General features: G+C 40.6%; 3 protein-coding genes across 7 annotated transcripts; 2 read left to right on the top strand and 1 right to left on the bottom strand.

Moving 5' to 3' along the window:
- Window positions 1–45,666: 45,666 nt before the first annotated feature.
- CMPK2 (cytidine/uridine monophosphate kinase 2) lies at window positions 45,667–52,589 on the bottom strand. Of its 2 annotated transcripts, none has more exons than XM_040550795.1 (6): window positions 52,302–52,589; window positions 51,776–51,895; window positions 51,539–51,653; window positions 50,602–50,803; window positions 48,777–49,010; window positions 45,667–47,032 (listed from the first exon to the last, which is right to left on the bottom strand). In XM_040550795.1, the coding sequence occupies exons 1-6, from the start codon at window positions 52,317–52,319 to the stop codon at window positions 46,912–46,914; spliced, it is 810 nt and encodes a 269-aa protein (XP_040406729.1). In that variant the 5' UTR covers window positions 52,320–52,589; the 3' UTR covers window positions 45,667–46,911. The 2 variants fall into 2 exon arrangements, with proteins under 2 accessions (XP_040406729.1, XP_040406730.1); XM_040550796.1 differs by having other exon boundaries at window positions 52,350–52,586.
- A 5,061-nt stretch (window positions 52,590–57,650) lies between these two features.
- Window positions 57,651–66,174, top strand: RSAD2 (radical S-adenosyl methionine domain containing 2). The gene is made up of 6 exons (XM_040550794.1): window positions 57,651–58,211; window positions 58,405–58,566; window positions 59,011–59,240; window positions 60,066–60,215; window positions 62,243–62,275; window positions 62,808–66,174. The coding sequence occupies exons 1-6, from the start codon at window positions 57,848–57,850 to the stop codon at window positions 62,970–62,972; spliced, it is 1,104 nt and encodes a 367-aa protein (XP_040406728.1). The 5' UTR covers window positions 57,651–57,847; the 3' UTR covers window positions 62,973–66,174.
- A 1,192-nt stretch (window positions 66,175–67,366) lies between these two features.
- Window positions 67,367–129,258, top strand: RNF144A (ring finger protein 144A). 4 transcript variants are annotated; one of them, XM_040550791.1, is made up of 10 exons: window positions 67,411–67,546; window positions 71,046–71,155; window positions 82,870–82,959; window positions 103,725–103,870; window positions 117,354–117,458; window positions 117,659–117,719; window positions 118,720–118,927; window positions 120,648–120,795; window positions 121,997–122,086; window positions 124,628–129,258. In XM_040550791.1, exons 4-10 carry the CDS (start codon window positions 103,736–103,738, stop codon window positions 124,757–124,759), a joined length of 879 nt encoding a protein of 292 aa, XP_040406725.1. In that variant the 5' UTR covers window positions 67,411–67,546; window positions 71,046–71,155; window positions 82,870–82,959; window positions 103,725–103,735; the 3' UTR covers window positions 124,760–129,258. The 4 variants fall into 4 exon arrangements, with proteins under 4 accessions (XP_040406724.1, XP_040406726.1, XP_040406725.1 ...); XM_040550793.1 differs by lacking the exon at window positions 67,411–67,546 and adding an exon at window positions 67,714–67,847; XM_040550792.1 differs by lacking the exon at window positions 71,046–71,155 and having other exon boundaries at window positions 67,407–67,546.
- Window positions 129,259–144,179: the final 14,921 nt, after the last annotated feature.

Raw genomic sequence — 144,179 nt, 5'->3', positions numbered from 1 at the left:
TCTCAGTCTATGTGTGTTTATCAAGCTTTCATTCAGAGACCATATGGGAATCTTCGTATTCTTCATCCCCAGGAAGTATATAGCCAAATCAGCTTTAGTACTCCATTTGCTTGAATCTTTGATTAAAAAAAAAAAAAAAAGCATTCTGGTCAAATTCAATTTCAATACAAATAAAAGCAATGCTGACGCTGACTCTTTATTCTTAAACGTCTTATCTCTTATCTCTTAGCCACCAGAGTAAGCTTATTGAGGCTATGAATAGTTGAAATAAGTGATTGATAATGAAGAGGGGGGAAAAGTTAATTAAAGATTTCAAATGAGGATTTTGATACCCTATGGGTTCAAACAAAGTGTCTTTCTTAGATCGTACAAAGCCTTACGATATGCTAATTTCATGGAAATGAGGTTTATTATACTCTCTGGTTTTTCATTAAACAATCAGAGACATAGCCGTATAAACTATTCTCTCCTTACCCCAAGCTCTCACACATCCTGTGAAAGGTGTGATAGTTACTTGCTTTTTATCAATTTTTATTCCTTTTCAACTGATCTTTGTTGAATCAATATAAAAAAGAGAGTACTACACTAGACAGATCACCACTCTGAGCAAACTCAGCATTTCTTATGGTGTGATGAATCCTGGCACTGTTCATTTCTGTTGGTTTATAAAATAGAAACTTTCCAGATGCAAATGACTTATTGGCAATGGTCTCTGACTCACCCTATCTACCAGACCATGCCAGGGACTGGGTTAACATCTTAACATTGCAATCAATTTTGAGTTCCATCTCTTGGGAATATTACTTGCTGCTTTAAAATTTGCTATTTTGGACATATCTTCAGTCAATATCCAGATGATTTTGTCAGTTCTTTCTTTTGGTTTCTTTTGGCTGTTTTCCTGTAGCAGTTACCTCCCCATCCTACCTTCAGAGGGTTACATCTGGCCCAGAGTGCAGGTGCCAGGACAGGGATATACAAACTTTTTTTTGTGCTCCTGACCACAGCCCTTCTAATACAGTATATCGCATATTTAATTTATGCATGTAATCCTTTTACTAAGAGGAAAAAAAGCTCGCTTAGTTTTTAGAGGTCAGCAATAAACTCTGCCTTAAGTCCACTCAGAGAACTCAGAAAGTTAAACTAAACTCCCTAGAAATTTCTTGCAGATTTCATGGTGAATCAACTGTTTGCGGAGCACGTACATACTTTTCATACCGTCTCTCTGTACACACTTTCCAAGAGCAAGCACAAGCTTCTAAAATTTCTTTAGTTTTCTTAACCTGCTGCATTTACTTTCTCTGCTGTTTGCCTGAAAGATTGACTTTTCTATCCTTGCTTGGTCATCCAACACAGAGCACTCTATAGAGCACCATAAAGAAGGCTGAATGATGAATACCAAGCATGAGTGTCACACACACAAACACACAAAGAAAAAAAAAATAAAGACAATACTAAAGAATATTGAATTAGCTAAAAAAAAATATGTTATTTTATTATTATTATTATCTTAAATGGAGAGAAGTGTGGAAATCCAGTTCTGATATGGATATTGTATGTGGCTCAAGGATGCTAGTGAACTAGCTTATTGCTTATGCTTAAGCACTTATGCTTATAACTTATGCTACTTATTATTTATTTAACTGTGCTAGAACATGTCTCATTTCCTACAGAAATATGAAGAATTCATTCTACTTGTTTCAGCAAGAGGCCTATAAGGATATATATATTTATTTATATTCTGTATATTTTTTCTTGTTTCCGTTATTGTATTAACAAGCACATCTGGGCATAAAGGGCTCAAATACATTTCTCAGTTATATCTAGTATCCTATAGATAGGATCACTTCCTATATCCGAGGTCATATCCTAGATATAACTTAGTATCCATTAAACGTCATTTGAGGTGTTCTACATAACACCCAACTGCCCATTCAGAAGGGTTCCCTCTAGTTTTCTGCCATATTTGCAGTGTCCATGGATGTCTTATTATGTCCTGAGGTTTCTCAAGAAGCCTAGAGAATCATGTTTACACACCTTATTCAATGCTGAAGTGTTGTAGTATGGAAATATACCTCTTCTGGAAAATACTTTGGCTAAAAAAATATTCATTAAAAAACAGCAATACTATTTTTCATGCTTCTTTTTTTCCATCAACCCCAGACTCTCTCTAAAAATTATACAAAGAATGAAAATTTCAGGAATTAATTAATTTTAACTGTTGATTTTAGAGTTTACCTCCTACCTTTTGCTCTCTTTCTTGGATACTTTAAAGTTACGGATTTTGGTCTTTCCATTTATGTTATGAGTTGGATTTAAGAGTTTTGTAGTCTCGACATCTCCTAGACATCCTATGCTGATCTCCTAGTATATATCTTGTAGATTTTTCTAACCAAGATATGCAGTATGTGACTATGTGAGAGCAGGGAACTGGGCTTGGTGAAGTATGTTGTTCTTCCCACGGCTATTCTTGTCACACAGATTTTGTTCTTCCACTAAAAATCTCCTGTAGCTTTTATGCTTTTCATAAGAATCAATGATTTAAAAACTAATATTGTTCAGTTTTGATTGCTTTGAAGCTTAAAAGATTCTCCCTACATTCATCTTGATGTATGGAAGTAGTAAGCTGTACCACTGCAAGCAAAGATGAAATGTCAACAGTAAGAATTAAACCTGGGACCTCTAGATCCAAACACATATTTCTACTGACGGAGCAGAGGGGCCCTGCTCCACAGAAAGGGGCTGTGGCAAGGTCATCAGCTTCTCTCTGTACAAAAGAGGGATACAATACTGCCTTCAAAGGGTGAAAAAAGGTTCACTGTTTTCTGCTGAAATGCATTTATTTTGATCTCATTTCATAGAAATGAACAAAATATGTGACTATTTTAAGAGTATTACAACGAATGTTTTATATGAGCAATCAGTGAAGTTGTACTGAGTTCAGGAATTTTCTTTGTAACTATATTGATTTAAATTACAGTGGGATGCATAGTAAACTAATTAGGAAGCAACACTTGGCTTCCCAGAACAAATACTTAGGTAAACCCTTCAAAGATAATGGGCAAAATTATTAACCTCAAGGACATGTCTTCTAATAATATGTATGTTTAATTTTCCAAGCTCAGAACTTGAAAATGTAAAGGCTAATGAGTAGTTAAAAGTCTCCTGAGAAGAAGGGATTGTATGCTTCTCAGAGTATGGATAGGCAAACAGACTGAAGGGCTAAGCTGAGAGAGAGACAGAAAGAAATGGATTCTGTAGAAAGTCTAAAATGTTGGTGCCTATCCAGAGCAAGGGTGTAACAAGCTGTATGGGAAAGCTTTGTTTGAATATATGTTGGTTTAAAGCATGTTCTCTTTAATTCTTTCCTTCTAAATAATACATACCTTGAGAAGTCTATCAGTCATTTATTACCTTGGCATGGCTATGGGAAAGTGGGAATTGCAAAGTCTGGCCCTATCTGAGGCCCAGACTTCAAGTGGAAGAAATGCAAGCTGCAGGACAAAGACCCAAAAGGGACAGCATTCATTCAGACTACAGGAGCCACAGGATAGAATCATAGAATCATTAAGGTTGGAAAAGATCATCTGGTCCAACCATCCCCCTACTACCAATATCGTCCACTAAACTATGTCCCTAAGCACCACGTCCTACCTTTTCTTAAACACCCCGAGCGACGGTGACACCATCACCTTCATGTGCAACCTGTTCCAATGCCTGACCACTCTGAGAAGAAATTTCTCCTAATTTCCAACCTAAACATCCCCATGCGCAACCTGAGACCATTCCCCTTGTCCTGTCAGTAGTTACCTGTGAGAAGAGTCCGACCCCCAGCTCCCCACAGCTTCCTTTCAGGTAGCTGTAGAGAGCAATAAGGTCTCCCCTGAGCCTCCTCTTCTCCAGACTGAACAATCGCAGCTCCCTCAGCCGCTCCTCACAGGACTTGTGTTCCAGGCCCTTCACCAGCTTCGTAGTCCCTCTCTGGACATGTTCCAGGGCCTCGATGTCCGTCTTGTACTGAGGGGCCCAAAACTGAACACAGTACTTGAGGTGTGGCCTCACCAAAGCAGAATACAAGGGCCCTGCTGACTACACTATTCCTGATACAAGCCAGGATGCCATTGGCCTTCTTGGGCACCTGGGCGCACTGCTGGCTCATGTTCAGGTGAACATCAATCATCACCCCCACATCATTTTCCTCTGCACAGCTTTCGAGCCACTCTCCCCCAAGCCTGCAGCACTGCATGGGGTTGTTGTGGCCAAAGTGCAGGACCCGGCACTTAGTCATGTTGAACCTCATCCCATTGGCCTCTGCCTATTGTCCAGTCTGTCCCGGTGGCCTTCCTACCCTCTGGCAAATTGACATTTCCCCCCAACTTAGAGTCATCTGCAAATTTACTGAGGGTGCACTCAGTTCCCTCATCCAAATCATCAATAAAGATATTAAAGAGAATGGACCCCAACACCGATCCCTGAGGAACAACACTCGTGACTGGTCACCAGCTGGATTTCACTCCATTCACCACTAATCTCTGGGCCTGTCCATCCAGCCAGTTTTTAAGCCAGCTAAGAGTGTGCCTGTCCAAGCTATGGGCTGCCAGTTTCTCCAGGAGAATGCTGTGGGAGACCATGTCAAAGACTTTGCTGAAGTCTGGGTAGACTACTTCAACAGCCTTTCCCTCATCCACCAGGCAAGTCACCCAGTCATAGAAGGAGATGGGGTTGGACAGGCAGGACTTGCCTTTCATGAACCCGGGCTGACTGGGCCTCATTCCCCGGTTATCCCACATATGCTCTGTGATTACATTCACAATGACCTGTTCCATCACCTTTCCTGGCACCAAGGTCAGGCTGACAGGCCTGTAGTTCCCTGAGTCCCCCTTACGACCCTTCTTATAGACGGACAGCACATTAGCAAGTCTCCAGTCATTCTGGACCTTCCTGGATGACCATGACTGCTGATAGATGATGGAAAGCAGCCCAGCAATCACATCTGCCAACTCCCTCAGGTGATCCTCGGGTGGATCCCATCTGGTCCCATGGAATTGTGACAGTCCAGGTGGAGCAGCAGGTCTCTAACTGTTTCCACCTGAACTCTGGGAGGTTTCTTCTGCTCCCCATCCCAGACTTCCAGGTCGGGAGGCTGAGTATGCTGAGGATAAGTGGTCTGACTAGTAAGGACAGATGTAAAGAAGGCATTAAGAACCCCAGCCTTTTCCTTATCCTCAGTAGTCCTGTTCCCCCCTACATGCAGTAAAGAATGGAGATTTTCCTTGGCCCTTCTCTTACAATTAATATATTTGTAATATATTTTTTATCCTTAACCATAGTGGCCAGGTTGAGCTCGTGCTGGGCTTTAAACTTCCTAATTGTTTCTCTGCATATATTGGCAACTTCCTTGTACTCTTCCTGAGTTGTCTGTCCCTTCTTCCACCAGATATAGACTTTACCAAAATAAAGGGGGGGAAAAGCAGAGCATTCCATTTCATCACAGTTAATATGTTACTTTCTAACATCTCACACCTTTGTTTTAACTCCTCTCTCTCACTCATGCTTAGTTATCTAGAGAGGATATTTTTCCCATCAGTGAGAAGACTTTCTTTTCCGTGTACTATCTGGCTCTTCCTCTTGTGGATCACCTTAAACCTGCATTTTGACCTATGTTGGTCTGAGCAGAAATTGTGTTACTGTTATAGGATGCAATGTATGGTGAGTCAGGATGTGACAGCTTTATAACATGGGTAATAGTACAGTGAACAGGCACATTACAAAAAAGGCAATTACTGCAGGTTTTGTGATGTTATTTACAGTACTTACTTTACTAACATGAACAGCATTGTAAAAATTCTAGTTGTTAACACTGCTAAAACATAACGCCAGAGTTTTCTGCAGCACAAGTGGCTGGTATGCTGATAAATGACACTGCATGAAATGGTGGCAATGAAAAGCAAATTCACAGTGAATCATCCTCAGCACCAGATTGGAGTAAGAGCATCACAAAGCTGATTTGTAGGCTGATGTTGCCATTTAATGTGGTTTCCGTCAAACTGTTCATAAAATTCATAGCTGCAGCTAACCTCCATTACTGCGTCCTTGTACATTCTTCTTGAAAATAACTTGCTTATGAAGCTTCAGCAGCATAGAAGGATACTGTATGATCTGAAGGAAATGGAGCAGTTTCATGTAAACATGAGTCCAAAGTAGTGGCCAAAAGGCACATTCCCTGTGTAGGCTTCAACTTCTTGCACATTGTGACTATGTACAACAATCTTCGTGATTATCTCTGCCATATATATGGAGACCTGCCTACAGGCAGATGAAGGTCCATAGTTCATAGATGCCTAATGTATGAATCTTAGAGTTGAACTCTCCCCATTATCACTCTGGTACGTCTCCAGTATCCTTGCACACTGATGGCATGATCTTCAAGAAATATGAATGTTATTCAGGATCCATGGAGGGGCCTGGTACATTATCATCTTCAGCTCCTTAGAGAATCCCTGATTTAAACACCAGTACCAATTCACTTCTAAATTGACATCAAAACCATTTTCATGAAACAGTATTTATTTGCAAAGTGGTGATTTCATCTCATGATTTCCCCTGTGTTAATACATCTCTCCAGTCTAATGGCCAATACTGTACAATTAAATGTTCCTCATCTCCAGTCTTTTTACATGACTTTAATAAATGATGAGAAAACATCAATGTCATGTCTATAGAAGGCATGACAATAAAATAGAAAAGTATACTGTCTGTTCTGAGAAGGGAAATTTTATATTGCTTGTTTACAGTAATCACTTCCTTTTTTTCAAAAAATCTTTCTTCCTCTTCCTCATCTTCTTCTCCTTCTTCTCTCTCTCTTACTTTTTCTTTTTTTACTCTCTCTTTAAACTTTTGAATATACATAATTTATATATAAAATAATGTTCTTTTTCTTATACTGGGGAAAAAAGATTCAAATTTATTTTTAAAATCTCACTGTAACAAAGTGAAGATATATATTCTTAGATGTCAGAATCAGGAAAATGTTTGTAAAACAGCCAAATATTGCTGAGGTGTGCACTTCACACGGTTTTTAAATCATGTTTCAAGTACAGATTTACATTAATATAGTTTGTGAAGGAAGAGTTTTTTAATGGTCCCATAGTAGCTTAACTCTTCCTCTGATTTTTCACAGAAAAAAGGCATCAAATCCTTTTCAGATCAGATTGTATGTCTTGTCTAAAAGAGAATCAACTGAAAAATAATAACTACCTTCAAGGTTAGTATGATTTTAATGAAGCAAGAAGCCCTTAAAAAACTGTGTCCACCGTGATATCTTGGACTATATATTATGGAGTTGGTAGAGTCTTCATAGAAGCTTACATTAGAGGATGAAGCAAGTATCTCTTTGAGCTCCATAAAATGTGAACTCTGAAAATCTCAGTGTTTTTTCCACACTGGGCAAAAGCAAAAATCAAATATTATTATTTGGAAATGTATAATTCAGTACTTAGAATTTATTATAATGTTGGAATTACCAGATATATTTATAAATATTCTAGGTTCAATTGCAAAGGAAAGTAACTGAAATGTATAAATGAGATCCAAGCTTGCATTTCCCTGGATAAGCTGCTCAACCAAAAGGGAAAATACAAAGGGCAAGATTTTCACAACTGATTATGGAACTGAGAGACTCACTTTGCATTTCCTTAAAAGGGGAGTGATTTTCATAAAACGCAGGGAAGCCTTGAACTGTATCAAGCTGAGCACCCCAAGCTAAAGCAGGTAAATTTACAATTAATTTTTATTCCAGTCTCTGTGGTACATTCAAATTCAGTTCCATTAATAAATAAATAAATAAATAAAAATAATGAAAAAATCAAAAAGACTAATCCAATTTGATCATGAGAATCAAGTCCTACTAACTTTAATTATTGATAAAATAGGTCAAACCCAGGAAGGATGCAACTGCTGCTGACATCTTTTGCTTTCATTCCTTGTTTGGGCTACCAAGGAAACTAGCTTGCAACATCATGTTGCATTCTGCAATTGAAAACAGACAGCCTCTGCACTGCAAAGTCCTCAGCCAGAGTAAGATCAACAATAGCTAATTGGATTAAGAAATGGATTATGACACCCAGCATAGTCTGAATCAGTTAATTGGATTAAAATAGATTGAACTGGCCATTTGGATTAAGGCATAATCAAACTTCTCTGCAGAAAAAAGATCTGAGTAGGACATTAAGAAATAAAATAAATTTTAAAATAAAAATAAAATTAAAGAGAGAGAAAGAGAAAAGAAAAAAAAAAAAAGATAAGGGAAAAGAAATGTTTGCTGGGGGTGGGGGGGAGGTAGGGAGGGGATGGAGGGGGAGAACAACACTATGCTACCCTCCTCTTCCTAGCTATTTTTAATGAAGGGAACATTATCTCTTTGCTTAACAGCTGAAATAACATTCTGTAATGGAAATGAGCTCAGCAAAAGGGCTGTAGTCATTATAAAAGATAAAAATCCCTAGAAATCTGTTTAAATGTTAATAAATAAAAAAGATAAAAGGAGAAACCAAACATTGTAATGCAATGCTACCCACTATGCAAAACTCCCCAGTCTGCATTCCCTCCCCTCCACATTATTGATTTTTAAATTACATTGTCTTTTTATTACTTTTCCCTAAATCTGTCACTGTAAGAACTGACACAAAATCTAATCAAACCGTAAGGAAACCATCAATTTTATCTAGTTATTCAGATGGTTGTTGAATAACATCACAGCCCCTGGTCCTGTTCACAGTAATGAAATCAAGCCCTGGCCTGTGCTGTCTGATTTTAAAGGTTTTGCTTTGGAAGAACTCCACATCTAAAGATAGCACCTGTTTTGAGACATCAAGGAGCAGATAAGAATACAGACCATCACAAGCTATTGACTGAAACATTTCTATATTTCTAAATGAAAGATCTACATAGAGAACTGCTTTTGAATACTTTTTCATGTATTTGCCTTTTCCCCCATCAAACAAGCCCTACAAACATACTTATTTTCAGAGGTTTACTGAGAAATAGATACCATTTCTATCAGTGTTATTTCACTGAACATCACAGGGCTGTGCACAAAATATTTAGCCTGTTCAAAGTGCCTTGGGCCCTTGACATTTATATGGGCATCAAGCCAAGTGCTGCCATCCATTCCCATTCAGGGACTGCAGAAAGCCCACGGTTCAGGGACCTTCTGCTGAAGTTCTGGGCTCTCCAGAAGAGCCAAGGGCTTGCAGCAGCTCCAGCAGTGGTTGAAGATCTGCTTTATCATCCAGCTTCCTATCGTGGAACCGCTGCTAGCCTGGCTGGTGGGATGAAGAGCTAGGGAAAGATGCAAGGGAGATGGACAAGGAAGATCACTAGGTTGACCACAGTGATGGTTGGACTCCTAATGTTCAGTCGTCTCCCCTTGTAGTTCCCACGTACCATGCAAGCAGCAGGGAAGTGAGTTACTGCAATTGAAGCTTGTGCTTAGCTGCCAGGTTAGAGAGGAGAGATGTCTCCTTGCCCAGACCTCAATCACTCTGGCTTTTCTCAGGTGAATTGAGTGCACCCGTCAATAAACAAAAGTGGTGACAGGGTCTTGAAAACAGATTACACTTGAGGTCAGAGTAGGATTGAGTGTTATAGAAGTTCGGAACTATTTGAGCAATTTTCCTTGTTGCACAATTTACCAAAAAAGAAAAAAAAAAAAGTCTGCATTCAGCAGCAATGTGGTGTGTGCTTACTTAGTGTGAAAATCCTAACTTCAACCACAACATTTGCAGAAGCCCTATCATAACCCAAGCAACACTGCTGCATCATACATGACGTAAATGAACGTGTTAATGAAGACAAGAAATAACCATAAACTCTAGTCATAAGTCAGTGCATACTGTACTTTCTAATCACGATCTCTAAATCAGCTTTGTTCTGCCTAAATTTTCTTTTCCATCTTCTTTATCAAGAAATGAATATATGGGACTATTCAACAGGAAATAATAAAATCCTAGTTATTTATTAACATATGAACAAAAGTTGATACACTCATGGACAGACTCTCATTTCCTTCAATGGTTCATAAATTACATTTCTTGTGTTTGGTTTCCTTTGGTTTGGTTTCAATCAGAGACTGTATTACGGATATCTGCAAAATTAAGACAAGAACCTCACTTCATTTTCATATAGAAGACACCTGTACTAGCCTTTAAAGAATGAGGAAAGAATTTTTTTTCTAGTGTTACAGAAGTATAAACAGAGAAATGTTGTATTCTGTACTCTGGATTTCAGAGCTTCCCTTTGAAAGCTATTTTTGCATACAAGCATCTTTCTCATATTTGTTTGAGCAGCCAGGCTGGCTCTTCCCAAACAACTCAAGCAACATGTAAAGGAAGCCGGGCCCTTTTCAGAGAGTGGTGGAAGCTCTCTGCTTCATCATAAACCAGAACCAAGAGGTTTGGGGGCTTTAGGATCGTTAAACTCATCTGTTGCTTACCATCACCTACGGAATTCTTTGTTTCCAGATAGAAGTACCACTAACTATACATCCATACTAAAGCTGTCAGTTTGCTTAAGTGCTCAGTTGTTTTACTGGAATTCTGGGACTGGCTAAAGACAAATGGCCTCTAAACCTCTGCCCCAGCTGTGCTCAGCTCTGTTGGTCTGACTGGGTACACACAGGTACGCCACTGCAGATGAACTAAGAAGTAGAGGATTAGCATTAGGGTGATTACCAGGCCAGCATCATAAGAAGTAATTCATAAAGCAATATTGGCTTTGACCCACCCTCTCCTCCCTCTTCTCCCCTTCAGTGAACTCGCCTGTCAATCTGCAGTTTCAAGGTGTCAGAAATTAGCTTCTTCATGCTGAAGTAACCAATTAAGTTTTATTGCTTTATTGATGCCACAGATATAAAATGACTATGTAGAGCATCTGTCATAAAATGCTTGCTTAAGAATCTGTTGTTGGAGACATCAGTACTCCAGTATAAAGATGAAAGGAAGATTTAAAACGTATGATGTGGATATGTGTTAGAAGCTAATTACATGCAGTGGGAACAGATACAAGGATGGCTTGCCATCAGCTGTGGATTGCATCTAAGATGTGGTTATCAGTGCTAAAATGTTTTCATAAAACAATCTTATGTGCTGTCGAGCTAGTCATTTTTCTATCATGAATTGTTCCTTCTAGTGATTTTTTTTTTTCAAGAATAAGAAAACTCTGTATTGGTTTGAGCACTTACATTGTATAGAGTAGAGATATTTTATAGGGAATTCACCAGAACACACAAAACATTAAATGCTGATCCTGAACAGGGAAGCCTATTGTCAGGAGCCATCCCTAATAACAATGGCATTAATTTATAGAAATATAAAGAATAAATTCAGCATGAAGAATCTGTGACCATATAAATCTATCATGGATCAGTTCAAATGAACAGTGTTGAAAAGAACTGGACTGCTAGTATATTCATGTAACTGCCTGTGACAGAGAAAGTTTACAAAGGAAAAAAGAAATGCTAGCAATAAAAATGGAAAGGTGTTTTTTTTCAACCATATCCTTTCATCTTGATATATGCCCTGCTTCTGCATTTTTCATATGAAAGCTTAAGAGAGTATTGAAATTCTTTAAAAAAGAAAGCCAAAGGAGAGGCAGAGTGTGTTGCCTATCAGACACAGTCATGGAAGCAGTAGGCTCAGATACACAGATTAGGAAATCTTTTATGCTTGGACAGCATTGGCCCTTGCATTGTTCTGCATAGCCCAGAGCAGTATTACCTTCTTAATTTGTTATTGTATAAATACTTTGAGCACTGAAACCCTTAAAAAGACCAGAATAAAATGAAGAGCCCAAACAGCACCACTATTGTCAGTTTTAAAATAACAAACTCAGATTCCTAGCAGGTTCCTTTGAAAAGGGAAATTGTGTATGAGGATCATGTGCATAGGGACACGTTATCAATTCTGAACGATTTTCAAGATGCAGTCTTGCTGGCTGCTAACACATTATACAGTGCTGCAAATCGGATGTACCCTTAAGAAAGGTCAGAAGAAAGATATTTTAAATACCAAGGGATTCTTCTTCTTTTTATATAAAAGGCCATGCTCTATTGAATAGGTTAGGAAATCTGGTATTGTAAAATCCACAGTGCAGAACAATTTTATGGCACTGAAATGGGAGGTAGGTTATTTACTACATATGTAAATATTAAAGAACTGAAAACCTGTTCTAACTTAACATAAAAACACATTTTTCAGAGACCCAGGCATGTATTTAATAAATTCACCCTTTTATTCAGGAAAACAAGGAGCTAGAACTAAGTATTAAAATGCTCTATCAGACCTGCCCAGAGAAATTTTCACTGATGTCTTCCATTTCTTATTCCTTTTTCTTCCCTCATTTCCTTTCTTCCTCCTCTTCCTTTTTCTAGCTCTATAAATGCTTATTTTTCAGGGTCAGGAAGGACGTTTTGTGGCAAGAGGAGGAAAGAATCCTCTTTTTTATTATTGTTATTTTATCATTTGTTTCATTCATATACCAAGACAGAAATAATTAGCTTAAAATACTCCCTAAGTATTGAATTTAAAAAGCATTAGATACTTTCAGTCTTTTTGCCTTGATATGTTATGACATGGTCAGCTTTCATTGCAGTCCTTCCAATGCATTCAGCACTTCACTCAGTAAGCTCATGTCTAGAAGACTGATGAGAAAATATTTGTTTTGCTGTCTTATGTTATTATTTTAATAATAAAATATTCTATCTTTATTGTTATATTTGATTGTGCCCTACAACTCATTGTGAGATTAAAAACTGCATTGCATTCATTTACTGGTCTTGACACAAAAGCCCTCTTTTATTGATGCAACAATCTCTGTAACCATTCCTCATCTTCTAAAGTGAGAAGGAGGAAACAAGAGGAACTGCTTCTTTATAAAATTTATTTCTTGTCTTGACATTTCAAGAGGGGTAAATGCAGATGCCAAATACCGCAGGTAATATGGTTTTCCCCTATCACGTCAAATAAGATCAGGTAAATCACGACGCACCAGGACCAGTCTTTGAAGTCATAATGGGGAAAAAACAGCTCAAAAACAAAAACCAAACCAAACCAAAACAAAACAAAAAACAATACCACCACCACCAAAAACAAACAAACAAACAAACAAACACAAACAAATGAAAAATGGTTAATTGATTAATGAAAGTAAACAGGAAGGCTACAATGGACATAACTTTGCAAGTCTGTCCACCAAGACAGTATCAGTCACCATTATCAGACAAGTATCTGTGTGCACTTTTTCCCTACTTCCATTTATTTGGAGAGCAAAACTTAGTTACATATGAACCTCTTGAAAACTCCTCTGTGTTGAAATATCCAATTGTCTTGAAAGTTACTAAACAAACTGCAAATTTGGATATTATTTAAACTGACTCATACAAATATACAGTCTTCTTTCATTAGTGCTTTTCACTACATAAATCACAAAATTAAAGTCACAGCAGAGCAATAGATTGTATAGTGTACACACTACAGCTACAGAATCCCTGGTCCTGATATAGATTTTATCCAGACAGGTTAAAACATGGACTTACCTTGCCATTAAAGCACTTTAGGCAGTTTGCATACAGGTAGGATGAACTCCTGGATCAATCAGAGGAGGCACTAGAAACATGAATTAAAAATAAATAAATAAATAAATAAAATAAAAAAAAAACATGAAAACATGTTAAAAACATGAAAAAATGATTGTCTGTCCCAAAAGTGTACAGGAAGTACAAATCTGTACTATTGATGGCTGTGTAAACTTGGATATTACAGTGATGAGGAAGACAGTAAGAGTAAGAGCTCTTTCTATCATTACATTTTCTTGACTTCCTTCCTTCCTTCCTTGCTTCCTTCCTTCCTTCCTTCCTTCCTTTTTTTTTCCTTTTTCTCAATATTCCTTAGTCCCAGCACCCTCTTGGAATTCCTACAAATAAAATACTCCTGAAATACTCGTGCACTTCATCTTGCCTCTTTGCTCACACGAATACTCTTTTTCACTGCAACTTACTGGGCAGGGCTGGAATCAGCCACGGCATGGGCTGGGGTCAGGCTGTAAAACTATGAAACTGGGAGCATTATCACATGGTTTTAATGGGGATCAAACAACTCCTGAACCCTTCCTGTAACGGCAGTCTATCTTAAGATATGCATTAGTGAGGAAAATCAATTAAATTACCACTGCTTAATGAGCTATTGCTTGTCAACTGAGTCAGGGTACCTGACTGCGTTTATCATGATTCAAAATGTGGCATAAAGGGGATTAAGTAGATGTGTTTCATTTCTGAGTGAGGCAGGCTGGGATTCCACGCATATTCAAATAGCAGTGAAGAGTATTGATTGGTTTTGCTTGAATTCAGTCTTCCCCTCTGTACAAACTGGAGATCACAAACTACAACCAAAATGGTAGTCACAAATTACAACCAAATCCCTTTGATATCTCCCTGTGGTAGACTAGACCTAACTTTCTACTTGTGTTCTTTCTCTCCCTAAACTATATATCTTACTTTGGACTACACTTGAGTAGGAAATTATTGACAAAATTTTTAAGAAAAGGAAGGAAATCACTGCAGCATGGTTATGCATGCAGGTACAGTCAAATGTTCATTTAGCTCCAGTTAAGCTACATCACATCTTTCCTAAATCATTAAGGATTAGAGAGTGTTTTTACACTGGTGCAAACCTTTTAGTGTGAAAACTTCTGAACTTTTAACTTTACAATGCCTAGTAGGTCTAAGGCCTCAAGCACTAAGAATTTTGTGGTCACGCAGTTGCCAGTAGCTCACATTACAAAGTCAGCAATAAGTGTCTTGCACGGCTCTGCACGGGAAATGGCCATAAATGATCTGGACTAAATTTCCCCTTTTCCCTCGAGAGGTCAGAGTTGAGGTCATTAACAGGACAGTGTGAGGAAACTCACACTGTAGCTATCTCTGGTGTTTGCAGCTCATGGATAAACAACGGACTTCACTCTAAAATGTTTCAGTCCATTAATCTTCATAAACACAAATATTTATAATGCAGAAAGAATGTATTAGCCTGTACACAGCGCCTGCTTGGTTTGCTTCTCTTTGTGCAGTTCATTAACTGTTTTAACACAGGCTCCAGTTGCAAGGTGAGCTGTGTCCACTCTTCATCCATCTCCTCATGTAAATCATACACAGAGTATCTGAGAACATAGGGGTCATCTTCCTGATCTTCCTGTTTGTGGATTTTGTCATGACATTAAGGAGAACTTAATGGTTCCACCTGTATCCTCTCCCTCTGAGGCTGATAAGGCCGTGAGAAAGAAGGCACTTTCTCCAGTTGCTTTGAAAATCTTGGGAACACCTTCACAGAGTACAAAAAAAAAAAAAAGCAACACATGAAAGCTTTTTCTGCACTATCTTCCTGAATTGTGCCAAGCACTTACAAAAAAAAAAAAAAAAAAAAAAAAAAAAGTGCAGGTCCAGAAGAAGAATAGTATTTTCAGAACAGGCTTTTATTTATTTATTTATTCCTTTATTTTTTTTTTCTCCTCCAATTATTTTAATATGAACTTAAAAAAAAAAAAAAAGCCTTATTCCATTCATTCCATTCCAGCATTACAAATATGTGTCAATAGAACACTGAACTTACCACCCTCTAACTGAGATCCACATTTTGTCCACTGTGCTTACCTTTCAAACATAGATTCAGCATGCACAGCTGCAAGGAAAGATTTTTCATAACACAGAGCAGTAATAACGATGCTGTTTCCCTTGTAGAGCTACTAAAACCGACATAATATCATATCTAATGGGCCACTGTCAACAATGAACCGTCCATGAAAGAGCACATTCAGTGCTGTCACTTTCTAGGTAATTAGTTTCACCATTTAAATTATTACATTTCCAGTAACATTATGGCAGTGACATATGCACATCAAGGAAAAACTCTATTCTGGGAATTCTTCACCCATGTTAATTGCTTGCAGAGCCATGGCAAAGAAGATAGAAGGGAAAAAAAAAAAAAAAAAGAGGGGGCAGGGAGGAGGAGTGCAAAACAACCCTGTCAAGTTATGAGTCCCTGATGGAAATGACTCAACATTAGTAGTGTGTTAAATGTTTTTCATATTGTAGATACATAGATGTTCCTTGAATCTCTTTTACAAATATTTGCATAGTTAGATTGCTGGTTTCATAATATTAGCCAATGGGTCAAAATTATTTTGTATACCTTTTTTTTTTCTTTTGGAAGATTTCAAACAGAGAGAGGTATTTCTACTTCCTTGTTCAGCTTGCTAACAGAAACCAGCCTTTCCTCTATGTGTAATTAGGATTTTGCCTTTCGCTGTGTACAGTCACCAGTGCAGCTCAGCAGCACTATACAGCTTACAATTTAGTGCAGGATTTTCTAATAAAAAGCAAGATTTCTGCTCCAGCCACTTCTGTCAACTGGGGGAAACGCAAGTGTACTCTGGCACCATCTAGCAAAAACACAAGGCAACTCTCATTCCACTCATTTCTGAGTACAGATTAAAACAGGGACTTGCAATAACGAAGCTGGGAGAGAATTCAAAATATTGGCCTACTTTCGAACACCCTGGGCCTCTTTTTTGACACAGGTGAAAAAGTACTTTAAGGTTCATTGGGAAACACGTACCCACTGCTCAAATTTGTTTTTGTACTGTAATGGCAGAAACTAGCTGCTTCTATTTCAACACCAGTGGAAGAGAATACGTAATATACAACAATGATTTATGCCTTTGCAAAAAGGGATTAAAAAGCAAACTCAAATTTCTTAAGCGTAGGCTTCTGCTTTCATCTTACCTGAAACCACCAACCAAGGCAAACATGGATTGTCTCCTGTGGAAAGGAGTGACTGACAGTGATTGTTCTCTGGCCATGGACTCGGGTTTGCAGTGTCTCCATATGCACAGTGGGGAAATGAAATATACTTTACAGGACTACAATGACAATAAGTTCTTGTACATTTGCTAGTTATTATGAAAGCATAAATTCCATTACTAATCTCAAGCAACTATTTTCCTTGCTACTCATACTCTAATCAGGCAACTTTCACTCAGAAGCTTAAACTTTTAAAAGGGAAATGTGCAATCAAACCATTCAGATGAGAAAGAAAACCGTGTCACTGTATTGGAAAGAGTAACAGTGCTGTTTGTGCTTTACCTCAGACATGGAGGGTGAGCTCCTCAGCTGGTATAAATTGCACTCCTTCCAGCTGGCTTCAGATGATACCAGTTTACATTGACTGAAGGTCTGGCCTATGTTTTCTAGCAACTCTGACCTTAGAAATCCCTTTGTTTGAAGACATTTTATGGAAACCTTGCCTTAAAAACATTTATTTTTGAAAGACAGAGACAGTCAGAGAAGGTTTTTTGTTTTTTTTTTCATCAAATAACAAATAATTGCTAGCTTCTCTAAATAGGGCTTTGGAAAGGTTAAACACAATTAGTCTGACTTTATAAATCCTATTGTTTGGGCTCATGTTTTAATTTTCTTCTCATCAAATGACTTGTTCCATAAATACTTGCTTTTCTTTCATCTCAGCACTGCCATTTTGCTTGCAATTTCGGATAGTTGTTTGGGACGGTTTATACAGAGCTGGGGTTCCTTAGTGCTGAAAACTTATCCAGACATTTCAAAGTATCTGCAGACTTTGGGAAAATCAGGAGGAAAAGTTGTTTAGCAAGAGGTTTATATTTGAAAATAGTAAGCAGTGTAAGTCGTGTAAGTCATTTGGGACATAAATCAATGACTGAAATGTTCAGGTATTTGTAAGCATGAAGTTTGTTTTACATGTTTATCTATGGATTTTTTTCTTGTCTTTCTCTATTTACCTCAGTGAAGAGATATATTTAAAACTTTGTTTAAGCCTCATCTCTCTTTTTTTTTTCATTGTATTAATGCCATCAAATCCAATTAAAAAAAAAAAAAAGCTAACAAGATCTGCTCTGGAACTTGAATGCACTCAAATTCTTGTTGATAATTCATTAATTAATTCATACACCATTATATAATATCTACAAAATATGTTCAGGAAAGAGGACATTTCTGATTTTCCTGTTTTTCTACAGGGGTGAAGGCGGTTTCCAATTTGAGGGATTTTCTCTTCCTGGCTTCTCTTAGTCCCTGTGGTGCATATTCAGGCAACAAAGAGCTAACTGCTTCCATCTGTGGGGTGTAACCTCAAGATATGTTATATACCTCTCAGCTGTTTTCTGGGCCAACACATAGCTTGATAGAGACATATGTGAGCATGCAGGATTATCAGAGAGGAATGTGCATCCGTACATTAGCTTCTATGGACTACATAGATGTATCAGTCCCTGGCAAAGAGACTTTTAGTAGGGCTCCTTTCAATGTGAGGCTCATCTCATGGGTGGGATATCCCCACAGTCCCTGCCTCTCCCAGGGGCCCTGAGTCCTAGTTCCGGGTCATGTTGCAGCACCGAAGGTACCACGTGGAGACTGTGGCCAAAAACCATGCTAACAAATTGCAGCAGAAAGGGGAAAAAGTAACACACAGGACTGGCCTGTGCTCCTGCCACCATTTTATGGACTGGTGCAAGGACTCAGCCTAGGATCTCACAGAGCTGCCTAGTTCACCATATCAGCTGATTATAGGTGCAAAACCTTTACACAAATACATTTTTAAGAACAACAATAGGAAATATTTTTAAATCTGATCATGTATGTTATTTATTCACCTGCATTGGCTATTCCATATTAAAAGACAAATTTTTCTTGGCTTTTTGAAATGAGTTTAAAATATTGTTGTGAATGTAGCTATGTGGGAAATGATTTGAAACCGGACCTTCCTCCATTCTGCTGGAACAATCCCTATGGCTTCAGGGTAAACCAAATGGAAGGCATTTTATTTAAGCTTTGGCATGTCTCCACACTCCAATTTTTCACAAAGTCATGATATACATATGCTGAAAAAGTTGACGTATCTGAAGTCTTTACGCAGCACAAATGTCATAGCAATAATAAAATAAATGGGCTATGGTTTAGGCCTGGGCTTTTTGTACCATGCCAAATTCCCCTGTAGGATGAACACCAGAGAAATTATCTCTGGAAAAACAGGCTGATTTACTTAGCTGCATCAATAAGCTCTTGGTGTATCCCTCTAAAACATCCACATATGCAAATACTGGCCTTCATATATTTAGATTTTCCTCTATCACCCCAAGACTGTCCTAGCTCACTGCAGCTGTGTCCTCTCCAAGCTGTCAGACTTGCATATTAACTGATATTTCATCAATTTGGCCTGAGCTGCATTTGTAACCGAGCCTCAAGGGGAAAAGTTAATGCATTAAACACAGAACATTAGCCTCCTGGAAGTCGTATTTCCTTCAGAACGAACGAAACCTTCCTCAGTCGAGCCGTACAATCCAGAAGCACCAAGATGGCGTGGAGAAACTCATATCATTCCTCGTGAATATTTCATGAGTGTTTCTGCCTATGCATCTCTAGCATCCAGCCATGCTTTACTGACCTTTACTTATCCTTATCCCCGCAGTAGGGAAGGGAAAGATAAAAAGGATCAGGTCCTCTATATTTTGGGGGATATTTGATATACAAGGAAAACAGAGGTGCTTGTTTTCTGTTTAAAATGAGACGAGGATATCGCAAGGAGCATTTGGAGCTGGGGGTGGGAATCAGGATGGATGGATGTTAGTTTGCTAGTCTATAGCCCAACGTCTACAGAATCATGCAGTGCCGGAGGTAGTTAGTTTGTAGCTGCACAGATGGTCATGGATGATAAGATTTGCCTCAGGCAGGAGAGCTGTTCTTGCTTATTCTACTGAAATGCAGCCTTAGATATCTGTAGCTAAATTGCTTTGATTTTTTTTTTTATTGTAAACTCCTCAAGTTAAAAGGGTAAAGCTCAATTTACGAAACAAGATGTCAGAAGGCGAAGTATAAAATGCAAGCATCCCTTAACCTAGCTTAAATACAAATTTCAGAAACAATTTCATTTGAAATACATTTAACTTGCAAGCTTACCAATCGCATCATTTCCCATACAGTTCAAATCAAGACTCGGCAGAACTTTTTCATTAATGCATCAAATAATGCAGATGTCCTTTTTTTGCCCCCTTTGAAGTGACATATGCTTCAATTTATTTTTAATCTTCTAAGTGATGTTGTAAGTAAAGCCGCCCTGTGTGACATATGAAGTTACTATTTTCTTCATTGCTATGAATCTGGAGAACCCAGGCAGTAGTGGCTAAACCCAGATTGAATCAGGCTGTTTAACCTAAACGCCAAGGAATGAAAGCCAGCATTTAATTGTGAGGACATACACAAAGGCAAATGCAATGAATTTGCCCCTTGCACTAAGACACAAAATACACTAAACACTTAAAACCCCACATCTGCACTTTTCTTTTACAAGGCACATTTTCACTGCCAGATGAAGCCTTTCAGCTGTAGCTGTGTGGAACAACAGTGTCATCCAGTGGTTAGTTGGCTAACCACATACTTTTATTCCCTCTAGATTTTCCAAAGTGCATCACAAGCTTGCTGCATTGCTTGAGAGATGACAGCCTGAAAATGAGCTGGCATGAACGACTTGCCCTCTTCATCACATCTTTAAGCAATATTTCACATAGGAGAGTTGTGTTCTGCAGATTCAGTGATGAGGGACTGAGAATGGACTCCATGGCAAGCTTGCTGGTTCTTTGCCTTTTGGGGACGAGGTACACAAGCAACTATTCTGCTTCTGGCTAATGCAAACAAGGAGAATATGCAGTTCTTAAAAAGTTTCTCAAAGAGCTCAAGACCATTTCAGTGGATAGTTTTCAGATTTGACTCTGGAAAGCACTTTAAGAAGACTGCCCAGAGAGACCCAGAGTGTGTCCCACAAAACCATCAGGTTCTGCTGCCCTCACAGCAGGTTGGGGGTCCTGTGTCTTCCCCTGGGGGGAGAAAGAGTGCAGGAGAGCTGGGCTGGAGAGTCAGTGAGGGCATAGGATGCTCTAGTCTTCACTGTGCAGGTGATGAGGACAACCCAGGACTGAGCAGGTACCACCCAGACACAGCTCCCAGCTCTGCTTGGGCTGCTGATGTGCTGCTGAACCAGGAGCTATAAAGGATTCCCAGAAAACCTTGTGCCTGGTAATATAAGAATATACAGCAGCTGTGCTGGGCCATAGCAGAAGTCTGGCTAGCACAAGGAAGGTACAGAGAAGGAGGCTGTCATACTGCTACACTGTGCTAACCCCCCACCAGCCTCCAGCATTTACACCTCATGAGCTTCCTGACCCAGAGCACAGCACATCTGTGTTCAGCAGACCAGCCGTTGATCTTCATTCACCCTGTAGTTTGTCCAGTTACTCAGAAAGTCAAGATAAAAGGAGCAGTGGTTTTAAACTGAAATAAGGTTGATTTAGATAAGATATAAGAAAGAAATCTTTCACAATGTGGGTGGTGAGACACTGGGACAGCTGCCCAAAGTTGCAGATGCCCCATCATTGGAAGTGTTCAAGGCCAGGTTGGATGGGGCTTTGGGCAACCTGATCTAGTGGGTGGCATCCCTGCCCATGGCAGGGGACTTGGACTACATGCTCTTTAAGGTCCCTTCCAACCCAAATCATTCCATGATTCTACAATAAAGTTTTGATTCACATGCCTTCTGCTGCAAGGAGCCTCGTAGCTTGTATGTGCCTATGTACATAACCAGCCTCTCTCATCTGTTTTGACTCCATCACTGGTCCTTACTCTGAACAAGGAAATGAATCATCTGTTCGATGCACTTTCTAGCCCATCATGGTGCCAGATCTGCCCTCATCCACCTCTTCCCAGCTGCCAGACTTGCGTTTGATCCCAGGAACCACACCAAACCTTTGAGCTTTATTGACCTTCTCTGTGCCATAACCAGTTGTACAATATCCTTTTGGAGACAGACAGACATGACTGCAGATAGTATTCAAAATTAAAGATGGCATTTTTGGCAAAGCTGGAACTTTCACTTTCAATAAAAGCACATCAAAATTAATAACACGGCTTTGTTTGTTTAAACAACATAAAGATCTTTACTAGTATTAAAATAAATTGATTTGGCTTTATTGTTTTCATGCATTTTCCTCTGACCTAAGGATTAAATATTAATGTTACTCTCTATATAACATATCTAGAGTATTTAATATTTTATACTGTGATTTGCCATGGCCTGAATGATTTTTTTTAATATTGCTGAACTGAAACCTTCTGACATTCTCAAAACAAAATGGAAAAAATGTTCTGACATTTCCAAATTTAGTGACATAATAAAACAAACAAACAAACAACAACAAAAAAGAATCTCGTCTTTCATAAAATTCAAAATTTCCATTTTAGCTTGGCATAAGATGTTTTAAAAAAATTCATGGGAAAACAGTTCTATCTTCTCAAGGCTAGTTACAAGAGTTTTCCAGATGGGAAATGATGCAGCTTCTCATGGGAATATAATGCTTTCCATATATTTTCTTAAAGGAGTGCATACGATCACTTTAGAAAAGATATATTAATCTAAAGACTTATGCTTTGTTTGCAAGAAAAAAAAAATACTGCCAGGGAAAGATAAAACCTAAAGCACAACCTACAAGAAGACACCCTTATGACTATAGATTTTTTCTTTTTTCTTTGTAAGAGATACCACCCTTTTTCAAGGCTTAATTTCTCTTTCAGTTGAATGGAGTCTTTAAAAGAAATTCAACAATCTCAGGGTCTAAGACCTCTCTCTCTCCTTTTGTGTTTTACTGCAGGAGGGCACTGGAGATAAGGAATTTTATAAAAGAACATAAGTGATTTAGGCACAATTAGATATGTGCTCTTAAATCTGCTAGGTGCATTTAGAAGTCTCCCAGACAGGTTATGACCATTTATATCCTCATTTATATGGCCTGCCAGGACTACTTCTTTAAATTAGCTTGAAGCAGGCCAGATAAACCTAGAAGGAAGTCAGTTGTCTTTTCTTTTGGCTTATGGATAGCCATTGCTTTTGCTTTCAAGGATAGCAACAAACAAGATGAGGGGAGGGATAAAGAGGACAAAGACTAAACTATCTTTTTCCTTAAGAGCTCACCATGCAAGCAGCAAAATGTCAAGACGAATTGGATGAAATAGTAAACTCCAATACGAACAATACATCTTTTGAAAAGAAAGGCTGCCAGATAGCCTGAAAATGTTCCTTGGCTAGATTACCTCTTCCCCAGAAAAACTCATGAAATCATCACACTAAGCAATCACAGATAAAAATGATAGGGTAATTAGGAAGGTTTGAGCCATAATACTTGAACTTGGCAAAAAAGCAAGATAAAAGCTCCCCGTTCATTAGTGTTATTAGGTTTCAGTTTGTGCTGAAAATCCCTGATATTTTAAGTAGCCTGGAAGCATAACTCAGCTTAGAGAGCAATTTCTGCAGGAGCATACAATGGCAGAAGAGGAGAGTGTGTGATAGCTTCTCTGCCAGTCTAACTGGAGCTGGGTGCTGGGGGGTGGGAGTGGGCTAGAAGAGGTATTATCACCTCAACGTTGCTAAGAAGGTTTTGGGGAATGCATCCTGAGAATCTGGAGAAAGAAGGCAAGTTTTATATGAAGGTGACCTTCAGAAATATGTAAACAGAATATTATCACTGACCTATGTCTACAGAAGCCAGAGAGAGCTGTGCTCCTGGGGGAAGGGAGAAGGGTCACAGCTACAGACCCAGGTGCTGCCCATATGTCTTTGTATTCTGATTTTAGTGAAACTGTATAACATTGATGCCTTTTTTTAACCCCCTGTGTTTTGCTTGGTTGTCTTGTTCTTGCTACCATTTTTTTTTTATGTTATTTTGGTTTGGTCGATTGGTTTGGTTATATTTTTGCAAGGGTTTTCCCAGGTGTGTATAGCTGCAGCTGTCACCCAGCAGAGCATACAGACACACACATGTATTCTGGTTGCAAATGAAATAAGTTTTCCAGCCTCCCAGGTGGAAGATTCAGGAGCAGGGGAACTTCATACAGTAGTCTTTTGTCATCTGAACAGTAGCGCACCAAAAGCTTAATGTTACAAGATGGGGAGAGGAAAAGTTCATTCACAGAAGAGGCTGAAACATGCAAAATGCAACCTCAGCTGCAAGATACCTTTAAAAAATATTGGCTGTATACAGATAATATCAACGTGGGCACATGCAGGGTTAAACCCAACACCCAGAGCTATATAATGAATTTAACATCCTGTTCCTAAAACAAAGGGTCTCTAAGCATCACTCCTTCTGTAGCTGGAAACCAGTCCTTTGTAGGAGAGCAACCTGCAGGTTGGTGGGGTGGGGGTCCCCTAACTTGCGTGGGTTTACAAAACCCTAGAAGACACCTCCACTGTGCCAAGGGGTTACAGACACATCTTCTCCCTAATCTCTCCACCCTACTCAGGACAATTCAATAATGCCATGCCTCAGAGGGCAGCAGAGAGTCGGCAGGATGATAATACTCCTGCCCTGTACTGCAGCAACTGAAATTCTCCAGACCCTCAAAATTGAGGCTGTAATTCCATTGAGGGTTTCTGGTGACATTAGCCAACCCCTCAAGTCTTTCCCTTGATGGAATTAGAGACCTGCTACGATCTGTGGGATAGACATCAATGCTGATGTCATTAGCATCAGCTCTGGTTCTGCCTGAAAAGGCTGAAGCACTGAAAAGCAGCTTCTAAAACTAAGAGCTATTTGAAATAATGTTTTAACGGGAAGCCAAAGAGCTTGTGTAACATAGCTGAGCCATAGCTTTCAAAACAGCAGTAGCTGAAAGATATAACAATATGCCGAGAAATCTGTTCTGTCGTTTATTTTGTATGGTACAACCTGCAACCTCCCCGCTTTTCACCTTGCTTGCACCAATAACTAAAGGAACCTCACTGAAGGCAGTGGAATGACACTATATAAACCCAGCTGATGTGAAGTCAAGATCGACCTTTAAATATATTATTTAAATTACTTAATATATAGCTTAAAGATATTACCATTCATAGGGCAGCTACCAGACAAGGGTGGAAGTCACCGTTACCCAAGGGGAGGCTCTGTGCTTGGAGCTGTGTTTGCACACAGCTTTGCCTTCCACAGAAGGCTGCCTAACTGGTTTCTGCACTTTGTCATCTTAAGTGGCCTAAAAATATGCTGACAATAAAAGCTTTTTTTGACAGTTGTGTAGAGGCCTCTAGTGGGGAGATAAACAGAGGGTGGAGGTTGTCCAACCCCTCCTCCTCTACCCAGCGCAATACTCCACCCAAGCCAGCAGAGCCAAAAATGTGTCCACTGCAAAACCTTTCCCTTATTTTTGAAAGTTAATCTCCTCCAGAACTGGATTACCACTAGCTAATCCTTTTAACCACAGGCACATAATGTTGAAAATGGATAACTTGCTTAGAAACCTGCTCTGAGCACACACATTTAAGGCACATACACGGCCTTTAGGCTGCTCGGCATCACGCCTGTCAGAGCAAACACTGCCTGCTACTATTTGCTGGCTCCTGCCTTGCTTGAGAGGCCTGTCATACCCTTCCTATATATATTATAGAGGTCTTTTTACGGAGCTGTTGTGCGTTACCCTACACATTACACTGGAGCTGTGCTATTCCACCTCCTGCCTGCTTGGAATGTGCTGTATGTTTTAGTTGGAGGGCTGTAGCAAAGGTTTTACACGAGCGGTTTCTGCTCATTACACAGGCCTGCCGCCCTATTAAACAGATAGACGCTGCATTTTGCACTGCGCTGGGGTCTTCTGCAGCAGTCTGTCTGCTGTGTCCCACACGACGCTGCCTTTTATTTACACTTCAAAACACCTGTCTAGTGTCATGCATGCTGCACAAAAAAATAAAATTACAGCCTAGCACCAGAAATATGCTAAATATTTCTGCCTTGCTGGTACTGCACAGAAATCAGTATGAGGGAGAAGGGAGAAAAAGCATTATTATTTCATTTAGGAAGTATACAGAGAATCAGAGCTTTTTGGTTAGTACAGTGAAGCACAAAGGTGAGTTATGGGACAGGAGTAATAATGTATCTTGGCTGTTGAGTCAGCACTGAGCAGGGGGGCATCTACACTGCTTTTTATTCTGAGCATCACCAGTGTTTGTTCCACAGTCAGACAGTATCTGGGATATTGATGAAGTATAGGTAGCAATACTAGTTATAGCCTAATCATGGAGCTGGAAGGCAGCTTCTGAACAGATAATTACTTTTACGGAAAATCATCCATGCTCTCTGTTAAATTATCATATAAAAAGGAAAATTATTAATATTCTGTAATAGCATGGAGAGCAGGGTGATGATGAAATAGTATATCCCGATCCTCACATTAAAGACTAATCTCAGGCTGCATTGTGATTCAGGAGGTGAAGTCAGAGGCAGTTAAAGGCAATCCTACCCACCTCAAAACCATGGAAGTTGAAACTTGCTTGATGTAGGATGGAAGGGGCCTTTTAATTCTTCAGCAGAAGTAAACCTCAAATTTACAGATTCTTCTTGTGGAATGGCTATTGCATTTGCCTGCAGAGTCCCCACAGTACCAAATTCTAATCAAATATGTATTTTTAGTACCTATGATGCCTAGAAAATCATTCTGATTTATCTATAATGACTGTAATGTTTGGAGCTGGTACACAAAGATTTCTTTTCATAATAGGGAATCAGCGCCTGTCTAAAAATCACTAATAATGTAGAGCAAAGGCATATTTCTTTTTGTTATTTTAATATTGACCAGAGCTGGCTTAATCAATTAGGAAGAGTTGTTAGATTCACAACTTTCTATGACGTTAGAAATACAGAAGTGACAGTATGCCAGTATGCCATATGTGCATCACTTCTGTCTCCAAGGCATAACAGGGAAACAATTTATCACTATAGTGCACCCAACATGTCCCCATCTATCAGCCAGCCCCTTTATCATATGTTTGTTCCTCCATTTCAACAGCAGGTATGAAATGACATATTTGTATTTACTACTGCATGGTTCTGCTGAAGCAGCTTCTTGAAACCCTTTGTACCATGAAACCCAATCTTTCACGAGAAACGACTTAAAAAATGCAAAAAGGCTGTGCCAAAGTAGAGGTCAGCCTCAGACTGGCTGCTGTCAGCAGAAAACCAAGGCCTAGGTAAACTGTTTTGGACACAGTTCAGATGCTCGGCAACGTCTAGCCTACAACCAGTGTGTGAGCCTTGCCTGCTGCCATGAGATTTCCAAGGAGACAGCTGGTGAGTGAGGAAGTCCAACAGCCTGCAGAGGCTTGGAGATGTTGATGCTGCCCTTCTGTGCACATCAGCCAGAGCACCCTGAGGCTGGTCCCTGTCTTGGGATGGCTAACTACATGTAGCAGTGACGTTGTTTTAGTCCTGTCAAACTGATAAGTATTTTCCATGCTGAAGATTTGTTGTTTTACTTATGATGCTGTAATGCCTTACTGTCATGAAATGGCACGATATGGGCTGTAGACTCACTGGAGCAGAGAACAGAAGTTATCTTCACTTATTAAGATAAAGGCTTAAAGTATTGTTAATTCCTTAAAATAGTTCTTAACGAGGGTAACAATCTCTCCAAGACATTCTCTTCCAGTCTTTGAAACGGGGCTAAATCTCAATGCTGTAATGACTAGAAAGTAGTCAGATCTCTCTGATGACAGAAAGTGCATAGATGTTTCAATTTAATCATGTAGAGAATCTTCTACATGTTTTAAATCTGCCCCCTCTCCATTTCCTATGAAATTCAAGTGTGCTTTCAGTAATTGAAAGACTTGACAGTGATGTCAGATTTATAAATCCGGATTTTAAATTAGACAAATTAGCTTGCCTGGGATAATACAAAGCACATTCTTAGTCTGCCTGGCACAGGATGTGTGGACACCCACCCTTTGTGTCCCAAAGTGCTGAATTCAGATCTCTTTCATAGGCCTCTTGGGATTAAACCTTGGGGCAGAGAGTACTACCACAGAATATAATTCAGGTCTCGACTATACCTGCATGTTCAGCTGATACCAGACAACCTATGCAGTGTCCTGGCAATGTTGAAAGAACTAATACTGATGTCTCCGAGTCTAGGTGTGTACTCAATTTCCACAATGAGAATGGATGACACAGGAAGCTGTGAGTCCCAGTGTACCTCTCCAGAAACCGGTATTTGTCATTTGCAACCAGCAACTCACAGGCTTTGCAAAGGTTCCTACACCATAGCTGTTTGTTTGAGATACCAAAAGACATAGACAGCTCTCATTTAAACGACAGCAGCGCCTGGATGAAGTCACTGCCTCAGCTCCTTCAGCAGCTGTGTGTGCTCACTGCAAGCTGGGCTGAACATGCATGGAGGGCCAAAATCTCTTGTATGAAGTTTCTCCTGGAGAAGCACTGCTTACCTATGCACAAACAATTTTCTTTTTTCAACTACAAATGATAGCACTATATTACCCTTTAAGAGCTATTGAACCCAAACGTGATGTCATCTTGCATTTAGCTTCATAATATATGAAAAATGAAGTGAAAGATTCATCACAAGGTTTTTTAGTACAAGTGTGGTGGTTTTACCCAGCTGGGCAGCTGAGCTCCACCAAAACCGCTCTCTCACTCCCCCTCCTCAAAGGGAAAGGGGCAGAAAAGAGGATGAAAAGAGCTCAAGGGTTGAGATAAGGATAGGGAGATCACTCAACAATTATCGTCACAGGCAAAACAGACTCAGCAGAGGGAGATTAGAGAAATTTATTACCTATTACTAACAAGCTAGAAAAGTCAGAAGCAAAGAAAACAAAATAAAAACATCCACCCTTTTTCACCTCCTCCCCCAAGCAGCGCAGGGGAATGAGGAATGGGGGCTGCAGTCAGTCCCTGACACTTCATCTCTGCCACTCCTTCACAGTCACTCTCTGCCCCTGCTCCACGTGGGGTCCCTCCCACGGGATGCCGTCCTTCCCGAACTGAGCCTGCGGGGGCTGCCCACAGGCAGCAGCTCTTCAAGAACTGCTCCCACATGGCTCCCTACCACGGGGTCCATCCCCCAGGAGCAAACTGCTCCAGTACGGGTCCCCCACGGGTGGCAGCTCCCCCAGACCCCCTGCTCCTGCGTGGGCTCCTCTCCACAGGCTGCAGCTCCGGCGCGGGGCCTGCTCCTGCGGGTGCTCTCCATTGGCCGCAGCCTCCTCCAGGCCACATCCACCTGCTCCACCGGGGGCTCCTCCACGAGCTGCAGTGTGGAGATCTGCTCCATGTGGGACCCATGAGCTGCATGGGGACAACCTGCTCCACCAGGGGCCTCTCCACAGGCCGCAGGGGGACTTCTGCTGCGTGCCTGGAGCACCTCCTGCCCTCCTGCTGCACTGACCTGGGGATCTGCAGGGCTGGTTCTCACTCCTCTCTCTCCCAGCTGCAACTGCACAGCAGTTTTTTTTCCCTTTCTTCACTCTGCTGCCCCAGAGGCCCACCCAGCTTTGCTCTCTGGCTCGGTTCTGGGCAGTGGCGGATCTGTTTTGGAGCCGGCTGAAACTGGCCCTTATCTAACATTGGGCAGCTTCTGGACTCCTCACAGAGGCCATCCTTTGCCCCCCTGCTACCAAAACCTTGCTACATAAACCCACTACAACAAGGAGTTCATGGTTTTAAATTCATGAATTGCAAATAAGCAGACCTGGAATTCCTGGTGAGTTTGTATGACCATTATATTCTCACCGTAACAAATCAAAATTATTTAAAATTACTATGGTGGCACAAGGAACAGCTGATTGTGGAAGGTAGGACACCACTGCCTAAGAGAAGTATATACCTTGCAAAAGTCTTAGGCTTTTGACACGGTCCCACACAACATCCTAATCTCTAAATTGGAAAGATATGGATTTTAAAGGTGTGCTGCATCCAAGTATGGGACCCCAGAACAAGAAAGATGTGGACCTTTTAGAGCAAGTCCAGAGGAGGGCCACAAAAATGATCAGAGGGCTGGAGCACCTCTCCCATGAAGAAAGGCTGAGAGCTGGGGATGTTCAGCCTGGAGAAGGGAAGGCTCCAGGGAGACCTCATTGCAGCTTTTCAGTACTTAAAGGGGTCTTTTAAAAAGGATGGAGAAGAGCTCTTTACTTGGATAGATAATGATAGGGCAAGGGGAAATGATCTTAAACTAAATGAATAGGTTTCGATTAGACATTAGGAAGAAATTCTTCACTGTAAGGGTAGAGAGGCACTGGGACAGGTTGCCCAGAGAAGCTGCAGAAGCCCCATCCCTGGAGGTGTTCAAGGCCAGGCTGGATGGGGCCCTGGGCAACCTGATCTAGTGGATGGCATCCCTGCCTATGGCGGGGGGGGAGTGGAAACACATGATCTCTAAGGTCCCTCCCAACCCAAGCCATTCTATGATTCCATGATTCTATGAATTCTTGTCTCATTCACTTGTTTTGGCCGTCAGTTGTTTCTGTGATGGAGCAGAAGACTGCCCATTTGAGAAAATGTCTTTTTAAAAACAAACAAAAAAATGTAAACTTTTTATTTAGAATATTTGATCATGTAGTCAGAGAGTGCATTGAAGGGAGCACACCGTTGAGCATTTAGATGAAGTCAACCTGGCCAATCCAACCTTTTTTATTTTTTATTTTTTGCTTTTAAGTGAGACAAGTGAAAGAATATACAAGCACAAGAGCAGCAGGATGAGAACATGCACTTTTTCTCTCTCAGGGCTTCCAGAATACACTCACACCAGAGAGTACTGGGGCTTTGTGATTAATTGTGCATTGCCACATCAAACTGCTTGTTTCAGTAAGTTTGTAACAAAGGGACATTTCAGTTCTCAGGCCACTCCAGCCTGAATGTTTCTCAAATGTGAATTTCCTTGGGGCCAAATTGTGGTGCAACTTCCATAGCCACATAAGGGAACAACGGGAGTCAGACACCCCATAAAATTATACTGTGAGTAGCTGCTAGAGCAGGGCATTTGGTGACTCAGCTTGCCTTGCAGTCTGCTGCTGGGGCAATGTAACATTATCCAGCCCTTTGCATGGGTCTCACAGCAAAGCCACAGTTTAGCCTTCAAAGAATAAATCTCCATCGTTATATTATGCCTGAACTGTCAGCATTAACATGCCGATGGTTAGTTTTAGAAGTTACGTGGTGTTGCTGGTTAATATAATGGCCAAGCATGGGTAAAGTGGGAATTCAGCATACTGCAGCAGGATATTTATAACTTAACATAGTCTTTCAAGGCTTCTCAGCCATATGGGCAAAACTCAGTGTTGTTGGTGGTGGCAAAGTGGTGGCAGAGCCTGGGGTGGGGTGGGGGAGAGGAGAAATGGAAAAGGGGCCAGGAAGTTTGAAGGGGGAGAAGTTCCCATGAAGCTTAGCTAAGACGGTGTTGAAGAAAAAAGGGTGCAAGAAAAGGGGAGATATAAAAGAGCTAGAGATGGAAATGCTTTCTTTTCCTGTTACCGCTGAGATGGGAATGGGGGCAGTAATTCTCTCTGGGTGGGAGCAGCACATGCCTTGAAGTAGTAACCATCCCATATCCTTCTGCATGAAGTCTGGACTTGAGGCAATTTTAATATGCTCTGCTTCATATTTCTAGCTGTCCCAAACAGCTTGAGCTTGGAATGCCACCTCTTTCCTTTCCTCTGCCAGCCCCAGCAGCAAGAAGGGCAAAGGCACATTTCATATGCAACGCAGTGCCAATGGGAATGGCCACTTAGGTTTCAATCCATGTGTTGGTTGCAAAATTTCCATCTTGCTTAATGGCTGTGCTCACCACCGCACAGCATTTGCTCTGTGTGTGAGCCTGCAAAGCTGTGCAGCATTCCAGCAGGAGCAAGGAAGGGTTAACAGTCTGACTGGGGTGTATGCGCAGTTGCAGGTTCAAACGAACCCTTGCAGACATTGTATTCCACTGTTTGCACAGGGTTCATTTTCCACTGCACTCATACCCCTGCTCACACATGCACAAGCATACATCTACACACACAAGGACACCTCTAAGAAGATTACAGTAACCAGCAGTTATAATTTTACTTAAGCTTTTATGACATTTTTAATTAAAAAGGCTTTAGTGCTTTCCTAGCATGACATTTGATTGCACTCGAGATAATGCACCCTTGCCTATTCTGGCAGCAAAAAGCTTTTAGAAAATATATGAAATATTTTTATAAGGAATTTTGCCTGATCTGTCTTCAATGAAAGATATAATGATTTCAAACCATATATATTATTTGGAGTAAAACAACAACATATGCCAGAGCAAGATATCTGAAGAAAATCGCCCTGTCCAAACTACTGTCCATTCGAAACTGTGTTTTCATTCACATTGTCTAAGTTCAGGCTTAGGTTTCCTATGGGAATTTACTCAAATATATTGCACCATTTTAAGATACTGATTAAAATAAAACCTGCTCCAAGCTGCTTCTTGCCTGAGGAAAAACCCGTGTCTGATGCGTTTGTTGTCTGTACCATTTTAATTTCTTTGAATTAATCCTGATTTTCAACTCAAGCAGAATCACAGATCAGCACTCCAAAGAAGCTGTCAGATTATGCTTTATTATTACTTTTATCAGTATTAATATTTGTATTCCTTTGATTTATTTGCACGTAGTCCACTATCCAATTTGGTCAGCAATAATCACGCTTTGCTTAAACGTGGTACCTTGGTAATCTGTTACACTGAGCTCTCTTGCTACGCTCATCTCAAGACTTATGCAAATCTGAAAGCAGAACTGCTGCTACTAAGGACCACACACACTTTGATAAGGCAGATGCATTTTCAAGATCAAAGAACAAAATTCTAGCCCCACTGAAGTCATTTGGAGGTAGCCATGGACAACAGCCCCCAGATATTCCTCAAACTAAGAGATCTCTTAGACAATTAATTGATTTTTTTTTCCCAATCAGTCAAAGTTTGTAGCATTTCAAACTGTTACTACTCCAACTGAAACTGATTTCTACTTTTCAGAATTGAATCTGAAGGAGAAAAACAAACAAACAAACAACAAAAAAAAACACCTTATTAGATCAAGCCAAGATGCCCATTTTGATTAAATTAAAACCATTTTTTCACTTTTTAGAAAAAAAAAATAAAAAATAAATCTATGTATATTGTGCTGAAAGACATTGACAGAGTTTTTCTTTTATTGTCTTTTTCAAAGTAAAGTGTCAGCAGAACATTCCTGCAGAAATCTTCAGTCTTGGGAAACAATCCCATCAATTTAAGAACAAATTTGTCAGTGGCTCCATCAGGATAGTATGCAAGTTCTTCCCAAATGGATTTTTCCTGATAACATCCTTATGAAATAAATAGCTCTCACTGTTCTCCTTCTGTGGATGATGGCACAAATATTCACATCAAAACTTTCTACTCATTTGTCAAACCCTAATTTGAAATGCCAAGCCCCATTTTTTTTTGTTTGTGTTGCTAGACAATGTTGTTTTACAACACTTTATTTTTCATAGGGCACTTTATTTTTTCTGAACGTAATTCTCAGTGACTCCAGTTGTCACCGTGAAAGCCCAGTGCTGCTGCAGACCAGACACCAGATGCCTCCTGGTAGGCACTACAATGAGGAGCATGCACACTTAGTTTCCACCTGGGGGAGAAAAAAAAAAAAAAAAAAAGTGATTTATGCCACTTACTGAAGGATTTAGGGTGACCTGACCCTGAAGGAGCCCTGTGGCTTGGCTGGACCTGTCCCTGCCTTGGCCCATCCACCTGTGTAAAGGAAATGATGGAGAAGATGCTTAAAAATTTGTTCTTTAGTGGATGCAGAAGGAGTCTGAAGTAAGAAAATAGAGGTGCCAGAGGACAAGTGTTGTGTCACAGCACAGAGGTGGCTCCTCGGGGGACATCTCTGGCATCTAAGCTTTATCCAGGCAGATTGCTCTGAATTTGGTATCTACTTGGAAAAAAAAATAGGTCCCATGTCACATCTGCTGTTTCTTTGTAAGGGCTGGGGAGAGAATGTTTATCCTCCATCCAGGATTTGCAGTCAGAGGGCAAGATTGGGCATAATTTCCTCCTTTAACAACCCGACCAACCTTCCCATGGCTGCAAGCCCTGCTTTCATTTTTATTTTTTTTATATTGAGGCAAGGGTCCTTTTCAATGAGGTTTGCTAAAACCCCATATAGATACATTTTAAGAACACCATTATCTTGTGTTGTGTGTGAGGCAGGTACACAGAGAAGTGTTTCCTTGGACTGAACGTGGTGAGTCCTGTCTCATTCACCAACAGCTTGGGCCTCCAGCAACAAAGAGCTCTTCCCCTTCACTCCATACAGAGACTGGCAACAGCCAAAAGTGGTCCTTCACTGTGTGCATTTGAGTACATAGCTCCTTGATTTTGATCCTTACACCGGTATCATGGAGCTCTTCTTTTAACCACACGGTGACCCTGTTGGTGAGCTCTGCTCAGCTTCATCAGACCATGCTTAACATAGAATCATAGAAACATTTAGGTTGGAAAAGAGTTCTAGGATCATCGAGTCCAACCATTAACCTAACACTGCCAATTCTACCACTAAACTATGTCCCTAAACACCACGTCACCACTTTTTTAAATACCCCCAGGGATGGTGACTCATCTACTTCCCCAGGCAGCCTGTTCCAGTACTGCACAATCCTTTCAGTGGAGAAATTTTTTCCCAATATCCAACCTAAACCTCCCCTGGTGAAACTTGAGGCCATTTTCTCTTGTCCTATCATTTGTTGCTTGGAGGAAGAGACCAGCCCCCACCTCTCTACCTCTACTACCTCTAAAGGAGGCTTTGAGGTAGTTGTAGAGAGCAATAAGGTCTCCCCAAGCCTCCTTTCCTCTAGGCTAAACAACTCCAGCTCCCTCAGAAGCTTCTCATAAGGCTTGTTCTCTAGACCTTTAACCAGCTTTGTTGCCCTTCTTTATACAAGCATCGGGGACTTTTAGCACACCTCCCCTGATCTGCAGTGAATCGAAAGGCTGCATTGACTTAGAAAGAAGGAGAAAGGCTTATGATCTGTCCAGATGTTGGTAGCTTTTGATTAGTGAAAGATAAGGCATGTTTCTGACATCTGGTCAAGCATGGCCAATGGCTCAGGTTTCCATTGTGTTGCAAACCATGGAGATGCTGCAGTCCTTTAAAAAAATGGTGGCTGAAAATTTATAAGAAGGGGGAAGCAGCCTGCCTTTTCCTGCATGCCATGATAGGGTATCAGCACACTATTTTCTCAGTGGAGCAGTGGTTTACCTGGATGCTTTGTTAACACATTTCCGGAACCATTCACCCTGAAGCAAGCACTCTGCAGAGGATACTCAAGTCAGGAACATTGTCAAGGTTATGAGAAACTAAAAATGGAGTCTTGGCAGAATTCAGGCAGTTTTTCTATAAGTATTGCTGCTTATACTGTTTAGAAGAGGCATGGACCTACGCAGTAGGTGCATTTTTTGAGGCATCACAACCAATTTTTCAACAGTAAATTTTTCCCCTCAAATCAAAATTCAGTATAACAACATGTGGTACTAACACGTTACCTCCACAATGCATTTTTCTGTAATTTCTTTAGCACTATTAATTCATATGACTCCTTCCATTACTTGTGGCCTGAAAGATATCAGGAGAAGAAGGGGGAGGAATTCCTACTGACTTGAAAGAGATTTTTAGAACCAGCATATTATGGAGTGCAGTCCCCTTTTTCTTAATGGCCCAATTTGGTTCAAAGAATGCTTCAAGGCATTTAAAAATGCTTTAAAAGCAGCAGGTTCTCAACTACATACATCAAGTTGCAGCCAAGAGTGAAATTTTATAGCCCATTGAAAAATAAGATTGTATTATGGAAAAATCTGGCACGCCCTTAATTATTGCAGCCTGAACAGACCCATTACAATAAAGCAAACTGATAAAATTCGGGAGGCACTGAAGACACTTCTGTAATAGGAAGCTGGATCAATGTGGTGTCTGCATTGCTGCAGAGCTCTGGGAATCTTTACTTTTTAATCAGAATCCCTGGCTTGTAACCTTGGTGGCACCCTTTCTGTAGAGCTGCATGGGAAACCAGCCCAGGATATATTTGACCAAAAAATAGCACCGTTAAAAAAATAAATAATAATAATAATAATAATAATAATAATAATAATAATAATAATAAATCAACAGTTATTTCATTCTAGTTATAACAAAGACAGTGAACTCCAGGTACTTTCAGCACAGAAGCTTCTTACCCTCTTTAGTGGATTGAACATCTTCAGCTTCTCTTTGAGAGAAATAAGTTGCAATGCATTTATTTCAGACGTATAGAGCGATTGGGGCATAAGGGAAATAGGACGATGGTATTATTTAGATATTTCATTCGGCAGTTTTCATCAGTATTGGTTACATAATTATCTCTGAGGATCTGGTTTTGGTGCCCACAGCTGCACAAGAGAATAGCGATAGAAAAGGCAAACTTTGCTTCAGCAGTGCTGTTGTAAGGGTGTATTGTGTTTCTATCCTGCACAACTGACGTTCTTCTTAATCACTTTAATATTCCCTTTTTACTTTTCTCCTAGAGGGGTAGCAGAAAGGTACACGTAAAAGCCACATCTTTGTGCCATTTGGCAGCTTAGGCAGTTTAGCCAGTGTTCTCTATAAAAAGAAATCAAGAATTGAAAATATATATATATAACCACGTGTATCAAAATGGCTTTAAGCTGTCTTTTTGTTTTCCACATTTTAATACAGCCGCATACCTTCTGAGCTAAATCCCCCTGTTCTTGTTCTTTATGCTTCACGTGTTTATGTCACCCGAATGCTGCCCGTGCTTACCCGGAGGTGTAACCTCCCCTTACATCCCAAATCGCTTTATTTAGTGCTCTTACTCCCTCTCGTGGCTGTATGTTATCTATACACCGCCTCTAAAGGATGGGTTGCGGGACAACTGCAAACGACATCAGAAGAGACAGCATTCCTCTAATGCGCTGCAGATTTCCCTTTATACGTGAGCGTCTGATACACTGGATTAATAGAAGAAGTAAAAGAAAAGAAACTTAAAAGAAAAGGAGCTGGCATCTCAGCAGCTTTAGGCATACGAACAGAGCAAGGCGGGTGGGTCAGAGGTGGCCTCCTGATCTGCAGCACTTCTCCCTTTGATGGAATTTCTGGCACGGTTCATTGTGAAATCAGCCTGCCTGCATCCCGCATGCTAGATCTGCTCCCTATGTGGGAAAATCTGGGCAAGCATCAGGAAGTTCTGCGAGGTTCCCTCAAGGCAGCTTCCAGCAGATTGTTTTGTCAGATGTTGGCCACCCTGCAGATAAGGCACCAGGGCCTCCAGATCTCTAATGGAGGCTGCCAAAAAAAATGGAGTCACCTCCCCTGAGTCACTGGGGCTCTGCTTTGCCTTCCCACCCCCGGTGCACTAGGGGCACCTGGCTCCTGCATCTCCCTTCGAAACCCCAAAGAGATTTCATGATACAGGAGGCTGTCTCAGGTGAAATTCACCTCAAAAATTCACACTAAAAATATTTTTTCCAGAGGTCAAAAAAAGAGGATCTTAATGTCAAGAGACATAACTCCTTTCTGTACGAGACTCTGCACAGAGCACCAGGGACATCAATAGGTCATGTACATGGGCAGACAGCACTTGGTGGAAAAAAATGTGCAACTTGAGATCCCTGCTTCTGTCTGGGATGGGCAAGCAGCCCCTACAAAAGAAAATGTTACACAGAATAAATGAGATTTGTCTAAGGTAAATGCTACTCCTTCCATGCCCTTTTATGCTCTGACACAGATTATAAGGACAGGGAGATCTTTTGAAGTTCCTCCAAATAATTCACATATAACAGTGCTGCTTTAGATATTTGATTCTTCTTACAGAAGCACATGAAAATAATTATATCTGGAGGCTGTAAACCTCTTTCACCTCCTGAAGCAGGGTGAGCTACTTTTTCACCTCTGACCAACGTACAGGCCTTGCTGCTCTGTGCCTCAGGTTGCGTGTGGCTCCTGTGAAAGAGCAGGGGCTCAGTGCACAGGCTCTCCACAGCTGAATATTAGATTCCAAATCCACCATGTGGCTCCCATTAATCCCATGCTGAGAAAGAATAGCAAAGCTCGGAGTGGTAATCTGTAGTGGGCCTAAACCAAAATCCCCAGCTGAGGCTGCCACGAGCTCCGAAGGAGTTCAGAGTCAGTTCCAGGCTTCTGTGACTTACCCCAGTGCTGGATACTGTGCATGCAGCACTGATGCCATCTGCACCCCAGAGGATGAAAGCAAACCACAAAGCTGCTGATGAACCAGCTGTGATGGATTTACTGAGGCTGGATTCAGGACATTCCCTATCACTGTCGGCCATAACAACGGCATGGTTGGATGCAACAGGCATTATTTGATTTTCTCCCACCACGTACAAGTATGTTCCTGCCTATTTTCTCCCTGATACTATAAACCAAAGCAAAGTAAGGCTTGATATTTACTAAGAAGCTGTTTCTGTGTGAGGTGGGAACTAGAACTCAGAGTTCATGCTGGCCTCCTTCATGCTGGCCATGTCTTTAGTCCCTCTTATGTCAATACCTCCAATTCTGCTGGTATTTTCTGCTCCTTAACCTGGTAGTGGGAAATACTAAAATCACTCATCCCTTCAATTTTCTCTGCAGGATATGAACCAACACCATCTGCAATATACTCATTTCTCTCTCGATAAATACAGCTGCTGAGGAAGAGAACAAAACAAAAACAAACCCTCAAACAGAGAGGTGAAACAATGGTGAGAACAAGTCCCCCACAAAGATTTCAAGACTGCTGTGGTTTTATGGATCCAGACCCCTCTGAGAGAGTGGATACACAGTTTTATGGATACTGACCCCTTCTGATCCCCTCAGAACTTCACCCTTTGTAGCCCTGGGTGAAGGCAGGGTGAAGCATATATGCATGAGAAGTTGAGCTTCAGAAGCTTCTTGGACAGTTTCTTGGGCTTCTAGAAGGCTTGGTGTAAGTGTTTTAATCATGTCCAAAACACCTCTCCCATCCCTACTGATGATGTTTTCTAAAAATTGATCAATGCAGCATGTTTTGCTATCTCTTTGCCACAGATGGAGTAAGAACTCTGAATGAGGTTCTTGCATTTTGCATGCACAGCATAAACTTAGATCAAGGAACTCGTTACAGCAGTTATGCACAGCTTTAGGGTCGCCAAAAGCACCAAAATGGAAAGACTGAGCAGAAGGCCCATGTCAAATCCTGCTCCAGACCAGATGCATTACTTGCATCTGCCCAGGAGCACAACCTTATCTCAGCAGTACCCTTCCAGTGAAAAGACTGGCCAGGGTTCATGCGCTGACCTTGATTGCACGGGACAGAAATGCTCTTCCTTCGTACAACAGACTGATAAATGCAATTCAAGAAGATGTAACTAGGGTTCGGGTCTTTATTCTACCTTAAAAGGTTCAATCCGTTTTCTCTTTTCCCAGGTAAGAGTCAGACTAAAATTGCTTTGGGAATAAGAGTGTTCTTGCTGTTGTAGCCCTGTGGAGAGAAGATTAAGAAATCAGCACACTTCTCTTTCCTGTGTGAGAGAAGTTACGCTCTGCTAAGGAATCACAGTGCATACTGAGTAACATATGCAGTGGTTTTAGAAATACGTTAAATGGCACTCAGATCTAGGGAAGTAACACACATGTGGAGCATTACACCCGCTGAAGTTTCCCTTCACGGATCAGGTTAGGCTTGTTCATTCACTTAACGCACCTGTGAGCTACACAGGCAGCTTGGGGGAGCTTCTGGGATATGCTGAACCACAGGTGCTGTCCCTTAGGGATACATATGAAATTTCCATGCGGGAGGCATTTGAAAAACATTCCTGTCATTGAAATAAGCCATGGATTCAGAGACAGATTTAATTCCCTTCACCATCCCCCAGCATGGGTGTGCACACACAGACACACACAGACACACAGAGGTACCCTTCAGGATGGTGTGCATCCAGCCCCAAATCCTTGCATCCTTGCACCACTGCAGTCTTGCATCTCTGTCACTCTATTATAGATCAGTTTTTGAAACAGAAATGCCGCTACCCTTTGTATTTATTTATTTATGTATTTATACAATATTTACTGTGCTTTTTGTGCTTCTGGTGGTATGACCTTTCAGGAGGGAAATGTGTATGCCCGCCTTTTGTCTGAACATCCCTCATTTTTCCTGTCTCATTCTTTATTATGGCATGGGCTGAGCACAGCCCTCACTGATTCCTCCCTGACTCATGCTTCCCTGCTTCCTGGTGAGTTGCAAATCCAGAGCAGCTCCAGGGTTTGGTTTGCATTGGAAGACTTCTGCTGTCTTCCTCTACCCTACCCCAGGGGCTTTCTGCAGCCTTCTGGGTTTCTGTTTGATCAAGCTTCTGAGGCATGTGCAGCATCCCAGGGCTGTGCTCGGGGTGAACCAGGGACTGTTGCAGCTGGTGAATTTGAAGATTCAAGCAGCTGCACATCATTCTGCTCCCCTTCTCCAGGACAGTACTTCAGCTGCTCTTTTATTTTTCCCTGAAAAGAACTGCCTGAAGAACTTCTTTGGAACAGATGAGGGTAGCAGGCGTGGTCCCACACATGGTCCCTTTTGAATGTTGTGAAGTCATCCTGAAAAAACACCCCAAAGACACCCAGGCAATGCCTCTGGAGGCTTATGTGAACGACAGGTTTTAACCCAGCAGACTCAGATTTATAGGAAAAACGTTGTCAAATGCCAAGCAATTTCTTTTTAAGATCAAACACTTTGGGAAAGCGAGTCTATTTTGGGTGATCACTGGCAATACAACATATAGGTGCTTCCTCTGTTTTGCAGCTGCAGATAAACAAGTTTTAATTTCCTATGCAGAGCCCACATTCAGATCATTTCCTAGCTGCCTGCTCAGTGAAACTCATGCACATAAAAAGGAGAGGCTGTTTACAGCACCTTGCGAGCAGTTTGTTGCCCAGATGATACATCCTCCAAGGGAGGCAGCTGTGACTGTAAAGCAGATGAACTCTGGAGCTGAACTTCACACTGTGTTACAGGCATCATATGGGAATGCTGCTGGGAGCTGAGGAGCTGTGCTGCTACAGGGAGGCTGAGTCAGACCCAGCTAAAGGTCTCTGATCCCAAACACCACAGTTAAACCCAATGGCACTGCAGAAGCTGAGAACTGCAAATTAAAGCTAACTGCAAAAGTGCTTTCCCCTTGCTAAAATAGCTTGTATTCCACTTACCAAACAAATCTCTTGTGGATAATGTAAAAGCAGAGCAAAACACCTATTGTTTGGGCAATACAGAGAAAAATAATACATGAACTACATTATTAAGGGATGTCTATATTGCTCTTATGAGGACAGACACACACGTAATCAGCCCCAGTAAAATATTATGGTAGAGGGAGAAAGCTCAGGTGAAAATATTAGCACAGACATTTTCACCAACTTGGCACAAAAGCATTTCATAACATTTCTTTATTCTGAGGGTAGTGAGGCACTGGAACAGGTTGCCCAGAGAAGCTGTGGGTGCCCCATCCCTGGAGGTGTTCAAGGCCAGGTTGGATGGGGCTTTGGGCAACCTGGTCTGGTGGGAGGTGTCCCTGCCCATGGCAGGGGGGTTGGAATTAGGTGATCTTTAAGGTCCCTTCCAACCCAAAACATTCTGTGATTGCATGATTCTATGATTGTAGAGTAAAAACTAAAAATAGCCTTAAGGTGTTTGAGCATTTTTTTTTTGGAGGGGCAAGAGGGATATCAGGGGTGTCTGAAGCTTGTGTTGTGTCTCTTATGCCAGCACTTTGGACTGTGTGAGGGAACGGGAGACTTCTGGGAGCTGCAGTCAGGGACTGAAGCATTTACCCTGAAAGTTTACAGCCTGGGAATGAGGGATACATGCAGCTGGATACAGACCAAGCTGCAGAGATAGCAGCAGCACGGTGTTTTCTGTGTATCGATACGTCAAGATCTCTTTGAGGTGAGGTTCATTAATGTGGTGCGTGGTTACTCAGCACTCCGACCTAACGACAGCCTGACAAATAACATTAGAGTCAAGAAAGCCTTGTATTTGGAACTGCTCCTGTAGGAGAGTATTGTATCACTAACAAAAGCCTCAGAATCACTGGCCCAGAAGAATTCCAGCTGTGGGAGGAGGTCTAGGTCCTCTGCAGAAGTTCTACCTTTTGTCCTCTCAAGAAAAGATATCGCTTGATCACAGCATCTCTCACAAAAAAAGAAAAAAAAAAAAAAAAGATGAAGCAGATGTGCAGGCTGCACTAACTTGCATGGCACAGCTGGCCCTGAACAGGGGCAGGGCTGCAGGAGGACTAAATGACCCTGCTGGAGTTCATCCTATACCTGCTGCGTGCTTAAATAAGGGCTTTATCTAGCTGTCACTTTTCATAAGCAATGAGTTTGCGGACACGGGAACATTTTTCTTCATATTTCCCCTGCTTCAGAGTACATGACATGCACTGTCTCTGTGGCTGAATGGAAGGTCACAACTGACCAGCTGGTAATACAGAATGCTGGTTTACACTAATGACAGGGTATTCTAGCTTTTGTTTCACATTACAATGACTGCATATTTACATAAACCCTACATCTGTTTAGTTAAATTAAGCCAGAGGGTGATGATCTTTGTCTTTACAAAAGGGCTAATTTAATTTTATTGAACATAGTTTTCCATTTAAAAGATCAAAGTCAGCGCAGGCCCCTGCAGCAACAATTCTGTCTTGTGTGCTTTTTCAAATATTCAGATTAAGAAAATAGGAGAACTGGGACTGAAAAATCTAATGAATTTTAACATGCATCTAGTGATGTTTCATTTCTTATAAAAAAAAAAAAAAAAAAAAAAAAAAAAAAAAAAAAAAAAAAAAGTCTTTGAGGCCTTTGTTTATCCTGGAGTTGAAGAGAGACATTTTTCCTTCCATCAAAGTCCCTTGGACCATGCTGACTCTCCTGCCTCCAGGAATTGACAGTGGAGGTGACATGCATATTTTTAGGCAAATTTCTAGAAGCTGGTAATGAAATGGAGAGAACACACAAAATATGGAACAGAGAAGAAAACCTAGTGAAGAACTGGCCTCACATCTCATGGTTACCACCTGCAGGAAACAGAAGAATACGGACCATGCTATAGCACATTCAAAGTTAGCCCTCAATCTGGAGACTGAGGGAACAGGACCTAAACTCTGCTTTGGCTCCTAGGAAACCTATCTGCTCCACTTGTAACATTGAAAAGATGCATGTTGCATCTACATTGCATCTACATAATGCCTCTATGTTAGCATTTCAGCTTGGATCGGGAACCTGCATTTGAAGTGTTTTTCCTGACCACCCCTTCTTACCACACTTAGTTAGCTTCATGCCATGTAAGAGTCCTGGTGTCTATGAACTGGGCTCCATCCAGACAAAGCTCAACCAAAAGATCTGGTGCAGGAATATACTTACAACAGCTCCTAATGTGAGATCGGACCAGATTAGAGCTGTTCTGAAATAAATCTCTGAAATGCTTGTAGGGCACACACTGGATTTTCTGCACCAGCTCCTCCCCTACTTGTTCCATGCCACCTGCGCAGCCCAAACAGGCTGCATCGCCGCTTTCTAACCCTCACACTGCTTAAAAGGGTGAATAGTGCCATTTTAGGCACCATATGGTATCCCTGCAGGCCTCCAGCTGTCACTCTACAGATGAACAGCTCACCCTAGTGTCTTGTATCTTATCTGGCAGCCCTCTACAGATATCTCAGATACCTTAGGGAGGCTAAACTGGCCCCGGATGTCTATGTTTAGGTAACTGAGTATCACTTTATGTATGTATTTGATTGTCCCTAGACAGAAAAGAAAAAAAAAAAAAAAAGTCAATGAGATTAAAGATGAAAAAAAGTACTTGAAATACTATAGTGAGTTCTACACAGCACAATACAATGTCTTGCAAAATTCTCGCATATAACTCTCTTGGAGATTTTTTAATAACTAAGAAACACAAAAAGTTTAAGTTGGGTCAATGAAAGTATTGTTTTGTACTTCAGGAAACACCTGCACTTTGCAAATAGAGTTTATTTTTCAGTAAGAGCAGGATTCACTGACTTTAAAGCACTACTGAGTAGCCTGAAATTAAGTTTGTGTGCATGTGCTTTACAGGTCCAACACCCCAGATGCTCTGAGGTCTGTAGTATCGAGATACTTTTCAGTATCATGTCCTAAATCTGGGTCTATACTAGTAAATTACCAAATTGTTAAATTTATCAGTAATAAAACAAACACGCCTCCCTAGCTCTAGGGATAACAATCTTCTGTACTCAGAAATGCCTGGCCTCCAGAACAGTTTGGCCACAGGTAAATGGGGATGCTCGAGGGTGACAGAACAGGGGCCAGGACTATGTCATGGGCTGATGTCCCAGTCTTACACAGATCACACTCCAAAGATGCAGAAAAACAATTTGAACAATATGAAGACTTGGCCTAAATTCCTTGTTCTTCATGGAATTATTTGGAGCCTTAGATCTTTAAGCACTGAAACCAAACTCCTGATCTCTCATGGCCATTAAACTTCCCAGCAAAGCAGTTTGTTACTCATGAAGCAGATGAAACTCTTGCTTGGCATGATTGTCATGTAAAAGGGGACTTAGGGTCAAACACCTGCCTGTTTCAGAGCCCTGCTAAGGGCTATCACCAAGACAGTTTCACAAAATTGAAAGCATGTGCACTCCAACACTTGTCTGTTTCAGAGCCCTGCTAAGGACTTTCACTGAGATGGTTTCACAAAGTCGAACATGTTTAATAAGGCGACAGACATAACAGATTCGGAACTGTCATTGGTAAGTACGCTTACTGCAATAGCACCAATATATGATAACAGTACTAGCAAAATGCTATCCTGGGTATTCCTCACCAAAGGGTGAGGGCACAGAGCTTACCAAGAAGGTGTCCCTGTCTTGGTGAAGGAGAAGGAGCACAGCCTGTCAATTGCCTCCTCCAGGTTTCAAATTATTTTTTTCTTCCCCCCAGCTCTTCTATTTTCCTCACACTATTTTTTTTTTTTGCTAACACTTTTTTTTTCCTTTTTCTTTTTTACACTAACTCCTAACACTCTTTTATATCCTAACCTTATCTATTCCATTCCTGAGGTGACATTTAGCATGATAGGGTGAAGAGTCAAGTACTATAGTCATATATGTTTAGCATGTACTTCATTAAGTTCATTATCATATTCAGAGTGTTAATTTTTATATTCATTTTATACTTAATGAAGCAAAAGGTTTTACTCAATGGCCCTTGAGATTCTGTTCTGCCACCAAAACATGGCCATCCAGCCAACACAAGACTCCCTCCTTCAGCAGCCTCTCACACCAAGCCTGCAGACTTCCGTCCACAAACTTTGTGTCAGAGATAAACAAGAACAAGCTGCCCAACTCCCCTTTGCCCAAGGCTGGTGGTTATCAGTGAGGCTAAGAAGCCCAACTCCTCTCCACAATGATATGCTTGGCATTCCTCAGGCCAAGCGATCTCTCACCTGGAAAAGCTAGGGCTACAAAATGTTTAGGGCATATTATTGGTACGCTAGTCATCCATGTGTAGTGATGCCCTCTAGATGTGGATTTCCTTTATCCAGAACTGAATACCTATATGCTTCATAATATTTCTAAAATAAGTGTATCACCTACAACTATGTATTTCTAGCTAGCAAGTGCAGAAAATCCCAAGGCTATACAAATAACACACCAAATGCAGCAGTATATATTACCAGTATGTAGAAATTTATATTAGCAGCATATACTCACAAATATCAAACAGTGCATGAATAAAATGTATGTAAATTAAGAGCATTTTTTTTAAGATTTTCTTTGTACCACTTTCCATATAGAGATTGGATATAGCGAATGCAATACTGAGTTCAGTTTTATTTACAAGATGGATTAATTGATAATTGCACTTGCTTAACACAGAAAAGTAAGCATAAACAGAGTTTCAAATCAAATTGCATTTTAGTTGTGTTCTTTCTGGAACTGCAGTTTATTTCTGACCTCCCAAAGGCTTATCCATATGTATTGTTTTATACTTAGGAGCAATAGTGAAACAAATGAATATAAAAATAAGCCTTTGCAGATCTGAAGTCTTGCTGGTATCCTGCTTTCACATTCAACGTGGGGAAAACAAACAAACAAACAAACAAACAAACAACAACAAAAAAAAACAGAGTGAAAAGGCACGATTGTTCTCATAGCTCCAATTCTCTACATTTTTTCATTTAACATTCCCTCAAAAGAACAAAACTCACCTTAATAAACCTATTAATAGGATAGAGAAACTGTTTTTTGAAAAAATATTTAAACAATCATTTATAAGATGTATTTAATCTCTGTTTCTAACATGTCAGAATGCTTTTTCCCTCTGAAAAGAATTGGCATTTCCTTTGCATATGTTGACAAGCTTGGACTTTATTCCTTTGAGTCCTAGATGCTTAGAAGCCCTTATTTATGAGAAATTTTTTCCAGGATGCCCATCACAGCAGCAGGTGCTCATCTGCTAGTCCAGTAAGCAACGCTGGAATGATCCTAGAAGTTGTGATCATTTTATTGCTTTACTGCTGGATTACCTTTCAGCTTCTTCTTGCACTTATAATGCTCCTGCTGCAATCCAATGAATCCTGGTGTGTGGCAAAGGCAGGAGCAGGTTCTCATCATGATGATGATGCAAACCAATAGCATCTTGAAAAGTCAGTGTCAGAAAGCCCTCTCATGTACTTCCTACGAGACCATTTGTGGACTTACCGAGAATGTTTAACAATGTGTGAGTGCTATTTTGCTTTATAGAGAAAAGTACAGTACATATCAGTGAAACAGATAATCTCCCCAGATTACTGTAGACAGAAGAAATAAAAGGTTCTTCTGGGGAACAAAATATATCACAGTGCCTTTTCAGCTATCAGATGCAGAGGGGCAATAAAAAGTATCTTTTAGGTGCTAGGGGAGAAAAGTTACTTTCACAAGGCACAGTGTTTTTTAATTAGTTGCAGCACTGTTTTAAGAACGTCTTCCTTTGAGGGGCTGGCATCGACCTCTTGGCACGCAGGATTCATCATCCTTCTGTACGACTCTTCAATTCTAAAAACAAAACAGGAGAAATAAAACTACAAATTGCAGGGATTAGTCATGAGTCTCAGAAGAAAGTGTCAGCACTGAAGAGACATGGGAAAAAAAAAAAGTGAAGCTAAGAATGAAATCTGCTGCAAAGAGCAATAAACCATTAGCAGCTATTACAATGAGAACCCCAAAGTGTAAATTTTCTTTGACAGTGATCAGACCCCTACTGATATTCATATGGCATGACATTAAAGTATTTCTTTCTTTATGGCTTAGCACTGGAAACTGTCCACTATCACAGTACAGTGGGCAGCCTGCTTCTAACCCCTGAGTTAATTTATTTGGAGCCCACTAAGGCGTCTCTGAACTATATGGCATTGCACTGTGTACATGTGCTCACTGACTGATCTCAGCTTTGAGTCACTGGAGAACAGGAGACAGATTACAGGGTTCACACATCATTTAACACTTTACTCTGATTAACTTTGCTAACCAGATGAATACTGGGATGAAATACAGGATGGAAACCTCCTTGCTTAGACTAGAGGCCTTCTCATAATGCAGCACTCTTCCACTTTTAGTCTGAGGATGTGAATGGGGATATGAATATCATTTTCTCTCTTCCCACAAGAATTAATGATGTCAGACATTCAGGCTGTAAGTTGTAAGACAAATCAAGCAAGAGTCTGAATGTCCTCACATCCAGGTTGACATAATTACCAAAAAGAAATAACCAAAGGCTTTCTGGAGGGAATAAGCAACAGAATTAAAACGTGAAAGATCTTTAAATGTCAACGTGTTCACTTAGTTCACCCAACCTTATGCAGGTCCTACTGTGTGAACTGAATGTCTGAACAGAGCTTCTGTCAAAATGAAGCCATAGATTTTTATTAAATATATCAACACCAGAAACGTTGAAGCCCTAGAGGCAGGGCTCAGCTTTGAGATTTGTAGATATGGACACCTACATTCAAGTGTTTATATGGAAGTATTTACATGAGCACTAGATATTCAAGCTCCCACTGTAAACTATGGTGATCTCATCGATACATTTGGTGGTGCCTAGACAGCAATTCAACTCACTCTGAAGTCGGATACCTAGGGCACCATTCAGATGCCTAAACACATGTATTGAATACTGCTTGAGATGACCTGGCCTATGTCATTTAGCTTCCAGTTGCTGGTCCAGAAAGGTCCACAGGTGGTGTGTCATACCTGTTAGCCTCATGAAGATGCCTCAGAGTATCATATGGCTCTAGATATTTATGCTTAGATCACTGGGCACCTAGCAGGTGCTCAACTGAATCACTCTGATGGTTGCATTGACTGCGTTGGCTATACTGGGACCCGAGACACTTAGCACAACTACAGATATCTACAAAAGTAGATCTAGATTTTGTTCTTTTAGTCTACAGCTGAATTCCAGATTTTTCTGGATTATATTGATTTCTTGTTCCTCAGTTCTAGAACTTTCACATCTCCATCCTTCATGACATGGGTGAGAAAGGCGCTACAATACAAGCAAGTAGCAAGCATTTGACTCCGATCTCCTTTGCAAAATGAAATTATTCACATGTAGCTTTCAAATACTTTCAATCAGAAATGACAAACTTTACCCTCGTCAGCCATGAATCTTTTCAAAAAAAAAAAAAAAAAAGTTAAACATATGGGAATCCTTGCCACAGTAATGTAAGCAGAACATTTTGCTGCTGATTCCACAGGAACCAAGGGTGCCTCCATCCTCTTATTCCTCGCTAAAGTATACCTTTGGCGAAACAAGCTGTTAGCTTCCATCTCAGCCTCCTCCTTTGTTTTCTCCAGCCCTCGACACTCAAGTCTCCGGGCTCGCTCCTCAGGGCTGACAGTCAGCAGAAGAACAAGATCAGGTTTAAGCAGATCTTCAGGCCACTGGTACACCCCATCTTGAGCTGGTGGAAGATTTTGGACATCCCCATTTATTTCAGTGGCTATTGTATAAGCAGCTGTGCTGTGCCAGTATCTGTCAAGAAAATACAGAATGGAAAGAGACATTTTAGAAAGCACACCAATTCTTCAGTAATGTAGAAGGAAGGTGGCAATATAATCACAAGTGCAAAAGGGACTAGGTAGGTGAAACTATCAGTTGAAGGCTATTGCAAGGACCAATTCTGTGCCAGGTATTATTTCTTAAAATAGCATTACTACTTAATAATAGTCAGACTTACTGTGAATTAAGATTTAAAAGGTATGGCAGAACTTACACATTAGGCAAAGTGCTCCAGATACTCCTTCAAAAGGAAGTCTTCTCGTATAATGAGAGAGACCAAAAGGACAGTCACATTATATGTCCAAATCCAGTACTCAGAGTCCCCTTGTTTGTGGTTCCCATCCCACTTTATGCAACATATTTAGCAGAGAGCACGCAGTCTTCAACCACACGTGAATGAAGACATGTTTTATTAATGGTTATGTATTTCACATGCAATTAACGTTCCCGCCACTACAAGGCACTGTATTATATACACTGTAGTGGTTTTGAAGTGGGCTAAAAATAGCGTTCACAGATACACAAACAAATTCTCTGTCTGTGCATGGGGTAGGGAGGTTATAGTACATCTACTGAAACAAGCCTGGATTTTCAAAGTACATCTAGATACTCCTTATTAAGAGTAATACTGAAAGCTGTGTACACAGTGAACACAAGAAAAGACACAAATAAAACAAAAAAGGGGGAAGTAGACTTCTGGCTTTACATCCACAAAAAGTAAGTCAACTTAAAATTTGGTCACTCTGAACCACTCAGACAAGATCAGCAGCCCTCAAAGCCCTGCAGCGGTGCAGGTTGCACGGGCCATGCCTCCATTCCTGACTGAATATACACTTGTCATATATGCCAAAACCAGTTATGAGAATTGGGGTCCACAATATAAAAAGTTTGTAAAGATACTCAAAAGTGTCCAGAGGAGGACAACAAAGCTGCTAACTGGGCTGGAAGGCATGTCCTGTGAGGAGAGGCTGAGGACACTTGGAGAGTCTGGAGAAGAGGAGGCTGAGAGGTGGCCTCACTGCTCTCTGCAATTACCTGAGGAGGGGAAGCTCAGGGGGAGATGCTGGTGTCTGTTCTCTGGGAACCGATGACAGGATGCATGGAAATGGCACAGAGCTGTGCCAGGGGAGGGTCAGACAAGGTATTAAGAAAAAAATATTTACCATGAGGGTGGTCAAACACTGGAACAGGCTTCCTAGAGAGGTGGTTGATGCCCCACGCCTGTCAGTTTTCACAAGGCATTTGGACTATGCCCTCATTAATATGCTTTAACTTTTGGGTAGCCCTGAAGTGGTCAGGCAGTTGGACTTGATGGTTTTTGGAGGTTCCTTCCAACTGAACTATTGTCTTGTCTTGTATTGTATTGTATTCTATGCCATGCCATGCCATGCCATGCCATGTCATTCCTTCCCATTCCTTTCCATTCCATTCTATTCCATTCTATTCCACTGACATAAATTCCTCACCTGACTTATTATACATATTACTCTTCAGAAGACTTAATATTTATACAATTAATTAAAAAAAAAATATATATATAAGAGGTGTTCTTAAATATACAAACCTGTCTACAATCACAGGTGCCTGAGTGGATGCTTTTGCTATTTCTGAAGCAAGGATGTAGTTGCCTGCAGCATAAAATGCCCTTCTAATGGGTGTTGGCTCATCATCAAATATCGTCCTCCACTGGCTGATGCAAGCTGGTGGAGACCTTAACAGAATGGCATCCAGGGCATCCGTAACAGCCTGGGTTACAGTGGTTTTGCCTGCATTTCATTTACAGAAGGAAACATTTGTTATATTACACATTAGATACAACTGGCTTTTAAAAACTGAAAAGTGATCTGATTTTTTCACTTGAAGTACATGTTCTGACCCCCAGCCATGAAACCTGAGTATCTCGTGATAAGGTTTTCAGTGGAAAATGATTATGAGGCTGGTTCAAAGATTATGACTCCACTTCCTACTCTGGGTCTTCCTCCCCTCCCTCCTTTAAATAAGTTATGAATGGCAATCTCTCTATATATCCTTTTACAGTATTTTTCTAGGAGATGTTGCCAATACTTGCTTTTTAAAAGGGATTTGCAGTTCTCTTTAACTGAAAATGCAGAAAACAAAGTTATTCAGAGACAACTATTTCTCTCAGAGACAAACTGCTGCCACTTTCCCCGACTGCCACTATTTTAGTTCCACCAGTTTAGTTTACTCACTGGTAAAAACATGCTTTATAATCTGCACAAGAAATAAATCTACTTTCCAGTACGCCACACTTTGTGTTCTTTTATTACATATATGAGGAATTCAACCACTGAATGAAAATTAGTGTGGACTGCTAGATACTTCACAAGTAAGAGAAGACAGGTATCTATAACAGCTAAGTACAGATGTCACGAGTTTTCGGGACTTTTTGACATTTTAAGCATTGGGGGGGTGACAGTCACAGCGGTTGCTCTTTCCACCAACTTCTCACCTACGGCTCTTCCCTCCCGCTGCTCTCCTACCTGTGGCATCCAGCCCTTCAAAAACCACGACGGGGAAATGTCCCTTGCGCTGCTGCTCAGTGCATTTCTCCAGGATGGCGAGCACCTCTCTGGCCTCCGGGATCCGCGCTGCGCACTGCAAGGAGAGACCAAAACCTTGGCACCCATACACCCATACGCGGTGCCGGCTGCTCTAGCAGATCCCTGTGAAAGCCAGGGGCCCCCCACAACCCCGCAGCCCCCCCGGTGGGCACTCACCTCCTGCAGGCGGTCACAGACAGCTGGGACAGCGGCAGGCAGGGCACGGCGGAGGGGGTCCTGTGGTCCCCGGGTGCAGCTCCGCAGCATCACCGCTCGCAGCCTGGGAGCAGAGTCAACCTGTTTCAGAGGAGGCAGAGAGAAACGAGAAACGAAAGTTACTGCACCAACCGGGAAGGCACGTGTCATTGGGGAAAAGCAAACACTGTGGCTCAAGGAGGCTGGTCCTACACTGCTCCCTCCCCCCGAGGTTGGAGTCACTGGAGCGCTCCCTGTGGGAAATCGCTCTGTGCAGGCTGGCTGTGGACGGGGTGGAAACGAAAGGAAAATAAATAAATAAATAAATAAGATGGCGACAAATAGTTCTTTGTACATTTTGTGACAGCTGCTGTGAGTGACGCAGTCCAAAATGTGGATTTCACATTTTGCAAATGTGTAACTTGAAAAGCAGGAGAAACTGCAGCTCTACAGAATCCCACTTCTCCCTTTCAATAGCTGGAAGACTGCCACCTATGTGATAACTAACCTTAAGCTTCTCATGCATCTCCTGAAAGAATATAGAAGAGATGCTCACTCTGCAAGAGATTCCTCAGAAACTCAACGTCTTCCTCTGGTCAGCTCGAAGCACGTTGCACAAATATTTGTTTAGCGGCTCTGCAGGGGGAAGGCTGGGCCAGAGGAGGAACTGGGAATACAGCTCCAGAGGCTCTTCAGCTGTAGCAGCAGGTGCCCAAACTGGCTCTTGTCAAGGTGAAACGTGCCCTTTTCACATAAGCAAACTCCTGTGTTGTTCCACGTCACTCAGATACACGGAAGCTGCTGGGCACAGATGCCAAAAGACACAGGGCAATGTAATAAACCAATAGATGGTAATTTTAATAACATAACAACACGCACTACTGAGTCAGATCAGTGCTTGTTCTAGCCCAATATTTTGTCTCCAGCACCGGTAGAATGACATGCTGTACATAACCCTGGCTTCTCTGTGGTCTCTTAGTCCTCATGCTCCTCTAGCATCCACAGTCACCAGATGAGGAATGTTAGACAGCAAATCTTCACTTCTTCCTTTTAACACCAATTTATGGACCCTCGCTCTATAAATCTGTCTAAATACATTTGTGACACCACAATGGAGTCCACCTCCACAAAACCCTGTGGTCTCCAGTTTCAGCAGTGTACGTCCCGTGGTGAAAAAACAACTTCCTCTGATCTGTTTAAAACTCATATCCTACTTATTTCAGCAAGTGTCCCCTTCTGATGAAATTGCTGGCTTTGGTAAATAACAGTTCAACACTCAGGTCAACAGTTCAAACACCTTCATGATTTTGTAAGGCTCACTCAGATGTCCCCTTCAGCTTTAGCATGTCTGAAGTGAGAGCCCCCTCAGCTGCTCTGTCACCTTAATCATTTTGGTTACAAGGATAACTTCTTTTAACACCATGAGGTCCTGCTGAGATGTGGAGACCTGAACTGTACCACTGCTCAAGTTATAGCTGATATATCTGCAAAGTTTTCACAGAACAGTGAAGTAAGGCCATCTCTCTTGTTCTCAGTACTTTTCTAGATAGTACTAAGTTTTTGTTGACTTTTTGAGTTGCTGCCTTCCACAGAGCCAATGGTTTCAGAAGGGTAACTGCAGTGACTCTGAGATCTCTTTCTGAAAATCTAAGTGCCACTACTGAGCTCAGCACTATGTAAATATGGTTTCGATTAGTTTTTCTTGCATGCACTGTGTTACGTTTCTCTGCACAGAAGATTATCTGCCCCAGTTTTGTTAATTCAGTTTTATGAGGGCTAGTTGGCTTACAGCCAAGTTTCAGTTGAAAAGCTGACCTTATTAGTCACTGACCTATCAGTTTTATTATTCCTCTGTTTTCCTGGTTTCCTGATGCCACTGTTGCCTTTCCCTGATGACTAAATGAGAAATGTTTACTATCATTTTCTGTTTTCCCCTCCCACTGCCTTGATCTGCTCCTGTTTACAGGCATTCCTGAACCAAGTAGCTGGAATTTCTTTTCCTACTCATAGCATGCTTATGAGATCACCTATAATAGGTGTGACTTCTGCCCTACTGGCTATTTACTTAAAACATTACTTTGTGAAAGATTCTAGGCATTTCCCACCAAATTATGCAGAAACAGTTCAGGTAAAAATAGAGCAGAGCTGAGTAGCCTTTCATCTGCAAGACAGATCTTTGTATTAAAAAAGTGTATAAAGTATAAATCTGTTCTGAAATTAACTTATTAAGTATTTTTTGGTTTCTTCAAGAGGACTTTTATCATTTTTGTCTTCTGTATAATAGGAAATGAAATACCTAAGTGCATAGTCCTGTAATGTAAATAAATGATTGAGATACAAGGCAGGAAATAAGGGGTATTTCTTAATTTGAAGGCCCATAAATGCATAAGTACATAAAGTACATGACTAAAATATAGCTGTTTTCATGTAGAATAAAGGGCTTCAGTAAAAGGCCCTTCAGTAAAAGTAAAAGTCTGGGCATAAGATCTTAAGAGCACAGAAGTTAGTATAGTGTTAGGCCAGAGATCCTGCTCTCCTGCCCATGACAATGGCCAGGCCCAGATGTTCAGAGAAGAGTATGGAAAGGACACAGAGGATCCTTCTTCCAGCTTCTTTTGCCACTGTTAGAAGTCATACGTTCTTGTACTTTCTGAGGTCCAGATCATGTACACACCATGTTGTATAAAGGGCCTGTGGTGGACCTCTTACCAACGTTCCTGATCTGTACCTATAATTATATGGTGTGTTTCGTAACTTGATTGCATGTGGGTTATAACTTCTGCTTGGTAATTTCAGTGGGAACCCCTCAGCTTCGTGTGTCCCAGGGAGGGATGAGTCACTCCAAGTATGTGTCCTTGACCAAATCCCATTTATGATTATGGCAGATGTAACGGGGAGATCATTTCTACCTGGGAGTGGAGCAGCAAACAAAACAGTTACTAAGTGCTAAAAACTCCAGATGCCATTGCATGACTTGCCTGCTTGTCCTTGGATTATTTCTGGTCATGTCATGCCTCACAGGTGACGTGGTAATGGCTCCTCATTACATCAGGTGGAGAAGTCACATATTAAAAATATCATTTATATTACTGCTTCATGTTGGCAATTCGCTTTCCCTAGGAAGATACTGTTTTGCTAGAACTGTGAACTAGCCACACTGGAGAAAGCAATTGCTGTGTTTGATTAAATAAAATAAAAATAAAAATAAATAATAATTAAAAAAAGATAAATAATAGATTATTATTTTAAATTTTTGCTTTTCTAGCAAGTAGGGACTACTGCTGCATTATTCATGTTTGTCCAGATGGATCCTTCTATGCCAGTTGTGTGTCTATCTACCATCCAGTTTACCACTAATACCAATATTCGATCATTTCTGCAAAATTATATGTATGTTGAAAACATTTTTTTGACATAAATTAAATGAACTGAAACATATTAAGTACTAGGATGCCAACCTCCCATGCCCCACAGGGGACATGTCCAGGTTTGGATTTAGTTTGCAGTAACAATTAGACATGGGCTTTACAGGTAGTGCAGAGAGTGTAATCTGAAAACATACTCAGCTGAGGCAAAAATAGAGAGAGCTTTTATAATTGCCATTGACTAAGAAAGCATAGAGAAAATTATGAAGAACAGGAAGTCTTAGTATGTTTGAGTGTTAAGCTCTCCATACTTTTTGTTCCTCGAAACAGAGATCCTCTCCTTCAAAAAACCACACAGTTCAAAGATGGTCATGTGTTGGTGTACTGATTCATTGAGCAACACTCTTCTGACATACTCTTGGAGTCATTTTGTATCAGGTGTAAGTCTTGTGTTGAGCCAAATTGGTAATCAGCAAGGATTTTAACAGATTTTGGAAATGAAATATCTTGAAGTTTGTAAGTCTATTTGCCTATCCAGCTGAGGCAGTAGGCAACAAGCCCAGGAGAAAGGCTGCAGTAGGTCTAAGTCACTCTGCCAGCTTCATGGTTATCCAGTCAATATTCTGTGCAGAAGGCCAAGTCAATATTCAAATGTGCAGAAGACCAAGGAAGTTTCTGAGACAAGTGATAATTTGTCACCTGCAATGAGATCTCTATGCAAAGCTAAACACAGAGATTGTGAACTTGGTGGCATACATGTACAGATACACACACACACACGTATACACATGATATGACACACAGAGTATTTCCTGAGAGTTTCCTGAGTATTTCCACAACTGGAAGTCTTGTGATTATCTTCAAGATCTTACGCCTACCACAAGCACTCTCAGTAAAAGATTTTCAACTCAAAGGAGAGAGAAAATTATACTCCCTATAGCTGCGTTGGCTCAACATGACATGAACAAAAGTTAGAAATGAGCTAAGAGAGGAATTTGAATTGGGGACAGAGAAGATACGAAATGGGTGAAAGTTCCTAACATGAAGCAGAAGGGATATATGAGTGATAGGGGAGCAGAGGGTACCAGAAAAGTCTGCTTTCATCCTTAAGCTTGTGCCTTACACAAACCTGAAGGAACTTGAAGGGCACATTCCTCCTGTAGGTAACTCATTGAATTAGTCTCTACTGATAAACTCTGAGACAATTTTGGAAAGTCTCAGAAGCTGAGATATTTTCCATCATGCTGCAACCATCCATTTGCGAGGTGGCATTATTAAGGCTAGATACAGCAAGAAGCCTCCCTCACTGGCATGAATTGTTTCCAGCAAGGATCAGCTGATAGAGAAACTGAATACTGGCTGAATGGGAAAACCTGAATCCATATTATGGTCTGGACATTAATGGGATGGTAGATCAGCTCTAGGAAAGCAAAGGAAAGGTGATGGAAAATTATGGATAGTGTGTAAGAGTACTCATAAACATACAGGAAACATTTTTATTCATAAGTAAGTATTGTTTCCCATTAGAAATAGCAAACAAGATTAACCTAGTTCTTCAACCCCTTTCTCAAGAGGGGAAAAAAAAAAAAAAAAGTCAACATAAGTACAAGACTGTCCCACTACGTTAGTCGTTCTGGCCGGTAAATGGGTAGGGGATTGAAGCTCTAATTTTTTGCTAGACCCATCATGCAGCTGGTAAGTGCTGGGATTCAAGTGTGAATCAAGTGGGATTCAAGTGTACCTTGGCAGAACTGGTGACACTAAACTGGCCACGCAAAAACGAGGACAGCCTGACTGAGGGAGGCACAGCACGTGTGGTGTAGGTGCTGTGCTGTAGGATGCTGTTACATACAGGTGCTGTGATGTAGGTTGCTCCTCTCTTGGTAATTAGCTGTTGTGCCACCAAGGACTCAAAGAAGATAGGAATTGGCTGCTTGGCCCTGCTCTCTCCTGATCCTATCAATTTGGGGCACTTATTTGCCCCTACACTGTGCTACCCCGGGCAGCTGCCACGTTTTCTGCTATTAAAGCTAACCCTATATTCAACTTGGTGCAGTAGCTTTGCTGGAGGTGTTTTAGGCAGTATAGGAGACCAAGAATTAAGACACATTCCAGTATTTTCTTTTCACGACTCTACAGACGTCATTGGGCTCCCAAACCTTGACTGCTCTGCACTGCAAACCTCTTTAAGCCTCCCAGAGCTCATGGCCCTGGGCTGAGAAGGATGTGACACAGTTCAGCGAGCACAGCTTTCACCCTGCTTCCCAAGCCTCACATCCTGACCCACTGGAAGAGCACAGTGCCACTGAGACCACTCACATCAGGGGGTCCTTGGGCGCTGGAAGTGCCCCAGCCTCCAACAGGGGGGCAGCTGCCACAGGAGGTGTTTCTGGTGAAGCGGCTCTGGGTGGAGGGTGCGTGGGCTGGAAGAAGCAAAGCAGGAGAGCAGAAGTGGCTCGGAGCCAAGTTTCCGTTCAGCGGGAAAGGAAAGCGAAACCCAGCGCTTCCCCGCGGCATGGCACGGCACAGCGCAGCGGGGCGGGACAGGATGGGGCTTTTAAGAGAGGATCTCCGGGCTCCTCTCTGCAGCGTGCGAGCCGAGCCGAACCGGGTCGAACCGAGCCTGATCGAGCCGAGCTGAGCCGTGCTGAACCTACCCCAGCCGAGCCGAGCCGAGCCGAGCCGAGCCATGCATCTGGGCGTGCTGCTCCGCCTGCCGCTGGCGCTGTCGCGGGCAGTGCTGGCGGCGCTGCGAGGTCGGCTGGGCGCCCTGTGCTGGAGCCTGGCGCCTCTGTCCCTGTCTCTGTCCCTGCCCTTGTCCTTGTCCCTGCCCGGCTGGCGACGGGGACCGGTCCCCAGCCCCGCCGCCCCTCCGCCCCCCCGCCGGCAGCGGGAGCAGCGGGACGAGGCGGCCCCGACGCCCACCAGCGTCAACTACCACTTCACCCGGCAGTGCAACTACAAGTGCGGCTTCTGCTTCCACACCGCCAAGACCTCCTTCGTGCTGCCCCTGGAGGAGGCCAAGCGGGGGCTGGAGATGCTCAAGGAGGCGGGTGAGCCCGGGGAGACACCTGGGACAGCTGGGGAGGGATATGTGCAGTCGCCGTAATCAAGACCAAGTGGTGTCCAAGAAGTTATCCCTGTAACTGTCATGCTCGGGGTCCCTCTTAATATCGGGCACCGTATTGGAGGGGAGCGCTCAATAGGCAGTCAGGCTCACAGCAACTTTCTTTGGTCCTTTTCTAGGAATGGAGAAAATCAATTTCTCGGGAGGAGAACCGTTTCTTCAGGACAGAGGCAAATTTGTAGGCCAGCTTGTCCAGTTCTGCAAAGAGGAGCTGAAGCTGCCAAGTGTCAGCATCGTTAGCAACGGCAGCCTGATTAGAGAGCGGTGGTTCAAGAAGTACGGTAAGAGAAAATCGCTGCACAGGAGTGCTGGTGTGGTTTGGGAGCCTTGTTGGGGTAGCCTTATGGAAAGATGGGAGTCTTGCTGTCCGTGCAAGCGGGAGATGGTTTGTTTGGAATTCATTGACAGTACCTGCAAACCAAGAGTAACTACCCGTGAAATATTGTTAATTACATGATCTGAACAGATTCAGTCTGTTATATTGCCTCTCTGGTATAATAGTGTAATAAAATAATAGCTCAGGACATCGCCATAGGGCTGGAAAGGAGAGGGCGTGCATTTTGAAGATGCCGCTGCTGTGGCTTTTGTGGTTCATGTGATGATTCCACAGAACTGTACTTGGGTGGCACTTGGTGACAGATCACAAGGAAGTGAAAATGGGCAGACTACTGACAACTTTCAACTAAAGAACTGACTACTAATCAATTTTTAAAACTTGTTTTCAGGTAAATATTTGGACATTCTGGCAATTTCATGTGATAGTTTTAATGAGGAGGTCAACGTTTTAATCGGCCGTGGTCAAGGAAAGAAGAACCATGTGGAAAATCTGCATAAACTGAGACAGTGGTGCCGCGAGTATGCTGTTGCTTTCAAAATAAATTCTGTGATCAACAGATTTAATGTTGAGGAAGATATGAATGAGCAGATCACGGCACTCAACCCTGTGCGCTGGAAGGTAAGAAAGTAGCATGTAGTGTAGGTTTCATGTTCAGTGAAAGATAAGGATGAAGTGAATTTCTGGAGTTCTCTGCACCTCTAATAACCTCAGGCAGATCTCCAGCTCCAGCTTGGGGTGGTGTTAGTGGACTTCTCAGTATTACATGGTGTTGCGATGGGTTGTCACTCTTTCTGAACTTACATGGGGCCCAATATATCAAGAATATTTTCTGTTGTGACATTTATACTTAGTTTCCTGGGGTTTCAGAGCATGTTGATGGAAAAGGCACCTTTTTTCTCCAAAGTCTCATCTGTATGATTTGTCATGTAGAAGGAAGCCATTCAGTAGACAAACTGTTTCGTTTCTGGAGAGTCTTCTCTATATTTTCTGCAGTTATGTGATGATAGCTGAATTTACAGTCCCTAATCAAGTTAAAGTCATAAAGGATACAGATTGACTTGACAGTCTGCAAGGCACATAGTACTTATGACATTTATAATATAGCCATACTAATTTAGGTTCAATCAGAAGTTTGTTTGGGCTTTGATTATCAGTGCCCTTATTAAGAACAAAGCAGTTAAGATTTCTGTGGAAATCTGGTTAGGAGCCATGACTGTGTAATTACATTTAGAACTATGTAATGGTCATTTGCTAAAAATAAATCTGCACTGTATCCTTTGCATAGGATTCACTTAATCACAGTTTCTATCAGTGTGGCTGCAGTTACAGAAAAATGAAAGACATTGCTACTGAGACGACTGATGGTATTTGTAATGATGGCAGTCTGTTATTCTCAAGACAAGTAAAGTCCTAAAATCTTACCAAGGTACCCTTTGTCTTCAGGTGTTCCAGTGCCTGCTCATTGAAGGGGAGAACAGTGGTGATGATGCCCTGAGAGAAGCAGAGAAATTTGTTATCAGTGATGAAGACTTTGAGCAATTCCTGGATCGCCACAAAGATATCTCCTGTTTGGTGCCAGAATCTAATCAGAAGGTAAAATTGAGACAGTCCTTTCATAACTTTATTTTGTGGTTAGCTAGAAAGATGATGAAGACCTAGAAGCTCTCATGGAAATTAACACTTTTCCTATTTGTATTGGGTTAGAAGAGGTACAGTACAATGTAGCACCTGGTTTTGTTACAGTGGAAGCCAAGATTTTTTATTTCCTTTAAGATTTTTTATTGAGCGTGATGTTACTAATAGAAGAGTAAAAACTCACTGATCCCAGTCCTGTGGAAGCCAATGAAAATTCTGTCACAGTGTCTTGTGGCCCTCTGAGTTAGGTGGATATAGAAAGTATCAGCACAAAAACAGTAGAAACTTTATTTTCCACAATTGAGTTGTGAACTCTAAACAATAGTTAAAACCTCTGGAATTGGATAGGTCTTCCCCACCAGGGCACGTGAGTCTGATAAGGTTGAATGTCAATTTAAACACACTTTGTACCATGTGCACAATTTCCTAGTAGAGTTTCATCATGATGTTATGCAGTGTCATTGACCCACATGAAGTAAAGAGATCATCCCATTCAATGCTATATTGCGTACTGAGGAACGAGAACTGGTATTTTTGCCTGACATATCTTACTAGTAACTCTTCCCTAAAGCTGTATTTTTAACATTGTCTGTCTGAACTCCTTTGGATTGCATTTTCAGGCAATTTCCTTATTCACAAGGAAACTCCTTGTGCTACTGCATTGCTCAGCATTCAGCTTGCTGAGCTGCCATTTAGGTTAAATTAGCTGCAGTAAAAGACTTCAATGCCTAAGAGTGGAGCCCAGGACCTTTTTTAGATGTCTACAGACCCTATACAAGGCAGGAGGAAAGTTAAAAATTCACTGTTCCAAAGGTTTATGAACTGAATAAATAGTAAATTTAGCCAACATAAGGAATGCCTTGAGTCTACCATCTCTTTCCTTTTCCTCTCCAAAGATTAAGACTCTTCATACACAGCTTACTTCCTCATGTATAGAGAGCTCTCAAGTGAACAGTTTGGGTTGTCTTACTACGTAACACCCTTGTGGTTTTCCTTTCAGAGGAAAGACATCTCTGCTGACCTTAGCCTCAGTGAATAACTCGAGCAGTAAGAAGGTGTCTGAACTGTAAGACTTCAGGCTATCATGGGATACTTCTCCAGTCTTCCTGGTGAAGTTGTGCCACTCACCTGCAAAAAGTTCCAGATTAGCTGATTAGTCATAGAAGGGAAAAGTAACAGAGAACTGGGGAAGGAGAACATGTTCAGATGAGAAACTAGAACTTTCTGCTTTTTAAAATTTATTTTCCATTTAAGAAGTCCTACAAAGAAAAAGTAGACATCCTTCAATAAGTTTGGCTCTCTTTTAATGTAGTAGAAGATTCCTTGCTTCTCATTTCCATCAATCCTGTGTAGAAGATGGACACCAAATTGATCAAACAGATTTCTTGCTTTGCACAGCAGCAAATGCCACTAACTCAGAGAATACTTTTTTCTTGGGGAGGTAGGGGGAGCAAGTAGGAGATGACCAGTTAGCTGAGCAAATATGTCTGATTTCTGCTCTTGGTCTATTTCCTGGTGCAAACCTGAGAGCTTTTTGATCTGGGAGATTACCACTAATACACCTTTGTGTGCTGGGTTGATAAATAAACACCCTCGCTAAAATAGTCATGTCATTTGTTTGGCAAATAACTTAATCATTCCAGTATGCAAAATAATGTAATTACTGCTGACGTTGAAGTTAATAGCAAACTTGAACATTATTTAGAACAGCTTTATCTAGTTGGGCACCCACATTGAATTTGATGTTTAAGACATCATATTCAAGCAATTACTGTTTTGTTCCTCTATTGAGACATGATAGTAATCCTGTCACTTATTCTTGTAAATTTGATCCAGGCTCACTGAAATCGGTCGGAAGACACAACCTGGTTCAAAGAAGATTTGTATCAGGCTTTGAAAGAGTAATTGTTTGTCTTGTCCTTGACTTTCTCAAGAGTGGAATTTTCATTTGTATATTAATCTGTTCTTATTTTGATCTATTACAGATGAGGGATTCATACCTCATTTTGGACGAATACGTAAGTCTTTGTTTGATACTTGGTATTTGCATGCTGATACATGCCCATGGTTAACTACAGTTATAACCAACTTAATTTCCTCTGCATTCCATAAAATAATGTTTACCATGTAGTACAAAGAATACATGTCATTTCTTCCCACAGACATATTGAGAACTGAATATAAGTCTGACCTAAGGAGGAGTTGCCATCAGGTTGCATGCATAATCTTGTGAATCTTAAAGTATAGATGTGTCATTGCTGATTTTCTGTAATTTAAAAATATAGAATTTGTCCTGAAAGTTAAATTTCAAAGAGCCTACTTATTTTACACGTAACTGAAGAACAAGCATTTAATCTTCAGGGTTTTTGGTGTGGCTTTGTTTCTGCTAAGGTGTGTCAGTGTGTCTAACCATGAGCCTCTGAGCCACCTAAGGAGTGTTAATACGTTCACATTGGCTTTTGAGGGATTGCAGTGCAAGTTGTTTAATTCTGTAGAAAAATTAAGTTCGTACAAATTAACTTTCTAACGTCTTACCTATTGATTTTCCAGATGCGTTTTTTAAACTGCAGAAATGGACGGAAAGAGCCTTCCAACTCTATCCTGGATGTTGGTGTAGAAGCAGCTATAAAATTCAGTGGATTTGATGAAAAGATGTTCCTGAAACGAGGAGGAAAGTATGTGTGGAGTAAAGCAGACATGAAATTGGACTGGTAACTCAATATACTGAATTGTGACAAGTCCATTCCGTAATGAAAATGTGTGTGTACATGTGTATATGTGTATATGTATATATGTATATAATGTTATTAAGTACAATATGGTATACTATACAGACTGATGTTCAGTGCAATCCTATATTTGAAAGTGTTAAATGTTTTTAGGATGTAGATTATGTTCTTATCTGTTGTTGGGTTGAACATTATCAACTACTTACAGTGTTTTCATATAAACAGATCTCTGAAATCTACTTACTGTTCCGTTGTATGAAGGACTTAAGGGCAAACTGTTAAGATACTGACACACAGGAAACAGTGTTAAGGTAATAGATAAGGTGTGCTGGCAGGAAAACAAACCAAAATTAAAACATAAAAAAATAAAAAATAAAAATCTGCAATTCATTATAAACAGCTGTAATGACTGGTAAGTGGAAACCCCTATCTGGAAATGTTTTCTGCATAGGTCGTTATGGACAGGTTGTTGCAGTTCCTCAGTAGCTCACAAGAGGGCCAACTGGCAGACCGTTGGAAGCAGCCCTCGTCTTTTTCAGAAGTAATAGAAGGTCAGAATCTAGTTATAATTTTCTATAATAAACAATATATTTAAAAGGAAATCAAGATTAAAAAAATGACAGTTTTCATGCTTAAAGACTGAAGTGTAAAAACATCTGTTGTTTTTCTCCCTCTCCTCCATATACACATATGTTTTTTGCAAAAATGTTGGGAGATGTAATTTTCTCTGAAAACATTTTTTTTTAGTCACGAGAGATTATTACATTTTTCCTAAAACATGAAAGTGAATTTTACTCGATAATGAGAAACTTGTTATTTCACATTGGCAATGACCTTACTTCTAACAAATATTTACAGGGGAAAGAATGTTTGCATTTTATTCATAACTTCCTCCATTTTCCTTTTATCTGCAAATATTGATTTATTATTCTTTATCAGCCTCATACATACAGTTCTGTTGAAGACCTCCTCTGAAATGAATGAATAATATGTAACATACTTCAGATGTATCTTCTCTTGAATACTGGCACTATTACTCTCATGCTTTTTATTTTGCTAAGGCATGGTGTTGCAAACAACTTATATCATGTACCTTTCTTTTAAAGGTTACTTGCTTTTCACTTTTGGCTTGATTGCCAACACACAGATGTTAAGTGAACCTAACTGGGCTTTGTGATAGCTGTCTGTGATTTGAAGTGATGGCAGCACCAACATAAAATAGAAAATAGTTTAAAAAACCTACACAGGCAATAATTAAATATGCTGCCTGATTTCTTGGTCTTCTGACAATTTTATAGCTTTATAATTACAGTTTTTCAAATGTAACTTGTCCCACCCCTCTAGATCTCTGTATGAAGGGCACAGGGATGAACATTGCACAAAAGAGAAGTGAGCTGGCACTACTCATTCTTACTGTCTGCTGAACTTGATACCTAGATTCATGTGTTTAAATATTTGCAGTTCAGCACGCATTTAATGTACAGTGTAGAGAAAATTACACCTTCTTTCCTTTTCCTGATTGTATTGGTATTTTTAAAGGGTTTTTCAAGAGAAATGTTTTGCATTCACCTACTACACCTTCAAAGTTGAAAGGGAAAACACTTAAAATAAGAGCTGCTACTTCTGAGTAGAAAATGGTGCAATCTCTGAAAACACAGTGAAAATGTTTCAGTTTATAATTCCTTCAGTTTCTATTTTTACTGTCCTGACTGTAAATATACTGTCTCAATGGTGCTCTTTTGTCTTTTTTGCATTTCACAAAATAATCACAACACTTCCAATACGTTTCAGTATTTTTTTTCTTGTATTAATACTAAGTGACATTTTAAATGTGGCCCACACACATTAACCCCACAGTCTTTTGGCAGCTGTTTCGCTGACCTCAGTTGGAGTTTTGCCTGAGTAGCAACTACAGGCAGCGCAAATTTGTGTAACTGTGGTGGTTGACTTCCTCTGTGTTCCCATTGCTCAAACGTTAAGCCTAGCATCTTCCTCAGCACTGACGCTGCATGGTAGAAAAGAAGTATTTTCCTTTGCTGCTGGCTCAGTCCCAGCCTGAGGAAAGATTTAGTGCATCAGTGTAGCACTAAATCTACCAGCTTGCTGCTTCTGCAGAAAATGCCAGCTGTATCACAGCACACAGATGCGAGGCGCACAAACTCCCATTCAGAGCCAGAAATCCTGCCATTCTTCCCCGTGCATTTTTCTCTGTAAATGGCTATTGTGCTGCAAGAGATCCTCTGTGCCTGAGGAGGAAGCTGCAAGATAAACAGAAGGTAGCTGAAAACATGAAAATGCATTAAATAGTTTAAATGTTAAGACACTGAAGATGGCTTTTATCATAAGGCTCCCATTTCTTATTTCTTAAAATTTTAAGGATTTTACATTGCATCTTGCTAGCATATGTAATTAAGGAAATGTTTCTGCTCTGTATGATACTCTTTTCCAAAGAAAATGCCAGTTGTGTACATTGCAAATGAAGAATTTGACTAAAACAATTTGACAACACATTGAAGTTAATAAATAGCTATTGGTATTTTAATATGCAAAATTTGTTTTTGTGTGAAAATAATAATAAAAAAGTTGGCTGCATCTCGATTAACCTGTATATATATACATATTTTAATCTGTAAACATAGTTCATTTTGGACTAAAAAATGGATTTGAGGCTTTTATTTTGTACTTGGGCCTAACTTTCAGCATGGGACTAGAGGAATAATACTGAATTCAATAGGGGTACTCCCAGACTGAAAGATTACATGTGCATTGTGACCCTGAAGAGTCAGGATTTAAATTTAAGTCCTGTAAACACAGATATGCTTGATTGTATTTTCATGTGTAATCCCGTAGCACTGCAGCTGAGCACTTGCTAAAAATGCTGGATCAGGCAGTAACTTACATTGCCGTTTACTAGCATTATGCAGCTATTCATATTTTAAAAATTTGTAGAGATGAAAGTTTGGGAGAATGAATTGATTCAGTAAAGAAGTGATTGTATGTATGAATATACCTTGAGTAATGAATAAAACTGTCATTTAAGATGCATTTTACAGTGCCCTCTTTTTCAATGTGAAAGAAGCTTAATGTATTTGAATGCTGAGATGAAGTTTTGAATGATACTGCCACATAACTTGTGCTAAGTATTTTATATGAATATGTTGCACATTGCAATAAATGTTTCTGTTTTCTTAAGTTTGTCTATAATTTCTTTCTTAAAAAAAAAAAAAAAAAAAAAAAAAACAGAGCCACAATAGCTGAATGTATGACTGCATTCACAAGAGAGCTGTAATTCAGGATGAAGCCTCTATTTAGCACCGGGGTCTGCTTGCGCGGCGCCAATGGCAGCATCTAGGCCGCAGTGGAGAACAATGGTGGTGATTCTCCTCGTGATGAAAAGCATTCGTTATATGCCTGAGTGGACTGTGCCATGCTGGGGGAAGAGAAAATACATTGTGCTGTTCAGATGACAGCCATTACGAAAGTCACAACTGTCCATAAATATCCCGGGAGAAACAGATTGTCTTCTCTCATGGTAAATGAGAGAGAAACCTTGTCACGTTGGAGGAGGAGTAAAGACAAGAGGCTTCTCGGGCTCATCTCCTTGTCTTCAGGCTGTGCTATGAACTGTTTCATGTACCAGGCAACCCAAAAAGGCACTTTCAGCAGTAATTTATTGTGTGTGTGTTGGAAGCTTAGCATTTTTTCCATATTGCTTTTGCCTTTTTTCTCCACATTCTAGTGTCGGGCAGGTGCCTGGGCGTAGAGCCACAGCCAGATGCTGTTCCCTACCCCAATCCGCAGCCCCAGGGGTGCAGTACTGCCCTCACCCCTCACTCAGGGGAGGGCAAAGGCTGCATGGCAGTAAATCAGCCAGACACCTGCAGACCATCTCAGTGCTTTTCCTTTGTGTCTCCCTGCGTCTCCCTGCGGAAGAAAACCATGCTAAGTGCATAAACCAACAACAGGAAGGCATCAGTTTATTTATTTATTTATTTTGGTAAATAACGCTTGCAAAACAGCAGCTTGCCAACCAGCCGTGACCATCACGGTTTCCTTCCTTTTCTCACAAGCAAGGCTGAAAACCCTTCCTTTGTAAACCCCACAAAGGTTTGTACATCTCTCCTTGACACGATCTGGGACAACCTGAGCCGCGACCAAAGGGGGCATGAAGGAAGAGCCGCAGCTCCGCACGGTTCGGCTCGGCTCGGAACACCTCCGGGAACTCTCTCCCGGCTGCCAACCGGGGAAACCCCCGGTATCCTCGCGGCCTCCGTGCCGGGAGGCGCCTCCCGGGGCCGCCAGGGGTCGCCGCAGCGGGGCGGCCCCTTCAAAGCGGGCGGGCGGCAGCAAATGGCGCCCGCCCCCGCCCCACCCCGCTCCACCTCACGCCGGAGAAAAGCCCGGGAGCGGCGCTCGCCTCACGCGCCGAGGGGGAGACCATGCCTGGGGTGGCGGCGGTGGAGGAGGTGGTGGCAGCTCTGGTGGCGGTGCCCGGCCGCGGCTCCACGGGATAGCGTCGCGCACCTCGCCACCCTTCCCGGCCGAGGCTGCAGCGGCGCGGTAAGGGCGAGGCGGGGGTGCTGCGGGGTGCCCTGTGTGGGGTCGGTGTGTGGGGTCCCCGCTCTCCCCACGTCCCCCAGATCCCTTTATATCAAGAGATCTGCTCGATCCCCCTCCGCGGCCTCCTCCGAGGGGGCGACGGGGACGCGGCGTCGCGGCCCTGCCCGTGTGCCCCGGTGTCGCCGGGGGCTGGCTGTGGGACGAGCGCTCCGATCCGGAGGTGACAGCCGCCCGCCGGGTAGTCGCGATAAATCACGGGCCGCGACAGAGCGAGGGCTGCCGGCAGCGGTGCGGCTTCCAGGTAACGAAAGCAGTTCTTTGCACTTGCCTATTTTCTGTTCTGCGATTTACAGAAATGAGCTAAACCTCCGTGGGGCAGCCCAGTGCCCTTGGGACGCGACAGCTGATCTGGGAGAGGGTTTAAAAAAACAAACACCCTGAAACCACCCAAACAAAGCGGCACGTGGATTGACATCCCCATCCTATGTTCTCAGGAGGCAAAGTGCCCTGTTCAGGGGGGAAACTGTGTTGTTTGGGTCTCCGGGGTGAAGAAGTAGGAGTTGGAGATCTCTTTTCTGGCTTGTAATTTTTCCTTCGTTCACTGCAATTAAGAGATGCTGCTATTGATATAAATATATATTTTTGAGGTGTCAGAAGAAACAGTATGCATGATAAGGGTGCTGTCCTTTCAGCCAGTCCCCCAGTGTCCCTTGAAACCAAGATTATCTTCATGAAATATCAGGCCCTGTATCACTTTCTTTTTATATCTTCTAAAGAAGTGGAACAGGGAGTGTCAGGGGGGCAGGCTGGTAGGAGAAGATGCAAGCTGCTTGTGTTTCCCCTGTGTTCTTGGAAATGCTCTCGTTCCTCCCCTAGAACAAATTATTCTGTGTTCTACAATAAGGGTGATTTATAAATAGATCCATTTGTTTGTATTGTTTGTGGTGTAGCCAAACAACTGTTTATGTTGTGAAATGGGATTGCTTCATTGTACATTAGTTTATCAGTGCTGACCCAGAAGTGGCTGCAGCTGAAGTTGCAATGTTCTTGGGCAGAGTGCTACTGGAAATTACATCAGTTCCAGTTGTCTGGTGAAAAAACTTGTGGTTGCTGCCCTTTTCTTTGCCTCTGTGTGTTTTCTTTGTGGACCTGAGATCTAGCGAAGCGTGGGGTGGGGAGAAGGAGGGAGTGTGGATGCTCAGGGCAGATTTGTGCCTTTAAAAAAAGCGCTTTGTTCGTACCTCAAAGGATATTTACAGCATAGGAGAATTTGGATGACTCTCTCGTGATAATGTTAGGCAGTCAGTCAAACTGGACAGACTTGGAAGTTTGTTACATACAGAACAGAAGTAAGATTAAATGAAAAGAGTAGGGAGGGGAAAAAATTCCTTTTGTTTAGGAGCTACTTGAATAAGACACTATTTTTTTTTCCCTTCAGGATGAAGTTCTGTTCCTTCACTCCTCCTTTCCCTGGCCATCATGTCTCATTATCCTTGTGTGCAATTGGAATATTGGTCATGATGGGGAGAAACCATCTGTGCTTGAAATAAGAGTACGATGTTTCAATCTGATTTAACTTCTTTGATTGAGACGTCCTTTAGGTAAAACAGAGTTGATTTTTGTCCTTTCTGAATCACCCTGATTCCTATTCTAGGAGCTGCTAGACCAAATCATGTGTTTATTATGTGCAAGCTATTGTAGACTTTTGCCCTTGAAGCATAGTCTAGTTTTGAGTAGTCTTCATTGCAGTCTGGATTTCACATATTTTGGCATTTTAAAGTGATAACTGGGGGAGCAAGGGGAGAGGAAGAGATGTCTTTAACTGTTTTTGTTTTTAACACTTTTTTCAAGAAATACATTCCAAGTCTTTGTTACATTTTGTGTTTTTTTTTTTTTATTTATTTATTTTATTTTTCAAATAACTTCTGACAACTTTCCGTTCAGTTAAGCCAAAGGACAAGACTGCTGACTTAACCATGAGTTTTGGCTGCAGTGCCATCCTGAGGGTATGAATGGCTTCAGTGTATCTGCTGTATTTACAAGAATGCTCTCATAGGCTGGCAGAAAACTGTTGTTTGCCCTTCCTGTGCTGATTCAGGGAGAAATAACAACTCCAGTTGTCCTGTAGCTTGGTCTGCGTGTGTAGACCCTTTCTGCCCCAGAGAGCTGGTGTAGCAGGGGAGTCAGAATGTGTTAGTTTCTTGTCATATTTCCTGTGGAGTTATATTGATAGGCAGCTGTAAGTAGTCTGTGGTTTGATTACCAGACTTGCTTTTAACTGCATGTCTCTTCTTATATCTTGAGTTACAAAAAGGAAATGCAAAACTGTTACAAAGAAACTCACCACTCAGTTTGGTTTGGTAATTCTGCTATGCACAGCTTAAGCCATGGTCAGCTCTCCTTTTTTATAAGACAAGATCCCTTCCTATTTGCCCCTGCAGAAAAGAGCTCATAACGTTCATCTTTCATTCTCCTTTTGAAGGAGATGAGACAAGAAGATCATAAAGATATATATTTTTTCCTAGTTCTGATGCCTGTGCAGAGCTGTTGGAAATACTCTTGCTTCTCTGGCTGCAAAGTAATGGGAATGATTTTCTATTTTATGATCTACATGCTTCACATCATATCAAAAATGCTTTCAGTTCTTACGCATGTGCAGTCATTGGATACTGGAGCTGACTGCTTTTAAAAGTTGGTTTTCAAATAGCTTGATTGTGTGCTGATGGTGATATTTCAGGGTGGTACTGTAAGTGGACTTCCTCAAAAAACTGAAGAAAATGAGGAACAGAGAAAGTGAAACAATGTCTGGTACTTCCTATTTACTGTAAGAAAGCAAGTCTTAATCACATGGTTCTAGTCTTGCCGAGACAATAGTATTTCTTTTCTGTAGGATCACTTCTAGTGTTTCAAAGAATAGCAAGTGGGTAGTAGCTTGTTACATTGCAAGACTTTGCTATGTTATCTTCCAGGTACCACTATGTGAGTTTAATGAAGCTACGTCCTGTTCATATTGAATGGAAACAATTTAAGGTGGAAGAGGTGGACTAAAGCTTACCTCGTACTACCCTTTCCCACCACATAATATCCAAAGGATCATCTGAAATACTTGGGGATGAAGATGGGTCTTGCAGGTTGTCTGGACAATAAGATGCTGATTTTGTATGTTCAGGCATGAGTTCTTTATTGCTGTATACAAGTGCTCAGTTTTGTTTGCACTGATCACAGCTTTGCTGTTGAGCACCTGGGTTTGGAATCTTTGCATTTGCTTTTGAATTTCACTTGAGAAATTCTGCTGATGATCCAGTTTCTGGAGTGTGTGTATGTGTGTGAATATATATGTGTATTTATATAAACTTTTCCCCTTGAATTTCTCTAAACAGTGTCTGGAAGGGGGCTGATCTGGCAGAGCTGTCAACAGCAACTGGATACTGTCCCACCCCCGCTAGCTTTCCCAAAGCACTGCTTATCCTGATCTCTCTGGTGCCTTTCTCTTTCGCAGCACGCTGCCCTTGAGGTACGTCGCCTCCAGATTTGGATATGCTGATCAAAAAGCTTCAGTTTTGCTGACCAGTGCAGGCTGGGAGCAGCCTCTTCCCGTGGCTGCTGTTGGTACGTGCAAACCGTGACAGACCCTTGGTCCTGGTGGGGTGGCAGACATGGCGAGGTCAGCGAGGCTGTGCAGAGCACCTCTGCCTACCCAAATGCCTCCTTATTCTGGGGTGACAGAGAGGGTCATGAGGAGAGTGGCTGCCTCAGCAGGGTGGTGAGTGGAGATGTCATTGCCTATTTCATAGCTACCCCAATGTAGCTGCCAGGGCAGGAAACTGAACTCTACCTAAGCCAGCACACCTTTGAGCTTGTTTGTATATAGTTTCTAGGAACTGATGAAACAAATGCAATACAGTACTCTGTGAACTTGGTTACACTGCTATGAAGGTGTTCACATCACAGTTGCCTTAAGAAATGTGGGCCTGATGTCATAGGCAATGTTCATGTCCTCTTGGGAGGAAAATAAATGTTATTTAAATCTGTTTTTCTTCTACTGCTACTTAAAGAAGGAGTTTTCTCATAATTTCTCTAAACTGATGTTGAGAAATTCATGCATCCAGACAGAATCAGAGCAATGCCCTGTGATTTGAGTGGCTAGGCTTACATTTTCAGTAACAGCAATGAAAATTCAAGACCAAGCTATTTGCAGTCAGTGCATATATTGTTAGCCTGGCTTTCTAAGAAAATAGAGATTATGTACAACTCCCTCTGTGAATGTCTGTCTTTCACTGTAGCTCTTAATAACTTTTAAACCTTTTGACTAATTCCAGTTACATTTGCAAGAGGGGTAGAAGCTTATCTCCAGTGAACCCACCAGTTGTCTGACAGTAGGCAGCCTGGGCAGATGGAGAGGTCGCTGTAGAAGGAGCAGCTGCAGCCTGAACTCTTCCCACCACCCTGACATACATGCCTAGGAAACTGGATTTTGCTGTCTCAGTTCCTTAGAAAATAACTTATGTTATACTGCTATTTTAATTTTTTTGACCTTACCTCAAATCAAACTATTACTTCCTCCTTGGATATTTTAAATATGGAGGAAGAGCAGGTATTTAATTTTAGTGTTTAGCCCCAGATTACTTTATAATACTGCAGAAAGTGCATGATGGGGGGCATGGGACTAGAACCCCAGGTTTTCCTTAATTGTATTATAATGTACTTCAGATATTGTGTTTCTCATAATGTTAATTCCTTTTTGTTAAAATAGCTATTTTAACTTGCTTCCTCCTTTTGTTAGTTTTTTCTTGCAGTAATGATTCATTAGAGACCCAGAAGCTTCAAGGATTTTTGTAGCTGTCTTGTATAAGGACTGTTCCCTGAATGGAGCATGTCGTGTGACAGGACATAAACTGATACACTTCAGTTTTATTTCCTTATTTCTTATTTGTATTTGTTTTGTGTAAATACAGTCTGGTTTGCTTGTCTCTTTTGCTCACCGGTACCTGTTAAATACATTTTCTTGTCTTCTGTTTCTTTCTTCATGGTAGTTTGATTAATGTTACGTCATCATATTCCTTCACATACAATGTATTTCTTGTCATGTGTTTGGAACCTAGAGGAGAAAACATCTACACCCACTTTTTTCAGATTAATAATACATTACTTTTACCTTTGTGTCCTGTCCATTCTTAATTTTGTGGGGAAAAGTGCTGACCAAAAGTACACATTGAGGATATGTTTAAGATGTGCATGATTTTGTGAAGAGGCAATAATCCATATTCAGTTTTTGGATAGAGGGGAAAACAAACATGCATACATGCAAAAAATGCAACCCCCCTTTTAATAAACCTTTTCATTTTTTTATTCCTTATGCTCTTTGTATTTCTGCTATTTGTTGACATCTTAGATCTTGAAGTTTGCAGGTGACATTTCTCTCTACGGTAAATTAGTAGGTCACGTTTGCGTCAGCGATTGTTCCGTATTTGTGTGTGTAGCTTTCTAGCAAAGATGTAGTGGGAACATTCACCAGGTTTTACTTGCTGCAGCTGGAAAGCTGGGAGTGGTGGGACGGCCACGGTCACTGCTGCAGGATGCTTGTGCCAGCTCTGAAGAGGTGTTTGTGCTCACAGCATCCCGAGGCCTGGCCTGGGCTGATCCTCAGGACCAGACTTGCCATCTGTGCAGTCAGGCGTGCTTGCAGAGCTGCCTGGGAAGGTACGGGAGGGCTCCTGATGGATCAGGGTGACACCAAGCAGCTTAGCCACGTGTATGCAGAGTAAGCAGGTCAGGAGCCTGCTGGCTCTGGCTTGCTCCTGAGGCCACTGCTACGGTCAGCCTTCATGCCACGGGTAGGCTGCAGGTGGAACAGAGCTTGCAACTCTTCTTGCTGGCTGCTGGGAGGTAAAACCTCTGAAAGCCATTAAGCACAGTATGATGGTGACCTTTGTAGTTACTGCGTACTGACACTAACCACTTCCTAAGGGTGCGGCATGCGTTATCTCATCTGCAGCTCAGATTGTAAACAGTTACAAGCCTAGAAGTTCATGCTCTCCATCCGCTTGTGTTCACCTGTAGGGTGTAAGTTTATCTCAGGGCTTCAAGCTAGCTTGTTTATCTTTTAAGTGACATGACAATCGGTGGCCTTGGGGAATGTTATGCTGGGCGTGTTTGTGCTGTGTGTCTTGCACTAAGCAATGCTGCTGAGCCTGGCAACTGTCCATGCTGTTGTTGGCTCCAGTACGTTTGTTTGGTCCTGCCCTGTACTTTGGAGCTGTATGACTGAGAGGGAGCCCATCTCCACCATATGATTTTATCCTTCTCTCTGCTGCAGTTTCTCATCTTTGCTGCTTGCCTGAGCAACAGCCACCAGGACTTGGCTGGCATCAAATGGCTGCCCTTATTGAGCATCAGACTTTTGGTGGTATTCTGAGTATGTAGTGCCCCACACTTATCTCCTTTTTTCCACGATGTGATATCCTGCGGGAACAGAAGTCTCAGATATGGACTTTGTATAGATTTTGTTTGAAAATCCATTCCCAAGTACTTCAATGGCTGTTATTTAGGGTGAAGTATGTAATTCTTGCTTGTTTTCCTGTGCCCTCTGCATCTGTGAAGAGGCACGTTAGTAGGATGATAACCCACTTTTCTTTCATCTTTTGTTTCAGGTTGACATTGTTTGAAAAATCTAACTTGAGAGGGAGCACAATCTAGTTCTAGCTTCAGTTCACGTTGGATATTTAGTTTAAAATCAGGTTATGACAAATCCTTAGACGACTCATAAATCCGAAAAGTGTGATAGTCTTTTTAGCAAACTGTCAGTTAGTGCTAAATATTTTCACCAGTCATTTCACATTTCCATTAGCTCCTTAAACAGCTGAGGTTCACAGATTTGAATGGAATATAATGTTTATGGCTGTGTTCCCTGCCTTTCAATTTAGACTACTGCTTTGAAGCTTTATTGTAGTTAGAGTTAGATGTGTTTTCAAAAAGTTGATCGTGCGTTTGATTTCTGTTCTCTGAAAGATCTGCGTGGCTTATCTTTTCCCTCGTCCCCCTCCATGATTCTACTATACTGGTCTCCAGACCAACGCTGGCCTGTTTGTTATCTTTTTTTGATGGAAATTGTTGTATTTGAATGGGATGGGTTGGTGTAGCTGTAAGCAAGGGAACAGGAATCAAAGAATCATAGAATATCCTGAGTTGGAAGGGACTCTAAGGATCATTGAGTCCAACTCCTGGGTCACCACAGGACCACCCCAAAATCAGACCTTATGTGTGAATTCATTGTCCAAATGCTTCTTAAACTCTGGCAGGCTTGGTGCCGTGACTACTGCCCTGGGGAGCCTGTCCCAGTGCCCGACCACTCTCTGGGTGCAGAACCTTTCCCTAACACCCAGCCTGATCCTCCCCAGTCCCAGCTCCACGCCGTCCCCTCGGGTCCTGTCGCTGTTCCCAGAGAGCAGAGCTCAGCACCTGCCCCTCCGCTCCCCTCGTGAGGGAGCTGCAGGCCGCCGGGAGGCCTCCCCTCAGCCTGCTCTGCTCTGGGCTGAGCAAACCAAGGGACCTCAGCTGCTCCTCATGCGTCTTCCGCTCTAGACCCTTCAAAGCATGATCTCTAATAGCTTTATGTCCCTCTGATACTGTGGTGCCCAGAACTGCACACAGTGCTCAAGGTGAGACTGCAGCAGCGCAGAGTGGGAGAGTGGAGGCTGAGGGAGGGTTGACCCATCACGTCCCCTCATCATGCCAATAAAAGCATTATACTTTTTCTGGCAAGCAAACCTGCAGCTTCAGGAGGGATCGCTGGAAGGCAGCAGGGACGCTTGGGATTCCTGCTTTTTTCCCTCTCACCTTTTCTCATATAACTTCAGTTCTCACCCCTTGAGGCTGATGTGCTCTTTTCATTGAAATAACTGGGTATTTTTCACTGTGATACCATTAAATTCTAATCTTCAAGTGTGAGAGAAGGACAAAGATGGTGCTCTTCTCTCTTTTTGAGTAACAGCTTTTGTGCTGCCCTAGACAGTGTTAACTAAAACTATAACTCGGAGAGGGCCAGAGTAAACCAGTATGTGGATGTGCACATCTGTATGTACTATCAAAGTCACCTTAACTGACATGAAAATCCACTTGCCTTCTAAATATGTAGGGAGCTTTCATATGTGACTTCTTTAATATGTGTGACATGGGAATTTTCGAGTACTGCTGTTTGATGGTTTTGAAGAACTTGGGATATCTAGAGTTTGATGTGAAAGACGAAATCCTTGTTCTGTCTCAAATTATTTGCAGTGAAAGTAACTTAGGGGAAGCAGGCTTAGAAGAACAATGCACATTCCTGCCTATGCTATCTTAAATGAGGACATGAGATACAGGCACATCATATTTTAATGCATGTAAAAATGCTTAAGAGGGCTTCAATAGCTCTGTCTTCTGTGGTGCATCATTATATGCTTAGGGATTCTAAGTGTGTCAAATTGACTTTTTCTTTAATCTAGGTGGCTTATGCCATTTATAATTAATACAGAGCTACGGTGTTCAGAACTCTGCAGGGATCAGAGAATGTTTTGTGATTTGCCTGAGGTTTTTTCAAAATACAGTGTTCTCATATTTCTCTAAAACTTTCTGTAAGTTTGTTTTTAATAATAGTAATAATAATTAAAAAAACACTTCAATTTCTTTTTTTCTACTCAGCACTCATTCAGTACATTGAAACAAATAAAAAGAGGATATATTTTAAATACGGATGGTTTGCACGAATTATTTCCTGAAAGAAGTACTTGTTGGTTTTTAATGTTGCTATTTCCTATGGATGTTAACAGTTAACTAATTTAATAGAACTGTCAAAGAAAACAAGATGTGAGCTGCTCAGAAAAGAAGAATGCAAATACAGTTAAATAAAGTGGTTCTCCTCTGAATGCAGTATGCTTAGGCAGGTGTAATCTATTCTGGGTATGTACCACATATGCAAAGCACATAAACACAAAGAGTGGCTTCAGGGCAGTCTGTCTCAAAATAAATGACTGTTGGACATCTGGCGGTACACATTAAAAGTTCATATACTTGAAGACGTAAAGACTTGAGTATATGTAAATGAGTGAGCAGTGCTGTACGGCAGGGAAGACTGGAGTTAGTTCAGAGCCTTCTTGGAGGATCGTCTGGTGTTAGCAGTGGAGGCAGTCAGCCTGAATGAGGGCCTTTATTGCCATGGCGTTATGAATTACAGCATTGCATACCATGCTCTAAATGAGTAACAACGTACACAGAGAAGGGGTTGTGTACTCTGTATACAGCGCTGTATTTTCCTTACCGATGGTTCTTGTTCAGATCATTGCCATCTTTTACACTCTCTCCCTGTCCCTGTGTTCTTGAGTCTTTGTTTGTGTAGGGGATTTGTTTTGGTTTTTGTTTGCTTGTTTTGAGGCTAAATATTAAATTTGAGGCAGAAAATTAGAAGATAAATTCCATATGTAACTCCCTTTACCATCAGAGGACCATTGTTCTCCCAACAGTGCCTCTGGTAAGTGTACTGATACAGTACGCTTAGACCAGACAACACCAGACATGGGAAGAGCAATGACAGTCACTGTACAGTTTTCATCCTACAGGTGTGGGGAGAGTACCCCAACAAAATACCACTGCTATAGGGAGTGTGCATTTTGGGATAACACTGTTCCACCAACTTCTCCTTGCCTTCTTTGTTTTGGCAGTGCAGCTTCACTACCAGCCCAATTCTGTCTATATAGCTATAGGCTACATGAAATGCAGTTGTACTCCTGTTAAAATCCCATAGTATGTGAACAGTTTGTGGTCCAAAAGAAATTACTCCATATATTTCTGTTCACCTAGTCAGTGTCATGTGCTCAAGTTTCAAGACAGAATGTAAGTGCTTCAGGGCTGCAGAAATAAGAATCTGTGGTATTTAAAAATTTCCTTCATAAAGTATCCTACTGAAGAACAGTAGTATTTTGTTATATATTTCAAAGTGTCTGAGATGAGTAGCAGTCTCTCTGTGACTGTTGAAATGAGGTTAGGTTAAATCTGTGCAGAATTTTAGGTCAGCTTGAAGCTGCCCTTAAACAGTGGTTTAAGTGAATAATAACTTTGAGGAGTATTTGCAAATGGAGGAAGAAAAAAATTGCTTTATGTTCACATACGTGTCTGAAGGATGGCTAGAAATTTTCCAAAATTCAGCCTTTTTCCTTTTTTACTTTATACTGCTTGGCACTTCCATCCAAATCATAGTCAAATTATTTTAATATTTCTCCTTAAAAAGCTAGACTACCAAGCCATATGGGAAATGCAAGTTTTTCCCCACATTGTATTCCAAATGTTTAAAGTGACATGCCTGCATCTTCCTTTTTATAGGAATCTATACAATATCTCTTTAACTTAACTAAATTTAAAGAGCATTTGGAGGGATTACAAAACCTTCTACGGTACAATAAATATGCAACGCTGATTTCATTATGTTAACAGTAGCTTTTGAATGTTTGTCCTTCACCGGAGGGAAAAATAAATACAGGGAAGACATCTTCCGTTCGAACTTTTTAACGAGCAGGTGTGCAGGGGGAGTTGTCTTCTCATGAAGGCTTAATTGTGTGTGCTTTGCTATTACACATATGGTAAACCTGGTAGTTAAATACAAGTTAAGACCACCTCTTCTTATGAATCTAAAATGACAAGGCTTCTTTTGTAAGTGCATCCAGGAGTTAGCTGAGTAGTAATAGCTGTCAGGTTCAAAGTAGACCTGGTAATTAAATCTTCTGGTCTATCATGTTGGAAATTTATTACTCTTCCCTGTTTTCAGCACACACTACCTCATGTATTGGTGTGAATAGATCTATTAAAGCAGCTTCTCTCACTGCTTTGAGCACTTCCATCTTCATGAAATTACATAGCTGCTTTCTGGAAGAAGCTTCCTAAAAGCTTCCCACATGGGCTCTGATAAGAAAGCATCTTATTGTCATGAATCAGCTAGATGAATAACTGTTCAGCTGCAGTAGCCTGAGTAATATTTGCCAAGAGAGAATGATGTGGAATATGTATGGGGTAAAACAGAAGGGAAGAAAGGGAGGATTGTAGCAGGTGGGTAGCTTCAGACTCTGCTCCTGGGAGGCCATGGGAATTTCACTTCTTGACTTGAAGGACGCACTGACACTGAAAACTCCCATAATTTTTTTTCTGTGTATTAAATAGTACAGTTGCATCCTGTTTGTGTTTCAAGATGTAACTCCTCTAGCACAGGGATCATAGGATTTGGGTTTGGTTGTGGCACTGTGCACAGCTGTGGTCACACCCTGTGACCAATGCATTGTGCCCTGGCTCCTCTGCTGCCTAAGGGAGTGATTGCTGCCAGGGGTTCTCATCTTCACCCTCCAATTCTTACCTTATTGACAGGATATGGCTGCACAAATGCCGCCTCCTGACAACATCAAGGAAGCCAGTGAGGTTATTATGTTTTGCATAATCACACATTGTCCCCACCATAAGTAAAAGTGAGAATCCGAAGCTGAAATTGTGCATATAAACGGTCACATTTCATACTCTTTCCCATGTGTCCCTAAACTTTTGTCCTTGGATCCTGTGGCTACTGGGCCATGAGCTGTATCATCAGCTCTGACAGAGTAGAGTGGAGGGAGATGAGTTTCACGGCCGTTCATGCCTCCTGGCTACTCTTGGCTGACACAGAAACCAGATGAACCATGGGCTGTCACACAAATATAGAGCAGATCCCACAGCCTTTCTTTCCGCATCTGTCACTGGTCCTGTGCTGAGCCTGACGCAGGTTTTCTAATTCTGCCTGTCAGCTTGTGGCTTTGTACAATGGAGCTTTCTTGTTGAGAGAGGCATTACAGCATGTCAGCAAAAACACACTGGGTGAATGGAGCAGCAGCTGACTGGGAAATATTAACAAGTAGATGTCTGTGGGAAATAAACTGGGAATGAAGATACTCCAGAAGGACTGGGCCTAGACCAGACAGCATTTCACAATTTCATTTTTTTTAAGAAGAAGCCAATTATGCTGATTACCAGTCTGTCGTTCCCAGATTTCAAAGATAACTAAGCAGCCACAGAAACAGATTTATTTTTAATGAGTGAAACCGAACGTAGGTACGCAGGATGTTGCTGAATGCAGTCAAATTTCTTAGTGAAAAGTTTTCTGGACATCCATAGTACAGGAGACAGACACTTGGAAGGCAGGAGCTCTGCAAAGATTCAAGGGAACGTACTGGATATAGAACTTCATTTAAGGTACCATTGTTAGAAGGAGTGCAGAGAGGGCCAGGGATTAAATTATCCTTGGCTGGGATTTGTAAAACAAATAATTTTCTCTTTGCACAGCATTAATGACAGTAATACACAAATTCTGCATCTGGTCCTAGTATTCACATCTTTAAAAGTTCTTTTTAAAACTCGTAGGAGGTATAGAAAAAGAGCCACAAAGAGTATTAGTGCTGAAACAACTCCTGGTAATGATTTAATGGGGAAAGGATGAATTATTAACATCTTTTATTTACCCCTGCTTTTGTCTTTTATGGATCCTTGTCCAGGTAGTTTTTGACAGGCTTCCTGTCATCCAAAGACAGATGCCTGAAATAGGTCAGATGGGTCGCTGTGTCAGGTGCATCCCTGTGCAATAGGGTGTCCTCCAGCACCAACAGAGCAACGTCATGGGGAGGGCTGATCAGAAATAGGCAGCTGGTTCTTCAAACATTACTGAAAAATGATCAGAAGAAAATGGGCTGAGAAGATGATTGAAATTGCAAAGGAGTTTTTATTGTTGTTATTGAGCAAATTAAACACAATAGAAAAGGGATTAAAGGGGTAAGGTGGCATGCAAGGAATATGATCATTTCTTTAGAAATACTTCTTCAAATCATATTTCATTGGTTGAAGCCCAAGAAAAGGAGGAAGATTTTGAGTGCCTGAGTAAGTATTTTGGTTGTCTGACTGATCAGAAAGAAAAGACTGTATTTTATGTATATTTATCCATGTTCTTTCTGCACGATCTAGGGAGGCTGGATCTCATTGCATACAATGCTCAGCCCACAGGCTGGGTGACTGGCAGGATGCTGGCTAATCAAGGAAGAGCCTCTTGGGAAAGCCTTGTGTGGGAGGGGAGATAAGAGCTTTGTCTTTCTCTGTGTAGAGATTAACCTAGTAGCTGGATATCTCTAGGAAAATGCCAGAGAGGAAGACTGAAATTTCTCAGTGGATACAGAGAGAGAGGCCTGCAATAGGAGGTAAATCCATTAGATCCCTCTGTAGAGAGGCTAGCTGAATTTTTGAGGCTGTAAGAAACAAACCCAGGAGGCTGTAAGAAACAGGAGAGCACTGACAAAAGGAAATTGTTTCCTCGGGTTGCTCCTCCCTTTGAAAGACAGAAATGGGAGGACGTCCCAGGGAGGCAATATTGGTAGAGCAGTTCGTGGTAATAGTGGTAAGTGGTAAATAAGGTGCTGGCAAGGGGAAGGTTTTGAGAAGAGAAGGGGTCAGGAGACACCTGAGTCAGACTAAGCTGACTGATGCAATGGCTGAGAGTGCTGGCTAGGACAGGTTTTGTGAGAAGGAAAAACAAGGGCTGGCAGAGGAGCGGAGCTGGAAAGCATGTGGGCAGGAGCTGTAGGAAGGGAGCTCACAGGCATCCCTCACCCAGCTATCAGAAGAGACTGAGCACCGTAGTGCTGCCTTGACTAAGAAACTATCTTCTATTAACTTTTCTCCTACCTTCTTTTTTCCTCTTTCATTTTTCCCCTTCTTCCCATTTAGAGAGAAATATAACTTGAGTCACTGACTGAAGCTGAAGTAACTCTAAATGAAAAGAAACTATAGCTCCCCAAACCAGTAAATTGCTCTTCTCACCATTAGAGAAAGCAGTAGATCTCTTGAAATGTCCAGACCTAGGCAGGTCACGTGCCCTGGAAGTATTTGTTAGCCACGTACAAGTTGTCTCACTTGCTTTTGGACTAGCTGGGAAATGGGTAACCTGCAAAATTCATGTCAACAAGCTAATGCATCCAATGGGCCTTCTGAAATTCAAATCCAGGAAGCCACTTTCCTATTTTATAAGCAGACATACCACAATAAAAATAGATATGTTTGAAACTTTTCTTTCCCTCCTAAAATGTAAGGAGAATGTGGGAAGAGGGCAATAATGTGTTTTTGTCATATTTGCTAATTTTCAAGCAAAACTTGAGGCAAAGCAGCAAGTAGGAGGGGAAGGTTAAAAAAGTGAGGAGAATGTGCAGGAACGGAGGAGGGAACCTCCTTTTGGTGGCATAATGGTTGTTTGAACAGCATGCTGGATGGCTCTAAAATGTTATAATGCGTATATACACACACATGCATATATAAAAGCTTGTTGAAATAAGCTTCTTGTTTCCTGAGCTCTCGGGTTGTTCCTTTAGCTACGGATGTTTTTTTTCCTTTTTTTCTATAAGTAAGGTAGAAAGTTTTTCCATATCACATCTGTCTCTAAGTGGAAAACTGTGGAAGATGAGAGTATTTCAGAAGTGAAATGCTCGTTTTCAGAAGTTCCAAATGTTAACCCACACCTTGATAATTGCAACTATTTTTAAATAGCATATTGTTTAAAACTGTTTTGATTTTGAAATTAAGGCAGACCACAATCTTGTGTTTGACTATAAATTAATTTCCCAAGGCTGCATTTAAAAAAAAAAATGATAAAGGATGTTTGTTATGTTTAAAATTTACTCTACTCTGAGCATATAGAATAACATTTGGATAAATCTGAAAATGGGAAATAGCTTGAAGTGGAGCTAGAACTCTTGCCAGCTGCTGTGTTCTGAATTCCTCCTCTTCCCTTGCATCTCATCATATTTATTAAAATGCTCTGCCTACAGTCCATTTTTGCTCAAAATAGTGGGCTTTGCTTGTGGTTTTGTATGTGTATGCTGTCCTGGTACTGTTTCTAAGAGTGCTTTGCTAAACGTGTGAAAAAGTGCCTTATTTTGTACGCTATGAAGCCTATGAATCTATTGCTGGATGCAGTCTGTGATCCTTCAGAGTACGTTTTCATGAAGTTATGATCATGAGTACTTAAGCTATGTGAGGTGTCATAAAATGTATTTTTCCCCTTGAGGTTTAAAAATGCATTCTGTGCATTCAATATAGAAAATCTCTCTCATATCAGTTTGAGACTAATCCCATCCCATATACTTATTGAGCCAGAAAGAGTTAAGAGGTGAATTTCTGTCTTCGCTAAGATTACTTGTGCCACTGCACGCTTTTAAAAGCTCATTGACAGAACAGAGCTGTTAGTTCCGGTTTTATACAGTCAATCTAAATAAAGTCTGACCCTTATTTTTGTTTTTCAGGCTTGTCTAACTCTACCTTGAGCCAAATTCCTAGACTGGTTGGTGCTTTCTCATGGGATCCCTGTGACTGACAAAGGAGAGCTTGTTGTGGTAGGCGTTTGCATTTAACTGTCTTGACAACACTTGGCCTGGGCACAGACAGATGCAGTTTCCAATGCAGCCACTTTTTCATAGGCCTCTTAAGCCAATAAGAGCTGGAAAAAAGCTCCTGAGACGGGTTTTTGGAGTCTCTGGAATTGCTGATGTGTTCCCCCATAAAAATCAAAACCATGTAGCCCAAACTGCTACAGAGGACTGAATTTGTCAAAGCTTGTTTTTAGTTATGGAGCTCTAGAATAAAATGAGCTGGTTTATTTACAAAATTAAATGTAGGAAAACAACAAAAATCTGCATTCCTATTTAGCTTCTAGAGAAATGCAGGGCATAGAGAGAAACTTGTTTTGGTGCAGTTCTATAGCATAGTTCAAAGCGTAGCTTTACTGTACTACGTTAAATAGTCTCATTAGGTTTTTATTTTTATATTGAGCTCTATAGCAGAGCCTTATTTCACAGAATCACAGAATCGCCTAGGTTGGAAGAGACCTCCAAGATCGCCTAGTCCAACCTCTGAGCTAACACTAACAAGTCTTCCACTAAACCATATCACTAAGCTCAACATCTAAATGTCTTTTAAAGACCTCCAGGGATGGTGACTCAACCACTTCCCTGGCAGCCCATTCCAATGCCTAACAACCCTTTCGGTAAATTTGCTTTCATATGTGTTCCTTGATTTATTAGCTTAGTGTTCCACAATACTACACTTTCAATTTTAATGAGCAGTAATACTCTAAATAAGGAAACAGGGTAATAAAAAAGTGATTTCCTTTTAGAGACAGCTACAAGTCTATATGTACTGATATCATGGCAAACTGTTGATTTATTTGATAAATGCATTTCCAATCAATCAAAAAAAGATGTAGCACATGTGCTTATCTTCCCTACTAGAAGGCAATAAAAAATCTGTTTCAATAATGAGTGTCCATTTTTTTTCTGATAGTGGATTGGAAAAAATCATCTTGTAAATATCACCAGTTCTATAAGTGCTACGTTATGCTTACCCTAGTATGTTGCTATATGTGGAAATTAATGACACTTTTAGATTCTTCATTTCCCTGAGCTTGTAGTTAGCTATTAGTAACTTTCCATTTTCCTGAGCGATGCCACTTCTGCTTGCATGCATCTCTTGGAAATAGTATTTAACAGCCGTATACTTACAGACTGGCAGACTTCTTTCTTTTTTTCTTTTTTTCCCTTTGAAACTCATGTTCTTGGCTTAATCCTTGAACTGTAATGATGTTCTTGCATGACTTTTTCTGAGCACAAGAAGAACCTAGTGTGAAGAAAACATAACCGTTTCCTCATTGGCTTGAGTTTAGCTATTGAGTTTTTATATAACAAGCTGAGTGTTCAGCTTGAGTAACATGTTTTAGTTTGAAGAAATACTGTTTAAATGTAAAGCTTGCTGAAATATTTCACCTGGTGTTTTTTCCAGCTCACTTTTTGAGTACTAACTGAAAAAAAAAGCTTTTTTTTTTTTGTTTACCTTTTTACTAGCAGAAAAACAAAACAGGAAAAAAGCAGAGAAATTTAATTTGAAACCAGAATGTATCATTGTTTTCTGTACCTCTTAAAAAAAAAAAGTTGAAGTTAAACAATTCTACGACTTCATTGTTTGGTATTTTAAAGATTTCTTTTAAAACTTAAATGCAGAGAACTGGAAATAATTTCTTGTGTCCCCTGCAGTTTGGACTGTAGATTGTGTAACTTCATAAACTTTCATCTCACAAGTAATCGCTATTTCTGTTCCCCCTGCTTCTTTTGGAAGGCAGTAATAGAAGCATTTGGTGCATCTCTACCACTCTAGGAACTTTCTTCATGTTTTTATAATGAATGTATAATGACGAGTTTATACATGTAAGTCCTTGTGGTCAATGACGAATTTTAGCTCGGATAATTCCTTTCCTACTTTGTTATGCAGGGAGACCGTGTTTCTTCTTGATCCCCACACACTAAGCTAAATAAGCCAAGGTCCCTTAGCCTCCTTCCTTGAGGTCAGCTCTCCATCCTTCTCCTGTGAGAGTCCCAATATTTCATGCATGTTGGTCTGCCTATGCATTCATTCCACATCACATTCTTATAAGCAGTTCAGCTTGTTCTGTTTATTTAATTTTCAGCTGAGGTCTTTCTGAAGACCCTTATAGCTCTCCAGGCATCTTACTGCCTTTTCTGAAATATAAGGGGCAAGTTTTCTCAAAGTACGCTCAGGATCTGTGTCCAATCTCTTGGAAAAAACATGCAGAAAAGGGCTATTATTAATATTTTAAAAGAGTAGAAACTACATTTTAGTGTCATTGTTGAAGTTCAATTGTTTTACATTTGGTAGAACAATCTCCTTTAGGGTTCTGTGATCAGTCTGAGCAGCTCAGATCCATTATGTTCTTCCATAGCTGAAGTGCGATTTGATTTTGCATCTTTCTGCTCCCTGCCAACCCTGTTTGCACGGAAATGGCTCTGAAGGATTACTGAAATGGAGCATATTCTGGCAGAAGTCTGTATTGGAAAATATTTGTGGCATACGGATGATCATGAGGTATTTGTGTAATGAACAAGAACATACCATACATAGTTCAAGCTATTAATATGAAGCAGAGGAGTGCTGCCATCTGATTTTTCTTGTCTAGCAGGCAAAAGCTCACTGCTCTGTCAGTATGATAGTAAATGTATCGACAGAACCCACTGATCTTCTCATAGTATTGATCTTCCTTCCTAGACATCTAGAGAAAAGCTGTGTATTTTGTCTTTGGAGATGCTTTCATAGATGGAGCTTTGTAGCTTGCTCCTGCTTGTTAGTTTGGGGGGGGGGGGGAAGGGAACAGATGGGGAAAATTAGTTTGCCAGTAAAAGGCAAGTCTTCCCTAATGATCTGGTGTTGGCTTGAAATTGTGGAGCTTTCTTATGCAGTTGTTTATTTCTGTCTCATTGTTTATAGCCTTAAAATAGTTGTTTCATTCTACTGTGGAAGGAAGCAACCACAATATTTTGGCTTTGCCTCAGATGTCACAGCAAAGGTAAGATTTCCTCACTAGTTGTCTGCACCCCTTGTGGCATCTGAGACCTCTGTGCTGAGTGTACCATCATTTATTGGTGGGTGCAAAGTGTGGGTGATCCAGCTCCAGTGACACATGCATAATTTGCATTATTATTATTATTTGCATCTTGTAGCCAAGTGGTGTATTTCGGTACTGCTGAATCCAGCTTGGAAATTTTGATAGGTAAAACGAAAGTTAGTGAAGATGTGACTGTAAAATGCCTACAAAAGTAAAGTAGTGGTTTTTCAGCCTGTGACAGGAAGAAAGAACTGCACTGCGGAGTTGACAAACCTATTCTGTGGCAGCAGCCACAAGGGTTTTTGAATTATAGTTCATGAAACAGGATGCAAAAGAAAATCCCTTTTTTTGGCCTTAGTCCACGGAAAATCTCCTCTGATAGCAAAGAAAGGTTTGAAAGTGATAAATGACTTATTTTGGTATGCAAAATTTTAGGAAGTATATCAGATCATTTTAGAGCCATCTGTGTTTCTTTGTTTGCCTGGTTGTTTATATGTACAGGGCTGCAGTTTGTGCAAAGTGACAAGGCATGGTCCTAACCAGGCCAGGAGTTTAGTCTTCGAAATTAAAAAACAAAACAAAACAAACAAACAAAACAAACAAACAAACAAACAAACAACTCTTAGTTCTCATTATCACTATTACCACAAAAGAACTTAGCATCCTATTGAAATCAGTAGCTGTAAGTTGCATCTCTGAGGCTTCATTTCAGATACCGGAGGTGTTTTTTCCCCTCTTTTTTGTTGCTGTTTTTTGAAAACATTGTACTGGTTTATAGATGATGCAGATTGAATAGGCTGTTTTGGGGGTTCTACTGTATGCTAATAACTAAATGGGACTCCCCTTCTTTTGCATTCTGTAGAACTGAAATCCGTCTGCAAATGCTTGCTTTTGAACAGATGCTGTATATGTGTGAAACTGTCTCTCTGAATAGTTTGTTCCAGGTTAAGTGGTCACTTCTCTACTAAGAATGGATTGGAAGAGTTGGTGGGGTCAGTCCACTTTTTTTTCCCTGATAGTGAGTGAGAAGGGAGTAGGGAACACTGACTGCTGCAGACACGCAAAGTAATCAGGAAAGCAGTAGGATTCCAATACTTAAATGTGCTGGAATGTACTGGCAGTGCGTGAAGTGGAGAAAGAGGCACAAGTCAAGACACTTGTCTGTTGTGTATTTTGACCTTCACAGGAAAGAGTTAAGCAACCACTGCATACCAGTCCTTGTAGCAATCGACTGTCTTATGCAGAAGGGTCTTGTTGCTCATAACAAAGTCAGTTCCTGAGCTTTCATAAGCAGAACTACCATTTTTTTTCTCATTTTAGATGAGATTCACTACAGCTGTGCTTGAGAAACTTTCTTGCCCCTTCTTAGATTCAGGGGTTACTCTAGGTCATCTAACTTTCTCTTACCAGTTTTTCATTCTCCTGTTAGTGCATTGTTCCCATCTTTTTCCAAGTAAAACCAGTTCAAAAGCTCTCTGTGTTTTCTCTCAGCATTACTGAATTTTCCTCCCATCCTGAATAGCTAGAAATTTTCTTCCTTTATCTTCAGTTGAGGCTTGCTTTTTGCTTGACTTCATCCAGCTTCACTTCTCTATAAAATCTGAAGTTTGGGTTGAAACAATCCTGCAGGATAAGAACTGCCCAGTGGGGAAGAAGCTGCTGAAGGGCTTCTGCATCTCAGAGAGAAAGGATCTGTCAGCTTCATCCCTTTCCTTTGCCACTAAGGTAAAAGGCTGATTTACAGCTTGCCAAACAACTTTTATATTATTCAGTGGTCCTTTTAATGCCTCTATCTTATTGAGGTGTTGGTTCCCTGTTCTATAAAGGCTGGAATCCAAGGCAGAGGAAGCAGCAGATTGGTGTCTAGGTCTGTCACAGGAGCAAGCTGAGCCGTGCAAGAGAAGGAGCTTTCTCAGGGGCTGTGGAAGAAACTTGTCCATGAACTTGGAGCCCTCTCAAACCTCGCCACTTGCTGTTCCAAACACAGTACTCACTTTTCAACTGTGCTTTCTTGAAACAAAACACAAAGCCAATCTCCTCAGAACAAAACATTTCATTTTGAGTATTAGTAGAGAAGGCAGGAGAGTACAAACTGTCTGCGATACAGGATAATTATATTCCCTTAGGTACTACATACCACTTTGCCTGCTTTTTCCATCTGCTAAGCCTCTAAATGCTGCTGGTGTTCCAGCATCCCAGGCCTCCTGGTTATTTCAGGTCATTAGCAGGTATTGGTGCAGTCTCCATCAACACAGCTCTTCTAACTGTAGATTTGAATTAAGTCCAATTTGTCTCTATGTCCAAGTGTTGTGACCAGTGACTGGGGGGAAAGAGGTCTCTGCCCCTCAGCCTGAATTCTGGTTTAACCACACTCTAGTACCCTTATTTTGCATCCATATTTTTTAATATATTATATATTCTTTTTTTTAACTTATTATGTCATTGTTATCTAGCATTTTATACCTGGCTAGTTAATTCCATTCATTTGATAAGTGCCACTCAGTCAGAAGCTGCACGTGGTCAGTTTATGCTTTAAATGCCTTTAAAATCTTGTTATTTGGATGGCTCCTGGTCTGCATATCCTTCTCTCTTCATTGTTATCTTCTGTAAGGTTTTGCTAGCAGGGTTTAGATTTTTTTTGTTGTTCGTTGTTGAGTACGGATTAGACTGCAAATATGCCTGTAGTTAATCAGTTCTGACCTAGTTGCTTTGACAGTCACGTTCTCAGACAACCCATTAATTCAACTGCATGACTTTAGCTATTAGACTTCAGGTGTTTAAAGCTTATGTAGCATTCCCTTGGCTTACGGCTGTTGTAGTAAGTCTGTTGCAAACACGGACATGCTCTCCATTTAGAGCAGTGCTTGGTATGGATGAAAAGAGCTCTGGGTTTTCCCATCTTCTGTTGTGCTGTGGTCTTCCTATGCTGATCTGCTCAGGTCTTCATGCTTGAACGAGTTCTGAAACCCTCTGAGCACCTCTCTTTGAGTTATGATGCTCTTGCTCCCATTTGTGCTGACTGCTGTAAGGGAGATGCACTGCCCTTCTCTCTCTCCACTTTTGAGACAAATGATTGTTCCAGCTTCTTTTGGAGAAACAGCAGCCAGGTACTCTATTCGTCCCGCTTAACTTGTTTTTAAAATAGCATTGTGTTGCTCTTGAATTTGTTTAATTGATTTCCTGATGGAAAGAAACTAAAGAGCTATCTTCCCCAGTTAAATGGGGGCAAAATACTGTATTAGTAGTCAATGAAGGTTAACTAGGAATTTCATAAAATTAAATATGTGATGCCTTTGAGACAGTTGTTCTTTTCACGAAATATAAAAATAGGAATTCAAAGACATTTTAGTGTTCAGTTCCTTCCTTCTAACAGCTTTTTTCCTTCCTCTCTAGTTTTAATATGGACAAACAATTTAATCCTAAAAGCATGTAGAGCTTTTAACTTCTAGCCAAGTACTTATTGTCCTTTGTGGGAGGGGGGTGGGTGGGAAGAAGACAAAAACCTAGAGAATAATTTCAAGCCTGTGACAAAGCTTACTCATTTAATAAGCTATCTTTAGGAACATTAATAGCCATATTTTTAAATGAAATTTCTATTATTGGCCTCCTAGATTGCTCTCTCTTGGTTGACTTTATTGTACCTAGCAATCAGATTGAATTTGCTACTAGGAATATCTAAAAACAAACCACAAAAGCTAATTTTAAACAGTGGGTTGCAACTCGTGTTGTTTGGTTTAGAACCTCTGGAGCAATTCCTCTCCAAATGCTTCTATTTTAAACTTGGTATGTCAGACAAATGTAGCTGCTCTTTCACCATCTCCTTAACATAAAAATGCTATGGTGACCATTAAAGTAAATAGGAAAAAGCAACAATTACAGAACTTACCAAAAAAAGATTTGTCTTAGTACAGTGGATTTTCTTTAAATAGGGGATTATGTCTTGAGCTGGGTGGGTGGCGTGTGACTGTGTGCGTACCACAGTACTTGGCTTAGACCATAGTGAACGACCTCATCTGTGATCTTCCCAGAATCTGAAAAGAGGGCAGGCTTCTGTGTTTTTTCTCTTGTTTGGTTTGGGAAAGCATGAGTTGAACTTGGAAAGCATCCTACTATCTAAAATGCTCAACACGTGGCATCTGGAAAGCGTAAAATATCTTTAAATACCACTTTTGAATTCAGCATTTTTTTCCAGTGAAATTTTGCTTTACTAAGTTTTTTGCTTTAATTTTTAATATTAAAATATTAAGTGTTTGACATGATCACTTGCCTTTTTTAATGCTGCATACAAAAGGAAAAACTACGAGAGTAAAACTGCTCAGACAAATTCTGTTTCTAAGAAGTTTCCTGACACCCAAATGGGTCTAGAAAAAGCAATTGCCCACTAAATTCAACTACTCATCCAGTTTTTGAGGCAGTGAATATAGTATCAAGGGTATTAATTAGTTGAATTGTTTCATAACTTTGTATTGTTTTTAACTTCGGAAACCTGTGGTCCACTGTAGCATACACTTTGCAAACATAAAACTAAAATATTTTCTTCCCCGCAGAGGAGTGTGCAGTTTGAGCATAATAATGTCTGTATTCTGGCTATCCTGCAGTGTGGAGAAAGCTGACCTAGTGTTTAAGGTAGCTTGATTCCTGTTAGAACACTGTTTGTCAGAGTGCAGAGCAACCATCTATCAGTTAAAATCCTTTTTAGAAGGATATCTTTCAGACGTAAGTTATGTTCGAGGTAAGAGGCTTGACGTAGATGTTTTGCATAGGGAAGGGAATGTCTCTAAAGAGCTATTAGCTGTTTCATGGGTGTTGTTTTCATGCAACAAAATTCTGTGACCTTTCAGATAAGGAACTGATCACTTGGATGTGTAGGAGGAGCTCATTTTTATAAAGGGGTTTAGGGAATGTATTTTTTATGGATATCAATGTTGCTTCTTTTTTTTTTTTTTGAAATTAAAGTAGTTAACATGAACAGAATTAAGTCATTTAAAAAAAAAAAACACACAACAACACAATATCAAAACTCTCCTAAGAAAGCTCTTCATCTGTTTGGTTGGTTTTAAAGCTCTTGTTTATAAACCCCTGAAATGATAAGCACAAGCATAAGCTGCCCTAGAAATATTTTTTTCTTGTCAGAATAAATCTTATCAAATTTCCCTTGATTTATGCTGCATGCCAGATCTCTCTAAGAATAAGTATGTTTTCTATCACTGCACCCAGTGTACAGTCTAACAGTAAGCAGGTAAGTACTGCAACCTATAAGAAGGCTGCAGCAAGGGTGGCATTTTGGTGCTCTTCTTGCCCGGAACCACGAGCTGGTAGAGGTCATGGATCCAGTAGAATGCATGTGGCATGCACAGAGCCAAAACCCAACACTGCTGTTGTGAATATGCAGTGTGTGATACACCTAACACGCCAGAACTGAGTCTCACAGGATGGTTTAGGTTGGAAGTACCTGTTCCAAAGTGTGTGTGAATTTGGAGAAGGGGCTGATACGTCCTAGGAGGAAGAGGCTAATATGTTCTAGGAGATCTAACAGACATCACAAAACACTTGCAGGTAATTCCCATCTTTTGAGTAGGCTGTCATCTTCATTAAATATCAAGCCTACAGTATAGTGAGTACTCTGCTCACATCAGGTGTTTTCACATGTATTAATTGTAACCCAAGATGTTCTCTTGCAAGCAGATGAATTGTGTGGTATGTGGATAGTGGAAGGGACTGACTTCAGTCCCTTCAGCTTTCCCTTTCCAACAATGCAGTCACATGTAAGGCAACGTACCTTTCTTTTTCTTTTTTACTACAATTATGGGATTCAGGTTGATTATGCTGACATATCAGAAAAGTCCAACACCTATTGATTTTTAAGAGCTGTGCTCAAGTTTACAAAGCATCATGGAAAAAAGCCCAATAGCATTCCTCTACACATGTTCTGTAAATCAAAGGTTTGTTGTAACTTGTCAGTGCTTCTTGTCTAGACAAATCTAGCTTGGGGAGCCCTGAAGAGAGCACTTCTGCTGTGGTGAACCTGTGGTCTTTCATTTCTTCCTGTATGTTTTTGGCTGTCCCAATATGCCACTACTTCAGTCTCCTGGTCTTTCTGCTTTTGCTGTCATTTTTGCAGTTGTCATGCATAGTTTCTGCTCTGTGCAGATGGGGTGCTACAGTGCTTCTGATGTCTGCTGTAAACAGGTGCATGTGTTATGCTGTAAAAATTGTTAAATGTGGGGAGGAGGGAAATGGGTGGGGTGGGGGGGGAACGCAAAGCAGGAAGAATTACTATATAACAGCAATATTACTGTGAAGGAGTAGATCTGGGGCTGATGTTGTGAGGCTGATGCATTGCTCCCCTGAAAAGACAGCAAATGCTGATTCTAATTCTGCAGAGGGAGTAGAGAATGGAAAATATGCTCATAGGCAGCTAGTGCACTGCTCATCCAACCCACAAGCCTACATGATGTGGTAGGTACTAGCTCACACATCTGCCTGCAATATAAGTAAACTGAGCTGCTCAGTTCTGCAGTAAGTTTGGGGCAGAAGGGGTTATCAATAGCTTCGTATTCAAGTAATGTTCTAGTAATCACTAGTTCATCCTTTTTTTGTGTGTAATGTTAGTGGTTCACGCTGGTTATAAGAACTTTATCTTGATTGTGTTTGTTGAAGGTCTTCCACAGCCTGTGCTAAATGACTTGACTATCAGTAAGAAGGTAGGAGATTACCAAATTAAAGATCTGTCCTTAATCAGTATTATTGCATAATAAGGATCTATCTATAGGTTCCATAGCTGTGCTGTCAGGGGCAATGTGAGTGACAGGTCTGTGTCCACCCATGTGCAGGCTGAGTGTTACATCAGGACATGATTAGGAGAAATGAGTTGGAAGATACAATTCTGTAATGTGCAAATGTGATATTAAATGGACACAATCTCCCTCTGAAGACCTTCAAAATTACCTACTTAGACAATGAAAGGCAAGTTATGTAGGCAATTATTTTGGAAAACCTGCTTCCTCGGGCACCAACAATGAAGTGACTGTCTTAGACTGAGTCTCATCCTCCTCACACTTAAGCCTGGTGTGTCACACTGACACGATAAGAGTTATGTATGTCATAACATCCAATTCAAATCCACTGCATTCTCTATCATATGATGACTGAAAGTACAATTTGGGACCATGTGATATGGTATAGTGGAAGCTGTTAGTTCTACAAAGAAGCTGTCCAACTTCTAGCTATGGTTGGTGCTTTTAGATGTGGTTTTGAAAAAAAAGTAATTTTCCAGATAGCATTAAGTAATTATTGCATTGAATGTTTCCATGAAGATTTCCTCTTTCTATGAAGAATCATTCTCTTTTTTTTTGTATTTCAGCAATGTTTTCATGTTAGCCCCATTGACTGTACATGCTCTGTTGGGTCTTCTGCCATTTAATATTAGTGGAGGTGAGCTCTTCACAATATGGGAAAGCTCCATGCTAATCTCTAAGGGGCAGAACTGAGTCGTGAGTCTGGGAACTTGCTGTCAGCACTGGGAGCTCTGGAAATGCTGTATCGTATAAATATCTACCTGGAACTTGGTTATTATTCAGTCAGGAAAAAAAAAGTAAGTTGTAGGTAGGTTAACCAGACTTCATTCCACTCTGAATGCAGTTTTCACTACAGGCTTATCTGCTTTAAAGAACAATTGTAGTGTATGTGGGGATGGTACTTTGTATGTGTTGTCTTACAGCTAGGATGTAAGCTGTTGTTAAAATCTGAGTTCCACTGTTAATATAGATGTGACAGACAATAAGAGTGTTTTCAGTGTTCTTTTTTTCATTTCCAAGTAATTTTTCTTCATCTGAGACTTGTGCAGCACTGGGCAGTGCACCAAGCATGCATTTTGTCATAGTTACAAGAAAGAAGACAATTTTGATTTTCTTTTTTGGTGGAAACAAGAGAATTGCTCAGCCGGTCTCTCTGAGTGCCTCAACTAGGGCTCCACTCCCCTTGCTCATATTTGCATTTTCCCAGTAATTTCACACATCTTTAAATGTGGTTTCTAGCTTTAAGTTTCCAAGGCTTTTCTCTTTCCTTCCCTTCCATCCCCTGCCAACGGAGGAAAAAACCCACAGAGCTTAAGCTTGGTGTGATTTGGGCTTTGTTTAAACATAGCTGTTACTTTTCTAGGGGGAGTCAACTGTGGAGAAGAAAATCCTTGTGGTATGTTAAAGTTTCAAACTGCTTCTTGCTGATTTATTGTTATTGTGGAGACAGCTCAAAGAGAGCACTAATTCATCAGTTCCTTGTAAGCAGAAGAGGGAAAGAATAGGAGGAAGTGAGAAAAGGGGTGGAGGGGGAAAGAGTTGGGGGAACAGAAAAATGAAAACATGGGAAAATGCTAGGGGTGGGGGGGAAGGCAAAGAGAAGCAGTTGGTTTTGATTGGGTGGTTTATGAGTTTCTGGAAAATAATAAAATGAGATGTAACCCTAGAAAGCAGTAGAATAGTCTGTACTCTTCTTATTACTGTTGCCTTCACAAGCTATAAAATAATTCAGATTTCTCACTGCCAGTTAGTGTCCTGAGGTTTTTGCAATTGTGAGTTGCGTGCCTAGGTTACAGTTGCCTTTGGTTAGAACTAGTCTTTTTTTTTTATTTTACCTCACTTCTAGATCTCTTGGAGGTGAAGTCCCATTGGTTTGCCCAGGCTCCTTTCATTGTGGGTGAAGTTCAGCCCAGCAATAGGGCAAGGCCTATGGGTGAGAATTGGCCTAAGATTTAAAGTATTTTAAATTGCAGGTATCTACTGGGTTACCTTTACCTAGTAGTAGAGCTGTAGCCAGTACAGCCAGCAGCACTGCTAACATAAGTCAGCACAGCCAGAATTAGGCACCCACAGCCCATGACTATAATGGGAGCTTAGATAGCTGGAAAACATGCTAATATTTTCACTTCCATATGTTAATATGGAACAGGTCTTAACTGCATACAGAGCTGCCTTTTGTGGCTGATGAGTGCTAGCTGCGTATACCTCCATGTACCCGTGCATGAATTATGTTAACAAAGGTGGAGGCAACAAGATGCAGAATACTCTGTAAATCTAAACTTAGTAACCATCTGCATTCTTTCAGTATAAGCAAAATCTGTAAGCATTCAGTCAGGAAAATGAGTTTAACTGTTTCTGATTTTGTCTTCTGATAAGCAAAAAAAGTCAACAGGATGTTGGTCTTTCACTCTGAAAAAAGATGTTGCCAGCATCTGTTGAAATGCTTATGTATATCACAGTTCCTTTTAACAATGATACTGTTTTAATTCTAGTCAACTGTCAGTGCTGAGGGAGTTGTTTTTTTTATCTGAATTCCCATGTTTCTTTGGTCACAATGCTTATAAATTGTTTCAATCTGTTTGATCTCAGTCAGACTACTGTATCAGTCCTGTAGCCTTAGTTCAGGTTTGAAACTCTGGGAGAAGGGGAACAGCAGTGCATATAGTGCCACTCTTAATATGGAGAAAATATTTCTTTTTTCCTAGATTGCCTGAACAGTAATTTTTCTAACCCTAAAATCATAGAATCGTTGAGGTTGGAAAAGATCTCCAAGATCATCTGTTCCAACTATCCCCCTACCGCCACTATCACCCACTAAACCATGTCCATAAGCACCATGTCCAACCTTTCCTTAAACACCCCCAGGCACAATGACTCCACCACGTCCCTGGGCAACCTGTTCCAGTGCCTAACTACTCTTTCTGAGAAGAAATTTCTCCTAATTTCCAATTTAAATACCAAATACTAAATTTAGGTAAATACTCAAAGAATTTAAGCACTTCAACTGTTAATGATTTAATGGCTGGTCTTCGATGCTTTTGATGTAAGACTTTGTTGTTGCCACAACAATTTATAGGTTGTAACTTGATCTTGGCTGTAGTATTCAAAGGCAGTGGCTCATTGCATTAAAGTGGTATTAGAAAACAGCTGGGGGCTCTTAATGAGGGCCTAATGGGTTCATGACTTAAAACAAACAAACGAGATGGCCAGGCTCATTTTCTCCAGAGCAAAATGTTTGTTGCCCATTTCAGATCCAGGTGATGTATCTGTGCTACTGTGTCAAGGCTTTTCCTTAATATTAGGGGGAGATTTTCCTCCTCAGGGTGGAGGAAGACACTTTTAAAATACACATTGTCTTTGATTAGCTGTTTCAAATGATCTTGAGGCGTTGTCTCTGGTTACTGAGATAGTGCCCTGAGCGGAGGGTGGTCTGTGACTTCCCTCCTGGGAGATGAGATGGTGCAAGGACATCCGAGCTCTGTCCTGAGGTGCTCTGCTGCCCCAGGACTCCTATAATCTCTTAGATAGCAAACATCAGCAAGATAAATGAATTCTGAGCAGTGTTCCTTAATATTATGACCTCTCGGTCCTTTTGTTCATGTCATCTTTTTACAAAAGATGTTTGGGATATTTGGTGTTGGGGGCATATTACACTTCAGTTGTTATTGTAGTCTGTATGACAAACTACACTTCTGGGAACAGGGAGGGAAAAGATTCTTTTATCTATGTTCCTGCTGTCTTTCTTCTCGCCCCTTTTTTTTTTTTTCATAAAATACATTTTTTTTTCCACACCTTTGAATTTTCTAGCTCTTCCCCTTCTTTTCCCTGACCACAATTTCTTTCAGATGGAATCCAGTGATTTTTTTTTCCTTTGAATTATTTTCACCACTGTGTATGGGGTCTGAATAACAGGCACACCCAGTTTATTTCAGGTTGCTGCTGCTTGGCAGTGCTTTGAGAAGCCACAGCAGCACCAGAGCTGGTGACAAACAGAGGAAGATGCAAGGTCAGAAAATTCTTTGCCTCTGTCACATTATTCAGAAGCTGTATTTTTCAAAATAGATGTTAGGCTCTTGCACTCTGAGGCACTTCTGTGTCTCAGCTTGCATGTGACTGTCTTTTAGACAGAAGATGAGGTTCTGGGATGTCTATTTGTAATATTCTCTAGAAGTCAAAGCTTATAAAAATTTGTTTTCTTTGTTTGTCTTTATAATGTCTATTTCTCTACACCCACACATGCATTTGATAGGCAATACTTGATATACATCTGTAGATCTACAAGTCATCTGATACCTTTATAATACTTAAAACTTTTTACGGTCTGTGGCATAATCAAACCCAGTTGTTAAATTTTTCGTTGTTTTATGCCTTACAATATGATATCTAATTAGTCAATAAAAGCAGGGGGATAAAAAAAAAAAAAACGGTCAACTGGTTTAGCAAAGATTATTTTTTTTGAATTGCCCCCTAACTCAGTGACCTTTTCCAGGAGTAGTTCAGTACAGTTTTGCATTCTTCGTGCTATTGTTCAGTAGTATTTTTCACTAGTGACAACCATCCTGGTCTTTGTCATTTTTCTTGGATGTTAGCATGTCTGAAATCTTTATTTTTGTATTTTATGTATATACTGTAGCATGCATATACATACATATGTATGTAAAATATGTTTTATGTTTGTCAGAAAGGTAAAACAAACATACTCAGTTGCTATTTGTGGGGTGGACCTCAGTCCCTGGAAAAGTTCACTTCAGTTACAGCTCGACCCAGGAGGTTTCCCACATGCTCTGTTGGCTGGGAAACTGGAGTTGCCGACAGTGCTCTAAGCTTTTACATAGTCTGTCTTTTCCAGGCTCATGCCATAGCATAGCTTGAAGATAAGAATAGGGATGGTAAGCTTAAAGTTGATAGGTAGCCAGTGTAAGGAATAGAGGCCATAAAATCATAGAATATCCTGAATTGGAAGGGACCCACAAGGATCATTCAGTCCAATTCCTGACTACACAGAGGACCACCCCAAAATCAGACGCTGTGTGAGAGCTTTGTGCAAACACTTCTCGAACTCCGGCAGGCTTGCTGCTGTGAATGCTGCCCTGGGAAGCCTGTTGCAGTGCACGATCACTCTCTCAGTGAAGAAACCTTTCCTAACATCCAGCTTGAATCTTCCATTGCAGCTCTATGCCGTTCCCTCGGGTCTCGTCGCTGTCCCCAGAGAGCAGAGCTCAGCGCCTGCCCCTCGTGAGGGAGCTGCAGGCTGCCATGAGGCCTCCCCTCAGCCTGATCTGCTCTGGGCTGAACAAACTGAGTGATTTCAGCTGCTCCTCATGTGTCTTGCCCTCTGGACCCTTCACCATCTTTGTAGCCCTTCTTTGAACACTCTCTAATAGTTTTCTTTTTTATATTGAGATAAAACCATTCAGTGTGTCCAAAGGTCAGGTTTGAGGATTTCACAATACACTATGCATTGACAAGATGTTCTGTACAAGCTGGAGCTTCTTACGTGTTGAAAAGTTATGTCATAGTATGTCAATCAAAGGACAAATGATATCCACGGGACTTGCCTAGTAAATTGTGGATCAGATTTAAGAGTGACCTTTAAGAGTTAAGAAGGCATTTGGCAGGACATAAGAGTTTAAGGAACGTAGGCAGAAAACCTCTGGAAGCTAGTCATCTCTAAACATCTGTGTAAGTCAGGTCTTCTGTGTGTTTGCCTGACATCTAGCAGAGAAAATTATTCTTCTCTACCTCCTGAGCAGTTTGTGAATATTAAGATGTAGAGGCAGACAGTTAATGTAGTGGTAGACACCAGTAAGTAACTGGAATTGGTAAGAGAGCCACTAAGTTGGCCTGCTTATCTTTATTATCATAAAATCTACCTAGCGGGTGAACTTGGCCTTATCAGAAAGCCATTATTCAGTTTCATAACGTAACTGTCAACATTAACAAAAAATATTTAGTCTTTAGTTGATTCTGTCATGTAGGTTTCCTCCATATTTTCCTAGCTATATAATTCTACTGAGTATCCCTGGAAAAGCAAAGGAACAGAAAATATCAAGCTCAAACCCTGTCAGAAGGAAACAACTCCAACTAGTAGGACCCTTGTTCAACACCCTCAGCCACCAACCTCAGTCATGTCAACTAGTTTCTGCTCCCTTGGAGACCTTGTAGACATCTATTGATTCATGGGCAGTGAGGTATAGTTGTGGCTACCTAGGGAGGTTCAGAATTGTTTAGGTCCCAGAGTCAAAATATTCACTTAATAGATGTGGCATCAGTGCTGGTTCTAGACTGCTGTGTAATAGCCCTGCTACACTTCAGAAATGAGTATTTTTTTCCACAGAAGTAAAATATTCAGAGAAACTGTACTATAGCTGATGTGCTTGGTTCCTCCTAGCAAGAAGTATAGCCTGGATTATGTTACCTGGTGTTATTTTGACAAAAAAGGGGCAATAGGAATGAGATCCATTTTTAAATCCTATTTAAATCCTTTCCATTGACTTCTAAAAGAGCTGTTTTTCATCATGCTGCCAGTAAATTCAGTTAAGATTAAGATAAAACCTAAAGGCAAGTGACTTTAAGTGTACATGACTGACTGTCTTAATTTAGAAATTAAACCCATCCCTGATCTAAAGCTTAAACTTAAATTCTGTTGAAAGCTCTATTTTGAGTCTTGCTAGGTGAAAAAGACCCACCAGCTAAAGCACACAGTGTATGACTATTTTATTCAACTGTATTCTCTAGTCACTTCTTTTCTCACCTAGCTGGTCATGTATCTGTGAAGTGTTAACTTGATGCAATTGCAACTTAACTCTACAGTGCCGTGAAATATTTGACTGAACAGTGCAATAAAAATCCATATGGCTTTATAACTTGTCAAATGACTTGCACAGAAGAAAATGTTGCATTGTCTTTGCTTTCACATAATTTTTCACAGAAATTTATACGTTATTTCTGTTTCATAGTTTTCATCAACTTTTTTACGCTTGGAAAGAAGGAATTATTCTGATCTTGGCTTATCAAAGATCAAATCTTCCAGTTGTTCTCACTTAACAATGCAGTCTGTAGGTGGCCAAAGCCTAAGGGATTTACAGATCAGGAATCCAGTTTATCTTCACTTAAGTCATGCATTATTTCTGCACAATAATTGTTTGTTTCCCTTCCATACCCATCTTACAGAAGGAACAACACCCACACTTCAAATACAACTTAAATCTTGTTGCTGTAACACAATGTTTCCATGCATTTATGCAGTGGTTCCCCTTTCCTGTGGACATGCACGTGGCTGCAGAATTAAATTCTCATTATTCAGGTCACTGACTATTTATGAAAAGAAAGCTCTGAACAGAAGATTACATCAGCTGTTTCCTGTGATTCCTGTTCCCTGCTTTTTGGGATGCTGTCATAGAAAATGTGCTATATTACCATATTTTTTACAAATTCAGTTTTACCAGATACATACTTCATTCTGCAGAACTTTATAAATGAGACTGACCATGGCTACAGTAGAGTTTGGAGTATGAACTGAAGACTGTTTTCTTTCTGCTCTTGTTTTCTAAGTTAAGTCTGACTTAGTATATTTGTTACCAAGACCTGTGGAGTACTGATGTGTGTACTGAATTTGGTAATCCACACTCATCTGTAATGACCTAAATATTAATTGGGGTAAAATTCGCTCAGGAGTGGGATTGGACTGTAGGTATACCTTTATTAGCTATATTTTCAAGGGTCTACTAGTAGATACTCAAAACTTTCTACTGGCTGGTGCTGGAACTGGTGTTCTTAAGCACGGAGGCACTCCAGTGTATATTTTTCAATGTCTTGTTCCTCTACAGCTCCTTTCAGCTGCTCTCTCTTTCTCCTTGCTGTTACTTTACATCATTCTCCCTGAAACACTGCACATCACTAGAAAGCATGAGAATACAATCTAAAGCTATAAAAGACATGGCTATGGAACATTAGGAGGCTTTATCTGATTTTGACTGAAGATGATTTCTCTTCTGTGATTTTTTAACCTAAAATATATAAATTATCCCTAATATATACATATATCTATATTAGTCATCATGATGTAAACACGGAAGCTTGTTAATTAGTTACGACGGTAAGCCAGATGATCATGAAGCAAGATAAAATCTCTTGCTTTGGAAAACTTCATTCTTGGTGTTCCTTTACAGAGATGCCAAACAAAGATGCTCCACTGGAACATGATAGCTTTCCATGTCTTTTCCAGTGCTAAGTGGCAGATCTCTTGACCCTCACTTTAATGTTACCAGTGACAATAACTTCCCTCTCCCCCCGGCCTTGCAAGTGAATGTAAGATTTCATTATTAAAAGCAAAGACTATTTTTAATGTAGATTTAGCAGATCTAAAAGCCTGTGCTCTGCTTCTACTTGATGCTGTGGTCAGGTTTTGTTATCACCATGGCTGAGTTCAAGTCATGGATTACATGCCAACTCTATCGGGTAGCCAATTTCTGCTGGCCTGCAGGATGCCACGTTGAAAGAAGTTGCACTTTGCTTCATTCTTGCCTTGCCAGAGAAGATAAAAGATAAATGTTTCCCATTGGGATATAATTGCAGTGTAGTCATGCTGCAAAAAAATGAATTACCGCAGTGATACCAGTAAGCTTCTGTCAAAAGTCCTAGGGAACGGGGAACAAGTGTAAGACTTGGAGCCGAAAGGTTAATATTTTCCCCTATATCATCACTTAATTACAGATATTGAATAAGCATAAGACTTCTTTTGGATGGATTTCATTGTATATTTGGCAAGCTTTTAGTCTGAATTGTGTTAGATTTTACATCTTTGCCGTAAAGCTTGCTAGTAGTTTGGTCTGCCTGACACTTCTAAGTGCACCTGTAACTTACATTTATCTCTCTTCATTGTTCATTTGCTGGTTTCATCTGCTTGCTGCAATAAGCAACAGATGTGCAATAAACTGGGCAGGATGAGCAAAGGACACTCGAGCTAATAGAAAACAGTCGGGTTGGGTGTGTTTGATCATTGCTTCTCAAATACTTCATAAGTCTTTCTGTAAATGTCAGATATACCAGAGCTGGGAAGAATAAAAAATATAGCTGGTATTTTGTGTTAAATTAAAAAGTAGTGGGAATTGACAGTAAAGCAGCAGTCTAATAGCCTCCAAAAGCTTGGGCTTTAATTTGTATCATGTTGGACTTTCATGTTAAAGTCTCAGAAAAGACAGCACAGCGCTATTCTTATTTTGTGACCTGGAGCCATTATTCGTGTGCTGTTCTGCAGGGCTATTTCATCTGTTTCCTTCAAAACTGGGGATTTTGCATGGGGGTTTTCAGAGAAAGGGATCCAGAACATCCCTGGATATGGAGTTCTTTAATTTTTCATCTATTCCCCTTTCTCCCCTGATGGCTGCACTAGAAAGAAATGCAATTAGGTTCTGATTTTCTGGTGTCCTGAAGCACTTTTTACGGGGCATCTTCCAGTGGGTTAGACTGAATGGAAGACTATTGTAAAATCTCCACTTTGTTTCAGAGAATTTAGAGATCTTAGTAGAGTCATGTCCACAATGAATTAAATACCAAAGGCTCAGATTTCACAACACTTCTTTGAAATCTTCATGTGACTTGTTTGGGGACAAAAAGCTGTCTTCTCCTGAATATCTGCCTAAACCTCATCTATAAGACACAAGTCATATTTGCTGCAGTTCTGGAAGACTTAGGAACTTCACAGATAATAAGGCTTAGATATTGTAATTCATGTCAGTGCCAAAGGTGGGGGGTGGAGGGAAAGCTGTGATCATAGCTGGGGTGCTGTAACCTCCTGTGTGGGGAAAGGTAAGAAAACAGCCAGTTTTGGGAAAGGAGGTGGTGAGGTAAAGTGGACCTCCTAGCAGTCTTTGGAAGTGAATTTCCCACTTCTGGAAGGTCAATGTCACCGTGACAATTATAATACTAGTAAATATCACATTAAGATTGGATATACTACATAAGTTACCCTAGTTGTTTGTGGGAGTATTTTTTTTTTTTGTTTGCTTTTTCTCCACCATATGTGTAACTTATAAATTAGCTTTCTTCTTTGTGATAATACATTTGGTATGTGTGAGGTTATTTTCCTTCTCCTTAGTCATTTGACAACTCTCCATCTGGGCCCTGAAGCCTAGGATAGAGATGCTCTGCTTAGTCCTATCCTATTGCTGTCTTGAGGGTGATATAAAAGTATTATAGCCTCTTTTTATAGCACATTTTTGTGTTATTTGTCCCAGTTGTTTGTTGCTGCAACAAAGCTGTGCTTTCGGCATAGAGCAAGCATTGAGAGAGGAATGCAGGCAAAGAAATGCTGAGGATGCTCAGAATATCCATCGTTCTTTCTAAAATTAACTTAGCAAACTGATCAATCTGTCATGCTCTTAGGAACAAAAATATCTGGCTCTGTGAGCTGCAATGCCATCAGACTGGAAAAGGGTCATAATGGATCCTTGGCTTATGGAAGAGACCTAGCAAATCTTGCCTGGGCAGCTAGAGGGGGGGAGGTTAAGGAATTTGTTTTAAGTAATGGGTAATCGATGTCAGTGAAAGCAAGTTAATAACTAGAGCTGAAAATAACAAGAATTGGGTATGAGATTTTATGTATGTAATGTCAGAGACAAGTCTGTGACCTAAGGATGTGTCCTGATGTCTCTTGATGTTTTGTCAGTGCATAGCACGGCTTTTTCCTTCTGCTTGCTGCATATGTGCTGTTAGGCAGGAAATGTATAGCCTATTTTAAGTGCCAACACTGTCCAATTAACCATCGCTATTTATAATTTTTTTTTTTTTTTTTTTTTTTTTTTTTTACCAAATAGCTAGCAACTGACGATGGGGTTTGCAGTGGCAGAGAAGTGCAAAGTATCAACATAAGGAACTGATGAAGTATCTTGACTTTTGCTCTGTTTTTCAGACTGCTCTGCAATGACTACAGCAAGATATAGGCCTACCTGGGACTTGGTACTTGACCCACTAGTGTCCTGCAAGCTCTGCCTTGGTGAATATCCCGTGGAGCAGATGACAACAATAGCACAATGCCAATGCATCTTCTGTACCCTGGTGAGTTTGCTAATTTTTTATTTATTTTTTTATTAGGCATAGCAAACAATGCACAATTCTTAACTGCAGAAATTATATGGGTTTCTGCTGAGTCGGTTTCACCCAAAGTGTTGATGCTGCACTGGGCATGAATACTGTTGCTACGTGCTTGACATAAATACCAGTGAATAGACTTTTCTGTTTTCCTGTTTTTTTGCTTTTGTTTAAAAAAAAAAAAAAAGACTCAGCGATTTAGTATACCGCTGTTTACAGCTATGTCCTTATGTGTTACTCACATTTCCTTTGCCCTTTTATCTGTCTGCAACTTGGATTTTTTCAAGCCATGAACTTGCTTGTTACTAGAAAAATATCTAATGTATTATGATTTTAAATTCATTGCATAATATTATAATTTCATAACGTTATTTTTTACTACTATGTTGCACAAGTGCATGCCTGGAATAGCATAAATCTTGGCTTTTGAGTAGAAAACAATGGTGAACACAAGGGTAATGTACACTAAGGATCGTCCTTATGGTAAATTGGTATTGCTAGTTTATGGACAGAGAAACAAAAGTAATAAGTAGTTTTATTTCCACTCATATTAGTTTGGAATGAAAATGTTAGATCCTTTAATTTTGTAATGACCACAAGAACACCAAAAATCTTGTAGTGATTCAACAGTGGAATGTAATTTCTAACAGAAATTTCTAACAGAGCTTTTTTCTAATGTTGATGTAAGGATTTCTAAGTGATCTTTTTTTTTTCTTCTATAAATATTACCTTTTTTAAAAATGTATTTTTTTGATGGTTATTGAGAAGGTATAGGGGATTACCAACTAAACAGAGAGCCCCTTTTTGTTGCTGTGTGAATATAACAAAAAGAAGCAATTCAAACAGCTCAGTTTCTAATACATGTAATATTCCAAGAAGTTCAACTTGTCACAAACAACTTTAACGTTAATGTTCCAAGGGAAAAGATACAGTGAATACATGGGCAGGTAAATAGATAGTGTTTGCAACAAGACTATCTGTCCAATTAAAAAGTAAGTATTGCTTCATTATGCATTTCAAAAGGAGTGTTTACTCAAGCATGCACAAGCATATAACATAATAGGCTTCCCAAAAAAACAGAATAGCAGACTTCATACTCTTTACTGCTGTTTACTGCACAATGCGTAGTTCTCATACTTAGAGCTGGGTTTTCTGCATCTCTACATGTTGCCTGGATCGAGACGATATTTTAACTTCACTCTTTTAGTAACCCTTAAGTGATAGCTGAATGACTGCATTACCAGATGCCTCTTCTTCCCCACTTTGTTCCTTCAAATGTTCGCTGCCATCCCTTACCTTCCATTTCTTCTTGGTGGAACATGCTTACTTACATCTTTCAAAATGGCACTAAGAGTAACCCGTTACAGATACTAAAGATGATGATGTAACCTTCACTGATAACCAGTTCTTAGGGCCTGTTATAAGTAAGCTTATCGTGGTGACAGTAGTTTCTTGTCTCCACCTCTGCTCAGCTGGCAGCATCAGTCCATTTTTTAACACCGATATTTGAGATATTTGATTGTATTGAATAATTCATTCAGCTTTGACCTCCTTAAGAGAACCAACACATCTCTCTTGTCTCAGGATTTGTATGACATCTATGTTCAAGTGCCCTGAAAAACTTACTTGCCCTGAAGTTTTCTTGTGAAGTAACAGGGAAGTAAAATTACCTTTGCTTTCACTGACTGGAGGTAGGGAAGGAAATGAGAATCAATCTCAATCATTTGAAGGGGTAAACTATAAATCTGTGGTAGCCTAGGAATTCAGCATGACTGAACCTTAAGTCCTCAATCTCTACCTTCTGGACAGGTTAATATAATTAATTGCCTAAGGAAATACTCGCATAGTGAGTCAGGCTAAAGACTGTTTAACCCATGGTGAAGGATGAGTTTGCTGGCTGTGCATGGATTCCTCCAGTGGTGGTCTTCCATGTTTTTGGAAACTTGATGTTTCTCGAAGTCATCATTGCAGTCTTCAGTATGAATGGTGTTTTGTAAACAGCTAAATTAGTTATAAAGGAAAAAAAATCCTTTTGACTTGAGACTTTGGATGGAATCTACATACAGTGGATTCAGTACATTATACTAAGGCAAGTGGAAATACACTTGGGGAGAGATTTGACCTGCAGGGTTTTGGTCTTGGTGAATCAAATTATTTTACATAACTATATAAAAATTTGTTCTAACTTCTTGCTTTTTTGTAAAAGATTGGAGATAAATGGTGACCTCTGCAGTGATATGAGAGGGGAAAAAGAAAAACGGATGTCAGTTAAAAGTATGAAAACTATTTTTGCTACAGCTCTTGCTCCTGGCTCTAGCCCTTCAGTCTAAATCTCAGCAAGCTGAGACAGTGTTAGTATGTATTACAAAGAGATCTTTCAAGTGAAGTGCTACTGGTATGCAGGCAGAATTTAGATCACCTTGCAGATTTCTCAATCCTATAACATTTCTGTCTGCAAGTCTTCGCTCCTTTATAACCATAGAAGTACTGTGGTAAAGATCTCATGAAGGATTGTCTCTTCCCAACATTTATACAATAACACAAAATTGCTATTCAGAAAGATAGAATGGTGGCACTGTTTCCTTCTGCTGCCTGGCGGAGCTGTGCATGGATTGAATAGAGCTGACTGCCAGTCCTCTGCTGATCAGGCATAGAAGCTACAATTTCCCATCGTATTATTTTGCCAGTTGTGGCTATTAGTACAATACTCCATTATGGTTTTTATTCTTATGATTGTTAATGCATACACAATGCTGTGAGCTCTCTCAGGTTTTGTCCATCTCATCCATTAGGAATATATCTCTTGTTGGACTGCTCAATGTACCAGAAGAACAAAAGTCTAGAGAACAGAGAGGAAAACAAGCTATCTGCAGTTGTTTTTTGTTTGATTGTTTTCTGAGCATTGTCAAGGGACAAACTAACATCTCTGTCCTCTTGGATTCATGTCAACAAAAGGGGGAAATCTTAAGCATGCTTTTAAAATTTTGGTCCAAAATGCTTCAGTGTCTTGCTTTCTATTAAGTCACTTTTTCTTACTAAGAGTTAGCACACATTAGGTAGCCTTAAATTTCAATACAGTGTGTCTCTTGGTAGTTGGTTGCCCCAGGAGAAGTAATAGATTTTTGCAAGTTTTGCTCAGAAAGCTTTTCTGATTACACTCATCTCCTTATGTAAGGAAATGGAGAGTAAAGCAAACAGAATCACTTCTTTCTTTTTGTTAGACTTGTATTAGTTCCTGCATCAAAATACTTTAGTTATTAAGCCTTTGCCTGCTTTCTCGGGGGAAGCAAGAAGACAACAAGTTTAGTCCATTTGCTGCCTGAGGCTGTGACCATTTTATAATCTGATGAAATTCTCATGTCCTAAAGGACTGGATGTTCCCTTGGAGTGTTACAGATTGTATATGTGCTAATGTTACAACAGGTTTTTGTTCCATTTAATCAATTAGCTACTTGAGATCTGTTCAGTTTCCAGATTGTGTGTGCATATATTGTATACAATTTAAAAATAAAGCATACAGATAATGCTAAATGTGTTGCAAGTGCAGTGATGCCACTACTTTCTCAAGCCAGGCTAAGGTCTTCTTACCTTGATGTCAGACTGTTCAGATTCATTCAGGACTTTATACCTTGCTGATAATTCTAGTACCAATGGTTTCATTGTTTTCCTTTCTTACATTAATAAATGAATGAAAATCAGTCAGGTAGGCAGTCCAGGGAAACAACTAGCTAAAAGAAATACGAAGTCTTTGAGAGAACTTACCTTTGTTGATAGAAAAATCTATTTTGATCACTCATGCAATTTATCTGGCTACCAATGGAAAGGAGGAGTGCTATTCAGATGTGAGATAAAGTCCTACAATTAGAAAATAAACCAGCAAAGCCTATGTTAAGACCTACCTTCTGCTGCCTGTTAATGACTTCTTTTTGGCCAGCTGTAGATATGTGTATTAGCTTTGCTGTATTAGGAATTAACATTGCTATGCCAATTTTATCTGTTAGTAGATAACTAACACTCTTATCCACAGGCTCTGCCTTAAGCTGTTGAGACAGCTGGCTCATCTTCCCTCATTCTTTAGGTGTCCCCCTGCATTTGGTTTAACTGATTTGAGTCTTTATCTAAGTGTATTCTATCTCAAGAAGCATGTCAGTGGGATAGTGATAGACCATCCTGCTGTCACCAGTCCCCTTTAACCAGGATTACTGTATCTGCTTAATCTCGACTTTACACATCTGCTTAATTCTTGTCATTTCTCAAACTGAGCTTCCACATAGGATGAAGACCTGAACGGAAGGGAAGACCTTACAATCAACACGGCAAATGTTATTAATCTGTCTGTAACTGGCAGTAGGCTTTTTTTTTTTCTCGCTGCACTTGACTGGAAGCATACAGAGCTTTGCTGGAAAGACAATAAAAAGCAAGGTTTACTTAATGCTCTCCCTCACTCCAAAAGAGGCAGCTTCTGCTTTCCCCAGGGCAAGACAGACCAGGAGCAGAGTGGATGGGAGCTTGGCGGCCTTCCCTGTCCAGCCACCAAGAGCTGCACAGCTCACTTTGAAACAGGAGGGAGGGGAAAAACAAATGGCTTGTGAGGTTTTTATAGAGCTTTGAGTAGTTTTCTAGCAGCTGTAATGCTTTCCTGTTTCCCACCAGCTTTTGGCAAAGCTTAGAGCTTACTGCTTGTTCTCACTTGCCCCAGACCTTAGCAGAGAACTGCTACCAATCTGGGCACATGGTGTCAGAGGCCTCGTGGTCAGAGGTCGCTGGTCTTTGCATAGCGATTCACATGGCAGTCCAGGTTCTGACTCACAGGTGTTATAGTGTCAAAACTCCCTGCTTTAATAATAAACTGGCCCATTTGCAGAGTAATTAACGTACAGTTGGGAACTGAAGAACCCTGAGTGTGAAAGCTGGGCTTGATCCAGAGCCTTCAGCTCTCCACTCTCCCATGTGTTGTTACTAAATGAGAGAAACATTAGTTGTCTTCATTGAGATGTGAGAATTATTTCTTTATTGTTTGGTTAATGTTTTGCATATGAAAGTCAAAGGTTCTTTGTGCTCCCACTCAAAAATATTCATTCTGTTCTGAAATTAAAAAATAACAAACAAAACCACAACTTTCCTCATACATAGGGAAAGACTTTTTTGTTGTGTTTATATGTTATATGTGTCTATGTATGGAAGCCTATTCAAAAAAGCAGTTCAAAGCATAGGCCAGCTGTAAGTCTTCATTGCATTCCCTTTCTCAATTAAGAAATTCAACTGGAAACACACACTTGCATTTTCGGTTTGTTTTGTTACTGGTGCTTGGTCCTGCTAGTGGTCTTTCCCAGCCATCAATTTCTATGCCTCAAATAATATTAGCCTTATTCTAACAACATTTCTTGTGCTGAAGAAGTCAGTAGGGCTCCTCTTTAAGGAATATGTCTCACTGAAAATACCTACGTCTTAATGATGCATATTTTTTTTTTTCTTACCTCACCTTTGTTTGTTGACTGATGGCCATATGGTGGCACATTCCTGTACTCAAACTGGCACAGTTGTACTCTGACACAGAGGGATGGTGCACCCGTTCCTAACATGAATAACCTTCTTTGAGTTGCTTGCATCAGTTGAGAAATGTGTTCAGTGAGTGCTGTGATATTGGAGTGAACTGTCAAAGTACTTGGATAGAGGCAGAGCCAAAGCAGCAAAGTCTGCCCCGCTGTCCACAGGAAAAATCAACAGCACTTACCACAGCGACATCTGTACCAGGGGAGTCTCTGCTCTGGGCTGTCTGTTTCCCAGCCTGAGATTCTGCCAGCTGATGGGAACACAAAGACTTTTATAGCTGAGGGAAGGATGCTCAGATGGTTTGTCCAAAGATGTGGAAGCATCCAGGTTGTATGCATCTTCTACAGCTAAGCCACTGCTTGGCCAACATCCATGGGCAAGAAAATGCGACTAGATTTACGCTGAGAATATAGGCTATAGCAGGGCTGCAGAGCAGCTGGGGTAGTCTTTGAAAGCTGAAAATGCTGAGGGAGGAACAGGTGTGTACCTTTTGCAATCTGAACAAAAAAATGTGTTTAAAAAGAGGCCAAGTGTGCAGCAAGTAGAGGCAGGAACCCTATCCTAAATGGAGATTTTTCAAATTACTTTCTACTTTGGTGATAAGCATTTGGTGCCTGTGAAGTTACCCACCCCGGCCCTGGCCAAAGTCCTTTTCTCAGTGCATGCCTTCTTCCTCGCTGCATAGCAGGCCAAAGTTGAGCACTAGGTTTGCAGAGCTCTGGAGGGCCTTTGTAGGCTCCTGAGTGAATTTTTTGTGTGCCTGTGTAGTGTGATTTTTGCCACAGAAGAAAAGGATGTAAAGAATAGCCCCGTGTAAGAATACTGTTATTGCTTTCAGACAGTAGATTTGAAGTACTATGTATCAAGATAAGTGACTGTTTTCTCAACTGATTTATTAAGGATGATGAGTCAGCTACAGGATTAATAAAAAATGGGATTTTGATAGTCAAGATTTCTTTGAAAGTAAATTCTTGCCTCTGAGAAAATGTCTAGGGAGGTGGTAATGATCTGTTGAAGTTCAAAGTAGAATCTCAAACGTTAGACATCTGTCTTAGTGTACATCTGTCTCAGATCTAGATAGTTTGTGAGGTTGTGTATAGTTTGTGTTCTTGGATTTGGTCAGTAATAGCTGACAGTATATCTAATAAATAGGAAAAAAAAAAGACTCCAACCATTGTGTGTGTGCCTCAGATGTTTGTGATTTAGTGTGCGTAGATATCTTTCAGTAAATCACTTATCAACCAAATGGGATTAAGGTGGTACTAAAAAGCCAGATTGTAGATTTGCAGCGGAGAACTGTGCACAGGGAAACAACGGTGCAAGAGTATTTTGAAGCTCAGCCTGTGATTAAATAAGAATAGACTTGAGCAGGATTATAACTACTGCTTTACAGGAAAAAAAAGACTGCATAGTAGGTTGGGAAGAAGTTTAAAAGCTCTCCAAGAAACCTACCATTTTTACTTCTCTCACATGTTTTCTTTTCTAAGTATACTACTGAAATTTGGCAAAGTGTTTTTCTCTTTCTGTAAAACACTACAATTGAAAGCACCAGATAACCATTCCTGTTGCTTTTAGAAGGATGTATACAAATATTAAGGAAATTAGCATATAGCAGTAATACATGGCTACAGGAATTCCTACTCTTCAGGAATATGAAAGCCTCAGGTTCAAAAACCTTAAGATATCATCCTTTCTTCCTCTCCAGAGACTATCCCAGCTGTAGGCTGTTTATTTTACAGGAGTTTTCCTCTTGAAACTGTTCAGCTTTGCTTTCTAGAAAGACTTTCCATTTAGACAATGTTTTCTTTGGAGTAAAGCTCACCAGTCCAGAGTGCATTTGCTGCTTGGGATAAAGGGAATGGCAGTGATACTCCAAGGGTATTGGCTTCCATCTGAGACATAGATACCCAAATTCATCTTGATGTTTCATACACGTGTTCATACTACTCATACACGTGCTAACCTTCCTTGTCTCCAGTAGAGCCTATTGCACACTGCATCTCTATTTACTAGTCTAGTCCAAAGCTTAAAACTTAGTGTTACATCACATTACCCTTGAAGACTTGTGCAGTGTCTGCCAATATAAATACCTGTTCACCAGACAGACTGCAGAATTAGCTTAGCAGAATTAGCACAGAGCAGTGGAATAACCTTGGTATTGTGCTGTCTTCCAACAAGAAAAGAGATGGCCTTCTCTGTATTCATTTATGAACAACGTAAAGAAGAAATCCTGGAATGCAGAACATAAAAACATTATTAAATACTACCAAAAGTAGTCGTTGCAGTATATTTTCTCACATTTCTTATTCATCATTGTACCTTCATCACATGGATTTTTAATTTTGGTTTAGTAGATTTTTAGCACAAAAATATTTGTAGCTACAAAACAGGGCTTCTCACTCAGTATTCTTTCACATTTCCTTCTTTCCTAGAATGTTAGGCAAAAAGGAATGATCACATTCATCTAGCCTGATGTCATTTGTAATGTAAACCATAAAATACCAGCCAGCGTTTCCTGTCTCTTCCTGTGGTTGAATGCAAGTTTATATAAATATATAAATATGTGTGCATATATGTACATATATTTATAGAAGTTCATCTAATCCTGTTTTAGAGATGATAAACAATTTGCTAAACTCTTAGTAATTTTAGTAATTACTAACTCTACATGTTAATAATCATCTTACTTGGAAACATTTTCTTGTTCAGAACAAACTTTCTTCTCTGTGTTATTTTCCATTTCCTGTCTTTGCATTGAAATTTAGGACAACTAATCTTAGAATCAGAATTTCTACTTAAAAAAAAAAAAAATAATATCCAGTGTTAGAGAAAGCATGTCAGCCCTTACTTGTGTCCCTGAAGTGGGATTGCAAAACTTAGTGATTGTCAGCCCAAGATGAAGGATTATTTTCCTGGCTAATATCTGTGCAAAATAGTAAGTGCTTTTATCCAGCTTTAATATTAAACTTTTACCAAGTGCTTTGCAAGATTTTTTTTTCAAGGACATAGTGTACACTGGGTTTATTTCCTTTTATGTACTCCTTTCAATTTTATCAGTAGATCTTAATGTTTTTGTTGTTGTTTGTTGTGTTTTCTTTGTTTTTTTTAAATGTGTTACCAATACCAGCATACAACAATTTTTGTGAAGTGCACGTTTCATTTTGGGATGGGTTGCAGCTTACTGCCAGCACTAAAATACATTTAAAGCTTTAAGAAATAAATCAAATGATATGGTGATAATATATTTGGCTCTGCAGTCCTGTCATGCTTTTTGGCCTTTCCAAATCCATTGACTTATTTATAAAATTTCCCGTATGACTTGGCACTTGCATCTGCAGCATTAGTGTAGTCAGAAATATGCATTTTGAGAAAATCCACCTAGCAGCTGTTAAGAAAATAATACAGCATAATCTTTTTGCCTGCCTAACTCTCAAATAAAAAATGACACCTCAAAAAGACATTGCTTGTTTCCTACGATATTAGCAATAACGTGTTCTTAATAGCAAACTTGTTACAACTTTTCAAGAAGGTATGCTCTTCTACGTCAAAAAAAATGAAATTGTTCACCAAAAATACCTTCAAATTTTTCTAATTTCGTGCATTCTGTATTGCAAACCAATGCCTTCTAAGTGAACGTGTTTTTTTCTGCCAAAGTAGATGGTAGACAAATGTTGCCCTATGTGGAAAAAAATGGAAGTAAGATTTCTTCTAATAAATTATGGTGTCTTTAGGTTTTTTTTTTTTTTCTCTTTTGTGTCAGAAAAACAAGTCAAAGCATCTTCATCAGAAATAGGCACACTTGTTTAGGAATTCTCCAAAAAGAAAATGAAAATCCAGACATTTTAATTCTTTACATTGAGATTTTGCTATCTTCTGCACAGGTTTGTTAGAGTTAAATACAGCAGAGTAAGATTATTTGTTGAGGTTCGGAAGTTATGCAAAAAGTAATGGTTTTGATTCTCGTAGGGTGCTTTGATCTTTATAGCATTAGACAAAAAGATGTTCAGCTCTAAAGCAACAGCACATCAATTGTGATTGTTTCTTTCTGAGCAGTGCAGTCCTTGATGTACAAAGGGTATAAGGACAATTCATTGTGCATAGCGTTAAATATCAGGCTATATTGACAACTTTGGAAGGGAAGTTGTTCAATTAACCATCTATTGCTGAGGCGAATAAAAATAAGGAACACAAAAGGAGTGTGCAAGCACAGAGAAAAATAGAGGTGTAATGCTCAGGGGAGCTAACCAGGCTGGTCTGGCTGATCTTGAACTGTTTGGCAGCATCTGGGGCATGAGATAGGTGTTGATGTGCAAATGTGTTGTGCAGTGGCTTGCTTTCTTTTGCCTAAGGGATATTGCAAAAGTTATATGGTAATGTAATGGTAATATTTTCATGATAGTTTATTACTGTATTATAGCAGGGTTCCCCAGGGCTCCATTTTAGGGGAAATTCTCTTAGAATCATAGAATCATTTAGGTTGGAAAAGAGTTCCAAGATCACTTGGTCCAACCTTTAACCTAGCACTGCCGAGTCCACCATTAATCCAAGAATTAAGGCTAAGCACTACATTTACACAGTTTTTTGACGACCTCAGAAGATAGGTAGACTCAACTACTTCCCTGGCAGCCTGCTCCAGTACTTCACAACCCTTTCAGTGAAGAATTTTTTTCTAATATCCATCTAAATGTCTCCTGGTGCAATTTAAGGCCATTTTCTCTTGTCATTTTCACTTGGTGCTTGGGAGAAGAGACTGATCCCCATCTTGCTACAACCTCCTTTAAGGTAATTGTAGAGTGAGAAAACATCCTCAGTGTTTTCCTAAATGACTTGAGTGTAGGACTAGAAAGTGTTTTGAGTAAGTTTGCGGATGATACTAAATTGGGAGGAGCTGTTGACTCCATCAAGGGTGGAGAGGCTTTGCAGAGAGATCGAGACAAATCAGAGAGCTGGGCAACCACCAACAATTTGAAGTTTAACAAGAGCAAGTGCTGGATTCTGCACCTGAAACGGGGCAACCCTGGCTGTAAGTTCAGAATGGGGGATGAGAGGCCGGAGATGAGCCCCACAGAAAGGGATCTGGGAGTTCTGGTTGACAGCAAGTTGAACATGAATCAACAGTGTGACCTGGCAGTCAGGAGAGCCAGCTGTACCCTGGTGTACATCAGGCACAACATTGCTGGCGTGTCCATTAAAGAAAGGCTAAAGATGTATATTAGGTTTATAAGAGTTTTCTATTAGGATATTTTCTCCTAATATGGGACCACTAAAAGCAGTGTAGCAAATGAACAACAGTTTATTTGTCACCATCTTATACAAGATCTTTGTCCTTTAAAGAATTTTGCATTGTGTAACTGGGCACCTAATCCTACTGTGGTGTTTTACTTGCATACTGGTACATTTCTGGTACTGCAGCCAGTTTAAAATTTTTGCTGCAAGCGGAACATCTTGTGTCCACTCTCAAGCCATGGGTAGCCTTAAAACTCCTTGCAACCATTCCGGATTACTGCTTTTCCACCCGAAAAATCTCTGTAGTGGGAAAATCTAGAGTGGACAGAATGCTTAATCCTCTACCTAATTTACAATGTTATTTCATGGCCTCAAGACAGCATCTGTATTCCCAGAAAGCATATAATCAGAAGTGCACTTTAGCTGGGTTTATTTTAAGCATACAAGGGCCAGTGCCACGTCAGTGGAAAGGGAAGGTATTGAGCACTACTTGTGGCAGGGATGAACTGTATCATTCCTTGGAAGACTTGAGGAAAGAGAAACAAATCGAATGGGCTTTGGCAATGCTCCCAAACAGGCCGAGGAAGAGAATTAACCACATTAATGATTAATGATAGCAAAGCTCATTCAGCTTGAAAAGTACTTTCTATAAGTGCTAAGTGCTGGCATTAAAAATGTATGCACTTTCACTTTAATCTACACTTGGCTTGAAAATGGAGGGGAAAGGGAAGAGCCAGCAGTGTCATTATGGCAGTGCTAATAACCTTGCTACAGCTGAAATCACAGCCTGCCAAGGCACGCAACCTCCGGCCTAGTTCTTACAGAGCTCAGCCGGCTGCCGTTGCTGCTACCCATCCTCCTGAACTGCTCCACCACCCACCCTGCGGGGCTCTAAGGAATGGGTTGGAAACCTTCTGCAAGATGAGCATCTGCTAAGTGAACTGTTATCTTCGTTAAATTCTTGCTGGTAAAGAAGATGTATCCCATAATCCATCACATAGGGATTTTTTTATGCATACAAAACATTTAAAGGTACCGGTTATCCAGTCTATTTTTCTTTTCCAAGAAATAGACCTGTCCTCCCTGGTGAGAAGGAGATGCGGGGAAGGGGAATCTGACGGAAATTATTAGGAGGCTATCAAGGCAGTGGCAGGTTGTCACCAGCAAAGCTGTGTACCACAGCAGCAGAAATTATGCAGGTAGGAAGTGAAGTTTTTGCTGCAATCAAGCTGTGAGAAGTAACATCCAAAACAGAGCATTAAGGTACGTTATAGGTTCTCTGAAAGAAGCAGAAAAGATGTAGTGAGAGGCAGAACTGAAGATAAAGAGAATGAGTGAGCAGACTGAAAGTCTGGACCATGGCAACTGCAAACCACCTGCAAAGGGTTAGGCTGGAAATGTGCTTGTTGGCAGGCCTGGTCGGTGGCGTGGTTGGAGGAAGAGGTGACTTTGTGCTCTGAACTCTGGTGAGGCACACTGGACTCAGCGAGGATGAAGCAGTCCTTTGACTTCCCAGGCTGATAGCAGGCTGGTGGCTGCATTCCTTTTAAAAGAGTAGTCTGGAGATGCTATTTGAAGTCCTCGTTCTTCCTGCTTGCTGCAAATGTGCAATTTCTCTCGCCTCCCACCCATCTGTATGCTGAGCTTGTTTTGTATCTTCATTTTGCTTTGCTGTTGGTCTACCTTCAGTGCATATTCCACAAATCTGGTAACAGAGAGTTGGGGATCTGCTTTCTGTATTTCTCTGTAGTTTGCCATTGCCAGCTGAGCTCATGAGGTCACCAACACAGGGCAGCCCACCCGATGGGAGCAGACCCTCATTTGCTCTTTCTGTATAATGTCAGGCTGGTCGAAGTTGTGGGGCATCTGCAGAGGAAAACATTTCTCTCTGTACATCTTTCCCCTTTCCTCCCCAGCAGACACCTGCGTGGTAGCTCTCAACTTGATGGGGGAAGTATGGAGGTGGAAAGGGGTGGTAGTAATTCTTCAGGACTATTTTTTCTAAAATAGCCACTTGCCCTCTCTCTTGTCAACATTCATGCTGTGTGCCACTGTGTCAAGATGCCACATTTTCACTTACTAGGTGAAATGCTGTGGTTGCTAGGAGAGAAAAGTATTAGTATTACCAATATTTATTATTCGGTCCCCATGGAAACTGTAGTTCTTCTGGGAGTCCTAATTCTCACATTCCTGCTTCCTATGGAAAAGATACATCTTTAACCATGAAGTTTAGATAGTTATTTTCTAGAAATAACGATACACTCCCTTTTGCTCTCTGATGTGCTTGACAGATGTCTGTCTCTGGGTAGTTACTGCTTACTAAGCTGTGTTGTGGTTTCCAGTCACATGAAGATTTTCAGAATGTGGTTTTTCCTTTTTTTCCTAGATCCCTCTTTTATTTGTCCTTTTCATCATTATTGCTATTGTTCTTTTATGTACTGCATATTTAAACTGAGGAAGAGTTATTTGATGAGGAAATTAAATTGTTATTTTCTGCTTGAGAGTATAACCATAGCACAGTCTGTGCGCACAGACCATGGTAGTAAAAGGGGCACAGCAGTATGTTTTTCAAAGAAGTTTGAGTTCTTCAGATTTTCAGAGGAAAAGTGTTAAAACATTGAGTGGTTTATTCTTGATGGAATAGTGAAGTCAGTCTTTGGCTCTCCTACAGTGCCTAAAACAGTATGTGGAACTTTTGATCAAAGAAGGTCTAGAAACAGCAATCAGCTGCCCTGATGCTGCTTGCCCAAAGCGAGGTCATCTGCAAGAAAATGAGGTATGTTTTTACTGCAAATTGTTCATTTTTTATTTTCCTTTCCATAGTGTTTAAATATGTCTTACTCTGTATGTTACAAATGTTATTGTTGCCATCGTGCCTTTTTAATAATTCTCTAAAGGTCAAACTTTTTGTGTCCATTTATTGAAAATACCCTTGCTGTTCTTAATTGGAAATTTGTCTTTTCCTTTCTTCAACAGATTGAGTGCATGGTTGCATCAGAAATAATGCAGAGGTATAAGAAGCTACAGTTTGAAAGAGGTAACATATGTAACACTATCCACTGCAAGGCAGTGGGAATGGTGTCACTCCTCAGTGATCCCAGAATCAGAATCTGGTTCTGTGCAAGTTCATGCAGTAGTATTGTGCATTAATTGGTCATCAGAAAATATAAATAAATAAATAAATAGTTTCTGCTTTTGTTGGCACAATACCCATTGCAACATTCTGGGAATAAACTAAGGAAAGAAAATTACTATGTATTATATTGCTCTATAACTAAGGGAGGGAGTGACTTCTATTTAGGGCATTACTGTCTGCGTTGACCCTCAGTACTGTAGGGGCTGGCAAGGTAGAGTGGCCCTTTTTATTGAGCAACCAGTATCTCTCGTGCTAGAATCTGGTGCAGAATTATTAGGCAGTTGTGTATGTAATAATAACGTGAACCTTATTTTTTATGGGCATGTAAGCTGACTGGGTGCCTCTGGTTATATGAAACTGCATGGAGTTTTGTAAAGAAGGCACAGTACGTGTGGCCATAGAGAACTTAGAGTAAGGCATTTGCTGGAGGAAGGACCCAGCCAAGAGACCACTAAAGTCAGTGGTAGGTTTCTGTTGACTTTGGTGGACTTTGAAATATGAATTGACTTACCAGTAAGCAGTCTCCAAGAGAGGGATGAAACTGGGTAACAGTTTAACACTATTGGTAATCGTGTGGTTGCACTAGCGCAGAGATCACCTTGAAATACAGTCCTACTGGGCAAGGCACTGAAGAAAAATGCCACGTCTCATTCTCAGAATGAGTTTAGCTCAGTGAATGAAAGTGAATAATGAATCCAGACGCTATAAAATCACTTTACTTTGGTTTCTGTTTGCAAAGCAGGCCAGGTTTATGTCTAAGTGGGTAGTATAAATTAAAAGGGTTCCTTTGGAAATGTGTGTCTTCAAATGCTCTGCCAGTCAACCTCAGCTAGAATACGTTGTTACGGAAGGTTGGTCTTGTAACTGCCTTTGAATGTTGTTCTTTTATCTCCCTTTATAGAAGTGCTTTTGGATCCGTGTCGGACTTGGTGTCCATCCTCTACTTGCCAGGCAGTTTGCCAGCTCCAGGAATCAAGCCCACAGGACCCCCAGCTGGTCCAGTGCAAAGCCTGCGACATTGAGTTCTGCTCTGCTTGCAAATCTAATTGGCATCCAGGTCAAGGCTGTCAGGAGAACATGCCAATCTCTTTTCTTCCAGGAGAAACAAGGTAGAGTATTTCAAAACATCAAGTATTTAGAAACAAAACACTGAATATTTGAACAAATACGAATATGAATAGTAAAGAAGCACTTTCCAGACACTTTGTTTTTAAGCAGTTTCCTTCTAATCATTCTCCTTCTTTTAATGCTGTATTCCAAAAATGGATAGCCCTCAGCAGCCTCACCCCCTTGTCACCATTCCCAGCAAAGCACAAAATAGCTGCTGCAGCCTCCATCAGCAGTCCTTTTGCCCTAGTGGGAAAAATTTGATATCTACCCAGCTCGTGATCTTCACAGTTCTCATTGTTGCTGCTGTTCTCAACAGCAATGATTGTTAGTAACATCATGCCAGACAGTGACTTTTAGAATACCCTGTCAATCATCCGAATTGGCATACATCAGGACAGTAATCTTAAGTTCTTTTTAAGGCCACAACGAGAAAACTATGAGCCGTTTCCACCAGCATACTGCAGAAAGGCCATTGTGCAGATGTTCTACCTAATGTTTGGTCTTCACCGAAGATTGTATAGCAGTTCAAGGTATCATTAAAGCCTTGGCCAACCTTGGACTTAGCAGTTCATTTCAACTTTTGCTGTAACAGATGACTAGCTAGGATGCTATCATTATGAGTTCCCAGTTAAATATTTTAACTTTTGTATGTGCTTTTTGTGTGTGCTTGATCAGAATTGAAGCTAACTGAACTACATGGAAAGATAGAAGACTTGACCTATTTTCGTTAGTGTTTTTTTTGCTTTTAGTTCATGCTTCAGTTTTACTCTGTTGTGGAGGGTTTTCCCTAGTATATTGGAGCAAAATGTTCTATAGCAGTTTGTGCTGCATGCATTTGGAGTTTCATTTATGGTTTATGTATTCAAAGCATTTTTCTGTGATTTGGTTTCCCCTAGTGTGACTAACAAGAGTATGTCCTTTTATCCAGCCATCGGGTAAACATGATAATCAATCAAGGGTCAGTCCTGTTTTTCAGCAAATTGTTGATACCCTACCAGTCACTCTTGTATCTCCCGCTGGCAGTGGCTGCAGGAAGCAGCACATTTTAGTTGTTGCCACGCATAAAGGCTCTGCAGGTTAGAAAGACACTGAAGGGAAATAAATGTTTTTCCACTGTTTCCTCTGTGTTTTGTCCACTGTTTGAAGCGACATCCTACAGTTTTGCATAGTGGTACAAGACAACAAGAGGTGGTGCTGACCCTAACTCATTAACTGTGATTCATTAGGGCAGCGTTAAAGATGAAGAGATCAGCTTTGAAACAACAGCATGTCTCAAAAACCTCATGTTTCTTTCTCAAGAAAGCAGAGACATGAGATCTCAAGGTTTTTTGAAACGCCTTTTAGTACTTAAAGAGGGGTTATAAAAACTATGGAGACTGACTTTGTACATGGGCAGATAGTGATAGGACAAGGGGTAGTGTTTTTAAACTAAAAGAGGAGAGATTTAGATTAAATGTTAGGAGGAAATTCTTTACCCAGAGGGTGGTGATGCCCCATCCCTGGAGGTGTTCAAAGCCAGGCTGGATGGGGCTTTGAGCAACTTGATCTAGTGAAAGGTATCCCTGCCCATGGCAGGATTATCATTAAGGTCACTTCCAACTGAAACCATTCTATGATATGAATGAAAAAGTAGGCATAATTTCTCAGCACGGTTCTTAGAAATTCTTCTGTAAACTGACATGGCCGCACATCCTGTTAATTCTCCACTCTCTCCCACAGTTCAGTTTTTAAAATGGAAGAAGACGATGCTCCAATCAAGCGCTGTCCAAAGTGTAAAGTTTACATTGAACGAGATGAAGGCTGTGCCCAAATGATGTGTAAGAACTGCAAGCATGCCTTTTGCTGGTACTGTCTGGAATCTCTCGATGTGAGTAAATGCAGTACACTGGTTTTCAGAAGTTTAGAAGTTCATGGTTTTGCTATCCAACTGTCTCATCAATTAATACTAGGATTTGTATATTCCATTTTATTTGGCCTGTGTGATCTTAGCATTTTTACCTACATGAGCCAGAAAATAATTATTATAAAGCAAAATTTTGTGAAAACGTTTTGTTTTCAGTCTTTACATAGCATCTATCATGGTGTTTTATTTTGCTTTTTTTTAATAATACCTATTTAGTACTGAATTTTCAATGTTTCCCTTCTTGAAGGAGTTACAGGATGAGTATAGCAATGTTCTCAGTTCCATGGAAGTTTGAGACAAAAACTAGATTTGGTGCATCACCATGCAGGGGGCTAACAGTCAGATTTTTTACTACTCATTGTTTGTACAGGACAAGAAATAGATCTTACATATCAAAAAGAATGCAATGTTTTCATAACACCAGAAATTTGTCAGTCTATAAGCCACAATTGTCATGTGTTTATGATTTTTTAAATCAGCCTGTTATTGTGCTCAAGGATCAGAGTATATACAATATATAACATCTGTTTCCATGTCATCCGTTTTATTTTGTAGCATTGTTAACAATAACAAAGGAAATGTTTTAGGTTCCCCAAAGCTACTCAGAGTATTCAAATCCTGTGGTTGTCCCATTTGAATGCTTTACCAACAATCCTAAAGTTACAGGCTTCTCGCGTGCTCAGCTATAAGGGAGTGTTCCCTTGGTACATGGCCTGCTATCTTGGCTGTTTTTTTTTTTTGTTTTTTTTTTTTGGAGGATGGCAGGAGAGACTGGGTAATGATTTCTCAAAAATCTATATTAACTTTACTTTTATTTTTCAACTAATAAAATGAACCAAGTTTGGAAAGCCTGTGATAGAAATATTATCCTTTGCTCTTTCTATTTGTGTGTGTAGTATATGCTGTGGGCGGCTTATCTTCTTGGATCCTCTCGCTCACGTCCGTGCTACCGTTTAAATATTCATGTTCAGAGCCTTTGAGATAAGAGATTCCTTATAGACACATAACACTTCTTAAACAAACCTGTTTGTGAAGACACTTAACTGTAAACAAAGCACTTTGGAAAGGTTGGATCTGGCCATATCCACTTTACCAAGCCTTTGTCTTCCTGGTTGTAAGTTTTTACTTCTCTTTATTGTCTACCTTTCCATTTAATATTTTGTAGGATGACTTTCTCCTCATACATTATGACAAAGGACCTTGTCGAAATAAGCTGGGACATTCCAGGGCATCTGTTATCTGGCACAGAACACAGGTAAAGCTCAGATCTCTAAAAGCTCTGTGTGAGTCTACAGAGAAACAATACTGTGATAATGCCTTCCTTTGCCTTACTCATTTTAACAATGATTAAAGTTTTGTGCTGAATGGTAGCTAATGTCCATAGCAGGTTTAAAGAGGACTGCAGCTTGGACAAAAAGTTTTGGAGTGAGAAGACTCACTCATGTGGGTCTGGACAAACGGGTAAAATGAAGTGAAATTAGAAGGATCATAGCCCTCTCCCTCCCTCACCCTTGGATGCCTCTGCTGTGGGCTCGATGTTGCTTGGCTTAGACAACAGTATGGTAGAAAGCGTATGGGTACATAAGCTTTCTTTATATACCTGTAATAAGAGAGGATTCATCTGATATTTGAAATCTGTTCTTGGCCACAGTAGTTGGTACAAATATGTTTGATAGACAAGAATGCATGATGTTCTGGTCATTGTTGAGAAAGAAAGTGATAATTCTCTTTCAACAAGGATATAGTTCTGCTAAACTTACTAAAGCTAATTCAACATTACAGTCATTTTCTTAAGTTAAATTTTTGAGTATTTATGCAAGGCAAGTTGATTTTGGGATTGTTTGGAGATTATATAAAATATTATATATTTTATATAATAATTATATATTATTTATATTTGTTTGGGCCAGAAGGAATGGCTCGATGCTGCATAGAGCTGCAACTTCTTCAGAAACAACTAAACTAAGTGGAAAATGAGTAACATTCACCAAGCAACCTACTTTTAAAATAAACAAACAACAAAAAGACCACAAAACAAACCAAAAAAGTAAAGTGAAACCTAGTTAAGTCTTTAATGCCATTTTGAGGCTGAAATTGAAGGTGTAAATAGGCATCTTATAAACGTTAGCAGTTGCCAGTCCAGTCCACTGAATTGGTTATCTTCCAGTTTGGCTTTGCCTCACCTGTTGTGCGCTTTTTGCCTGGGCTGCAAAGAGGTAGGCAAGAGCATACTGTCTCCAAAGAGCAGTATGGGGACAGTTACAGCTCACAGTTTGTAAAGGAGATGAGAATTCAGTTTCATTTTATGTCTACAGCAGAATGCAGAGATTAGTAAGTGGAAGTTGCATCAGATTGTCAGCACCTCCAAAAGAATGAGTAATGAAACGTGCATGCCACTGAAGCTGGAAAAGAAATTGTTCTTGGCAAGAGATAAAGTTGTTAGGGCAAGGAAGTTTGACCTCTTTATCCCTAGACAGCCAAAAGAAAAAATTTAGCGTAACTGAGGCAGTCTGAAGGCAAGAACTCCCCTCTTCGCTGTGACTGCTGTCCCACAGCGCCATCTCCTGCAGCCAGCGCTTCACGTCAGGCCCCCGCTCCAGAAATCCTTGGCTAGTGGAATTGCAAAAGAAGAAATACGTGGTAATCACAAAGAGAAATGGTCTGTGGCAGACAAAAGTACTCGTAAATCATTCCTTCTATTCCAAGGCAAATTACTGATTTGCCAGCTAGTTGAAGCGGCATATCTAGCACTGGCTAGAAGAATTCTTAATGAGTGCTGCACTCTAATTTCATTTTGCCTTCTGTTGTGAGGTTTTGCTGGCAGATTAGCATTCCACTCCTGCATCCATTATTCAAAATTATTCACAGACACTCTTACGTGAATAAATCTAAGTGATTTTTTCAAATAATTTGCAGACATTATTACGATATTACTATTACAGCTGCCTATGGCGAACAGGAAAACTTCTTCAGGCAATGATCCTCAACTTGAATTTTTGTAAACAGTTTTCCAAATTAAACCCTGTAGAAACTAACAGTTTGGCAAACTAACAGTTTGGCACACTAACAGGACGGGTAGATCTGAGGTCCTCTGCCCCTTCTGGAAGGAGGGTGATCAACAAATGTAGGTGAAAAAACAAATGCTTTTAGATAGAGTTAGGTCATATCCCCTTAAACAGCAGGATTAGCTCGTCTGAATGCAATAAATAAATAAATAAATAAATAAATTGCTATATGCAAAGTTTTCCTTTAGTCCGTAGTTTTTGTAATCTCTGGCTGAGATTCCCAAGCTTCTGTTTTTGTTAGTGGGAAGAAGATTGTGGGAGTCTTCCTGGGTTCTCCATGAACAATGCCAGAACACGGGCGGCTGCTTTTTGGAGCTTCCTCCAGCAAAAAGGAAAGCACCTGAAGTGGGAGTCTGTCTTGTAGTCTTGATCCTGATATTTAATATTTAGGTTTGATCAAGAAAAAAGTACCTAGTGAACTGTTTCATTAGTTGTTCCAGATACAACAAAACTCAAAATGGAAATAGCCATCTGCCTCATGTTGTATGATGGAACTGAGTTGTACAGCACAGTTCTGATTAGAGCAATGAAACAAGAACATTTCCTCACTGATCTCACTCATGCTTGCTGATTTTGGCAGTTGACTGTAGCATATGCACAGGGGGAAGTCCTGGCTCTGGTGAGGCCAGTGGCAGTTGCTGAGATCCTTTTGAAGGACACTGATGATGTGCTGATGTCAGCAGGATCTAGACAAGTGTTTTTGCTAACAGTTCTATTCCTTTCTCTTTCAGGTGGTAGGAATTTTTGCAGGATTTGGTCTTCTGCTTTTGGTGGCCTCCCCTTTCCTTCTACTTGCTACACCATTTGTTCTGTGCTGCAAGTGCAAATGTAATAAAGGAGATGATGACCCTCTACCTACCTAGACCGAGAGAAGACTGGACTCATCACAACACGTGTTTTGATTTTATTATTGCTGTTGATGTTTCCCTCTTGCACTTACGTTGCTGTAGCCTTACTTGCCCCGTTCTGCTTTTTGTTGACTCTCAGTCTTGGTTCCAGGAACTGTTGCATAGATCAAATGATAATAGACAAGGAGGGTAATGGAAGGCAAGTTTGGTGCTTCAGAGAGACCATGGACCCAGATAGCTATCTGAAATGAAAAAGTGATCCTGCTAAAAGTAATACAAAAGGTTTCTCTAGCCCTGCTGGTGGACTGGGAACTGTGCTGAATGACATGAGCAACACAAGCTAAAAATGCACACAAATCTAAAGTTTCTGCACATTTGTTTGCTTCAGAATTCAGTGTCTTATTCCTGTATATATTTAAGTTGCCTGTCATTTAAATCAGTTAGTCAGTTTTATTTGACTTTACCATGTTTATTACTCATGTTTTTGTTAATGCCATCACATCTTTTTTTAATGCGTATTTTTCCAAGTATAACAAAGTCAATAAGGTGCATATCGGCCATCCTATGCCTTTCTTGAAATTTAAGGAGGGACAGAGGGACAACGTTGGTCCTGTTGCCTTCCAGGAATTTTTTGAAGTCTTATTAGAAATTTGATTGAAAGTACATTTTTAAAACAAATTGATGAATCTGTAAGGTTGAGTGGTGACTCAAACCTGCTATCTAATCAAGGTTCTTTTAAAAATGCATTGATGGTATTGATTACTGCTGGACCACCAGTTTCTCTGAGTTGTTGTTTTTTGCTGTTGTTTAGGGTTCTGCTACACTTACAGGGCTACATAACTTCTAATCCAGGTATCTTAATCTTTTTATATATATATATATATATATATAAAACCCTATTTAAACCAAATGTGTAAATAGCTGTGCTATTGAAATATTTTGGAAGTTCAGAATAGCTTGCTTACGTCTTTAGGGCGCTTATTAAAAATACAGGATTAATTTTACTATTTAGCAGATGCTTGGGTTATCAGTGAATCTTTCCTTCTAAGTATAAAAGTACATCAAGATCATCGTTGTAGTTAATAATAAAAAAATGCCTGGAATATTTGTGGATGTTGTACTTAACATTTAAACTACTTAGGCCATTTTCAGAGTTAATATATGGTGTATGCTGTTAATAACAATACTGTGATGAAACAAGTTTTCATTTGACAAGTAATCACTGACTTGATATGATAGTTTTGCAGAATTCAGTGCTGTGTTTCTCCAGGGTAGTAAAGTGTGCTAGTCAACATACTGTTAATCATTGTAGTTTCTCTTTAGTAATATTTTGTTGGAAATCATTTTGCTCTGATTTTAAAGCTGGCAGAAACTTGACTAATAACATCTCTCCACAAAATATGAAGCACCTGAATCAATATGTGTCTGTGTGTAATATCGGAGGAAAACCTTCTGAATGGCATGTAGACGGAAGTTTGACTGCATTTTTATCATTTATTTCTGTGCTTTATGAAGGTACTGAGGTTGATGAATACATTGAAGCCAGGATAACTTTGCACTGAAAATGCATTAAGACCTTTAAATGCAACTGTTTCTGGCTGCTGTTACAGGCTGGGAATTTGTTTTCATATCTCAAGCATAAGGAAATTACTACTTTTTTCATTATCTTTTATTTTACAGTGTCCGTCTGTTAAATAAAAAGACTGTAGGGTATAGTTCTGAAACAGGCCACTGTCTTTTTATGAAACTACACTTGAATTTCTTCTCCCTTTCTTCCAAGTTTAATGGTATCCAAATTCAAACTATATCTAAGCACAGATCTTAGCTGCAGGAGCTGGAGATCACCTGCAATGCACTTATTTGGTTTGATTTTAATGAGTTCAGCCATTATATTGTGAAGGAAAAGGATAGTGGGTTACCAGCAAGTCTGAACTCCTTGGGATGTGTTCAGATTGTTTATGGCAATGGTTCAAATCTTTACTTGTAATATCTACTTTTTGTTATCATAGTATTTTGAGTATGTCTTCGTTATTAAAAATTGCATAGCTGTTCCAAAATATCTGTAGGAAAGTCTGGGTAATGCATTCGATCATTGGTTGCAAAGTATTGTGTAAGCCTGGGCTGCCCCAAGTTCCACCTTCCATCCATTGCAGAAGCAACGGAACAAATGTCCTTCTGTGAAGGACAGCTTCCTTGCAGGTAAGCTTGCAAGACAGGGTGGGAAAACTTGAGTTACAGTCTTTCATCCTTGGTCCTATAATTCTAATTAAATGCAAAAAAAGAAATGGGCGAAGGGACATAAGATTTCCTAGGTTGTTAATGTTCTCTAATTGGGAGCACTAAAGAATTTCTCTGTATGTGGCAGTGGCTCTAATGACCAGTTCTACTGGGATGATAGGAAACAGCTGAGGTGTAGCAGCCTGCTAGCAGTACTTGGAGTGTCCTGGTTTGAGGTTTGTTTTCTACTGTGCCTTTCTTAAAGACAGCCTCTCTGTGGCAATATAGCAAGGCTGAAGATTTCCACAGTATTGTGTGGCCAGTTAATAATCAATGTCAAAAATAATGTATTTCCAGATTTAAAAAAGGGAAAGACAAAAATGTGGACATTTAAAGTTGAATATAATTGATGCTTGCGGTTAACATAATGTGTAATCAGAAAACTGTATTTCTGTTAGCATCTCTCTGACTCTGATCTCAACATACTTGAATTGCTGGAGATTTTCATGATATATCTTTTGATTCATCATATCCTGTCTATTGGGATAGACTATATGCCTACATATATTTACCAAATACCTAAACTTTTCAGGTATGCTAAATATTATTCCGTCTGTTTTCTCGGGGATTTTTTTTAATGTTGTTTTGTTTCCAAAGTAGCATACTTCTGTCAGTGATGCATTGAGTTTGGGGTGTTTTTATGCTACAGCTTCTGTTGACAGTGTGACATTTAATACCCTGAAGTTGAATTGTAAATACATTATTATAAACTCTGACATTTAAACCCCCTGACATGGAGAAGTGAATGTTTGTTTGCTTTTCAGCTGAAACTCTGTTACAACAGCTTTGTCTTTTTAGATTTACACCTGAAAAATAAGATTTACTGCATGATTTCTGTTGCATTTTTATAGCTATATGCTATTGTTTAGTTTGTTTGCATTTTCTTAAATGCTGTTTTTAACGTAGTTTGTGACAGTACATCATTTGCACGTTCTGTTGGGGTGAAATAGTGTCTTGTTTAGTGAGCTTGGGACTGGGTGTGGAGTCCAGACTCCAGAGACTTTGCATCTCCCAGACTTACCATTAGTTGGGCTGAAGTCAGTTTAGTGAGAGATCAGCAGCACAGCCCTCACTGACTTCAATGGCAGTAGCATTGGGTCTTCCCTACGTGACATTGGGCAGGTCACTTATCTCTTTTTCTCTCGGTTTAATCATCCTTTAAATGGATGGACCAATGTTCACCTACCTCACAGGAGGGTTGTGAGGACTAATTCATTGGTTTTGCGACTCTTAAAGATTCTCTGATGAAAGACTGTATTTAAATGCTTACAGTAGCTTTATGTTAATATTTCAATTTTATTCACATTGGCTTTAATTCTAAAACCTCCTACTACTGACCTTAGCATGCCAAGAATTTGGGATGCTTTTCCCCCACATACCAAGCAGCATGATCTTTCCTCAAATACTCTGGCTTATGAATTAGGCAAAATCCCAAATAAGTACTGAATGGTACAGCTCTCAATTTACAATTGATGTCCTGACATGCAGGAAACCCAATCAAAATTAGAGAAAAGCTCTTTTGTTTATGGACAAAATAAAAACATTCATATATCAGAAAAAGATGAAGAACTTTCAATTTAACATTGTTATGGGCAGGAAAATAGAAATGAAGTTTTATGCATTTCATCTGTAGTGTTTTTACTGTAGAGGGATAAATGTTTAATACAGGCAGTTTTCATCCCAGTAAGGTGCAGCATGCATAAAGCTTTGTGCAGGTTTGTTTTTTAAAACCAAAGTTCAGACATTTCAGATATAATCTGCAGTCCTGAGGAAAACAGGTAGAATGTGGTGGTTGTTGATGACAGTACTATTAAGAACATCAAAAAAGCCTGCATCAGTGCTTAATTGCTAATGCACTTATACTAAGTAAGGCATGCTGTTTGTGTTTAGAGCCCCGTGGTCTTCATTATTGCTTTGATTTGTGTATCTCTCTTATAAGAATTCCAGGAACATTAGGTACAGGTACGTGGTACAAAACTGAACCTTTCTTGATCATTTTATCATGGATGTATTTTAAACACGCATAGGGTAAGCATGAAGGAGTCATGCATATGTATGAATAATGTATTCGACCAGTGTAAAAATAGTTCTGTTGATGTATTGAAATGTAAGTACATTTTGTGCCACTAACACTGTGATGTATAAAAGAGCTGTTGAATGCCTTTTAATGTTGTGTTTTGTACTTTGAATCATATTGAAGAGTTTAATTTGTAATTTGAATAGATATTTTAAATGAATGTGTCTCCTGTGATTCTTCATAGTGACTTTTCAATGTTACATGTCCACTAAAGAAAAGCGCTTTTATTATGGTAGGACTGTTTATGCCTACCTGCCTCTCCTTCCTTCAGAGCAAGCACAGCTTTGGAGACCTCCTACCTTACTTCTGGGCATAACCGAGGTTTCTGACACATAGTCTCACACATTAGCCAAGAGAATGAATCTGGGTATCTCTAAAGCTAACTTAAACCACAGCCAGGTCTTTCTTTGGTCCAGCTCCTGTTGCAGGGAGTTAGTATAGGCTCTACCTGGGTGAATTTCATAGAATCACAAAATGGTTTGGGTTGGAAGGGACCTTAAAGATCATCTAATTCGACACCCCCCCGCCACGGGCAGGGACTAGACCACTAGACCAGGTTGTTCAAAGTCCCGTCCAGCCTGGCCTTGAACACTTCCAGGGATGGGGCATCCGCAGCTTCTCTGGGCAGCCTGTGCCAGTGCCTCTCATAAAGAATTTCTTCCTTGTATCTAATCTAAACCTACCCTCTTGTAGTTTAAAGCCATTACCCCTTGTCCTATCACTACACTCCCTGACAAAGAGTCCTTCCCCAGATTTCCTGTAGCCCACTTTAGGTACTAGAAGGCCGCTGTAAGGTCTACCCGGAGCCTTCTGTTCTTCAGGCTGAACAACCCCAACTCCCTCAGCCTGTCTTCATAAGAGAGGTGCTTCAGCCCCTTGATCATTTTTGTGGCCCTCCTCTGGACTCATATATCCACATCCTTCTTGTGCTGGGGGCCCCAGAGCTGAACGCAGCACTCCAGGCGGGGTCTCACAAGAGCAGAGTAGAGGGGGAGAATCACCCCCCTCGACCTGCTCGCCATGCTGCTTTTCATACAGTCCCGGATATGGTTGGCTTTCTGGGTTGCAAGTACACATTGACTGCTCATGTTGAGCTTCTCATCAACCAACACCCCCAGGACCTTCTCATCAGGGCTGCTCTCAATCCATTCTCTGTCCAGCCTGTGTTTGTGCTTAGGATTGTTCTGGCCCAGATGCAGGACCTTGCACTTGGCCTTGTAGAACTTCAAGAGTTTCACATAGGCTAACCTCTCAGGCCTGTCCAGGTCCCTCTGGATGGCATCCCTTCCCTCCAGCATGTCGATCACACCACACAGCTTGGTGTCACCGGCAAACTTGTTGAGGGTGTGCTCGATCCTACTGTCTACATCACTGACAAATGTTAAACAGCGCTGGTCCCAATACTGACCCCTGAGGATCACCACTCATTACTGTACTCCGCTTGGACTTGGAGCTATTGATACAACTCTTTGAGTGCAACCATCCAGCCAATTCCTTACCCACCAAATGGTTCATCCATCAGATCCATGTTTTTCAAATTTAGAGACAAGGATATCATGGGGGACATTGTGAAATGCTTTGCACAAGTCCAGGTAGACGATGTCAGTTGCTCTTTTCCTATCCACCGATGCTGTAACCCCATCATAGAAGGCCACCAGAGTTGTCAGGCACGATCTGCCCTTAGTGAAGCCATGTTGGCTGTCACCAATCACCTCCTTATTTTCCCTGTGCCTTAGCGTAGTTTCCAGAAGGATCTGCTCCATGATCTTGCCAGGCACAGAGGTGAGACTGGCTGGCCTGTAGTTCCCTGGGTCTTCCTTTTTCCCCTTTTTAGAAATGAGGGTTATGTTTCCCCTCTTCCAGTCAGTGGGAACTTTAGCTGGTCTTGAACTTGATCTTCTCCTACAGTGGGCAGTTCATCATTCTTCCAGTCCGTGTCTTTGCCTTCTGGGGCCTGGACCATGTGGCTGGAGCTCTTGTTGATGAAGAATGAGGCAAAATAGTCATTAAGTACCTCAGCCTTCTCCATGTCCAGGTCTCCCGTTTCCTTCATGAGAGGGACCAAAATTTCCTTAGATTTGCTGCTCTGAAGATCACTCTGAGCCACAGGTATGTTCTTGAACCACAGGTTTGGGTCTGATGGAGGTGGCTGTAAGAAGTCTTTCCACGATGAGTAACTTACATTCCCTTCAGTTTGGTGGTGTTGAGGTGAAGCTTTTAAAGGCAAAGCCAAACTTCTTGAACAACAGAGCATACTTAACTCTGCAACAGTGGGAATTTGTCCTTGTGTTCTTGGTTCCATTGACAGTCAGTTTGTGTTTTGCCTGAACAGCAGTTTAGGATGCAGTTATTTCTTTGGTCCCTATAGTTTCTTTCTCACTTGCTAAGAAACACATTGTCCCATTAAAATAAATAAATAAATAAATAAGGCACATTTTCTTACAAAAAATAAAAATAAATAATGGTGTGCATAGCTAATATACATGTGTGCGCTTAATCCCTGATAATTTAAGGAAAATCAAGGGCACTTAATAGCTGCTACTCACTTATTCCTTTCTTCCCTTTTCATTGAGCGTAATGATTTTTCAGTTGAGATATTTTGTTCAATTAATTGGGCAGAAAGCAGTCTATAGATGCCAATGCTTTTTGATCTATTCTAGGAGCACGTATTATTAACAAAGCAGGCTTTCTACTTTCTTCCTCTGTTCCCACAGCCTTGCTTCCAATTAGAGTTTGTTTTGCTTTGCAGTTTTCTTGTAGAGGGGAGAGTTAGTTTTCAGTCACTTGCAATTTTCTTTCAGTTTGGTAATGTTCAGCCTCTCCGGCATGTCCTCAGTCTCTCTGCAAGGTTCAGCTTACCTTGCCATACCAGGATTTTCTGACCCAAGCCTTCAGCTATGTGAATGAATGGGTTTCTGTACAAAAGGTCCATAATCAGAGAAACAAGCACTGTAGAAACTGTATGTGGTATAACAGAAGTCAGGGCTTCGGCTGTCTAAAAATTAGAGCATTTAGATTGGATTTTTTTTGGGGCAAACTTCTAACCTACACGTGTTTTAGTAAATAGAGTTTCCATGTTTGTGCTATCACCCTGAAGCCAGCTGGCTTGCATTGACCCACATCCATAGCAAGAATCTCAGTTAGGAGTGGCCCCAGCCCCACAATAATTCATGAGCTGTACCTGGGCACTGGGTAGGAGAGTTTGGGTCAAAATCATGCCAGTAGCTGCCTTCTAGGAACTGAACGATTTGGACTATCAAATGCCACAGCACAAGAACTTGGCGCTGTTAAAATGGTACATGTAGAAATGTAACTGTAGGAATTGCACATAAAATTCATATGGTTAAAACTGAGCGAAGCACCTTTCACTCTTAGACAGCCTTATTGCAAGTGCTACTTTCAGATATCAGGACAGAATTTGCTCATACAAATTAGAACCAGGTCAGTCTGCTCCCATATGGCATTCCAAGATGAATGTGTGTGTGATGGCTGTAATTCAGATATGGCATATATACAAAACGTTTAGATGGTATAAATCATACAAACCAAGTCACGTGCAAACAACAGAAATGCACTAGAGAGACTGAATAGATGGTGAATAGACGGTGGATGTCTTTTTTTTTTTTTTTTTTTAAGCCAAAATTGAAATAAATGCTATAATCAGTGCATGAATGCTAAATTTAAACCTCATTCCCAAAGAAGAGAGCCCCTGGGAGTAAACTTTAGGTGTCCTAACTCAGTGCTGTTTTCTAAATTCTGAATGTAAATATGTGTGTCTAGACAACGTGTGGTACTTTATTTTTGTGCACAGCATGTTCTTAAATGTCAAATGTGTCTTCTAGTTAGTGTAGCATATCTACGTCTCCAAGAAGGAGAAATTCTCCTGCATAAATTTGTAGAACAAGAAATCTGTTCCTGGAGCAATGCAGGTTGCCCATACTAAATAGACTGATAAAGGCTCTGGGATATTTTTGGCAGCTTTAAGTGGAAGAAAGTGTATTAGGAACAGAATTTAATCATTTCTTCCTTCAAAACACTGTTTTTTCCCCCCAAGTAGTTGGAAAAATAAAAATAAATGCCTACAAGTGTTAAGTGGTACTCCATGCATGATATGAATTGGATTCTCAGAGCACATTAAAACGAATTATTCTTCACATTACTTTTAGTGGGTTTGCATTTTCATTTGAGGTGAGCAATGGGCTCTTCTTTGTAGCCCTATTCACCTTCCTGTGAGAGAAAGCGTGTGCAACAGGGAGCTGTGTTTATCTGGCAGGGTTTTCTCTGCCAGTGACTTGCTTCAATTGTCATGATGTGTTTTGTGTGACAGGATATGAGACTGATCTCAGCTGTGGACTAAAAAAAGTTGCACATCATTAAAAGAGAGTGAACATAACACATTAATTTGGCAGATTCTGGGGGACTGACCTACTCATAACAGCCTAAATTAAAGTCAGTGGGCTCAGATGTTCCTGAAATCTGCACTGCTCTGTTTTATTCTTGAGAATGACTGAAAACAAACACACGTTTTTCATCTTCATTCTCTTGAGATGATGTTTTGGGTTTGGTGGGTGGCAGAAATGCTGCCTTAAAAGCCTAAGGTCTCATATTTTGTGGAATTACTTGCAGGAGAAATACATAAAGATTGTGCAAAATTTCATCTTAAAATTGGCATGCTAGAAGATGATGATGCAGCATTTATTTCCTCATATTCATACTTCAGCAATAATTAGCATACTCATTTCACTGGTGTATCATGTAACTCCTGTTGTGGGTATAGGTTGAATGAGGGATACCCGAGCTGGAATATTAATAGACTTACTTCTCTTTAGTGCATTTTGAAAAGCACACTAAAAGGGTATTTCAAGCCCTCGTGCTGCTGCAAGCCAGCAGGGTGCAGTCTCTGAACACCATTGCAGGCAAGAAGGAATAGCAGTCTGAGAGTGCTGCACAGAAATCCATATGAACAAGATTTCTATCTCGAGCCTTTAAAGCCTATGTTTCAAAACCTGCACAGAGTTAATTGTGATGATATCGTGGCTAAAAATAATGATGTTGTGTTGGGCCTGCACACTGCTGGGGCTGCTCTAGTCTCTAGATATTAACATATGTTATTGCTCCTCTTCTCTGAGCGTATATAAACCTTTTCTGAAAGTTAAAAAGCCTAAGCATTTGAACTTTCAGGAAACTGATCTAAGCACAGAGATGTTTCAATCCATAAATCTAAAATAAGAGGTGTAAACCAGAAGTTTCTTTCAAAATGCCATGTTCAGAGAGTAACGATTAGTCATACTGAGAAAACGAGGGGGTAACACTAAAAATCAGTTGGTTCCAAACATATTATGCATTGGCTAGTAACATTGCATCTTCTTTATATTTTATAATTGGCGGATGTTGTAACTGAGCCAAATTATTCTCTTCTCCCTTCCTACCCATGCCTGCTGTCGTATGTGTTCCTCAATACAGATGTTCAGCAGAAACAATGCAACTGTCCAAACAATAACTCCAACCATCCGTTCAGCAGTCAACATGTTTGGCAGAGGAGACGAGCTACAATGGGTGTTTGCTGCAAGTCCTTCTGCCTTTAGCTCACTTTATTTATACGTGGCCAAATGTTTGTGTGTCTTCTTCCCCACCTCACAAATATCCGAGTAAAGTGAAGTGAAAAGTTAGTTTCTTGCATTTGTTGTGGCCTGGAGGTGTGCTTCAGGATCCTGCCAACACGAACACAAACCCTTACTGTTAGAGAATATATGAATGTGGTGTCCTGGCTGCCATCATCTTCCTGCTAAACTTGCAGGTATTCCTGGGAAATGTACAGTTCATGCCAGTTCCAGCCTGTTTGGGATGTGTTTGGAGCATGGCTTTCAGCTGTATACATTTTTCCTTTGCAAGACCTCACAAATATCTTACACAAAGCAGTTCAGCTGAAGGATTTGTGTAGCTTAGCGTGTTTTACCAGACTGATAGCACTTTGCTCCCACCACGTCACTGCATGGGGTTCAACAGATTTCCACAGCCTTCAGCACTGGTTGGGTGATTACAGACTGAGGACCTCCTCAAACGCTGGACGACTGCAGCCTTTTGGTGCTGCTTGCAGTTGTCACTGACTTCCTGGCAGCAGGGTGTGCTTTCTGGGTGCAGAGCAGTGTTGTGTGTTGAAGAAGAGCCCTTGGAAGATGCATGTCTACAGGGGCTGTCTCATTGCTTCCCACAGTGGGAAACAGAAAGCTAAGAGACCCTGAGCAGAAGAAGGGAGAGGCATTGGGGAAAAGCACCTTTCTATCTGTCACCTCTAGCTAATAGGTGACAGATAGAAAGTTTGGTACTTAGTTCACCCTTACCAGCAGTTTTTGTCCTTTCCTGTATGATCTGAGGATGTGCTGCACTGCAGGCTCTGCAGGCCATCAATGGCATCTCCTTACAACTAGGGCTTGATGAGGGAAGCAGAGGGGGGGGTTGTGACTGGGTTAAAATGTGAGAGGCAAGCCTCTGAGTCTGCTTCTCCTCTGGACTAAAACCAAGCCTGTTAACCCAGATATTACCTCTGCCAATTGTCTGTGGAAACAAAATGAATGCAAAAACCAAAATGAATGCAAAAACCTTCAGTACCTTCAAGCAGTATCCTTGGTTCTCCTAGAGACAACCCAGGGCTCCCTTTAAACCCAAACAGCTCTTGGGCGCAACCATCTCCCTTTGCTAGCTGCTACCATTACGGCCTGAAAAACCTCCTCTGAGCCACAGGGCTTGGACAGAGGCCCTGGCTGTGAGGCGAAGGAAATGGAGAAATGCCTGAGGTTCCAGCTACGCCTGCTTTAAATCACAGGATACCTTAATGACCCTTCAGGACACTTAGTACTTACGGTCTTTAAAGCTTTTGATGGCAACCTCAAATGCGCAACTTGTAAGCACAATTCAATAAGATTATAACACTTCTTTTGGCTGGACAGACTATGGCTTGCCTTACTCCAGCTCGAATACAAAATCCACAGAGAAACTCCAGCTGCTATCCAGCACTAGCAAAGCATCTGGGAGCTGCCTGCCTGCCCCTTCCCTGCAGATCCCAGCGCTGGGGAGCACTCAGTAGAAATGCCCATGATCATCTCTGCTCATGGGTGATAATCTCCAAATACATGGTTGGCAGCACTCCCCTGGAGGTAGCTTTGGTGTTGCTGGTATCTTGCTTCAAGCAACAGTTGTTACCAGTCTCAGTTGGGAGGCTGTGTTACACAGGATTTGCCAATAAAACCACTAATGATGCTTCAGTAGAAGGGTCTTATAGGGCTTTATGTTTCTGAGACTTCATCATCCACATGTGTGAAACACTGTGAAATATAAACCCCCCTGGAAACAAGGGGTGTTCAGCATCTTGTTAGCACAAGGAAAACATTTTCTATTTACAATAAAATTAACATAATCTCTTTCAAGTCCATAAAACATGAGGTCCCAGAAAATCTCCCCTGCTCTTTAGTGTGCCCTATATGTCCTTTATATAAAACAAGCATTTTCTCCCTGAAGAACTTAATCTCTCCTAGCATCTCTAAAGAGCTACTGAAGACTCGGTACAAGGTTTGTGTGCTGGGTGTGTGGGTTGCATGCTGCACTCTGGCTGATTGCTGCTCCTGAGGCGGCTGGGAGTGGGTGGCTGCAGAGGAATATTAAGGAAGGGTAGTCCACAAAAATTAGAAAAGGTGATAATCACTTGGTTTGCCAGGAGGAGGATCAGGCAAGCTAAGCAAACATCTCTGAGTCATTATTATTATTTCCTTAAATGAGACAGATTTCAAAAGATATCTGGCCTCCACCTCTCCTCTCCCACTATACGGAGGAAAAACCTGTCTGGTGCTACTGCTTATTTTTGTTTCACTATCATGGAATTTTCTTGCTATTTTAAACATAAGAAGAAACAAAATTCCTACAAGCTTTTGAGTGGTGCACAATGCCTGGCTTATTTCTTTTCATGCCTGGTGTCATGGCAACAGGAAGAATGCAAAATTAATTATAATCCAGGAAAGATGGCCTCTACTCATAATAGACGTTGGTTTGAGCCTGGCCTTGTGATTTATTTCTGCCAAAATAAGATCAATGACATTCTTCGCTACTATGGACTTTTCTTTCTCTGGTGAATAAATCTTGTGGTCACTAATTTGAACACGTAGCAAGCTGTAAATGAAAATTATGACTTTGAATTAACATGAAGATATGAGACAAAACAAGATTCAAAGGGAAAAGCAGAAAAAGGCGGTAAATCATAGAATCATAGAATATCCCGAGTTGGAAGGGACCCATAAGGATCATCTAGTCCAACTCTTGGCACCACACAGGTCTGCCCAAAAGTTTAGACCATGTGACTAAGTGCACAGTCCAATCTCTTCTTAAATTCAGACAGGCTTGGTGCAGTGACTACGTCCCTGGGGAGCCTGTTCCAGTGTGCAACCACCCTCTCGGTGAAGAACCTCTTCCTGATGTCCAGCCTAAACTTCCCCCATCTCAGCTTAACACCATTCCCACGGGTCCTATCACTGGTGTTTACAGTGAATAGGTCACCTGCCTCTCCACTCCCCCTTGTGAGGAAGTTGTAGACCACGAGGAGGTCCCCCCTCAGCCTCCTCTTCTCCAGGCTGAACAGGCCCAGTGCCTTCAGCCGCTCCTCATATGTCTTCCCCTCTAGGCCTTCACCATCTTCGTCGCCCTCCTCTGGACACTCTCCAACAATTTAATGTCCTTTTTGTACTGTGGTGCCCAGAACTGCACACAGTACTCGAGGTGAGGCCGGACCAGTGCAGAGTAGAGCGGGACAATCACCTCCCTCGACCGACTAGCGATGCCGTGCTTGATGCATCCCAGGACATGGTTGGCCCTCCTGGCTGCCAGGGCACACTGCTGGCTCATATTCAACTTGCTGTCAACCACAACCCCCAGATCCCTCTCTGCGGGGCTGCTCTCCACTGTCTCATCGCCCAGTCTGTACGTATAGCCAGGGTTGCCCCGTCCCAGGTGCAGGACCTGGCACTTGCCTTTGTTAAACTTCATGTGGTTGGTGATCGCCCAGCTCTCCAATCTGTCCAGATCTCTCTGCAAGGCCTTTCCACCCTCATCAGAGTCCATAACTCCTCCAAGTTCAGTGTCATCGGCAAATTTGCTCAAAACACCTTCTAGTCCTACATCCAAATCATTTATAAAGACATTGAAGAGGACTGGCCCTAAAATGGAGCCTTGAGGGACCCCACTAGTGACCATCTGCCAGCCAGATGTGGCCCCATTAATGACAACCCTTTGAGCCCTGCCCGATCAATGATCAAGGGAAACAGATCTTGTTAAACTTTAGCAAACCCTGTGGGTAAAACAAAGCTTGCTCTTTATAATAGGAACAGCTCAATGAATGTTAACAATTTCTCTAAAAATATTTGATTTATGGGCTTAGTAATCAGATATGGGAATGTGTTTCATCTGAGAAATATTCCGTACCTGCCTTGATATGGTGATGCTTTAGCCTTAAAAACACTTTGATGGTACACAGAGAGAACTCAATGAAAATTCAATGAGGTCTTCCAGTCTAACAGGTGTTTCACTTGCTCATTCATATACAATGTCCCAACTTCTTAATTTATCTCTTCTGCTCTGCATTGCTAAGAGTCATATATCGCATACATTTTCCAATGTAAAGGACTAGATTTAAGATTTTTAACCATTAGGTAGCATTCTTACGCCTAGAAAGCCAGTTCTGCAAATCTGTACCAGTAAGGCTATTTTGCACTTTTATCTGCAGACATACCGTGCATCTTGTGAAGGGACAAGAGCTGCCAGGAGAGCTTGCAAAGGCTGAGATTTCCCTCAAGCAGATTTCACAGCCTCTGTTCTGTGTAACACAGAAATAAGCCTTATGTAGTGAATGAGAGGCCCATTTATGAGACAGCTTCCCAAAAATCATGAGAAATGTACAAATTTTTTATGTCCATCTGTTGTCCTTTAAACCATAAGCATCTATATCTTCCTCTGTATGAACAGCAGAATGATGTGTTTGAATAAAAAAAAAAAACAAAACAAAACAAAAGCAAATAAACAAAATTAAAACTGAAAGATCTGAGATTCAGCACAAGCTCCAAAAGCAGGCTTTGTAAATAAATCTTAAATCCAGCCCCCCAGATACTAAGTGTGATGCTGTGGGGTACAAGCACCTGGAGCAGGTTTCCCAGAGAGGCTGTGAACTTGCTGCCATGGGGAACATCCAAAACTCACTGGATGAGTTGCTGCACAACCTGCCTCCCTTGGACCTGCCATGGGAATACAGATCTAGTTTTAGTGATCAATTAATAAAGTACTCTGTAAGCAGCAGAACAATTGAAACTCACAACTCAAAGTCCTTGTGCCTCATGGCTAGATCCTCTGAAAACAAATGAGATGAGATAAATATTGTTCTAGTGTCTGGAGACTCACAGACTCTCTTTTTGTCATTCCCTCCCCCCCCCCCCCCCACCCCCCCACCCCAAAGGCTTCTCTAACATGAGTCCATCTTATACTGCAGCCCCTCTTGCATTAGAAGCATTAATAGACCTCTCTTACTTCCTCAGAGCCTACACCTGTAGGACATTCATCTCCTTCAGACTGCTACTCCATAGACAAATTTGGTTAGATTTGGTGTGGCAGTTAAAAAAATTATTAGGGTGATATGCTAAGAAGCATGCACAAGAACACAGAGTATAAACACTAGGGCGGAATTCCTTCAAAATACATTAATGTAATTTACTCAGGATTTGTTATTCGCCAGGATGTTTCTCTGAATATTTTGCCAAAGCTCACTAATCAGGTACCTCCTTGCGTCTGCCTCTTTGAGCCTTGATTCAACTTGAAAGGATGGTGGCTGGACGACCCACCGTCATGACAGAGTCCAGGCAAGGAGGGCTGTCACTCGCCTCCTTATTCTCTACAGGACTGGGAACAAAGGAGAAAATCAAACTGTTTTGCTGCACAGTGTAGCTAAATTTAATCCGTGTGTAGTTACTGCAAGAGGATTTTTTTTTTCTTCCCCATTGTCCTCAGATTGCAGTTCATGTGTTTTGTGGATGCAGGCCTGTGTGTATTGATGGCACGGAATGATCCTGGGTGTTGAAATACTTAGCAAAAAATTCCTCTGAATGTTTAATACTTTAAAATATGGGTACAATAAGGGTTTAATTCCAGGGTTCAGGTTATTTTGATGCAGTTCTTTGACCTACATTGTCACTGAAACTGGTTAGCTTTAAAATGTCAGACACAAAAGCCTTACTTACAGTGTCTTTCTTACTTCCAGCTGAAGTAGATGAGCAAAGTTTGGGAGTAAAGTGGCAACCTGACTTCTGTGTAGACGCTTCTGTTGCAGACAAGCCATGAAGATTTGTCAAACATTCAATGAAGCTTTCTCTGGAAAGCTTTAGATAGTATTATTTTGTAGCCAGTCAACCTGTTGTTTGATTTTTAAGTATTGTATGAAAATTATTTCAATGTGCCCACTGAAAAGTAGAACTTACACGCAGCTTGTTGTTGGGTAGTTTTATCTCCTTTTATCATTTTGTTTGTTTGTTTGTTTGATTTGGGGGTGGAAGAAGTGGCACGTGTGTTCTAAATTAGTTTCAAGACAGTTAGCCCTATGTGGAACAAAAAGAGTCTTTCACAATCTTGTTTACAGAAGTTTGATTTTGAAAGTGTTGGACAAGGTGTCTGCTGTGGTTTTTTTAATTTTTTTTTTAATTTTTTAAATTAAATAGACATATTTTAATCTGAATTCTGTACACTTTGAATTTTTGAACTCAGATTCATTATATTATATTTCAAATATCACTTTTAGCTTTGATTTTGAGCTGGGCCCAGAACACTAAAACTGTGTTCTTGTTCTGATGAGGTAAAAGCTCACACTGGCAAATTTGGGTGGGGTTCACCTTGTCTATACCCACACTAATTACCTTGTGCTACTTCATTATCTTCCAAGAGAAGTAGCTCCTTTTAGGACCTGACTTACATGACCAGGTCAGGATATCTATAGATTTGGATACAATGGGCCACCAAATTACCAGGATGATAAAAATGTCCTAAATCATGAGCTTTACAGTTTTAATAATCAGGAGACAATGAGCCCCACCACAGTAAGGGCATTTCATAACACTGCAGTGTTGCTGAGGCCAAAGAGTACACCAAGAAAGTCTTTGCTTAGTTCAAACACATAATCTGTATGAGATTCCATTCTCTACCTGTTTCTAATACCTGTGTATAAACAGCTTTGGGGGGATCTACCTTCCATTTTGACGGACATCACAGGAAAGCCTGAGCTACTGTGTACCATAGTTGTGTACCAGATTTTTGACATGTCAAAACTGCAGTGAGATGTTCAAATCAGTCATGAAGTATTCTAATAATTTGTGAGCTAAGGGTTATTAATAACTAAAATTAGCAACTGACCTTTATTTAATGGCAAGATGCATAGTCACTCAGGGGAAAAAAAGCATCTATATCCAGGTGCTACTTCACATTTATTTCTTGACTAAATGAAGGCAGCAAGAGAAGACTTTGTATTAAATTACAATACCTCAGGAGTTAGGCACCAGGCAGTTCTGAAGACTTGCAAACATCACTATTGTTCAAGTCTTTGCATGCAGTCTGTGTTACGTGAAGGGCACTTTAACCCTAAGTCTTTCCATTCTTATTTGTCTGTACAGAAATTCTGGAAGAGCTTGCACAAGATTTTCTGATGACAGTGGAATTTCCAGAAGATAATGCCATGCAAGACATGATACACAAAGTTGGCATTAGGGATCAATGGTATTGCACAACTATTTTCTGGACTATGTGACTACGTCCTACGTCAGAACAACAGCTACAGTTTGCAACAATTGACTAAGAACATGTGGGAAAAGTAGCAACAAGCACTGAACAGTGTATTAGTGCATGTCCTCCAGGCAGAGTGCTGGAGAACTGATCCACTTACCAGATGTATGGGAGAAGTCCAGGCACCTTTCCCAATTCGTCTCCACATGTGGAACAAAAAGAGACAAACAGACTCTGATAGATTTGTTTTTGAAGGAGGAAAGTTACTCGCCCAGTTCTTCAATAGAAATATTTAACAAGTGTAAATACAACCCCAAGATGGAGAATGAAGCCATTCTGAAGTTTTTTTTCTGTACCAGACTTTGTGGATAGCCTAAGGATGCTGGGAAAAAAAAATAATAAAATCATAATTGCCTTCATAGACTGGATAGATTCTGTAAGATTAGCTTTCTGAAGAAACCTAGGACACTAAAGGAGAGCAAGCAAAAGACAAGGAAGCAACCTAGTGTGTTTTCTATCTGTACTGCCCATAGTCAGCACTGTTTATAGCCACAGATGATAGAGGAAGGTTTATAGCATCTGAATTGCTCTAGAGTGTTTTCATATAGTTCCACAAATGAGTATTGTCATTTATTTTGGATATTGTTTCCAGTGACATTTTTTTTATTGCATGAAAATAATGAGACCCAGTTTTTTTTGTCCATATGGAATGGCCAGCAAGCAGTGATCGAGAGCAGTGACATGTACCAATAAGCCCTCTCTGCCAGGAGCATGCTCCTAAACTGCCACATCTGCAATTCTGAAAAACCTGCTCCCAGTTAGCAAAAACAGTGAGACTACACAGGCAGCTGAAGAGAGTCTGTATGTTTAATTCAGTCAAACAGGAGAGGGAAAGCAGTAGTTACCCAGTATCTTCTTGGGTATGAGCAATGCCATGTCAGCTGAAAACCTAACACGGTGGTTTCATAAAAGGAGCAAGGACAAAACGTGAGACAAAGAGCTAGGGGAGAGGTACCCTGCAGAGTACAAAAGGACATTGTATTTATTAAAATAAATAAATAAAATAAATAAAATAAAATAAAAATCCACAAATATCAGTATAATAAAAAAAAGCATGCATGCAAATACAAGTGAAAGGAAAAAGAAGCACCAAATGCAAATCAAACAGGTGTAAAATGTTTATGTGAAAAGCCATACATATGGTATTTCATACAACACCTGTATAAAATACTATTCTTAATGTGTTTGATAAACCGTCTATGTAGAAAAGTGCATATCAAGGTTACTTTGCACCCACTATGCAAATCTGCTGAAATCAGGACTGCCAGCAGGACATTTTCCCTCAGTGACAGCAGTATTCCTGCCCAGCTGAACCCAAATAGATTTGACTTCATTCAGTGCTCGAGCCAGGGTCTATGAAGAGGGGGCACTTTGCATTCAGAGACAGGGCAAGTTCAAGAATCAGGCCGTGTGATCTCATAATTTTGGTATCTCATTGCTTAACATTCATTAAGAGTTATAAAGTTGTAAAGAATGATGAAGCAGTTCCAAAGCTGCCCATGGTAAACTCTTCTCAACCACAGGGGATAAAATTGAATTAAATGAATTTGGAAATAGAGAAGAGCCTAACTTTGACAGAAGGTGGTCTGAAATAAGGGACTGGCATCCTTTCAAAGATGTCATGTTAGTCAGTATTTTTGTTTCCCCAAATTAGAGGTTAAGCATGCTAGTGTGAAGTTAACAGGAGTCAGAGGTGCTGCTTCTCAACCAGACAATGTGCCACTGATGAGAGGTTCAAAGCCCTCAGCAGACAGGGCTGGGAACTGCTGCCTCTTGTAGGAGGCTGGGCAGTCCCAGCCACTTCTGTCCCCGCTGATAGGGTCCTGATGTCTTTCCAATAAAGTATGGCTGTATATCACTTTTCTGAAATTTCTAACCCTGACTTTCCCTTATTTGTTTTTTATTTTGTTATATTAAGTTTTAGAAGCAAAAACTAAGACAATTAGAGATATGGACCCAAAAGTCAATCACAAAATGTCTTCTCATAGGAAATCGAAATCACTTGACAAGCAGACAAATCCTTAAATATCTTGGAGAAATTTCAGAGACAGAATAAATAAATAAATAATAATAATAATAATTAAAAAAAACTGCACAAAGCAGTGAGGATTTTAGTACTGGTCAAATAACAATACCTTTCAGTAACACAGCAAGCTCCCAACCCACATCAGTCTTGACACTGGGATGCAGACAGTGACACTGAACAGGTGTCTAAAAATAACTGAG

This window comes from Cygnus olor, chromosome 3, assembly GCF_009769625.2.
Source record: "Cygnus olor isolate bCygOlo1 chromosome 3, bCygOlo1.pri.v2, whole genome shotgun sequence".
Lineage (NCBI taxonomy): Eukaryota > Metazoa > Chordata > Aves > Anseriformes > Anatidae > Cygnus > Cygnus olor.
This window is presented reverse-complemented; position numbering and strand designations above follow the sequence as displayed.

What these genes read in the sequence shown, in the direction of transcription:
- RNF144A (XM_040550790.1), top strand. Translation starts at nt 103,736, where the DNA reads ATGACTACAGCAAGATATAGGCCTACCTGGGACTTGGTACTTGACCCA. An exon ending in ACTGTCTGGAATCTCTCGAT is followed by an intron (nt 120,796 to 121,996) that starts GTGAGTAAATGC and finishes AATATTTTGTAG; the next exon opens with GATGACTTTCTCCTCATACA. An exon ending in TTATCTGGCACAGAACACAG is followed by an intron (nt 122,087 to 124,627) that starts GTAAAGCTCAGA and finishes TTTCTCTTTCAG; the next exon opens with GTGGTAGGAATTTTTGCAGG.
- RSAD2 (XM_040550794.1), top strand. Translation starts at nt 57,848, where the DNA reads ATGCATCTGGGCGTGCTGCTCCGCCTGCCGCTGGCGCTGTCGCGGGCA. An exon ending in TGCCAGAATCTAATCAGAAG is followed by an intron (nt 60,216 to 62,242) that starts GTAAAATTGAGA and finishes GATCTATTACAG; the next exon opens with ATGAGGGATTCATACCTCAT. An exon ending in ACCTCATTTTGGACGAATAC is followed by an intron (nt 62,276 to 62,807) that starts GTAAGTCTTTGT and finishes TTGATTTTCCAG; the next exon opens with ATGCGTTTTTTAAACTGCAG.
- CMPK2 (XM_040550795.1), bottom strand. An exon ending in TCTGTGACCGCCTGCAGGAG is followed by an intron (nt 51,654 to 51,775) that starts GTGAGTGCCCAC and finishes CTCTCCTTGCAG; the next exon opens with TGCGCAGCGCGGATCCCGGA. An exon ending in TGAAGGGCTGGATGCCACAG is followed by an intron (nt 50,804 to 51,538) that starts GTAGGAGAGCAG and finishes AATGAAATGCAG; the next exon opens with GCAAAACCACTGTAACCCAG.